Source organism: Lepeophtheirus salmonis, chromosome 4 (genome assembly GCF_016086655.4).
Source record: "Lepeophtheirus salmonis chromosome 4, UVic_Lsal_1.4, whole genome shotgun sequence".
Classification (NCBI taxonomy): domain Eukaryota; kingdom Metazoa; phylum Arthropoda; class Copepoda; order Siphonostomatoida; family Caligidae; genus Lepeophtheirus; species Lepeophtheirus salmonis.
This window is the reverse complement of record NC_052134.2, coordinates 4,850,695-4,994,873: the sequence shown is the minus strand read 5'-3', so window position 1 is coordinate 4,994,873 and position 144,179 is coordinate 4,850,695. Positions and strand designations below refer to the sequence as shown.

Sequence of the window (144,179 nt, the reverse complement as noted above, 5' to 3'; positions counted from 1 at the left end):
TAGATGGATAAAATGACTTCGTTCGATGAGTTTGTGGAAATGTTTAGTAAAAAATTGGAACTTCGGATGCGGATAGAAAATAATATGACCAGGACTGTGGATGGGTATGAATCTTTCTCTGATGAAGATGAACAAGAGTTAAGGAGATCTCAATAAATCTGAAAGGTATTAATGTAGGGTGATTTATAAATCAGTTATGAATATTGTATCCCTTAATGTGAATTATATTGCCACTTATGAGATGTGAAGAAAAATGTATTAATAAAAAAAATATCCATTTTATGTTGATACTATCATAGTGGTTCTAGTTGATAAAAGAGTTCAGGGAAAATCTAACTTGTTCATCATTAATGATAAGTAAGGGTGATAATTTTGGTAAGAATAGAAAAGCGTGCGAGGAGAAGAAAAGAAATACTTATGGCATCATTGATTAAATATACATCTTCTTCTATCAAGCAAGAACGTTATCATTCCCGCCTTTATTATTCAATATTAATATAATATTAGATGGTGATAGTCGATAGAGAACTGAATAAAATGCCTAAAATAATGTTGCCTTCTGTCTGGATTTCTGAAAATGGAGGCCCAGGAATTTGGAAAATACTTACCAGATGAGAAAGAGAGGGCTTGTCGGATTTGTCGATATAAATGTGCATTTAGTCCCCTGTCTAGAATTACACGCCACTTATTATTCTCATCTCATAACAAGAGTATGAATATTCATCTATAAAATCAAGTTAACGATGAATACATCAAGTCAAACTTTAACTCTAATCTCACAAAGATACTTAATGCATATAATATAACCTTATCCATTGCTAATCATCTATGTTTAAAACATTTATGGAGAAATACACGGGTACACCTATCCCTCCGGAGGAAGCATCATTAAATTAATGGAGGATGTTGGTACTGATGTCATTTATAGAAATACATATAAAAATGCTTTAAGTCATCCACACCAAAGGAAGATCAAGTTATCAGTAAAAAGTATAAAATATTTACTAATTTCGAAATGGAACTCTGAACTTTGTACTATCTAACAGAAAGTATTCAATTTTTTTTAAATCTAACCCCTAAAATATGATCATATTTTAGCCAAAATTATGAAGAATTATGATACAAAACTCATTCAATGGCAAAAAAAAGTGCTTAAATGGTCACAACAACGGGAGTAGTAGCTTTGGATGGTTCGCAACTAGTTTGTCTGAGACTAGTTTCTTCACTTAAAGATTTAGGTATGATAATTAGGTTTTCCAATATTACATAGTCAATAAATATTACTTTTTTTATCACTTAAGGCTTAGCTATGGTTAATAGGCTCCAAGAAATGGTGTTCAGAAAACTCATAAAAGGCAAAAACAACTGCTTAAATGGTCACAACAACGGGGGTAGTTACATTGGGTGTAGCATTATAATTAGCAATTGTGTATATCCTTCATGATAATAGTATGTTGTTATATAAGCATAAATAACGGGGAAAATATCATTTTTGATATTTTTAGTAAGGAGTAATATCGCCGGACATTACTACATAATTAGCTTTTGCTCTAAATCTTTAAGATGGATTTATTTGTAACATTTTTTTATTAGTATATTTATTGTCTAATTTTATGATTTTGACATTTACTTTATTATTAATAATTAGTTAGATTTCCTCGGTAGAGATATATCTATCTTGTGCACAATTGTATATAGCGACTTCCACATGAAGAAGAGGGGTGATTATCTTTTTTGATTAAACTCCACGTCTCGCTTGTGTTTTGCAACCTAAAGTTATGGCATATTTAACTGGATTCCGGTGTCAGAACAAGAAAATATTATTTGGATCAATCTGTTATTTCAATATTCTATATATCTAATTTATTTTTATTAGTTATATGATTCCAATTGTTTTATTTTGTATATTTAACATAAATGTATGATGGTATATTTTTTATTATATAGATTATATTTAATTAAAGGCTTCTTTTTTAAACTTGGAGCTTTAAATATATTTCGAAATACTCTACTTTGTCGTTTCATTAGCTATTATTCTGAGAAAGAGGTTCACAATGAATTACACTTTCATGTAGTGTGACATTATAAAATCTACTGTAACGGATAGAAAACGTCTAAGTCAATTATACATAGTATATCTTCATTAAACATTTTGCTAATAAATACTTTCGTTATACCCTCAAAAATCATAATAAAGCAGGCAGATGATAATCACATCAATATTTTAAACAATGATACCATATGTATTTTTTCCCCCCTTCTCCTTGCACGCGTTTTTCTCTACAATATTATCAACTATGATGATAAGTAAAATATAGTGTACTCCTATACTACTCAGAGAGAGAAATATCCATCTAGAGGTGTCATACAACTGATAGGAAAAGGTATTGAGTACAAGACCGTGGAACATGACAAGAGTAGAAATTTTGTTATTTACGATGTAAAAAAAGAAGGGTACCTGATAAAAACAGTGGTGCTTTATGGTCCAAATGTCAATTAATCCTTCTTTTTTTTTTTAAACTATATAATCTGCTTGAACGAATGTTTACAATTATAATAGTTAATTTTAATGTTGTGAATGACTTTGTTAAGGTAACAATGAGTTACAAAAAAAAACAATAATCGCAGAATTAAATTAATATATACAGAATATATTACTACTTTAGGAATGTGGTACATTGAATATCACTTGGAAACATTACGACGCACACATTTGAAATTAAATCTAAAGATCAGGTTATAAAATTGGCAAGACTTGACAGGATTTGAAAGGCAATGTTATACAATACTCGCTACTGCCGAAATTTTACTCGGGCAATTATCCAATTTCTTCGACCCTGAATGTCAAGAGGCCCAATATTAAAAAGGTATAGAAACTGAATATGAACGAGTGAAGAACGAGTTACAAATTATAATAAAACTATCTGAACAATTGTTTGAATCCGAAATGAGTGTGAGTTCGGGCAATGAGTTGGAGAAAATGCTCAAAAGATGGAGAGGTTTTCTATGAAATCATGCCTCGAAGGTTCACGAAAAGAAGAAAAACGCCGTGCGTATCTTGAAAGCCTCATATGTAGGCAAAAGCCCAGAATTGAGATATATACAAAAGTTGAGGACTTGGTTGGAGAAGACACAAGAGAGAATATAATCCGATGTATGTTAAAGATCGTAACTGAATACTTTAAGGGGCAGAGAACCCTTCAGAGAATTGAGAACGTAGAACAAAAGAAAAAAAAGTTGGAAGATTCCGTTCAACCAACAAGATAGTGATAGTGATCACTGAAGATCCAAACGAAAATTCTACATCTCTGAAGGAATACTACGAAAACTTTTATAAGTGTACAGATTGTAATAAAGATATTTTGTGCCTTAAATGTAAGTAATATTAATATACAAAGAGAAGTGATTGATTCCTGAATTAAGAAGACAAAAAATTATGACTAAAGTGATCACTATGGGAAAGGAAATCGAAGGTTCAAATACAAACTTAAAAAGACTACTCAAACTAAAGTATTAGGTATAGTTGTCGGGAGAACTAGTAACCTAAGCTTTGAATAAATGGAAAGTAGAATAAAACAAATGTGCATTCACTTTCAAAATTACCGTTTGGACCTGCATGGAAGAATAATTATATGGAATCAAATAATTGTGTCAAAGATTAGTCATTTAATGTTTTTTGTTCCACACACTAAAGAAAAATAATAAATAATTCACCAAATGAAGAGAAAATTCATCTTCGATAGGAAAATGGGTAGCACAATATCATGGACTTGACTTGATGAAACAGTTATTGTAGGGGTATTGGACTACTGATCTAAAAAATGAAGACACGTCAGATTATGAGTAATTTTTGATGGCTTAGAAAGTTGAATGGGAGTCAAAGTATGTACATGGGAAAACATAATACAGGTGGATGTTAAAAAAAAATATATGGTTATGATCTTGAATGCAAAAAAAAAAAGGAACTCTTACAGGCCTGATTCTTACATACTTTTTAGTTATTTCTGGGAATAATTCACTTAATCAATACAAAAAATTCTAAGAACATTGCATATTTTGGTGTGTTCAATTCATTAAGTATATTAAAAACAAATAAAAAATAAGTTTTGATAAGCCGGTGAGACTATTCTGGTAAAATTATAAATTTATTTTATCATTGTTGGTAATTGTTCACAATTTAACAGTTACTTGGGAATAACTTCTGCATGAACCAAATTCCCCCAATCAAGCCACGGCAAAATCTTTTGAGTAAAAGACTTCTCCGATAAAAATTGCCAATTAGCAAAAAAAGACTTATTGATCAAACCATAGTTAACACACAACGTGTGGTGAGGTAATAGAGGGTCTTGTACAGAGTACGGTTTAACAATTAAGATTTTTTTGAACCGGTTTTTCTTGGGAACCCTTAGTCGTACAGCTCTAAAAACTAGTTTATCAGATTCAAAACATAATTTTGTATAAGTTCTGTTTGATAATGTCCTCCGAGTAAGACCGTCCTGTCGTGCGGTGATCATTGTCACCCTCCGTGTAGGCTGTGTGCCCAAAGAGGTCATCGACTTTCTCAAGTTGTCCTCTGCCACCGTGTACAAAGTTGCAAAGGAGTTGAAGGATTCTGGAGGGAAGGGAACACCAGCAAGGAAGAAGGCAGATCGATCTGCGTACAAAATTGGCTTTCAAACCATTTGATGATGTTCTGGTCTAAGGAAATGTGGGCCACTAGCTCCCCGGGCCTTTATCCTATTTTGTGTGGGGTGCCTTGGAGAGGGAGTCCAACATGCGTGCTCACAACAATTTGGCTTCTCTGAGAGCGACCATTATTGATGCTTTGAACAATATGAATAAAGATCGCCTGATCAAGGCGTGTAGCAGGTTCCGCGCCAGGTTGGAGGCCCTAGTTGAGGCTGAGGGGGTTTGAATAGAATGATTAGGTTCATAGAGGGTGCTTACGTTTGTATATCAATGGATTTGTAAATATATCTACTAATTTAAGAAATAAAAAGGCTTTTGTCCGGGTCTCGAAAATTCTTAATTATAAACCCACACCCTGTATATCTTTATCTAACTTCTTTTTCATTTTTCATCTTTAAAAAAAAGATTGATTAGTCCCAAGCCCGATTAAGTGGGCACATGAGTTTGTTAATTAATGTCCTCATTTGAAATGTATTTTAACCTGCGAAAGAAGCATTCACGGGTCTTAATGAAACAAACATTCTTTCAAGAAGAAGAAATGTATTGTTTTAAGGACGTGGCACTTCCATTCAGAATTGGATCCAAATCTAATGCAAAATTAAAATCCTGATTGCAAGGTACAATCTTGAAGAAATTATACTCAACAGAAAATAGCATATACTGCTCTACATGAATTTCGTTTTAAGCATGATCTTGCCACACAAGGATGATAATTTGATTGATTAATGGTATCGATACTAGGTTCAAGTAAAATACTCGGGAAAGAGCAGATACTGAGTAGAAGAAGAACATGTTTTTGTTTTTTTGTAATAGCTGATTGCCTTAAAATGGTCAGAGACTTCCAAAAACCAAAGTTAACAGAAACTTGATATCGGGAATCTATCTGATGTATTCAAACATATATTTACCAAGAGGAATTCCTCCATGCGTCTCCTTGTGTAAGTCTTTTCGTTTCTTCGGAAATAGTTCTTAGATGAGTTTATTTAAATAGTAATGTCAAAGAAGTGCATTCCTCGGAATCTGTCTCTTTTATGACTAAGGACTGACTCACGAAGATAACGAAGAGCTCAACGAAGATCCTGAATAAAGTAATATTCCAATTTGTGGCAAGTAATTTTCCCGTTTAGTAGAGGATTACAATAAGTTTGAGAATTTCAACGAAATTTAAACATTCTACAAGTTAATGTGCTAAAAAAATAGTACATCGATGTAAAGGACTCAAGCATGAAGAGTAAACAATTTCAGAAATATACAATATGAACGAACAATATGTTGTATTTTTGACATAAAAAAATCATATTAATTTTTATTTTAAAATTGATATTATTTCAATTATCATTGTCACTCAGTCTTAGATTCAAGAATGGTATAATTGTATCTAATCAAATATTTGAAAAATTGTTGGAATCCTCATTATCAATTTTCTGATAGACTTCACCTTCCTAAATTATGAAATTGTATGGATAGTGCAAAAATCAAAAACACTAAGTTTAGCTAATATTCAAGCAAGTGATCGAATAAATCTTAAATCAGGCGAGCCCATGGATTCTAAAATAAATAATTACAATTCCAACTAAATGAAAAAAATAAAGACTAAATTAATAAATTAAAACGGATTTCAATATATAAAAATAAATTTAAAAGGACCATCTGGATGTCATCATATATGTATTAAATATTCACATTCTATAAGAAAAAATTTAAGTCAAATTGGTTCAAAGTATGGATCAAGAGTATCTAACTTTAAAATCCTTTTAAATTAACGATAAATTATTAAAAGATCGATATTTCTTTCCATTGCAAATAGATCAGGGAGCTACAATAAACATATTATTTAGATGTTAGTATGAAGAGAAAGTCTTGATAGATGTTCTTCTACTTTCATTGATTTTATTTAGGAGCTAAAAAGTAATAATTACTTTTGTGACTTTTGTGAGAAGAAATGTTAGTCACTTTCCTCAAAGCTCATCGAAATTACTGGCATGCAAAGAACTCTATATCAGTTAATCATCTGTTACCATGTGTCAAAGAGAAATTCATGAACGAGAAGACTTTATATCCGTAGTTGATCCATTTTTATAATACACTGCACTACACTTTATGCAAAAATATATTACAAGTATAAGCTAATTATAAAAAATAATTAAATTAAGCCAACAAAATAGTAAATAAAACCCATCCAACACCTTTCAAATAGATCTTATTCCAAGTGACAATTTTAAGCCTATCAGCGACGAGGAGGAAAAAACATGCTCTTTTTCAACTGAGTGGTCTCTATTTCCCTTGAGTCCTTTGCATCGAACCAATGTTTATTTGCTAATATAATTCTGTGCTATACATAGGTATAATTTTTCCCCTAAAAGAGAAAGTCACAAAGCCTATTTCAGTTATTTACCCAAAAGTTTAAGGCATGTACTTAAATAATAGTTAACACTACAACTACCAAGGGATCATTTTGGATCCTTGGTGAACTTTGGGATTTGATTTCTCAACGAAATAAGGGATTTAGATTCTAATTTTTGTATAGCTTTTCTATATCTAGCAGTTTAGTAATATGTCCAAAGCTCTTATTCGTAGCTTTAACTACCAAGGTGGGATTTTTACCCTGTATAACATTATTTTATGAAGTAATTTGTTTTCCAAACTGCATAGATATACATGCAAGTTATCCAGTGTATATGTTATTTTTCTATATCATAGAACCCCATGGATTTTATCAAATTCAAATAAATTGAGTAATTCATTTATTCAGTGTCGTTTTTGGGTTGTTCATTGTAATATTTTGTGTTTTACTTTACCTTTGTGATTTGCATATTCATTGACTATCATAAGAAATTTTTCAGGATAGGTCACGAAGAGTTTCAGCCCAAAAAGCCTTGAAGTTCCTCCAAAGTAAATCTGAAGATCAATCTGAGGTTTAATAAAAACGATAATTTGATTGATTTCGATGTGTTGGACGAATTCTTTGAAATTGCTCGTGAGGAATCTAACGTGGATGAAATTTTGAGTGATGATAAAGATGATTCTGAAAGTGGAGTTCAACACAGTAGACATGACGACAAAAAGAGTCTATAATCAATTCCCCTGATGACCTCATAAGCAGAAATGGAACTGTTTGGACTAAAATATGAGCCAATAATGAAATCAATAAAAATAGGCGAAGGTAAAAAACGAAAACAAGAATCAAATACCTAGTATAATCCTTAAATATGAAGTGAATACTCTGGACCAAATGTACCATTTGTATTCAACCAAAAGTGGAACAAGAAGATGGTCACTTCCCGTCTTGTGCAATATATTGGACCTTGCTGCCATTAATACCTGGGTTATTTACAAAGAAACTCAAGGAATTGACATTTCTCGCCGCCAAATTTGAATAAATTTAGACATTGAATTATGTACCTATAACAGATTATCAGGAACAACATATAGACCAAGAAGAGCAAAACATTGCAGCAGATAATTTAACATCCCGAAAGCGTGAGAATAGTAAAATTATTTGCAAAAATTGTAATGAAAAGTAAAAATATTTGTAATATTTATGTCTGTAAAAAATATAGTTAAGTATTAAACTTTTGGCTTGTTATTCTTTATTCAAATTTTATTATATTGTTCTATAGTATAAGGGTCAAAAATGACCCCTTATTAGTTTGTAGGGGGCTTAATCAGTCGGTAATTCTAGGTTTAATAGGAGTTTTAAGGGTATTTTTGAAATATTTGGGCAAAGCTGCATCCTTTAAGGCCCGTTCAGAATAAAATTCCAATTTTAAGAAAAGTGACACACTCTAACCCATCCTGTATATGATATTAGATCTAAGATTTGACATGGCACAAAACGTTAAAAACCTGCTATGCTCTAGTTTGCATATGAAAACAACTGGAATCCCACTAAAAAAAAGCATTTAAATCAGGTAAGTATTAAACAAAAAAGATATATAATTCCAATAAGAATATGAATCTCTTTCTAAGGAGGTAGAATGTAGAGTGTAATTTTTGACTAATTTACTAATTTAAAAACACAAATGCCAAATGAAAGGGTATTTTGGAAGAACAAAGTCAACCACATCACGCTATTCATAATAGCTCTACTTTCTGTCAAAATCATAGTAAAAATGAACGTTTGGTTAAAGCCAAATTTGTTCTTCATGACATTGAAGGTATCCATCCCCATGATATCCCTCATGTGTAGTATAGTTGAATACCCCTTATCTAGCCAATAAAATATATTTGTCTTATGCATTTCTCTCTATTATTTGCATAAATTTATATATTAAGTAATTTTAAATTAGTATGCTTCAATTCAAATTTAAATCCAATACACTACCATTAAAATGAAGGGGAAAAAACCTCCTATTATCAATATAGCTATAAAAACCGTTAACAAAGTATTTAAAAGATAAATTCTACATTTTTCGAAGAGTATTTTTAATTCGCAAATTGCATTTTCTTAAGACAGGATGATTGAATATAAAATATAAGCCCATTTTAAAATCAGCATAAAATTATGCAAAAAAAATCATATAACTTTTATGTAGACTAGTTATTTTTACATATTTAAATTTTAGTTCAAACCTATTAAAAGGAAAAAATAAACATATCTGATCCAAAATTCTCAAACCCCAGATCTGATACGAAGAGATAATTACTTGCCCATGATTAACTTATCAAGTTCTACAAGAATTGTATATGGAATTTAAAATATTTTTGAAAAAATAAAATTTTGTTGACTTGTGTCAAATAAGGATTTCCTTTTTTGTTTTTCAAATATCAACTGCTTTTATTTTGTTCTTAGATGAATTTATAATTTGTGACTAGATATAATATTGGTTAATTATTGCTATTTTAATGGGTATTATTTGAATGCAAACATAATTTAATCATCTTCTCATTTTCATACACTGAAATTAATTCACAGGCATTTTATTGAGATGCACACAATTGTTTTGATCTTAGTAATTATATAACGACAACATTCCTCCTCTCTCTTCAATTCCTTAGCCACGACTCTATTCTGAAACAAAAGTACCTAGTCAGGGTAATTTTTTATTTCTACATAATTATATTACCATTGGCTCATAAAATGAGACAGGTGATCCATAGGATTCAGGTCTTGAGCTGGTGCGAATGGGATTTCTTTCGGTAGTCCTAACTCTAAAAGAGGGGGGGGGGGTTACTCCATCAAAATCTTTCATATGTAAACTCTTATCCTTATCCTTTTATTTTCTTCTCCATCCACCATACTTGTATTGACTGTAGTTGAGAGTAGGTTTGAAATGGACTCGTCTGCGAAAAACTCGTTCCTTGTCTGATTGATTTTTTTCATTATATAAAGAATTATTATAATTAATCGTAGTTGTTGTGGGTATTGAAGACTCCTCAGTTGAAATAATTTCGGTCACATTGTTATCAATTGTATTACTTAAGTGCGTATAAAAACTAAATAAAAGTATAAATGTGTTCATGAACATGTTGAAAAACTGACTATGAAGAGACAATTTACATGGTACAACGTTGTTTGAAAGGTATTCAATATGGTCAATTTTTGGGGAGTTTTTAATTTGAGAGGTTTGTTCGTTACCACCAAAAGACATCTCCATACCAAGACTTGAAAGAAAACTTGGAGTGTGTGTATTTATTTAGTAAACGGCACGTAGTATCATTTAATAAAACTACGTGTATTCTATTAAATAGATCAAGTACTCTAATTTTTCTTTCATGTCCAAAAAACGTCTTTGTTTAGCATCATTTAATAAGGTTTGTAAGCAAATATTCTTTCATAAAATATTTGTGATGAGTTTTTTTCATAATACGTATGTAGGTATATGATATTAATTTATGGTTTTTAATTCAATTTATTTCTTTGGGTTTGAGTAAAGATTTTAATCCATTTTTAAGAAAGTTATTATAAAAAAATCTTATTTTCGAAAGAAAATTACTTGATTTGAAATCCCGGAGGTCAATTTAGGAATATATAAAGGAGGACTTGCATCTGATTTTCATACACGCTTGTAGGTGTGGGTATTCCATGTCACGTGTCTAAAATTCAATGACTAAGTTACAAGTTACCTGGTCCCTTTGAATGAACACATCTAGGACATTTATGGATATTTTTCATAGAGAAAGACTATGGTATTTTTCAATATAATTTCTTTAGATAAAGGATATGTATCTATATTTTTATTATAAAAACCATCAGCGGAGAAATCAACAATATATTAAGAATAAGTAATATTATTATGTATTAAGCATGAAATGATCCCTTAGGTGAAAAACATAAACTAATTATAAGATCTTAATTCGTCAATAATCATGGATATAATAATTATAGAGTTCAATGGAATTATCTTACTTATAGAACCGTATATGATACCTTGAATAAGTAATTCACATTGCATTGTGATTTTGACTATTCTCTCTAAATAAATAATAGTAAATATTTAAATGCTACTTAGGATATCACATTTTCTAATTTTCATATTGCTTAAACAGTTTGTAATAGAGCCCAATAATAGTTATACAACTGATAATATCATGACGGATTTTGAAACTTCTAGTTACTTGTCTAATAATTATCAGAATAATGAAATCGCATTTGCATGTTCAAAATAAATTCTAAGGATCTTCTTTAAATTCTATAAGATAAGAAAATAAAAGGCTAGGCTCAATAATCTTAATCTGCCAACTAAAACTAAACTGAGTAAGATGAGCAAAGGAGACATGAAGTCCGTGAATATTGACAAAGATTTATGGGTTACTGGTTGGAAGGATTCTGGATTTATCAAATTGGATCGAACAATTTGGATTCGGAGACCATTGGTTTAGCAAGTCTTTAGAAGGAAGAGCATCGAAAAGAGTTGTCAATACCATGTCTTAATTCCAATATCGTTTACAATGAAAATATGGGCGGTGTTGACTTGCTCGATAATTATGTTGCCAATTATAGGATTTCCTTGAGGACTAAGAAATAGTATTGGGCGTTATACAATTGATTTCCAAACTTGCACATAGTACAGGCCTGGCGCATTTACAGACAAGTTGGAAATTTAAAAAAAAGATAAACTCCAAGCCACAATTAGAGTTCATAAGGAGTTGTGTTTAATTGTTGGAATTGATTCATGGACATGAGAGCGCAAGTCCTTTCATAATAATACATATTTGCATCCTGATGCAGTAACTTATTTAAGTTATGATAGATGGGGCCACTTTGTTATTCGTGTACCTGAAACAAAGTTTGTTATGTCAAATAAATAGACAATAAGTAAAGAAGATCTTTCTTTCGAAGTAATACCTAGATGTGTTGTAGGACTTTACTCTCAATGCTTTTTGGTCTATCACACACACACACAAAAAAATGTAAATATGGCAAGTACGTTCACATAAGGTGCTAGAAATTTTATTTTGTATTATCCATATTTATGTAAAAAAAGAAAAACATATTGGTTAATAAAAATACAAGGTTATACTCTCATGTGATCAGGCTTGCCAGGATTTTCAATTCGATGTACCGTACGAACTGCTCGGCAAGACATACAGATTTTAATATCGGTATATTAACAGCATATATTATAATAAATTATATGATAAAATGTAACATTATGTTATACTCTTTGACGTCACTATTAACTTTGTTGACAAGTAATTTAGCTGTTTAGAAGAGGATTCAAGACAATAAGTTTGAGAAATGCAACGATATTCAGATATTCCAAAGATAAGTATAACATCTAGTGAGCTCAAAAAGAAGCAAGACGAATAAATTGAACCAAGTATTAATTTTCGAATTTGTGCTATTTTGTGCTTTCACCTTCGGTACATTACAAAATAATCAAGGCAAAGGAGTAACTTTCTAATATTATGGCAATTTTGACCTTTTCCAATAATGATAGGTCTAAAGGAAGACAATCCGACTCGAATTTTTACATACTTAGAGGGTATGTGTTGGTTCAAACTCTAACAAAAAAAAATGGTAGCATTTTTAATATTTCGTAATAATGTTTTTATAGTACTTTTTTTTTTTTTTTGCACAAACACAATTTTTGAAATAAAACTCGTGTTTTTGTGATTATTTTGAAGTAAAAGTTTCACATGACTTAATTTTTATAATTATAAAATTATATTTGCCTTCAAATAATACCTATTAAAATATTGGTAATTAACCAATATTATATTTAGTCACAAGCTATGCATTCATAGCTTGAACAAAATAAAAGAAATTGATATTTGAAATGCAAAACAGGAAATCATTATATATAACTGTCATAGGTCAACAAAAAAAAATCAAAATCTATATAATTTTGCATTCAAATTCAAGGAGTACATGACAAGTTAGTCTATTTAGTGATTAGTTACTATTTTTTTCGCAACAGATCTGGTTTTTGAGAATTTTTGATCAGAATTGTTTATTTGTTCCGTTTTAATAGGTTTGAAACTAGACTTTGAATATGTAAAAATAAATAGTCCAGATAAAAATTAAATTAATTTTTGCATAATTTGATACTAATTTCAAGGTTGGTTCATTTTTTATATGCAATCATCCGGTCTTAAGAAAACTTAATTTAATGGTTAAAAATCCCAGAATCTATAAGGGTTTGTTTTAAAAGAAATAATGCTGCGGTTTTTCTATTGTTTTACATTTAAAAGAACTTATTCGAAGCATTAATAGTTATTAAAAAAGTATTTGGTTCCTAAAGGTCTATTTCAGCTGCAATATTGATTTAAAAAAAAGTTAATGAGGAAATAATCAATAAGGGGTTGATTACATAATATATAAAACCCCATTATTTACCAATTAATATTTGGATACATTTTTTCTAAATGTATAGAATATAATTCATTATTACGGAATTTTAAAAATTTCACCACTTAACGACAAGAAATGTCTGATTTAAATAAAATATATTCAAAACAATATTGCAGGTTAGCAAGACCTAATACCTTTTGGGAAATTAAATCCTAAATGTCTATACTTCTAAGTAAGTTCATTTTGCGTAAAAAGAATTGAAAAAAAGATGTAATATTTATTTTCAAACCAAACCCCTAAAATCTGGTGGTTTTTTAACCTTTAAATTGCCTTTTTCTCAGGATTGGAGGATCACACATCAAATATAAGCATATATTTGAAATTTAAACAAAATATTGGATTAGGAACAAATCAAATTTTATATCGTTTATAAATATGGAATTTAGTTGACTTATGTAATTAAATTAAACAAATAAAAACTCAATTTTGATATAGTAGCCTTAAAGTGTGTTCACTGAAGTACTTACTCACAATTTAGTAAGCATTTATTTTTCTTTTCTATTATTATTATCCTTGAAACATTTTTACTGCCATAGCTCCTCTTTTTCTGAAAAACTCTTGACAAAACCTCTCTTTTTTTCAATAAATTCAAGTATTTTTACGATATCTTATCCTAATTCAAATATTTTATTCTAATTTCAAGAAAAAAAAAAGAAATTAGAGAAAACAGGAGCTGTGGAAATTGCAACGGATAAATGTTAGAATCAGTGTGATTTACTCATAAGTTCGAAACATATCATTATAACGCAATTAAATACAATTATTATCACCATTACCTCATACAAAAAAACAGAATATAAACAAAAACATTACTAATTACTCCAATCGATTGAAATTTAATTATGATTCTTCGACCGAAAATAGGGGAATATTTTCATCGCTCTTGGTTACATCTATTCAGGGAGCACTATTTACATGGAGAGTTCATTTATTTTCTGGAAACACGTAAGTTAACATTAACAAAAAGCAATCCTCATTAGTATTTCTACATGGCTAAAAAACTATTTTATTTCATCCGATTATGGACATGCGTAGTGATTTAATTAATTATTGGACCAAACAACTTTACACCTGGGAATCTTTCTCATCCATTCATGAGAAACGTTCGTTTGCTAAAGGGAATCCCTCTATTCCTATCCTTGATTCAGTTTTCCTGTTTCTTCAGGAAGAGTTCCTTGATGAGTTTCGACCTCCTCATCTTCACTTGGATGTTAATGTAAAAGAATTTCAACCCTCAGAACATGTTTCATTAGTGACCAAGAAATGACTCATGAAGAAAGTGAAGAAGTCTTATCGTTTTGAATGAGGATTGGATTGGACGAAAGTCAGATAATTTATATTTGGGAATAAGTTTCGACTGGCTCTCCTCATCTTCACTTAAATGCTAATCTAAAAATGTTCAACCCTTCTGAATATGTTTCATTAGTGCCCAAGAAACGACACATGAAGAAAGTGAATAGCTTTTATAATTATGAATGAAGACTCTTCAAGAGAATAGTAATATAGTTATTTCATGAATTACTCCTAGATACGTAGTGACAGATGAATTACATAATGAGAGTTCGAAAGAGTATTAACTGGCAATGATTAATTTTATACTATAAAGGATTTTGTTTTTATTATTATTCAATGAAGCATTCTATTGCTACTTTATTTCAAAAATTATTATCATTTATAACCTTATTGTCACTCTCAATCTTAAGTTTTAAAAAGGGTTCTATTCATTTCTAATCAAATATTTGAAAAATTGTTGGAATGCTCATCATTAATTTCCTGATACAATTTATCTTAGGAAAATAGACAATTGTATACATATTGGGTAAATTAATTATAGCAACAAATTAATATAAATCTAAACAATTAATACAAAATACAAATATAAATCAATGAAGCACGTACATAAATATATTTTTATATAGGCGTATTAGACCTTATTTACAACTGATAGTGAGAAAATGATTTAAAGTGTAAATGTCATATTAATATGCTTTACAATTATCAAGGAACATAATTTATTATTTATTATAAATGAATGCGGAAATCATTGTTCTTATATACAGTTTTGTCAAATCGTAAGTATTTAGTGTAATTTATTTATTAAATATTGTTGTGAATTTCCTAAATCCTCACAAAAATGATATTTAAATAGGATGATAAGTAATTTAGTAATTCAGAAATGACTTCCGAATCAATAACTTTTGACATATGTTAAACGAAATTCATATTTTCCAATTTAAGTTTACTGAAGTTATAATATCACTTATAATTTATCACTTATTTAGTTTGTATTTCATTAATTCTTTCATATATAATTTTTATCCGAACCATAAGAAAGATCTATCATGCTTTGTTCGTACGGAGCTAAATCTTTTAGAGAAACAGCTTTCGTATCACCTTCAGGGAAACGTACAACAGCATAATCTGGGATTGCTGAGATGAGATCAACATCTTCAACTAAAGTTTCGTACTTGCTTTGTCGCACATGTCTTTTCATATACACTTTTCCAGGATTCCCTTTTACCGGCCGAGCGCCTTTGATAATAAAAAATTCTTTCATATGGTGTACAATTGATAATAGTGTTTAATGAGAACGTATTGAATAAAGAGCATCTGGTAATTTGTCCGTTTCCTTGGGGATGATAAGGAGTTGCTCTAATCATTATGATTCCTTTTTTTAGTAAAAATTGTTTTAACTGTTGAGATATGAACGATGCTCCTTCGTCACTATGAATGTAGGACGACATTCCAAAAAATGAAAATAATTCGGCAAGACAATTAATTACAATGGATGAGGTCATGTCTTGAAATAGAAAATGTCAAAATGTATCTGTTTGAAGATCTGGAAATAGATAAAGGACCCTTAACCCCGATTCCAATCTGCTCCATAGGTTGAGTTGCTCTGACTAATGTCAAACTATGACCTTTATAAAAGATTGGTTTAAGTTCTAGACATATTTTACACTTATTTAATAATCCTTTTATATCTTCTACCGGTCAAAGTGAGCTAATCTACTGATTTCAGGATGAGCTGGACTTTTTTGTAAGATTTTGAAGTCATCAATTGTTTAAGTTGAAGTACATATTCACATATTTTACACCTATTTAATACTCCTCATATAATCTTCTACCGGACAAAGTGAGCTAATCTACTGATTTCAGGATGAGCTAGACTTTTTTGTAAGATTTTGAGGTCATCAATTGTTTATGTTGAAGTACATATTCTAGAAAATAAGTATGCTGTAACGTTCTTCTTGCCTGATCTATATGTTATATCATATGAAATACAAGAAAGCTTGAGTCTCCATCGAAGAATTTTATCCTTTTTTATTCTACTTGAGTGTTTTGTTTTGAACATAAAAGGGACGGCTTCTTGATCAGTGATTACCATAAAGTGTTCTCCTATCAGAAAAGGACGCCACTTACGAATTGCCTCTATGATGACGTAGGCTTCTTTTGCTAAAGATGAATTTCCAATTTCACTTTTATTTAAAGTTCGTGAATAGAAGGCTACAAGTCTTCATTTTTGATTTAGAGTCGCTCCGATTGCGAATTCTGAAGCATCCGTCTCGACTGCCATTAACTCTTCTGGGTCTACTGCAGCAACAATTGAATTTGCAAATTCTTTTTGTATGGTATTAAAAACTTCATAGGCTTCTTTTCCAATCGAAAAACGATTGATATTTGTAAGTGGTCTTAGCTTTTCGGAAAAAGTATGTACCCATTTGGAATAGTCAACGAACATTCCTAGTACTCGTCTTAATGTAGAAATATTTTATGGGACAGGAGTACTCAATAACGGACGTATTCTATCAGGATCTGGCTGAATAGACTAATTTTCTATTAAACATACGAGCAGGCTTATTTTTTATAGATTATATTTACTTTTTTCTTCATTAAATACCACACCATACTTTTCAAAAGCTTGTTTAAATTTGATTAAGTTTTTTTCATATTCTTCTTAACAATTTCCATATACAGTAATATCAAATTTATATGCATACTTGTATTCCAATTTTTCAGTAGAAATGATATAATATATAACCCTATAGAAACGAGACACTCCATTTGTAACGCCAAAAGGAATTTGTGTGAATGGATAGAGTTTTCCACAAGGTTCAAAACCTGCGAAAATCTTCGCTTTTTTTTTCAATGGAAACTTTGTTTGGTCCAGAAATAATTATGTCTGAGAATTCATATCCAGTTGATCTTTCGAACGCGTATTTGAATATTTTTGGCAAAATGTCATCGCATTTCATGAGGCTTTTTAGCCAACTAAGGTTTAGATTTTTCCAAAATACTTCTGTGTCGACTGAACCAGTTATTGAATTTGAAGTAATAAGGCGGTCGTTGGAGATAAACTGTCGTTTGAATTCTCCAAACAAGTTATTTCTTGCAACAGTCTATCCTCTTGCATGTTTTTTTTTCTTTGTTTTTTTGGAAAATGGTGTGTATCTCAAGAGATGGATAATTTTGGGAACGACCAATTTGTTGCAGATTCGGTGTTTTTCTAATTTTGTAATATTCAGCAAAATATATATGTTGACTTCTTTCGTCTCTATCTCCACAATTTTTTCGTAATCTCTTTAATGACATGTTCTTGGGATATCGACGAGACTATAACACGAATGAGAGTGCTTGAGGATGCGTGCCGAAAGTTGGGAAATGACGTTTCAATCTTACTTTTTAGAGAGGCTATTAATTCTGTCATTGTTATGTTCAATTTCATTCCTCATGTTCCTTCAAATTTAGCACGTTCATCTAAAAAATTTTAACGAAATTTGTTCATCATTTCGTGATCCTGTTGTAAAAAATGTGAGATCATCTGCATATAAAAGATGCTTAAATGATGTATCATTGATTTTTAGGGCTTTCGTGACATGGTTTTAATCGTTAAAAGCAATTAGAAACAACAAGGAAGGGAGGGGATCGCCTTGTTTGCATCCCCTTTCTTTTAAAAACTTCCCCCTTCGCATTTAGTAAATCAAGTCTTGAGAAAAAGACTCTAAGGACACAAGATATCATATTGATGAATGTAGGAGTAGGACAACTACTATATAATTGGCGTATTATGAATTCATGACTAACTGAATTAAAGTTTTTTTCGAAATCGATTAGGAAGGCAGCAAAGTTTGTTCCGTTTGACTTTATTATTTTGATAGCCTCTTAAAGAGATTTTGGAACGTCTACTCCTAACTGGCCTTTCTTTTGTTAAGGATTCTGGTGAGGATCTTTTACGATGTGTCGGAAAGTGTGATAGGTCTGTAATTGACTAGGTTGAGAGAATCCTTTCCCTTTTTGGGAATAAGTGTAATGATGATTCATGAACTGAGGCACAACTCCATTAGAAAAAATTTCATCGTAGACTTTTTCCAAGACTTGTTTTTCTTGTTGTCTACAATATGTTTTCTTATTTCATTTAGTGATATTGTTTTTGGAATAGCAGACGCCCTAGTTCTTCCACCTGTCTCTACATTGTGCTTGTCTCCATTGCGTACAAAAATTGCATCTTGAAAAAAGAGTACAGTAACACTTAAACAGAGTAGTATAAAATGCGCAATTCGTTCTGGATCTGTTGTAACTTTTCTCGTAGTAAGACGAAGGGGATTCATTTTTTTATAGATTTGTTAAAAGCTCTCGAGTTCTTTAATTTTTGATTTTCTTTTTATTTTGCACTCGATCAGTTTGCTACGCATTCTGATGAGATACCCTCTTGTTTGGTACTCTCATATAGAATTCAATTCAACTTCGACCTTGATATCATGGGTGTCTTGGGTGTCTTTAAAGAGTTCTAGCTTTTTATAAAATTGTCTTCTGACTGCTGCTGCTTCCATTCCTTTCTTCTTCAATACTGATCTAGAAGACGACTCCATTTTTATAAACCCTAGAAGGTGTATATAAACATTGATCAAGTTTTATAATCATTTCATCGATCATATTTTCTATTTCTAAACGAGTCGATGCATCCTCTAATAGAAATACATTCAATTTCCAACTTGGCCTGTAAGCTCTACTTGAGTAAAGGAAAGAGACATAGAGTTGAGAGTGGTCGTAAATGTACTTTTAATTCTGCGAGAGTTAAAGGGATAGATGGAGAAACCAGAATATAGTCTAGTCGTCCTTTAATTCGCATTGGTGACTTGGTTTTAAATGAGAAAGTCATTTTTTGGGTTAAACGATTAACTAGATGATAATGTTTTATCACTTTTTTTTAGATTTGCTGCGTTTTTTTTAAATTATATTATCCATCATTGTTGCTGATGTCCTTTTAGAGTCTCTGGTGACATTTAAGTCACCCCCGACGACAGTCTGTCTCTCGGTCGATATATGGGGAGTCAATATTTCTGAGAAATAGTCATTTTTATCTTCGTTGAGGCCATATATTACAAACAGATCCGTGCAATGAGAAAGAAAATCAATCTCGATTACCATGTAGTTCCCAGCTGGGTCTTAGGCCTTGATAATGGGGTTAAGTGTTTCACTTACAAGCATGACGACATCCCTTGACGTTTGTGAACCAGGCTTAGAAGCTTTAGAAATGAATGGAACATAAGAACTTCGAAACATACGTTTAATGGATTCTAAATTTATCAGTCTGGTATCTACTAAAGAAATTATGTCTGGACTCTGAAGATTTACGCATTGTGATTCTTTTTTTTTGCAATTTTCGGAAACACCATAGATTTGACGTTGTAGGATAAAATAGATGACTGCATTTTATTTTTCATGGGTATTGTTTTCTCTTGATTTTTTCTCCAAAAAGTTTTCCCGAGGAAAAAAAAACATCTTCGTATGTTTCTTTGTAATTTGAAGTTTCTTAGTTGGGTTTCTTCCGTAATACCCTTTTCCAGTTCTCCCTGAGTGGAGTATTTTTTGTTGTTTGGTATTATTTCCTAGGACTCATCATGCTCATGCCTCCAACAAGGACCACACATTTCACACCAATGATTTAGCAAGTTTGCATCTTATGGAAAAAATAAATTATGTCTTCGAGGAATGTGAAAACGTAATTAATAGTTACCTTTTCACATTCATTGTAGACATAATGATTTTTTTTTAGTACAATACTAGTTTTGCTATTATTATATAAAGCAAAATTAATTAATTATACCTAGCGATAAAGTAAAAATGACACGGACACAATACTCTTTAATATAATATTAAATATTATTAATCCTCCTTCGAACCTCAATTTTTCTTAGTTCTATTTAAAAGATTTACATTTTATATATTGTGCATCCTTTGCCAAAAAGATGACTTTTAACTTTAACACATAAGATTTTCGATATAAACTTCATTTTTGGTAATTTTTTTGTAATTGACTTGTAGAAAAATGATAAAAGCCATTGGCAAAATGGAGTTCCACCAACAAAAAATCATCAGTTCCTGACATATATTTGCAATAAATAATTGCATTGTTATTATCTAGTTTTTTAAATGTAATTTTGAATTATGATTTATTCAAAAAATATACTTAATACTGTGAAAACTAATGGTTGTTCGATAATAATTCTCTTTTTGAATGTTATAAAATTCCAAAATCACTTTTTAAATATCTTCAATATCTTTAGAATTACAGTCATTTTTGCTTAAACATGAAAATAAGTGCTAAAATCTGGAATTTACTAATAACTTAGTAAAATATATTTATTCCTATATGCATTGTACAAATGTTATATATTAAAATGTGAATAAAGATTAAAAAAATGTTTGAATCTTAAAAATAGCCCTAAATAAATAAAAAACTTGATGGGGTTTTTCTAAAAAGTATTGAGGGTGATAAAGAAAAACTAATGCCATATATGGAATAAAAGGATCAAACCCAACTATTTCAACCTTGTGATATTTTGATTGCTCTAGAGTTTTTATTATATGTAGAAGGCCCTAGTGGTTGCACCATCTACACCTTCTTAGTTTGCTCTCCCACATTACCAAATAAGAATCATGATTTATTTGTATGGTATATGTGGATATGAGATATATGAGGATATGGAGTTTCTATACATACTTTATTGTACATGAGGAGAATCCAGAATAACTCTCATAAATATACACGGAACATTTATACATAGATCACTAAACCTACAAGTATGAAGATGTTTAACATCTCCTCTTTCCCCCCAGGACAATGATTACAAAATATAAATGAAATTTGCTTGTTCCCTTCTGTAGAATCCAAACGGATGAATCTCCTATTACGATGCCAAAGACGAGCATTTATCATACGTATGAGAGATCGCATTTGAGATGCCTGTGTTTCAATTTTACCTAGATGGGTCCATCTTTTGGTTATATGATCTTATATCTGAACCAATTCACCTATCTTCAGTACAGATAACTTCTTCCCATCTCCTTTTTTTTAAATTGGTTTTGGAACCTTACAAAGTTCTTGGTTTCTATTTTGATGTAATTCAGGTATCATAGGTATAATAGATATAGTAATACGACCAAAGACGATTTTAGTTGGACTCAATCCATCTTCTATTTTCAGAGTATTTCTCATTTCTAAAATTCCAAGATTGATTTTTGACTGATCTATCTGATTTCCGTTCATAGTTTTCTTTACTAAATATTTTAATTTCTTCACACAAGCTTCAGCCAATCCATTGGATTGTGGCTTATGTGGAAAAGAGCATTGCCATTCAACTCCCCAAAAGAATAGAAATTCCCTGGACGAGATGTTCGTTCCACCATCTGATTCTAACCCTTCGTGTAGACCATAATCAATGAAGTCTCCATTACTTTCTGAATCACTTTTGATGTGCATCCACTATGCTCAAAATAATGCAAAGCAGGATATACAGAAAGTCTATCTACTACATAAACCAAGAAATTATTTCTCTTTGCAGAAAATATATCCGCAGCTACAGCTTGAAATGGCCTCGTCATTTTCGGTCCTTTAATTTGAGTCTCCATTAATAAACTAGGTAATAACTTCTAGGATTCCTCACACTTTCTCACGATATCTTCGATGTCCATATCTAGTCCCGTCCAATAAATTATCTCTCTGGCACACTGCTTAGTCTTCACTATGCCTTGATGAGATACATGCAGATTTTCCCCAATATTTCTTTCAGATTTACTCTTGGTATAAGAATTCTTTTATTATTGATGATGATCAAACCTTGAAAACCCGATAGACTATCTCTCAAATTCCAGTAGAGTCTTAATTCTTCAGGGAGATTTTGATATTATTTCCAAAACCGTCTTTGATAAAATTTATCAATTTTAGATAATTAACATCTTCTTGTGCTTGGTCTCTCAATTTTCTTAATCTTCGATCCTTTACCACATTATTAATATTCTTCTTACAACCTCACTCGTAGGCACATCCTCCAATATGTCGTCCTTCTTCGGATCCCAATATGGATTTCTTGACAAATTATCACCAGCTAACATTAGTCTTCCTGGTTTCCAAGCAACGGTGAAATTATAACGCATTTGCGTCCTTTCTTTTTTTTTCTTTTTGTCTTGGATTCTCAATTTCGTCCAAAGTTTTCTTGTTGAGGATATTTACAGTTGCCTTATGATCTGTCTCAATATGAAAATGGGGTAATCCTTGAAGATAAACGTTTAATTTTTTTTGTTGCCCGATATATGACCATCATCTCAAGCGTTACCATTCCATAATTATCTTCTACATTTAACCATCTAGAATTTGCTTCAATGAGATGTCATTATCCTTCACTGTCTTCTTGTCTTAAGATATACCCAAGACCTTTTTTCTTGGAAGTATCAGTCTCTAAAACAGTTTTTCTATTCGGTATGACGTGACTCTTTCGAGGTAATTTAACCAAAGACTTCTTGACATCTTCAAATGTGTCATCCTGTTCTTTAGTACATATGTACTCATTCTTGTTGTATAATAAATGTCTGAATGTGACAGATAAGTTGGCTATTTCCTTTGAAAATCCCCTCATTTAATTGACCATTCTCATAAACGACCTCAACTCAGTTCTGTTTTGAGGAGGTGGTATTTTTGATAGGGCTTCTGTTTTTCTGGGATCGATATTAATTTCATGTTCTCCGACGATATAACCAATATACTCAACCTTTGGCTTAGCAAATTGAAATTTTTCTTTATTGAGTGATATTCCAAACTTCCTACTTCGATCAAGAAATTCCTTGACACTTTTAACATGTTGTTCAAATGTCTCATCATATTTTAAAATATAATCAAACAACTTCTTTGTATTTGGCAATTCCCCATAAGCTTGGTCCATCATAAGATTGAATACATCACTTGTTGCATTTAATCACATTGGCCATCTTTTAAACTTGAATCTTCCCCACGGAGTTATGAACGTTGTTAAGTCTTGGCTCTCATGGTGTAAAGGGATCGTCAATATCATTTAATTGCATCAAACGTGGAAAAGTACTTATTTCCAGGTTGAATGTTTGAAATTATTAGGGATTAGTCACAGGATGTATAGGTCTTTTCACAAACTTATTTAATTTTGTTAGATCCCTGTTTGTCTAACCTTACCATTTTTCTTTCCCAACATAACCATAGGGTGTCACCATTCCGTATGTTTATTTCCCAGTGGCTCAATTATTCCTTTTGTCAACAATTCTTCCAATTCCTTCTTCGTAGCTTCACTATAAGCAAAGGGAATCACCCATACTGTGTAGATTTTCCATGGTTCTGCTTCTTCCATTAAAGATATTCTTATCGGTGCGCATTTCATCTTTCTTAATGGTTGATTTCCATCAATTAATATATCATGATACTCCTCCTTCATCGCAAATATATTTCCTTTCCTTGATTCTACGAACAATAGGTTATTTGGCTCTTTTCCATATACCTCGCTCAATTTGATTTGGATACTAGTAAAATACTTAATTTTTTACAAAATGCCCACGACATTAGAAATTTAACATTTTCCTTTACAATTATGATCTCTTCTTTAATTTCCTCATTTCCAAAACCTACATTTAAAATTATGGACCCTTGTTGATTAAAAGTAGCTCCAGTAGCTCCATTTAAACGAGAATCTGAAGGTCTATTTAAATGTCTAAGTGGTATTCCAATTTCTTGTAAAAAATTTTCATCCGCAATAGATACCTCACTACCAGAATCCGGAATTGCATAACTATAATTGCATAAGTATGTTCCATCCAGAGATTTTAATCGAACTTGTATTGCTGGTGAGGGACTAAATGTGGTCACGTTTCTTACCGTGACTCTTCTGTTTCTTGCAATTCCATTTTTACAGGCCTTTGAATCTTTAAAATGACCAATTCTTTTACAATTCCTACATTCTTGTTTCCAAGCAGGACATTTATTTATAATATGGTCTCTTGAGCAAAATATACAATCCATTATTTTTCTTTCAGGAGGATTTTTCCTAAAGCTATTTTTGTTTCGACTAAGGCTTTGATCCCTGAATTTTCCTCTTTTTATCTTGTTGACTTTTGCAGAATTTAACTTTTCGTCATCCTTCTTCGACATTTCCTCAGCTCTGCATCTATCAATAACTTTTTGAAGTGTACATTCTTTTTCTTCTATGGCCATAAGTTTTTTCCTCGTTTCTTCATCCCGAAGTCCCACAATTAACTTAACTTTGATATTTTCTTCGAAACAGTCTTTATTTTCACATCTTTCATTTAATTCGGCACGATTTGCAGTTCGAGTTACTTCTACATAGAAGTCCTCGAATGATTGACCTTCTTTTTGATATAAGGAATGGAATTTAACCTTATCAAGAATGATGTTATATTGAGAGCGAAAATACTTCCTCAATTCTTCTAAAATTTCAGGAATGGATAACACCGTGTTTTCTTTAATCCCAATTGAGACTCTTAATTTTTCCCTCATTTCGATATCCATGAATGATCTTAAATTCGCTAGCTGTTTTGCGTGAGAGTAACTATCAACTCCTGCTAGTTACCTGTAGTCTTCAAAACTGAGTTTCTATTCAATAAACTCATTCAAATCCATGCTTCCTCTCAATAGTTCCGTTTCCTTATTTGCATTTTTTCCATATTTTTTCGTAACACAGTTCATCCTTTGAAGGCAGATTCTGATACTCCTCGCGAGCTAGGTCCTCCATTTTTTTCATGAGTTCCTTCATAATTTATTCATCCATGCGATCTCTCTCTTCCATGAACATCAACATATCCTTTTGTTGCTCCTACTTTCAGACTTGAACTCCATTAATTCTAAAATATCCACTAAGACATGTAATCTTCCACGGTCCCTTTGATGAGAAATTTCTACTATTTCAATTCTGTTCTGTCATTTCCCAGTAGATAATTAAAAATAACACTCATGAATTATTAGTGTTGGGTTTCGGTCTGGAAATCCTAAACCGGTCTGAGACCGTTATATTATACCGAACTAATTCGGTCCAACAAAAAGCTCGGTCTGTATCGGTCTCATATAAAAATTCGGTCTAGTTCGGCCGCCAAAAAATCGGTCTATACCGATTTTACAGATAAATTGTTTATAATATGACATCCTAAGTTTTTCCAAGTATTATGACGTTATACGAGGTTTAAAAAGAGATACTTCGGATTAATTTTGAACCCGCCGTCTCTTATATGTATACTATATTTGTTCTAGAACTTATCGTGTACTTATGAGATTTTTTTGACAAAACTGAATGACAGTTGATCTAGAAAAAATGGTCTCTCAAGTCATAATATATGATACCCAAAAAAATCGGTCCATAGAGTGATACCGAAAAAATTGATCCACGGTCTGAGGCCGCGGTCTTGGTCAAAAAGTAGTCCCTTAAGACCGAACCGAAAAAAATCGGTGGACTTACTTTTTCTACAACAAAATAATAAATAGTACGAATGAGAGATGAGTTAATAATCTCGGCTGCCGCATTTAATGCGGCCTCCTTGTAACATTAAGAACCAATGATAATAATTTATAGGTGTATTTCGTATCAATATTACTTAATATTATAATAATAATATATTATTATATGTATATAGATATAAATGAAATGAGGCGTGAATGATTTGTATCTTTAGGTCGTTCTTCTTTCCTTTTCACATTCAAACTACTTTATAATGAGGTATTTCATGGATGTTATGCGAATATCTACATACATAACACATCGAAAGAAGAATCCATCCCCGCTTTTCTTTTTGTATGTACAATTTAATTATTAATTATATATAAATATATACATATAATATGTACACACAGAAATAAAACAAATTATAAAAAGAAGAAAAAAATAGTTATTTTAGTCATCAGACTTCATTTTACACAAATATTTCAATTGAAACATCTTTAAATATATATCATTTTTGAGTTTCACGACACCTTCTTGGCTATCAATGGAAAGTAAACTCCCAGTAGCGTCTCGATCCTCACCTATAAGTAGGAATAAAAAATATGGTTAATAAGTATTAGTATGATTAAGTATGTACATACAACAAAAATAGAACGATCATATTGTAATCCTTTATTTTCATTATTTAGTTTCTTATTTGATTTGATAATAATACCTTCACTTCAAGTCTGGGGAATAATATACAAATCGTATATGTCAAGTATTTTCAAACCCCTCATTATTTTTCAACAAAGGGATATCATAATTAAATATTATCACATGTACATTGTTTATTATGTCAGGGTTGTCCACAGGGGGTGCCCTGAAGGGACTACAGCCCCCTTCCCCCCAAAAAATAAATAAATAATATACTAGAAAATTTTAAGATTTTTTTTGTGAATAGCTAGGGATAAAAAAATAACATAATATATTGTATATATATCATTCACTGAATATAATACATAAACAGAGATCTTATTCTGTTACTTGACATCTCATAAATTTGGCTAAAAAGTAGGGAAATAATTTTGATATTAATATTGATAAAAGCATAGTAATAATAATAAAATATTATTGATTATATTATCAGGCATCAAAAGAGCAAAAAAGAATGCACAAGTTTATTACGGAAATACATTTGACCTTTGACTTGACTTGAGCATCAATCGATGATACTTAAATCACGATGAAAAATCTATAAGCCCCTCTCTATTACCTCCCCATCCTCTTTAAATAAATAAATAAAGGGAGAGACCTGATTCTTCTTTCTCAAATCGCTATAATAATAACAATAATGAATATGCATATAAGCATAATATACTTATTCATTATGATACTATACTCATCCATGCATAAGTGTTAAAGATAATAGCAACATACCCATGATAACTTTAACTTTATCTCCTCTAACAGGCTTGACGGGTTGCAAATGATCTGCAGCGATGGAAACTGTTCTATGCTCATCAGGTAGATACACAGAGCACATTCCCGGAGTTACACCTCGAACTACACCGATTTGACCCACAAGGCGTGTGTCATCATGAGTATCACAAATCAGGACCTCAATATCGGGTGAATACCAGTCCTAGAGTTAAAAAAGAGAAGATGGAGGTATCAACACATTAAAGGGCAACATATTTTCATTGTCCTTACCGTTGATTCCAATTCAGACTGAGTTGCCTGCCCAGGCGTTGCTGCATAGGGCGAGGGTGTATGATGACTACTTCCTGGAGTCATGGGGCTGTAACCAAGGTGCGGAGAAGGAGCAGCGTAACCAGGGCTTGGGCTTGGTTGATAATTTTGTCCAGGGCTTGGTGTGGGAACATACGAACTAGGACTTGGCGTCGCTATGAAAAATAAAAATGTATAAATATTATGATATACGTGGATATGAGATATATGAGGATATGGAGTTTATATATATACTTTATTCTACACGCGGAGAATCTAGAATGACTCTCATATTAATATATTATTATACACAAAACACATACGGAGCATTTATACATAGGTCACCAAACCTATAGCTATGCATATATATAACATCCCCTTTTCCCCCCAGGAGAATGATTACAAAATATAAATCTAAGTTATGTGAAATGAAATCCGCTTGTTCCCTTCTGTTGAATCCAAACGGATGAATCTCCTATTACGATGCCAAAGACGACCATTTTTCATACGTATGAGATATCGCCTTTGAGATTCCTTTGTTTCAATTGTACCTAGATGGGTCCATCTTTTGGTTATATGATCTTGTATCCGAACCGATTCACCAATCTTCAATACGGATAACTTCTTCCCATCTCCTTTTTTTAAAGTTGGGGTTGGAACCTTACAAAGTTCTTGGCTTCTCTTTTGATGGAATTCAGGTAGCATAGGTATAATAGATCTAGTACTACGACCGAAGACGATTTTAGTTGGACTCAATCCATCTTCTATTCTCGGAGTATATTTCATTTCCTTGATTCCACGAGCACTAGGTTCTCTGGCTCTTTTCCATTTACCTCGCTCAATTTGACTTGGATAATCTTCCGGTAAAATCCTTAACTTTTTACACAATACCCACGACATTAGAAATTTAACATTTTCCTTTACTATTATGATCTCTTCTTTAATTTCCTCATTTCCAAAACCTACATTTAAAATGATGGATCCTAGTTGATTAAAAGTAGCTCCAGTAGCTCCATTTAAACGAGAATCTGAAGGTATATTTAAATGTCTAAGTGGTATTCAATTTCTTGTAAAAAATTTTCATCCGCAATAGATACCTCACTACCAGAATCCGGAATTGCATAACTATAATTGCATAAGTATGTTCCATCCAGAGATTTTAATCGAACTTGTATTGCTGGTGAGGGACTAAATGTGGTCACGTTTCTTACCGTGACTCTTCTGTTTCTTGCAATTCCATTTTTACAGGCCTTTGAATCTTTAAAATGACCAATTCTTTTACAATTCCTACATTCCTGTTTCCAAGCAGGACATTTATTTATAATATGGTCTCTTGAGCAAAATATACAATCCATTATTTTTCTTTCAGGAGGATTTTTCCTAAAGCTATTTTTGTTTCGACTAAGGCTTTGATCCCTGAATTTTCCTCTTTTTATCTTGTTGACTTTTGCAGAATTTAACTTTTCGTCATCCTTCTTCGACATTTCCTCAGCTCTGCATCTATCAATAACTTTTTGAAGCGAACATTCCTTTTCTTCTATGGCCATAAGTTTTTTCTCGTTTCTTCATCCCGAAGTCCCACAATTAACTTAACTTTGATATTTTCTTCGAAACAGTCTTTATTTTCACATCTTTCATTTAATTCGGCACGATTTGCAGTTCGAGTTACTTCTACATAGAAGTCCTCGAATGATTGACCTTCTTTTTGATATAAGGAATGGAATTTAACCTTATCAAGAATGATGTTATATTGAGAGCGAAAATACTTCCTCAATTCTTCTAAAATTTCAGGAATGGATAACACCGTGTTTTCTTTAATCCCAATTGAGACTCTTAATTTTTCCCTCATTTCGATATCCATGAATGATCTTAAATTCGCTAGCTGTTTTGCGTGAGAGTAACTATCAACTCCTGCTAGTTACCTGTAGTCTTCAAAACTGAGTTTCTATTCAATAAACTCATTCAAATCCATACTTCCTCTCAATAGTTCCGTTTCCTTATTTGCATTTTTTCCATATTTTTTTCGTAACACAGTTCATCCTTTGAAGGCAGATTCTGATACTCCTCGCGAGCTAGGTCCTCCATTTTTTCATGAGTTCCTTCATAATTTATTCATCCATGCGATCTCTCTCTTCCATGAACATCAACATATCCTTTTGTTGCTCCTACTTTCAGACTTGAACTCCATTAATTCTAAAATATCCACTAAGACATGTAATCTTCCACGGTCCCTTTGATGAGAAATTTCTACTATTTCAATTCTGTTCTGTCATTTCCCAGTAGATAATTAAAAATAACACTCATGAATTATTAGTGTTGGGTTTCGGTCTGGAAATCCTAAACCGGTCTGAGACCGTTATATTATACCGAACTAATTCGGTCCAACAAAAAGCTCGGTCTGTATCGGTCTCATATAAAAATTCGGTCTAGTTCGGCCGCCAAAAAATCGGTCTATACCGATTTTACAGATAAATTGTTTATAATATGACATCCTAAGTTTTTCCAAGTATTATGACGTTATACGAGGTTTAAAAAGAGATACTTCGGATTAATTTTGAACCCGCCGTCTCTTATATGTATACTATATTTGTTCTAGAACTTATCGTGTACTTATGAGATTTTTTTTTGACAAAACTGAATGACAGTTGATCTAGAAAAAAAATGGTCTCTCAAGTCATAATATATGATACCCAAAAAAATCGGTCCATAGAGTGATACCGAAAAAAATTGATCCACGGTCTGAGGCCGCGGTCTTGGTCAAAAAAGTAGTCCCTTAAGACCGAACCGAAAAAAAAAAAATCGGTGGACTTACTTTTTCTACAACAAAATAATAAATAGTACGAATGAGAGATGAGTTAATAATCTCGGCTGCCGCATTTAATGCGGCCTCCTTGTAACATTAAGAACCAATGATAATAATTTATAGGTGTATTTCGTATCAATATTACTTAATATTATAATAATAATATATTATTATATGTATATAGATATAAATGAAATGAGGCGTGAATGATTTGTATCTTTAGGTCGTTCTTCTTTCCTTTTCACATTCAAACTACTTTATAATGAGGTATTTCATGGATGTTATGCGAATATCTACATACATAACACATCGAAAGAAGAATCCATCCCCGCTTTTCTTTTTGTATGTACAATTTAATTATTAATTATATATAAATATATACATATAATATGTACACACAGAAATAAAACAAATTATAAAAAGAAGAAAAAATAGTTATTTTAGTCATCAGACTTCATTTTACACAAATATTTCAATTGAAACATCTTTAAATATATATCATTTTTGAGTTTCACGACACCTTCTTGGCTATCAATGGAAAGTAAACTCCCAGTAGCGTCTCGATCCTCACCTATAAGTAGGAATAAAAAATATGGTTAATAAGTATTAGTATGATTAAGTATGTACATACAACAAAAATAGAACGATCATATTGTAATCCTTTATTTTCATTATTTAGTTTCTTATTTGATTTGATAATAATACCTTCACTTCAAGTCTGGGGAATAATATACAAATCGTATATGTCAAGTATTTTCAAACCCCTCATTATTTTTCAACAAAGGGATATCATAATTAAATATTATCACATGTACATTGTTTATTATGTCAGGGTTGTCCACAGGGGGGTGCCCTGAAGGGACTACAGCCCCCCTCCCCCCAAAAAATAAATAAATAATATACTAGAAAATTTTAAGATTTTTTTTGTGAATAGCTAGGGATAAAAAAAATAACATAATATATTGTATATATATCATTCACTGAATATAATACATAAACAGAGATCTTATTCTGTTACTTGACATCTCATAAATTTGGCTAAAAAGTAGGGAAATAATTTTGATATTAATATTGATAAAAGCATAGTAATAATAATAAAATATTATTGATTATATTATCAGGCATCAAAAGAGCAAAAAAAGAATGCACAAGTTTATTACGGAAATACATTTGACCTTTGACTTGACTTGAGCATCAATCGATGATACTTAAATCACGATGAAAAATCTATAAGCCCCTCTCTATTACCTCCCCATCCTCTTTAAATAAATAAATAAAGGGAGAGACCTGATTCTTCTTTCTCAAATCGCTATAATAATAACAATAATGAATATGCATATAAGCATAATATACTTATTCATTATGATACTATACTCATCCATGCATAAGTGTTAAAGATAATAGCAACATACCCATGATAACTTTAACTTTATCTCCTCTAACAGGCTTGACGGGTTGCAAATGATCTGCAGCGATGGAAACTGTTCTATGCTCATCAGGTAGATACACAGAGCACATTCCCGGAGTTACACCTCGAACTACACCGATTTGACCCACAAGGCGTGTGTCATCATGAGTATCACAAATCAGGACCTCAATATCGGGTGAATACCAGTCCTAGAGTTAAAAAAGAGAAGATGGAGGTATCAACACATTAAAGGGCAACATATTTTCATTGTCCTTACCGTTGATTCCAATTCAGACTGAGTTGCCTGCCCAGGCGTTGCTGCATAGGGCGAGGGTGTATGATGACTACTTCCTGGAGTCATGGGGCTGTAACCAAGGTGCGGAGAAGGAGCAGCGTAACCAGGGCTTGGGCTTGGTTGATAATTTTGTCCAGGGCTTGGTGTGGGAACATACGAACTAGGACTTGGCGTCGCTATGAAAAATAAAAATGTATAAATATTATGATATACGTGGATATGAGATATATGAGGATATGGAGTTTATATATATACTTTATTCTACACGCGGAGAATCTAGAATGACTCTCATATTAATATATTATTATACACAAAACACATACGGAGCATTTATACATAGGTCACCAAACCTATAGCTATGCATATATATAACATCCCCTTTTCCCCCCAGGAGAATGATTACAAAATATAAATCTAAGTTATGTGAAATGAAATCCGCTTGTTCCCTTCTGTTGAATCCAAACGGATGAATCTCCTATTACGATGCCAAAGACGACCATTTTTCATACGTATGAGATATCGCCTTTGAGATTCCTTTGTTTCAATTGTACCTAGATGGGTCCATCTTTTGGTTATATGATCTTGTATCCGAACCGATTCACCAATCTTCAATACGGATAACTTCTTCCCATCTCCTTTTTTAAAGTTGGGGTTGGAACCTTACAAAGTTCTTGGCTTCTCTTTTGATGGAATTCAGGTAGCATAGGTATAATAGATCTAGTACTACGACCGAAGACGATTTTAGTTGGACTCAATCCATCTTCTATTCTCGGAGTATATTTCATTTCCTTGATTCCACGAGCACTAGGTTCTCTGGCTCTTTTCCATTTACCTCGCTCAATTTGACTTGGATAATCTTCCGGTAAAATCCTTAACTTTTTACACAATACCCACGACATTAGAAATTTAACATTTTCCTTTACTATTATGATCTCTTCTTTAATTTCCTCATTTCCAAAACCTACATTTAAAATGATGGATCCTAGTTGATTAAAAGTAGCTCCAGTAGCTCCATTTAAACGAGAATCTGAAGGTATATTTAAATGTCTAAGTGGTATTCCAATTTCTTGTAAAAAATTTTCATCCGCAATAGATACCTCACTACCAGAATCCGGAATTGCATAACTATAATTGCATAAGTATGTTCCATCCAGAGATTTTAATCGAACTTGTATTGCTGGTGAGGGACTAAATGTGGTCACGTTTCTTACCGTGACTCTTCTGTTTCTTGCAATTCCATTTTTACAGGCCTTTGAATCTTTAAAATGACCAATTCTTTTACAATTCCTACATTCTTGTTTCCAAGCAGGACATTTATTTATAATATGGTCTCTTGAGCAAAATATACAATCCATTATTTTTCTTTCAGGAGGATTTTTCCTAAAGCTATTTTTGTTTCGACTAAGGCTTTGATCCCTGAATTTTCCTCTTTTTATCTTGTTGACTTTTGCAGAATTTAACTTTTCGTCATCCTTCTTCGACATTTCCTCAGCTCTGCATCTATCAATAACTTTTTGAAGTGTACATTCTTTTTCTTCTATGGCCATAAGTTTTTTCCTCGTTTCTTCATCCCGAAGTCCCACAATTAACTTAACTTTGATATTTTCTTCGAAACAGTCTTTATTTTCACATCTTTCATTTAATTCGGCACGATTTGCAGTTCGAGTTACTTCTACATAGAAGTCCTCGAATGATTGACCTTCTTTTTGATATAAGGAATGGAATTTAACCTTATCAAGAATGATGTTATATTGAGAGCGAAAATACTTCCTCAATTCTTCTAAAATTTCAGGAATGGATAACACCGTGTTTTCTTTAATCCCAATTGAGACTCTTAATTTTTCCCTCATTTCGATATCCATGAATGATCTTAAATTCGCTAGCTGTTTTGCGTGAGAGTAACTATCAACTCCTGCTAGTTACCTGTAGTCTTCAAAACTGAGTTTCTATTCAATAAACTCATTCAAATCCATACTTCCTCTCAATAGTTCCGTTTCCTTATTTGCATTTTTTCCATATTTTTTTCGTAACACAGTTCATCCTTTGAAGGCAGATTCTGATACTCCTCGCGAGCTAGGTCCTCCATTTTTTTCATGAGTTCCTTCATAATTTATTCATCCATGCGATCTCTCTCTTCCATGAACATCAACATATCCTTTTGTTGCTCCTACTTTCAGACTTGAACTCCATTAATTCTAAAATATCCACTAAGACATGTAATCTTCCACGGTCCCTTTGATGAGAAATTTCTACTATTTCAATTCTGTTCTGTCATTTCCCAGTAGATAATTAAAAATAACACTCATGAATTATTAGTGTTGGGTTTCGGTCTGGAAATCCTAAACCGGTCTGAGACCGTTATATTATACCGAACTAATTCGGTCCAACAAAAGCTCGGTCTGTATCGGTCTCATATAAAAATTCGGTCTAGTTCGGCCGCCAAAAAATCGGTCTATACCGATTTTACAGATAAATTGTTTATAATATGACATCCTAAGTTTTTCCAAGTATTATGACGTTATACGAGGTTTAAAAAGAGATACTTCGGATTAATTTTGAACCCGCCGTCTCTTATATGTATACTATATTTGTTCTAGAACTTATCGTGTACTTATGAGATTTTTGACAAAACTGAATGACAGTTGATCTAGAAAAAAATGGTCTCTCAAGTCATAATATATGATACCCAAAAAAATCGGTCCATAGAGTGATACCGAAAAAATTGATCCACGGTCTGAGGCCGCGGTCTTGGTCAAAAAGTAGTCCCTAAGACCGAACCGAAAAAAAAATCGGTGGACTTACTTTTTCTACAACAAAATAATAAATAGTACGAATGAGAGATGAGTTAATAATCTCGGCTGCCGCATTTAATGCGGCCTCCTTGTAACATTAAGAACCAATGATAATAATTTATAGGTGTATTTCGTATCAATATTACTTAATATTATAATAATAATATATTATTATATGTATATAGATATAAATGAAATGAGGCGTGAATGATTTGTATCTTTAGGTCGTTCTTCTTTCCTTTTCACATTCAAACTACTTTATAATGAGGTATTTCATGGATGTTATGCGAATATCTACATACATAACACATCGAAAGAAGAATCCATCCCCGCTTTTCTTTTTGTATGTACAATTTAATTATTAATTATATATAAATATATACATATAATATGTACACACAGAAATAAAACAAATTATAAAAAGAAGAAAAAAATAGTTATTTTAGTCATCAGACTTCATTTTACACAAATATTTCAATTGAAACATCTTTAAATATATATCATTTTTGAGTTTCACGACACCTTCTTGGCTATCAATGGAAAGTAAACTCCCAGTAGCGTCTCGATCCTCACCTATAAGTAGGAATAAAAAATATGGTTAATAAGTATTAGTATGATTAAGTATGTACATACAACAAAAATAGAACGATCATATTGTAATCCTTTATTTTCATTATTTAGTTTCTTATTTGATTTGATAATAATACCTTCACTTCAAGTCTGGGGAATAATATACAAATCGTATATGTCAAGTATTTTCAAACCCCTCATTATTTTTCAACAAAGGGATATCATAATTAAATATTATCACATGTACATTGTTTATTATGTCAGGGTTGTCCACAGGGGGTGCCCTGAAGGGACTACAGCCCCCTCCCCCAAAAATAAATAAATAATATACTAGAAAATTTTAAGATTTTTTTTTGTGAATAGCTAGGGATAAAAAAATAACATAATATATTGTATATATATCATTCACTGAATATAATACATAAACAGAGATCTTATTCTGTTACTTGACATCTCATAAATTTGGCTAAAAAGTAGGCAAATAATTTTGATATTAATATTGATAAAAGCATAGTAATAATAATAAAATATTATTGATTATATTATCAGGCATCAAAAGAGCAAAAAAGAATGCACAAGTTTATTACGGAAATACATTTGACCTTTGACTTGACTTGAGCATCAATCGATGATACTTAAATCACGATGAAAAATCTATAAGCCCCTCTCTATTACCTCCCCATCCTCTTTAAATAAATAAATAAAGGGAGAGACCTGATTCTTCTTTCTCAAATCGCTATAATAATAACAATAATGAATATGCATATAAGCATAATATACTTATTCATTATGATACTATACTCATCCATGCATAAGTGTTAAAGATAATAGCAACATACCCATGATAACTTTAACTTTATCTCCTCTAACAGGCTTGACGGGTTGCAAATGATCTGCAGCGATGGAAACTGTTCTATGCTCATCAGGTAGATACACAGAGCACATTCCCGGAGTTACACCTCGAACTACACCGATTTGACCCACAAGGCGTGTGTCATCATGAGTATCACAAATCAGGACCTCAATATCGGGTGAATACCAGTCCTAGAGTTAAAAAAGAGAAGATGGAGGTATCAACACATTAAAGGGCAACATATTTTCATTGTCCTTACCGTTGATTCCAATTCAGACTGAGTTGCCTGCCCAGGCGTTGCTGCATAGGGCGAGGGTGTATGATGACTACTTCCTGGAGTCATGGGGCTGTAACCAAGGTGCGGAGAAGGAGCAGCGTAACCAGGGCTTGGGCTTGGTTGATAATTTTGTCCAGGGCTTGGTGTGGGAACATACGAACTAGGACTTGGCGTCGCTATGAAAAATAAAAATGTATAAATATTATGATATACGTGGATATGAGATATATGAGGATATGGAGTTTATATATATACTTTATTCTACACGCGGAGAATCTAGAATGACTCTCATATTAATATATTATTATACACAAAACACATACGGAGCATTTATACATAGGTCACCAAACCTATAGCTATGCATATATATAACATCCCCTTTTCCCCCCAGGAGAATGATTACAAAATATAAATCTAAGTTATGTGAAATGAAATCCGCTTGTTCCCTTCTGTTGAATCCAAACGGATGAATCTCCTATTACGATGCCAAAGACGACCATTTTTCATACGTATGAGATATCGCCTTTGAGATTCCTTTGTTTCAATTGTACCTAGATGGGTCCATCTTTTGGTTATATGATCTTGTATCCGAACCGATTCACCAATCTTCAATACGGATAACTTCTTCCCATCTCCTTTTTTAAAGTTGGGGTTGGAACCTTACAAAGTTCTTGGCTTCTCTTTTGATGGAATTCAGGTAGCATAGGTATAATAGATCTAGTACTACGACCGAAGACGATTTTAGTTGGACTCAATCCATCTTCTATTCTCGGAGTATATTTCATTTCCTTGATTCCACGAGCACTAGGTTCTCTGGCTCTTTTCCATTTACCTCGCTCAATTTGACTTGGATAATCTTCCGGTAAAATCCTTAACTTTTTACACAATACCCACGACATTAGAAATTTAACATTTTCCTTTACTATTATGATCTCTTCTTTAATTTCCTCATTTCCAAAACCTACATTTAAAATGATGGATCCTAGTTGATTAAAAGTAGCTCCAGTAGCTCCATTTAAACGAGAATCTGAAGGTATATTTAAATGTCTAAGTGGTATTCCAATTTCTTGTAAAAAATTTTCATCCGCAATAGATACCTCACTACCAGAATCCGGAATTGCATAACTATAATTGCATAAGTATGTTCCATCCAGAGATTTTAATCGAACTTGTATTGCTGGTGAGGGACTAAATGTGGTCACGTTTCTTACCGTGACTCTTCTGTTTCTTGCAATTCCATTTTTACAGGCCTTTGAATCTTTAAAATGACCAATTCTTTTACAATTCCTACATTCTTGTTTCCAAGCAGGACATTTATTTATAATATGGTCTCTTGAGCAAAATATACAATCCATTATTTTTCTTTCAGGAGGATTTTTCCTAAAGCTATTTTTGTTTCGACTAAGGCTTTGATCCCTGAATTTTCCTCTTTTTATCTTGTTGACTTTTGCAGAATTTAACTTTTCGTCATCCTTCTTCGACATTTCCTCAGCTCTGCATCTATCAATAACTTTTTGAAGTGTACATTCTTTTTCTTCTATGGCCATAAGTTTTTTCCTCGTTTCTTCATCCCGAAGTCCCACAATTAACTTAACTTTGATATTTTCTTCGAAACAGTCTTTATTTTCACATCTTTCATTTAATTCGGCACGATTTGCAGTTCGAGTTACTTCTACATAGAAGTCCTCGAATGATTGACCTTCTTTTTGATATAAGGAATGGAATTTAACCTTATCAAGAATGATGTTATATTGAGAGCGAAAATACTTCCTCAATTCTTCTAAAATTTCAGGAATGGATAACACCGTGTTTTCTTTAATCCCAATTGAGACTCTTAATTTTTCCCTCATTTCGATATCCATGAATGATCTTAAATTCGCTAGCTGTTTTGCGTGAGAGTAACTATCAACTCCTGCTAGTTACCTGTAGTCTTCAAAACTGAGTTTCTATTCAATAAACTCATTCAAATCCATACTTCCTCTCAATAGTTCCGTTTCCTTATTTGCATTTTTTCCATATTTTTTTCGTAACACAGTTCATCCTTTGAAGGCAGATTCTGATACTCCTCGCGAGCTAGGTCCTCCATTTTTTTCATGAGTTCCTTCATAATTTATTCATCCATGCGATCTCTCTCTTCCATGAACATCAACATATCCTTTTGTTGCTCCTACTTTCAGACTTGAACTCCATTAATTCTAAAATATCCACTAAGACATGTAATCTTCCACGGTCCCTTTGATGAGAAATTTCTACTATTTCAATTCTGTTCTGTCATTTCCCAGTAGATAATTAAAAATAACACTCATGAATTATTAGTGTTGGGTTTCGGTCTGGAAATCCTAAACCGGTCTGAGACCGTTATATTATACCGAACTAATTCGGTCCAACAAAAAGCTCGGTCTGTATCGGTCTCATATAAAAATTCGGTCTAGTTCGGCCGCCAAAAAATCGGTCTATACCGATTTTACAGATAAATTGTTTATAATATGACATCCTAAGTTTTTCCAAGTATTATGACGTTATACGAGGTTTAAAAAGAGATACTTCGGATTAATTTTGAACCCGCCGTCTCTTATATGTATACTATATTTGTTCTAGAACTTATCGTGTACTTATGAGATTTTTTTGACAAAACTGAATGACAGTTGATCTAGAAAAAAAATGGTCTCTCAAGTCATAATATATGATACCCAAAAAATCGGTCCATAGAGTGATACCGAAAAAAATTGATCCACGGTCTGAGGCCGCGGTCTTGGTCAAAAAAGTAGTCCCTTAAGACCGAACCGAAAAAAAAAATCGGTGGACTTACTTTTTCTACAACAAAATAATAAATAGTACGAATGAGAGATGAGTTAATAATCTCGGCTGCCGCATTTAATGCGGCCTCCTTGTAACATTAAGAACCAATGATAATAATTTATAGGTGTATTTCGTATCAATATTACTTAATATTATAATAATAATATATTATTATATGTATATAGATATAAATGAAATGAGGCGTGAATGATTTGTATCTTTAGGTCGTTCTTCTTTCCTTTTCACATTCAAACTACTTTATAATGAGGTATTTCATGGATGTTATGCGAATATCTACATACATAACACATCGAAAGAAGAATCCATCCCCGCTTTTCTTTTTGTATGTACAATTTAATTATTAATTATATATAAATATATACATATAATATGTACACACAGAAATAAAACAAATTATAAAAAGAAGAAAAAATAGTTATTTTAGTCATCAGACTTCATTTTACACAAATATTTCAATTGAAACATCTTTAAATATATATCATTTTTGAGTTTCACGACACCTTCTTGGCTATCAATGGAAAGTAAACTCCCAGTAGCGTCTCGATCCTCACCTATAAGTAGGAATAAAAAATATGGTTAATAAGTATTAGTATGATTAAGTATGTACATACAACAAAAATAGAACGATCATATTGTAATCCTTTATTTTCATTATTTAGTTTCTTATTTGATTTGATAATAATACCTTCACTTCAAGTCTGGGGAATAATATACAAATCGTATATGTCAAGTATTTTCAAACCCCTCATTATTTTTCAACAAAGGGATATCATAATTAAATATTATCACATGTACATTGTTTATTATGTCAGGGTTGTCCACAGGGGGTGCCCTGAAGGGACTACAGCCCCCTTCCCCCCAAAAAATAAATAAATAATATACTAGAAAATTTTAAGATTTTTTTGTGAATAGCTAGGGATAAAAAAATAACATAATATATTGTATATATATCATTCACTGAATATAATACATAAACAGAGATCTTATTCTGTTACTTGACATCTCATAAATTTGGCTAAAAAGTAGGGAAATAATTTTGATATTAATATTGATAAAAGCATAGTAATAATAATAAAATATTATTGATTATATTATCAGGCATCAAAAGAGCAAAAAAAGAATGCACAAGTTTATTACGGAAATACATTTGACCTTTGACTTGACTTGAGCATCAATCGATGATACTTAAATCACGATGAAAAATCTATAAGCCCCTCTCTATTACCTCCCCATCCTCTTTAAATAAATAAATAAAGGGAGAGACCTGATTCTTCTTTCTCAAATCGCTATAATAATAACAATAATGAATATGCATATAAGCATAATATACTTATTCATTATGATACTATACTCATCCATGCATAAGTGTTAAAGATAATAGCAACATACCCATGATAACTTTAACTTTATCTCCTCTAACAGGCTTGACGGGTTGCAAATGATCTGCAGCGATGGAAACTGTTCTATGCTCATCAGGTAGATACACAGAGCACATTCCCGGAGTTACACCTCGAACTACACCGATTTGACCCACAAGGCGTGTGTCATCATGAGTATCACAAATCAGGACCTCAATATCGGGTGAATACCAGTCCTAGAGTTAAAAAAGAGAAGATGGAGGTATCAACACATTAAAGGGCAACATATTTTCATTGTCCTTACCGTTGATTCCAATTCAGACTGAGTTGCCTGCCCAGGCGTTGCTGCATAGGGCGAGGGTGTATGATGACTACTTCCTGGAGTCATGGGGCTGTAACCAAGGTGCGGAGAAGGAGCAGCGTAACCAGGGCTTGGGCTTGGTTGATAATTTTGTCCAGGGCTTGGTGTGGGAACATACGAACTAGGACTTGGCGTCGCTATGAAAAATAAAAATGTATAAATATTATGATATACGTGGATATGAGATATATGAGGATATGGAGTTTATATATATACTTTATTCTACACGCGGAGAATCTAGAATGACTCTCATATTAATATATTATTATACACAAAACACATACGGAGCATTTATACATAGGTCACCAAACCTATAGCTATGCATATATATAACATCCCCTTTTCCCCCCAGGAGAATGATTACAAAATATAAATCTAAGTTATGTGAAATGAAATCCGCTTGTTCCCTTCTGTTGAATCCAAACGGATGAATCTCCTATTACGATGCCAAAGACGACCATTTTTCATACGTATGAGATATCGCCTTTGAGATTCCTTTGTTTCAATTGTACCTAGATGGGTCCATCTTTTGGTTATATGATCTTGTATCCGAACCGATTCACCAATCTTCAATACGGATAACTTCTTCCCATCTCCTTTTTTAAAGTTGGGGTTGGAACCTTACAAAGTTCTTGGCTTCTCTTTTGATGGAATTCAGGTAGCATAGGTATAATAGATCTAGTACTACGACCGAAGACGATTTTAGTTGGACTCAATCCATCTTCTATTCTCGGAGTATATTTCATTTCCTTGATTCCACGAGCACTAGGTTCTCTGGCTCTTTTCCATTTACCTCGCTCAATTTGACTTGGATAATCTTCCGGTAAAATCCTTAACTTTTTACACAATACCCACGACATTAGAAATTTAACATTTTCCTTTACTATTATGATCTCTTCTTTAATTTCCTCATTTCCAAAACCTACATTTAAAATGATGGATCCTAGTTGATTAAAAGTAGCTCCAGTAGCTCCATTTAAACGAGAATCTGAAGGTATATTTAAATGTCTAAGTGGTATTCCAATTTCTTGTAAAAAATTTTCATCCGCAATAGATACCTCACTACCAGAATCCGGAATTGCATAACTATAATTGCATAAGTATGTTCCATCCAGAGATTTTAATCGAACTTGTATTGCTGGTGAGGGACTAAATGTGGTCACGTTTCTTACCGTGACTCTTCTGTTTCTTGCAATTCCATTTTTACAGGCCTTTGAATCTTTAAAATGACCAATTCTTTTACAATTCCTACATTCTTGTTTCCAAGCAGGACATTTATTTATAATATGGTCTCTTGAGCAAAATATACAATCCATTATTTTTCTTTCAGGAGGATTTTTCCTAAAGCTATTTTTGTTTCGACTAAGGCTTTGATCCCTGAATTTTCCTCTTTTTATCTTGTTGACTTTTGCAGAATTTAACTTTTCGTCATCCTTCTTCGACATTTCCTCAGCTCTGCATCTATCAATAACTTTTTGAAGTGTACATTCTTTTTCTTCTATGGCCATAAGTTTTTTCCTCGTTTCTTCATCCCGAAGTCCCACAATTAACTTAACTTTGATATTTTCTTCGAAACAGTCTTTATTTTCACATCTTTCATTTAATTCGGCACGATTTGCAGTTCGAGTTACTTCTACATAGAAGTCCTCGAATGATTGACCTTCTTTTTGATATAAGGAATGGAATTTAACCTTATCAAGAATGATGTTATATTGAGAGCGAAAATACTTCCTCAATTCTTCTAAAATTTCAGGAATGGATAACACCGTGTTTTCTTTAATCCCAATTGAGACTCTTAATTTTTCCCTCATTTCGATATCCATGAATGATCTTAAATTCGCTAGCTGTTTTGCGTGAGAGTAACTATCAACTCCTGCTAGTTACCTGTAGTCTTCAAAACTGAGTTTCTATTCAATAAACTCATTCAAATCCATGCTTCCTCTCAATAGTTCCGTTTCCTTATTTGCATTTTTTCCATATTTTTTTCGTAACACAGTTCATCCTTTGAAGGCAGATTCTGATACTCCTCGCGAGCTAGGTCCTCCATTTTTTTCATGAGTTCCTTCATAATTTATTCATCCATGCGATCTCTCTCTTCCATGAACATCAACATATCCTTTTGTTGCTCCTACTTTCAGACTTGAACTCCATTAATTCTAAAATATCCACTAAGACATGTAATCTTCCACGGTCCCTTTGATGAGAAATTTCTACTATTTCAATTCTGTTTGAACGCTTCAGTACATTAATAACCCGTGTGTATTGTTCCTTTGTATGCCTTAACTTTTGATTTTATAAAGTCAAACTTCTAGCTTATAAGTTCTTCCATTATGTTTCTTAAGATTGGTTCTGGTTTATCCACAGCACCATATGACATACGGGGATATGAGATATATGAAGATATGGAGTTTATATATATACTTTATTCTACGCGAGGAGAATCTAGAACGACTCTCATAAATTAATATATTATTATATATAAATATACACGGAGCATTTATACATAGAACACTAAGATAACTAAATCTATAGGTATGAAGATATGAACAATTTTCCTTCTTAAAATTTAGTTCTTCTTATATATATGAATTTTTTGGGGCTGGGGATTAGATATTAAAGCCCATCTGGAGCAAATAATTAGAATTGGCATGTTTTAAAGGTAAAAGAGTGCAAAGAGAAAATAGAAACGATACATATGGTAACACTGAATTAAGACCTTCGTTTTCTGTTATATTATTTTTTTTTTTTTTGGGGGAGGGGAGAGGGAGAAAATAAATTACTCCTATAAAGAGAAGAGCCCTCCACATTTAAAATAAGAATTAGTGCAAGGAAAGTATGTAATTCATATATATTTGTTTTATTAAGTAATTTAAAAAAATTTAAACCAAAGATAGGGGAGAATGCTTACTTCAAAGGTAAATGTTTACACCACGACGACCTATTAAATAATGAACAAGAAAGAAGAAAGAGCGCGCATATGTAACAACCGTTTTTCCTTTCCTAATATTCATGTAAAGATAGTTTTTTAATTACAAGTATGTAATGTTACTATATTCCAATTGTTATTTAATTTTTTAATGATGTACTTCGATTGATCTCAGTTGGTTTATATTTAACTTTTTCAGGCTTGTAAACTGTTATGTATTTAATATGTCCTTTCTGGTTTTTATCTTCCTGTATATTCGTTTATGTATTTAAGTACTGAGTTTTATGTATTATAAATAGTGTCGTCTTATGTAAATATATTTAGAGTATAGTTAGAATACACATGATCTAGTGTTACATTATTCCTCCACGTGAATTCTTCTCCTCATGTCTCTTGGTCATCCTGGATCTCTCCTATTAGAAATAAGCTTGCGTCTCTCCCTCGTCAAGACGCAACATTGGCGACGAGGATGGGATCAGGATCACGTGACCTCCCTGCTGTGGGATCATCGGCGAAGCTAGCCCTTTTGGAGTTGGGTAGCCCTTTTTCGTCGATGGGGAGAACGCTCGTTCGTTTACGGAAGGCGGAGCAATATGGACTGTGCCTATGTTTGGGCCTCGTGGAGGAAGGAAGAGAACCTTGGTCACTTTCAAGAAGTGAAGTGTGTGTCCGGGTCCGGGACCACATAATTAACAATGGATTTATTCCTACACAATTTTGGTTCTCCTCTGTTCCTACTCTCCCGTTCACATCATTGGTTGATGGATGTGGAACGGTCTCTCTTGTGGATCATCCCGAGTTGGATGAGGGTACATCGAGCAAGATGTCTCCCAGGGACGAGCAGGGTGCTCGGGTCCTTAAAACCTCGACAAGGGTGAGTGTTGTTTCTCCCAGGGACGAGCAGGGTGCTCGGGTCCTTAAAACTTCAACAAGGGTGAATATTATTTCTCCCAGGGACGAGCAAGGTGCTCGGGTCCTTGAAACCTTTATGAGGAGTATTGTTCTCCTTTCTCCGGTGCGCGTGCTGAGAGCACGGCACGTCTATGGAGATAAACTTTTAAAATGCAAGGAAGAATGCTTTGTCCTCGCCTGGACATGGATGGAGCGGATCTATAGGCTGCTGTTCATGGAGAGGAACCTGTTTAAGCACCGCCATGGATTTGGTGCTTGGGGGGTGATGTTATGTATTTAATATGTCCTTTCTGGTTTTTATCTTCCTGTATATTCGTTTATGTATTTAAGTACTGAGTTTTATGTATTATAAATAGTGTCGTCTTATGTAAATATATTTAGAGTATAGTTAGAATACACATGATCTAGTGTTACATTATTCCTCCACGTGAATTCTTCTCCTCATGTCTCTTGGTCATCCTGGATCTCTCCTATTATAAATAAGCTTGCGTCTCTCCCTCGTCAAGACGCAACATAAACGGAACACAAAGAGTTAAAGAGAATGATTATGTTAGCTTTCAATCAGAGCATGAAGAAGAAGGAGAAGATATAAATGTTAATTTCGAGAATATCCTTGAGTCAGGAGATGATGAGCTTCTGGACCTTGCTATACATTTTAGGTAAGTGGAGTTTTCTCAATACATTGTTGTTATTAAGTTTTTTAAAAATACAATTCTGACTCATAATTGAACATATTTCTGTTTTAGATGCACTTCCCATACCTTAAATTTGATCGCAGCTATAAATAGAAAAACAAGCACTGAATCACAAGACAGGGGAATATGCTCGATTATATTCCAAAGTTTTTGGCATTCTAAATATGGAACAATTACAATCAAATATGTTGGTTTACAGATATAGTAAGAGAAAAATGCAGCAAAGTCCTTGTGAATTCCTCTAACGTGCGCTGGAACTCTAGGACCTCAAAAATTATGGAAGGTCAGCTTTTGGATGAGTTCTTACAGCTTTCAATTTGCCTAAGCTCACACACTTTGACAAAGACGTCATAGAACAATGGGCAAGTGTGATGCAGCATGTAGCTAGAGTGCTAGACTTCTTTCAGGGAGATAAGGCTGTTTATCTAGGTCATCTGCTTCACACCATATCATACCTTCAAATGTATCGTCCCGAAGAGAGAGAAATAGGCCCTAATTGTCAACTATTAATTGATGCACTCTACTCTGGTATAGATAAAAGATTGGGAGCCTACTTTGAAAGGAGAGAGATGTTAATAATTTCAGCTAATTATATCTTAACATCTAAGAATAGGAAGGCTATCTCAACCTCTCCTTCCTCAATGACTCAAAAAGATTCCAAATCCAATAACAATAGATGAATATATAAACATTAAATTATAATGATTAATACAACATTAATTAGGAATACGTGATATTTTAGCTTAAAATAAAAAGTTTGATTAATTAAAGTTTATAATCATGAGTAAGTTATGTATTGTACGAGATTGACGTAGCGGCTACAAAGCAACGAAGTCTGAAAGTGTCGAAACATACCCTGGAAATATAATGAAACCACCTTTGTATATGTTCCTAAAGATGTGTGATAAAGGAAACTTTGTATTTAAGCTGTACCTCGCCAAAATTAGTAACCTTTAAAGTATTATTAAATCCATTGGCTATGCACTAAGAAATATGGAGATTCGTGGTCGAAAATTTAATATGTCTTCCCCTTGAATTACACGTATTAAGAACTGGTTTCTTAGACCTGGCGTAATTAATATGATGCAGGTAGATTCTTAATAATTATGTCACTCAAATTATGTCCTTCTACATTTAGGACTCCCATGGTTTCAATTACGGAACATATGCTTTCCTAAATGTGCATTGTAGGAGGTTCAGTGTCCCGGAAATGAATGAGCATAACATAAACATGACACTATTATAATATAATATATTATATATAATATATATTATATATTATATTATATATAATATATTATAATATTATATAATTTATTAGCCCTTCAAATTTCTTCAACTTTTTCTACAAACTGATTGTACCAATCAGTTGCCTTTGGGAAAACATAAATTTTAAATTTCACACAGAAAAGAAGTCAGTCTTGAAAGATTTACATGTTATAATCGGCTCAAAAAGGAAAAACTGAGAATCCTAAGTAATAAATAATAATACGTAAGAATCAAAATCGCAAATTAAACATTATTTTCGCAATGTCGATTCCAGAAAAAACACCGGATTCTCCGATCCAATTTTCGTCCCATCACTATACCTACTTACAGCATATTATTACTAACAATTGTATTCAAAAATCGGATGTAATATAGGATATACTCACTTACTTAATTTCCTTATGTTGTTCAAATTTTATTGAAGATCATGTAAAAATATCTTGGCAAATAAAGGGAAAGGAAGTTAATGTTAATTTGTTTACACATAAAAGTGATAAAGAATGGCAGACTTTTATCAATCGATTTATGAGAAACTTTTGTTCAATTATGTAATTAATTTATTTATGTGGAGATCCTAGGTCTTGACAATGGTAACATCTCAATATGGTGATAAATGATTTGGTAATTCAGACTCATTAAGTTTTGAAATTGCAATGACATTCAAGTTTTCATATAGCATAAATGACTCACATGTAGAAAAACCTCGTCGACCGGGTAGGTAAGGTAGCGGTTGTTCCTGAAGTTTCTCGACTAGTGAAGGGTCCAGTTTTTAGTATTCTGATTCTGTGCAAGGCACGAATCAAATAAGTTATACTTTGCCTCTTGGCCTCGATCTCGACAATGAATGAACCGATTATAGTCAGTTGTAGCTGATTTGAACGTTAATATTCACTGAATTATTATGTTTAAAATTTTTGAAACCTAGTTCTCAAATGTGGCCTCCCAGACACTATCAAAGTGGGAGTAGCGATTTGCTATCACACAGTGTATCCTTATGATTGGAACTCGGAACGAAATAATGGCTGAATGCTGAACGGAAACGCCAAAATAGCAGAACGCTCACACTCCTGAATTTTTATAATGTTGTTTAAATGAATATATACGGGATACGGAAGCATTATCTGAAAAAATGATAAGGAGGTACGAATACGGAACCACACGAACTCTTGGTACAAAGTTTCGGAATAAAAAAAATGTTACGCTGTCCAGCTCTGGTTGCTACCTCAATATATGTTTATTTTATTTTCCAAAGCTGTTGATATTTTTCTTATATTCTTAAAGAAATAATTTATAAGTAAGGTTATTTATCGGACTAATAAGTAGTAGCACTGAGGATCGACATCGGAATAATTCTTGCCTATATCATTGCCAGATACGGAGGGAGGCTTGTGCTTATTTCCTTCAACTCATAGATGCTTGTAGCTAATTTAATGAACCGTTATGACAGCTATGCTGCTCTTCTCCCAAAAACTCCTCTAATTAACAGTGTTACCACGTCAATTTTCTGTTTCTTCATATTAACGTACGGCGGATAATATTTTTTTCATATTTGGTCGCAATATGTAGGGAGGGAGAATATTATAAAAATGAAGTAAAATATTATTTACAGCATTCTCACGCAACTGTTTAGTGTTATTTGTCTATCAAGAGATGTCATACTCATACATTATTTAATATGTTATTCTCCTTGAAGAGCGTTTTCACTGACGTCCTAAATTGCACCATAACTGAAGAAACTTGATATTTTTATTACATAAAATGGACAAATTCCCAATAAACCTTCATAAAACTCCATCAAATGGCTTTACGAATACAAAAATTCTTAACATTTCCATTAAATACAGCTTGATGACAACGATAAACCCTTTTATTTGAATATAATCAAAATAGTATGTACAAAAATTCCAAAAATGGGATAGATTATTATTTTTTTATTGATTAGAGACGAGAAAAGTAGAATAGTTAAAGTAAAATATCTTATTCTTTCCAATATAATCGTTAATTTTTAGTTACGACACGGATATTCGATTATATAACGATGTTATAGCATATTCTTAATAGATTTTAGGGTCATATCTTATACATATTTACTAGTCTTTTTTTGGTATTAATGGCTCATTAAATTACACTAAATATACTGGATATTCTCAGTTATTTGTATAGCTGCGGTAATACTAGAGATAATACCAATTCAAAAATCCGAACTTAAATGAGAGATGATTTTATTAGATCAAAACGAATTTAAAATCACATGGAATCCAAAACGATCGAACAAATCAGTCTGAAACTATTTGTATTCTGGGGCCTTCATGCCCTATTTTCTTCTTAAAAAACGAGCTTCTTCTATCAATCAAGAACGTTATCCTTCCCACCTATATTATTCAATATTAATATATTATTAGATGGTGATAGTCGATAGAGAACTGAGTAAAATGCCTAAAATAATGTCGCCTTCTGTCTGGATTTATGAAAATGGAGGCCCAGGAATTTGGAAAATACTTACCGGATGAGAAACAGATGGTTTGTCGGATTTGTCGATACAAATGTGCCTTTAGTCCCCTGTCTAGAATTACACGCCACTCATTATCCTCATCTCATATCGAGAGCATGGATATTCATCTAAAAAATCAAGTTAATGATGAATACATCAAGTCAAACTTTAACTCTGATCTCACAAAGATGCTTATTGCATGTAATATAACCTTATTCATTGCTAATCATCTACGTTCAAAAAATGTATGGAGAAATACACGGGTACACCTATCCCTTCCCGAGGAACCATCATTAAATTAATGGAGGATGTTGGTACTGATGTAATTTATAGAAATACATATAAAAATGTTTTGAGTCATCCACACCTAATGACGATCAAGTTATCAGTAAAAAATATAAAATATTTACTAATTTCGAAATGGAACTCTGAATTTTGTACTATCTAACAGTAAGTATTCCATTTTTTTTGATCTATCCCTAAAATATGATTCTATTTTAGCTAAACATATCAAGAATTATGATACACAACTCATTAAATATCAAAAACAACTGCTTAAATGGTCACAACAACGGGGGAAGTAGCTTTGGATGGTTCGCAACTAGTTTGTCTGTGACTAGTTTCTTCACTTAAAGACTTGGGTATGATAATTAGGTTTTCCAATATTACATTGTCAATAAATATTATTTTTTTTATCACTTAAAGCTTAGCTATGGTTGATAGGCTCCAAGAAATGGTGTTCAGAAAACTCTTAAGAGGCAAAAACAACTGCTTAAATGGTCACAACAAAGGGGGGTAGTTACATTGGGTGTAGCATTATAATTAGCAATTGTGTATATCCTTCATGATAATAGTATGTTGTTATATAAGCATAAATAACGGGGAAAATATATTTTTTGATGCGGAGTAATATCGACGGACATTACTACATAATTAGCTTTTGCTCTAAACCTTTAAAATGGATTTATTTCTAACATTTTTTTATTAGTATTAGTTATTAGTTATTGTCTAATTTTATGATTTTGACATTTACTATATTATTAATAATTAGTTAGATTTCATCGGTAGAGATATATCTATCCTGTGCACAATTGTATATAACAACTTCCACATGAAGAAGAGGAGTGATTATCTATTTGATTAAACTCCACGTCTCGCTTGTGTTTTGCAACCTAAAGTCATAAAATATATTTAACTGGATTCCGCTGTCAGAACAAGAAAATATTATTTGGATCAGTCTATTATTTCAATATTCTGTATATATAATTTATTGTTATTAGTTATATGATTCCAATTGTTTAATTATGTATATTTAACATAAATGTATGTTTTTATATTTTTTATTATGTAGATTATATTTAATTAAAGCCTTCTTTTTTAAATTTAGAACTTCAAACATATTTCGAAATACTCTACTTTGTCTTTTCATTAGTTATTATTCTGAGAATATGGTTCGTTATGAATTACAATTTCATGGAGTGTGAAGTTTTCAAATCTACTGTAACGGAAAAAAATTTATAAGTCAATTATACGTAGTTTATCTTCATTAAACATTTTGCTAATAAATACTTTCGTTATACCTTCGCAAATCATAATAAAGCTGGCAGATGATAATCACATCAGTATTTTAAACAATGATACCATATGTCTTCCCCCCCCCCTTCTCCCTGCACGCGTTTTTCTCTACAATATTATCAACTTTATATATACAATAATCATATTTCTTCATAGAAGCTGCTTAAAAATAAAATTACTATATACCTAGGTTAATAGAAATATAAGATTAGACCAATCGGGCTTGCTAAAATTTTCAATTCGATGTATCGTATTGACTGCTGGGCAAGACAGCGAGATTTTGATAAAACACAAAACCTATCATAGTCTATGACGTCACTATTGAAAAGCGTTATAGAAGTCAAACATCAGTCGTACACGTGTTAAGGTTTAACCTTGTATTTCTATTATATTTATGTTCAGTAGATTTGTTAAAATATTAAATTTTTTAGATGTGTTGAGGATAATTAACTTTAATTGATGGAGCCTTTTTTCTAATTTCAGTAATTTCAAGTAATTTGGATTCTTAAAGGATCTAAGGATTTTGAGTTTCTGTGATTCTTTAGTTTGTATTAGAATGTTTATAATATCATTTGTATATTCAAAACTACAACTTTTATGGGTGTCATTTTTTGCTCAAAACACTTCGTAGTACCTGTTTTATTAAAACGGTATATACAACTCCTTCTAAAACAATTCAGGAATATAAATTTGTAAAAGAAATATTACCCTAGTGCAAATATATTATAATTGTCATTACCTTGTTTTGATAGAGAAGTGATTTGCACGGAAAGTGGGTTTTAAATCCATGACTTCTCTACAAGGTAGGTTTTTCCTAACACTCGCTCGTCTTACAAGCATGACAACTATATATATATATATTATTGAATATCTGCACAACTATTATTTTATTCCTTTAAGAATATTTCCAGAAGGTATAAAATCAACAATAACCCCAATCATTTACTTCATTTATCAAAGAACTCACAATGAGAACCTTCCTTTATCTTTTATTTGTGACATGTGTTGCCTCACAGTCTCAAAACTCAGAATCTTCATGCAGTACTGACAAAGATTGTCCAGCCTACCATTCTTGCTTCTACAATGTATTTTCTGGATCATATTGTGTGGGACCAAGATATGGTGAGGTCGACTGCAATTGTACAAATACCAAGGGAGAAGTTTTTACAAATCATCAAATATGTGTAGATGAAGACATAAAAGAGGTTCATTATTAATTTACTTTTTGGACAAAACATTTGTCCGCATTGATTAATTTTATTATTGTACATAATAGGAAGGATTTAGTGACTCGCGAGTAGCCACCAAACGATGTTTTAAAACTGAAATTGATGGCACGTAAGAATAATCAAATATCATATTCATGGGTAATTCCTCGATTAAACAGATTTGACTCAAATTTAGTCTATGGTATCATTGGTAATAGTCCTAGTAAGATATGAAATATAGGTATTGAATCAGTAACTCAAAGTACTAGAATTCGGAGTAATAATGGGATTTAGTAATATCATAACTTCATGAATAAATTTGTAAGAGTATTATATTTAAATGGATAAAATTTCAAAAAATCAAAGATCACCATCCTTAAATGATTAACTAGTTGTTTTTAATTTATTTTTAAAAAAATATTACATGTTTTTTTTTTAAGCTAATTAACAGTTTTTTATGATATATTATAATTGCTTAAGATATATGATTATGATAGTCAAAAATTCATAAAATGTTATTTTACCTCATTATCGGATTGAGTTACGGATCCAATATTTCTTTTCTGACACCGATTACTATCAATATAACCACATATTAAATTAGATCCAAATCCGTTTGCTTGCGAAATTTGTTCGTGGAATAACCCACATATCTAAAGGTAGGTTACCACATCTATAGTGCGTGTAGATGCTTACGTGTATATGTATGATATCGGGGGGAAGACTTCCTCTCTAGGAAGGTTAATAGAAATACAAGGTTAAACCAAAATAACGCATGTACGACATATGTTTGACTTCTACCACGCTTTTAATATTGACTTCATAGTGTATGAGTGGTTGCGTGTTTTGTCAAAATCTGTTTTCCTGTACGATACATTAAATCAAAAATTCTAGCAAAAGTGATGTCATAACCTATAAGTGGTTGCTTGTTTTGTCAAAATCTGCCTGTCTTGCCAAGCAGTTGGTACAATGCATCAGATTAAAAGTTCTAGCAAGCCCGATTACATGATGGTCTAACCTTGTATTTCTATTAACCTTCCTCTCTAGGAGACTTCCTTTAATCAACAAACAAGAGATAACATTAATACTCATATGTGTACACGCACGATAAATCTGTTAACACGCCATTATTCAAATGATTTACTTTTAATATTTGCGACTATCTAGTGAGGCATATCGATGTGGAGGTGCATATAAAAACGCATGCACTCCCCAATATGACACTCAAGGAAACTTTGTGAAAGATGATCAATGCCCCTACAAGTTCAGGTGAGATTTAGTTAAATAATAGGTCCCATATGTGCGGAGTTAACACAAAGACAATTTTGCACAAAAATTAAGAAAAGGAAAAATTCTAATTGATTTTTTTTGCATCAAATATACATCAGTTTCTAATTCTAATTGATTGTCACAATGACAATCAATTTGCTTTAATATTTCAACAAATTTAAGATTTATCCAAAGGAGTAATCAGAAAAATGAAAAACTCATTAAGGCTTGTTTTTGTGTTGACAGGCCACATATGTTTAGCAATTATAAATAGTTCCTTTATATAATTACCTTTATACCTAGGTGTGAAACTGCAAAATTTAAGGATGGCAAGAAAAATATTTGTATTCCAGAAAATTTAGCAACAGATGCTGGAACTAGTGAAAGTTGCACCACAGCCTTTGATTGTGGGTATTCAGTCCTACAAGATAAATGGGCACCTTGTTTAGGAGGAAAATGCTCCAACGTTATTCAATAATATATTATCATTGAACATGTATTATATAATATTGAAACAAAAATCTAAATAATACAATACAATTTAAAAAAATATGATAGCGGTCCTTCATCACGTATAAATATATTAACTATTTGATTAATTACTCTACTATGTAACATCATTTGTGCTCAAGGTCTAAAATCACCATTTATTATTGATTATTTAAACCATAGAGCACAAAAATGACCAGTAACACAAGAACTTAGGACTTTTCTTATTTCACCAATGAGGCATGAGGTGTAAACAACATGATTCAAAATAATCCATGGCGCTGTATATTAGGTACCTAGAATACTAAACCAATGAGTTCATAGACTATCTGGAGGAGCAAAAGCTCCAATCACGCAACCTGGCGTGGTGCTAAATATCCATTTTTATGACAAATTCCTGTTGGTAAACTCATATGATCTTTGCCCAAATATAAAAGAGTAATAGTTTGTCGTTGTTGTAGTTTTTAACAACATCAAGTGTTGTTTTATTTAACTCTTCCATTTTGGGTTAGCATTTTAAATCCCCAAAAATTGTTTTTTGAGACGAAAATGATTAACTCACTTCATGTTCACAGCTCAAAATCAAAGTAGATATTTAAAAAAAGTTTTCTAAAGTAAATCGTAAAAAAATAATTAAACTAATTATTTAAACGGATAAATTTGCAGTTCAAAAATTAAGTATCAACTACAGTTTGTGTTTGTACAAGGTTATGTAGTATCAGATTCAAATGATATTAAATTTATTTAATAGACATTAATCTTGTAATAATAAAATAATTCACTCATTATGTTAAACAAGTGTGTATATCTTGGGTGTCGAACTGGAGCCGATAGGAAACTTCCTTGAGGTGTCAGACTACATCAATTTCCCAAATCTTAAATTCATAAAATAAAATAATTTTAATTAATATATAATATAATTCTAATAAAGGAATACCCCAGCTTGAGAAGTTACATTTGAGTGTTTTTGAGTATTTACACACAATTTTTAAAATTATGAAGAATATCGAAAAAAGGATAAATTGTTTTTGTTGTAATTTATTGGATTCCATATTGAAGTCGAAAGACATCAATTACACGTATAAATCCCATTGCACAATCTTGGTGATGTTCTAAACCATATGGCAGCCAAGGGTAAGAGCTAAATTGAGTATTTCTCTTTATTTTGAAATAAAAGGAAGAATAGTTCTTTTATTCAATTCATTTTAACGATAAAGTCATCAGACATTTCTTCTTCTAATTTACTCATAAATTTATCAATTCTACTAATGGCTTTGAATTGAGATGGCATACACAAATTGAGAGCGCTAATTATTTTTAGAACTGTAAAAAAAAATTAATTTTTCCTTCAGGACATCAAATTAAAAGTTAGATTCCTAAATTTTTTTATATCGTATGATATTTCTGACCTTCATCTTTCAGATAAAATAACATCATAAATTATGTTTCTTCAATGAAATTGATATCTTTCGGAAGTTGCTTATTCATGACTTTAAAAATAAGATCATCAAATGTGTTGTCAATTGTTGGTTTTAAAGTTATTTTCTTAACTACATGAATAATTTTTTCACATACCATAGAATTTTAAGTAGTTCTCTTCTTTAATAGTATATTTTTGGGAGAAATTGAAGGGTAGTCCTCAGGCTTTGTGTTTTCTGTCCTTTAGGAGTATAAAAATAATCTGTTTCGTTAAAATGTAATGAGCAAACCACAGAATTAGACGTAGGTATCTATGAGGATTCGTGACGGGTCATGTTGATCCATTTCTGTTTACGAATTAAGGATTTGGGAAATCGATACAGTCTCAAAAACAATTTTGGGGAATTTAAAATGCTAACCCAAATTGGAAGAGTTAAATAAAACAACACGTGATATTGTTAAAAAAACTACAACAAAGACAAGCTTTTATATTTGGAAAAGGATCATGTGAGTTTACCCAAGATACTTAGACACAGTTTACCAAGAGGAATTTGTGATAAAAATTGATGTTTATCACCACAACAGGTTGCGTGATTGGAGCTTGTGCTCCTCCAAATAGGATAAGAACTCATTTACTAAACACATATTACATATATAATAAATACTACATAGAGTAGGTTTGCGCGGGAGACTAAGAAATTAAAATTAATGAAGAATTCTTCAGCTAATATTACACAAAAAATAAAGATGTCAAATTTTAATAATTATTCTCGCTGCATGTTGGTGTTGGTATGTATCTTTACAACTTTTTTTAATAAAGAGATAGAGTTGGCTTGCCAGGTGTTGTCCGGTGAACTCTCTCTTTTCTAAACTTGTTTTTATTTTCATAAATGTAATCCGGTGTGTTTTTTAGCTAGCCCTTTAATGATGGAATAAATTGATCTTATTCAAACGGGAGCTGTATTTTTGAAATATTGTGATAGCCTTACAACCAAAAAGATGTATTTTGTTTTTTTTAATGGGTGCCTTTTAAATTATAGTTCAAGCTTTCAGCTGTCATATGAGATATTTTTATACTTTCTAGATTTATTTTTCCTGGAGCTATGAGCCTCTTAATAAGCTTGTCTTCAACTTTAAACTAAAATGACTTGAGTTTTAAACATGATAAATTTATTTTGAAAATTGTTTTGGAATCTTTTAACATTTAAATTTGAAACATATTTATATTATTTATCCATATCTTGAATACGAATAATTCACGAGCCTAAACCTGCTTACCTCTTTTACAGAGTTTGATTGCGTCTGGAAAAGGTTGTAATAAAACTGAACTATTTTTATATTTAGGGTGTTGAACAGCGTTAGTAATTACTGCCTATAGAAATGCTATTCACTTGAGTTTTTCTATATCTAAATTAAATGAATAGGGCCCAAGGTGGTTTCACCATCTTGTGGTATAATTTTTTTTATTTATTTGCTCGCGCCCTATTCGGTCAGCAAGATGTGTTTTAAAAAAATTGAAAATTCACGTTTTATGAAAATCAATAACTCATGCTAAAGAATTGTATGTCGAATATCGAGATCTCATCGAAGCTTTTCAAGATGGTGTTAATAGGGGCGGTCTTAAGAGGGATTCAGATTTATTATTATATTTAACTGTGTTACAAAACCAAAAAAATCGACCAAAACTCTACAAATTTTATTGACCTCGACAAATCCAAGACGATGCTTTATAAAGCCATTGGTCAATTTATCAGAAAACGGTAGGTTCCTATCATCCTATTGGGTTGAAGTGTAATAACAACTTCATTTTGCTAATTATATTACTCATGCTGCATTTAAATATTTGAATATATCTAGCATAAATTTAGGCTAATAGTAGCATACACGGTAAAAAAAGGTTGAATTCTCATGGTGCAAGTTCCAGAAAAATTACTAACTTATCTTCTAGACCTTAAAATAATAATACATTTTCATAATATATGTATATATATATATATTTGTATAAATCAAAGAAAAGCAGGATAAAATATGAATAGTTAGCATTTAATTTTGAACATCTGCATCTATTTTATTAATGAATATTTTTTAAATAAGTAACAATTAAATATAAGAACTATTATGTGAAACATTTATTAATAATCTGTGGATATCCTTAACTTTCATGGGGGTAATATTCCAATATGGTGATGAGCAATTTAGTTTTTTACAAGATGATTAAGACCATGTTTCGAAATTGCAATTATATTAAGGTTTTCCAATATAAATTTACAGAAATTAACGAGATCACTCATTATTTGTTATCACATAATCACTTAGCACTCAACAATTCACAAAATCTATTTATGCAGATAAACGCAAAATATAATATGCAATGATGACAAAAGTATCGAGAAAAAAAGCTGGATATTCATAATGTGTCTAAGATTGACTTTTACTTTTTTCCAAGGGATTTCTGCCTTATGTAAATTTAGGAAACTGAAGGATTCTTAACAATGAACTATTTTTATCCCAATAAGAAATAAAAAAGTCGACTTTGGAAGGAACAGGCTTCAATATTTTCAACGAAGGAGCCGTTGATGAGAAATGATAGATCTTTGTTCCTCACTGGGTAATTCATTCGGGAATTATTTCTTTTTGTGGAACTCTCCATTTTCAAATAACTATTTATATGTAATATCAGAATAGAATATGCTTTGTAGACCATAATATGACACATTATTTTTACGAGTCTATAATCATCTTCTACTTGTTTTCGAATGACAAAAGATTAAAGGAGACAAGATCCACCGAATGAAGCACTTGTTCAAGAGATCGATCTTGCTTAAAGAATCAAGATTCCTTGAACAGACCATAGCATAGAAGAGAGTTTCAGAAGGTGTGTGATTTGGATATTCCTAGTAACGGGGATGCAAGCAGATCCATGTATACGATTTCTACTTTGGAGAGATCCATCCAAATAACTATGAATTATATGTTTTTCCAAGTGGTTCTAACAACTCACATATCTTACATCCATCTTTCTGCTGACTTCTGAGTCAAGGGACACTGAAATAAATGAATATAGAACCATATCTTCTTTTGGCTTGCGCTTTTTTTTTACTATAGTGCAAATGGATTCATCATAATTCATATTAATAAAGTAAATTGAAACTTTATCAGCTCATAAGTCATAACTTACTCTTTTTAAACTACTCAAAAAAATATTTTTATTCAAAACTTAACACATAATTTTAATTGTACTTAATTTTATAATGAAACAAATATAATAAAACCCAATAAACAAATGACATTGATGTAAAAAAGGAGCTAATTCACTATTCAATCTGATTTCAGTTTTTTTTAGTATTAAAAGAATTTTTAGATGCACTTTTCTATTTTTTATTTACATGAAGATGGCTGTTTGCTTCAGACACAATTTTTTTGCAAACATATTAAACATTTTTCATGCAATTTGATTAAAGAAAGTGCTGTTAAGAAGATGATTATTACTTCATGAAGATTTTTCAAACCATGCTGTAGTTTGATTAGAAGTAAAAAATCTTCATGTACCTTTTACAAAAACACTTCTTAGAGTAGCCATAGATAAAATAACATTTCACCTTCCTTTATTTGAAAAAATATGTTGTTACAGTTCATAGAGATGTCCTCCAAGAAAATAGGTTACATCACTGGGCTTTTTTAGACAACCTCGATTAATTTAATTAACAAAGGAGTCTAATTCTTGATATTTTCCCAATTCCTCCATTGAGAAAGTAATATCTCCATCCGAACTTGGTGCAGCACTCCCGATTTAACTTCTTTAAAATAGAATGGGTAAAATAGCTAAACATACCTTACATTACTTTACATATAAAATAAATGAGCGGCTCCAGACTTTAAAGTGAATCTTAATTCAATTGCAGAATTGGAAGATATAAGGTTGATAAATGTAGAAACATCCTCTTTACTTGTATAATTAGACTCTTTTGTATCGACTAAAATTGATCCAATTGATGATATTGATTTTAAAAGTAAGCCAACATGATTATTTTTTTCACCCTAAAAAAACTGTAGACAACTGATACAGTCATTTCCAGCAGCTCGTTGTCAATACCACCCAAAACACTTGTCCATTGGGTCCGAATTAGTTTTACGAAGAAAAATAAGCTTAACTGTATTGTTATCGAGTAAATATATAGCTAGATGGGCTAGTCCTATGGATGTTAAATAGGTGGCAGGAAATTTCTCACGATAAACCACCTCCTTGTTTATTTGAGAGTGTCTCCCATTTTTTAATCCATTCTTCATCAAGAAATCCATTTCTTCCCGCTCATTTACAGATATTGGTTTTAATGAATCGTCTCTCTTTTGGACGTACATATTATTAGAGTTCACATTTATGCAATTCCAAAAGTGCTTAAGAATATCCATAACATTTGCTGTTTGTTTGAAGCTTCTGAATTGATCATCTTTCGACACGTAATGGTTAAGTCCATTCAGAGTGGACTCATGATAAAAACATTACAGAAAGATCAACATTACACTTTTCAATTGGTTGAAGAGTATTTGCATTATGATTAAACTTGTGAGCTAATTTAAATCCATTTTGTAGATTTGGCTCATATGCCTAAATTCCGCTTCAAGAATAACATCCCTATTTTCAAAAGATGGGCATGATAATTTTGCCTGCTATTAAACTAGTTATAATTTTTTTAAAGATATGTACTGAATCAAATAACATGAATATTTTTCTTTCGGAAATAGAAAAAGGATTCAGTATAAATCCATTTCTTAGTTCATTCACATAGAATTTTCTATTTGAGGCATACGCATCCGTAATTATTGCAAAGAGTTCTAGGCCAACTTTCGTAACTACTTCAAGAACTTTCATATAATATTGCTTTATAATGGAAATTTTATTATTTGTGATTAGTAACATTCTATGTAACTGTATTTCCCAAGAATACTCTTCACCATAAAACAATGTATGGGTTTGAATAGTTTCCATTCCTATCACATCCAAAAAATTGCTACTACTAAATTCAACTCTCTATTGACTTTGTCAATTATTATAGAATAATTTAACTCTAGATTTTAAATTATCAATTGTTGAGATCCTTAAACTGAGAACACACTTGCTATTCCTCTTATACGCGATTGAGATGGCAAGTAAATAATCCCAGATCCTCTAATTTGATTATATAAAGCTGGGCTTTTATTGTGCTAACGTATTAAAATTCCTAAAAATTTAGGAGTGTATCTTCGTCCTTGTGCAAAGTTGTTGTCCTTTCAGGAAAAGTTTGTTTTCTCAAGTTTTTTGGAATATCCGGAAATATTATTGGAATAGCATCAGATTTTAATTTATATTGTTTATGTGGTGGACTATATATTTTTTCCCGAGTTGAATTTGTATCTGTTCTTTCATGAATAAAATCTGATGTAGAAAATGCTTGCTCCAGATTCTTGAATATTGATTTGGCTCCTAGTTTTTCTTTTGATGGAATTTACCCATACTTTTAATAACTTATGAAGAGAATGTTTTTGTTCAACAAGATCTTCCTCACTATGATTTTGATGAGTTTTTTTCTTAGGATAACCAGTCCTACAACCGGGACAACAGCAAATCATTCTGTCTAAAAAAATTAATGCAAAATATTAATTTATTAGATGAAATATTCATAAATTCATTAAATAATTCATGTAAAAATGGAATACATATATGTGATGAATATATTTTATATATGATTAAGGTCCCTAGAATGACACACTGTATGTATATTATTGCAAAGATTTATAATTACCAAATGAAAGTAGATATATAACAATTAACAATTGTTGAAAACAAAGATATGTTAATAACTTTAACCAGAAAGTATCTAAGTATACAAAAAACTAGAATAATCATTTGGAAGGAATATATAAAAAATTAATTATTCATTTCTTCAATGCAGTCCTGTAAAACAAAACAAAAAAGAGCGTGTTCCATATTCATTTCAGAGTTCCCTGCCTGAGTTCATTCCTAATGGAATTTAAAGTCGTACCTACTAGAGTCTATAGGTTTTGTGATTCAAAAAGAAGTTGTAAGTCCGCTTTTATTTAGTCCCTGCATTACTACACGCTTATGTTATTTAAATAAGATAAATAAATAATCTCTAGGCCAAGATACGTAGAGACAGCCTTACGTATCTAGGCAAGAGAGAATGAGACATCTCACGAGACCTCATACAGCAAACTACTTCATCGGATGATGGAGGAAGAAATAAAATTCAACATTTTTTTGCGAAAATAGTTCTTGTGATAAATTTGAGTCATCAAATTAATTACTTATAAAGGATGATTTGGATGGATCTTTTTCACGGAACATCCGAATATACGAATCTGAGTCAACTCATAGTTTCATTCAACTCCTATGTGTTAATGACATTTAGATATCCATCATATTCAGGGATCTTATCCCTTTAGAAAAGGTTCTTGCACCTTACTCGATGGATCTCATCTTATTTAATGGAAGTATCAGACATTGTGCAGATGTCATTTAACGTCCAAATCTATTATTTTATCATGCATTGGTTCAAATACACATCCGTCCCTCTATATCTTGTATGGAATCGTTGTATACTTCTATAATAACTGAGGATATTTTTAATCAAGAGGAGTAATACTGGTATGAAATGTAAAGAGATGAACCAATCATCCTGCATCTCTTCCAATGAAACTCCGACCAATGTCTACTCTATTTCGTCTCCTAATATTCTTAGAAAACTCTTTCATTGATTTGAGTCCTTAAATGTCATTGATGTACATAAAAAAGTATAAGATGATTATGGACCATGAATTAAATGTGGTTCTCTTTTCTAGATATTTTTATTAGCAAAGCTGCAAAATATATTCAGCTCTCCTATTACCTACATATGTATATGCATATATAGTTTTTACGTGATAAATATGTTAATAAATTATCTGTGGTCTTATAACTTCAGTAGAATTATATTGGAAAATATGAATTTCGTTTAACATATTTTAAAAGTTAGTGAGTCGGAAGTCATTTTCTGAATTACTTAACATTATATTTAAATGAGGATCTAGGATCTCCACATCAATATTCAATAAATAAATTACGGATCACACTTAATGCTTACGATGCAACAACACTGTATATAAAAAAGATCATTTTAGTATTCATTGACACTAAATAATTGATTATGTTCCTTGACAATCGTAAAGCATATTAATATGACATTAACAATTCAAATTATTTTCTTATTTATCAATTGTAAATAATGGTATAATGCAAATATTTATTTATTTATGTGCATCATTGATTGAAGTTTATATTTTTACTTTTTTGTCTTGTCAAAGATTTAAAAAAACCTTCTATTGAATTATCACCTTCTTGTCTTCGACGAAACAACAATCCATGACTGCAGTGTTAATAGGTTGTCCTTATTTAATTATTTTGGAGGATGCAAAGATGGCTTACATTAGAACAATTACAAGTATTGAAGTCAATAGTCTTAACAACGTTTTTGGGCCCAATTTCTGTGGCAAGAGACTAAAGGTTTTCATTATCGAAGTTGCAGCGTATTGTTTAATATTAGTCTAATACCATGAGCAAAAATTTTCAATGATGTTGCATGTCCCTTGTCTTGTTCTTGGCCTGAATAGAATAGAAACACTATCCTAATTATTTTGAAAATACCATTACTCTTAACTTCAAAGTAAAATTACTACGGCGATCAATTCAATTCAGTCTTAATGGTATGGGAGAAAACATTGATGCAATCAATAAAGACACACCGATAATGTTATCAATTCATGACATATAAGACATTTGTAATACGGAAATTTGTTCGCAGAACTGAAATGTGTACTAATGAATGAGACTGTTACATATTTTCGTCGAGGTTATCATTAATAAAATCTAAAAAGTATATTGTACAATCACTATAGGGAACCAAAAATTAAGATATATTTTCAAATATTATACTCGTATTTACCTATATTCATAATTCTTATTAATTAATTATTTCGTATCTTCATTCTAAATACTAAATGTAATTAAAGAAAAGAGTAAAGATGTATTAGAATCAATATTCAGAGCTATATTTGAGTGCACCTCTTCAGTGTTCAGATCAAGTCTAAGTCATCATGCTTTGGTCTTTTTGGTCCAGATTTTTCTGGTTCCCACTCCAAGTCCTCATGTTCCGGGTCCATGGAAAGGTTAGTAATTTCCTGATCAGCCTGTAGTCTCGTCTAAGGGAAGATATCCTATCCCACAAGTTATTTCCACTACTTTACTTTGGGACTCCATTGACTTTGTGATGTCACAGTGCGAACAAATAATATGAAAATAATAATGACGACAGCTTTGGTAAATAAAGACATACATTCAGACAGGGATCACTCTCTCTCTCTCTCTGATTCAGGTGAGAACTGAAAAAAAACTGCACCCTCTTTTATAATAGAAGTATTTGCATCTCTGTTATTGTAGATTTTCCTTTTTGGAGGAGATACAATCTAAGTATTAAATAACTATGTGGGAGTGTTCTCATGAAAAAAGAAGAGTAACTCTCATTCGTGTCGATTCTTATTAAGTCAATCCAGTCCAGTCTAATGCTTTAAACTAAGTAGGGAAACGTGACCGTAAGCTAGAGCAGATACAATGGGAATTATAAGTGATGTAAATCCTTTGAATTTTTTAGCTAGCCCATTTTTTGGGAATTGGTAATCTAACGAATGAATTTTTTTGTCCTTAACAGTTGTCATTATTATTTAATTCCTGAGTAGTGAGCATCCTATCCTAAATAGAGTCAATTTTATCCAACACCTTATTAAATATTCGTGTGTGCACATAAAAGACGTAGCCTAATCCTGAAAATTTGTTGCATAGTTATAATTGTAAGTCCTTTTAGGACTTATAGTAGATGGTGATCGATATGTGAGTCCTTGTTCTCTCCGTTCTCCCTTTTTTACAACTGATTGTAAATGATCTCTTCCGAAATATTCATCCATTTGGCAGGGTTTACCATGTTGATTTTCAGGTTTTTTTTTAACATGCTCATTATACACACTATTTGCATCACTGCTCATTACTTATAATATTTTTTCGGGAAAAGTAACTTTTTCTATGACGTGACTCTGTTTCTTACGTATTCAACAATTTGAACAAGAAATATTTTTTTCTAAGAACATGACGATCTGTGCATCGCGGCAATGATTGCATAGTTTCCCTTCGTCCATCATGTCCTTTAGTGTGAACCAATATTTATCAAACGATTCCCCAGGTAATTGTTTTCTTTTGATGGATTTTACTTCATCAACAACTTTGCTACTTTTTCCTCTGTATGAGTGATGGAAGTGGTCGAGTAGTACGTTAACTGTGAGAGCAGAGGATTCAAAGTCTATCTTATACAAATACTCCAGGATTTTTTTATTGTGCGTTCCGAGAGCGCTGAGGAAGGTCCATAACTTTATCTATTGTTCGCGAGGGAAGTATCCAAAGTTTTGGGCTCTCGATGAAGCATTCCAGTTGTCACCCCTGTGACGGAACTGCCTAAAGTTTGCTGTGTCGCGAGCTTTTCGATTTCAGAGACTCGGAAGATTTTGTTAGAAGAGAAGGTAGTGCTTCCTCCAGTCTGCATATGGCTGGTGTTTGGAGAGGTGTCAGCAGATTGTGTTGTTGGAGGTGTGATCAAAGCGCTAGGTACCCCTAAACAGGTCAGTCATGGTACTAGTGTAGCCGGTGATGAAGTGGTTGTCGTTGGCTGAGAGGTCAGGGGTGAAGTTTGCGTTGTATAGAAGTATGTGGGTCTGCAGTAGCACTCTGAAATAGGAAAGCCCTCATTTGTTCAAATAGGCGGGTTGTCTACGCGTTCATCTAGGCCTCAAGGGCATAAGCGTTCTTGACAAGTGCGTTTCGGAGATCGTTACGAAGGTCAATGGAAAACTTTGTCTGCTTTAATAAGAGGTCATCGACCAGAGCGTCGTGGTTTTGCTTGGCTTCTTCACTTATGTTGTCAAGTTTTTCCACCATGGCCTCAGTCGTGGGTGAGAACTATTGTCAAGTTACTCCAGTGGGGTCTGGGTCGCTGAGACTGTTTGTGTGGGGAGTGGATAAGATATAGTCATCTGGAGTGGTAAGTTATCTATGTGTTGAAGTGATGTTTACCTGTGGGTTGGCGTTCTTCCTTCCATTGTTCTTGCCCATTCTAGCAGAACGGGATTTACTAGGTATGTCTTCGTTCTGAACTGTGGATGGAGATTTTGTCGATATCTGAATCCGGGGAGGAGGGTTCTCTTCGTGAGTGTTAAGATAATGTCCTCGACCAAGCCTTTAAGAATACACCATGTGGCATTATCATAAAATCAATTAAAAAATCTAAAATGTAATTTTATAATATATAATTTTATTCCTTCAATTTGTCATATGTCTTTTCTATATCACATAACACAAAATAATAAATAAGATTGAGAGATGCTCTCTGACGTAAGAGCATCCTAAGATTAAAGGGATGGGGCGATAGATTATGATCAAAGATCTTAACAGCCCAATGCTGTTTCAACCGGAATCTGATCATAGCTATGGGATGAAAGCAGAGGCCAAGACATGCTTGAGAAGAGTATGGGATGTGGTTGAATAAAATAGAATAAGAAAGTGGTGATGGTAAGGAACAGGCAGCAGGAGAGGGGTCGTACACAAACAGCAATGCTAGACAAGGACTACAAGGCCACCCTTACCTCCAAAGAGAATTTTTGAATGGAAATGCAAGCGGGAAGTTACTTAGTTACTTGATTCCCCACAAATATCTAAGATCATAAAGGACTTCCGAATAAAAGAAACAGAGAGGTAAGATTGAGGCCGAACCGTCCCAGGGTTCAGGAAGCCACTTTAATGGTCATTATAAGCCACCGCTCAGATTTTCTTCTATGAATCTGAGCGAATAAAAATGGTGTGCAAATTTAAGAAACTCGTGCTCTCCTATACTCCAGGAATTCCATCCATATTTATAAATTCATATTGAGGCTTCAATGTCCGTGTTTGACATCTCTTTTTTCGGACGGGAGGTTGGAGATAAAATGAAACATCCATATACCTAAAAGCATAAATTTTTATTAAATTATTTGCAAATTTGTGTGTACCACCTTTGGAGAATACAATTGTATATCTACGGAGATGAAATCAGGGGAGATGAAGGCACAACTTCAATATCGTTATTCCAGGATTGAGTAATTTCATTGCAGTTCAAAACATCAATTATGTTATTAAGGCCCGAATTCCTTCGTATCTCTTTATATAAATGAATTTTGACCTCCTTGTTTCCTTGAAATGATCCATTAGCTCCACTTGTCCCTCAATGTATCTTCTGGATCTTCTTTTTTGGTAACAATTTCAGATGGAATTTGATTTGTGGTGTAAACAAAATTTCCTCTATAGGGTACATATAAATAATTTTCGGACGAAAAGTTGACCTGAAATGCACAATTATACCAGGAGCTCTCGATAAATAATATGATAGTGCATACCTGGATATTTTGCAGTCCGCGGGTCACATGCGTCCCTTTGAACGGCCAGTGCGACCCGCTGCAGGCCAATCTTTAATTACAAAATAAATAAAGGAAAGTATCTATGTCGTATGTGCAATACAAATGTGCTGCTTTTATTTTATTTGCTGCGTATATCCATGTGAAACCTGTGAGTGAAGGTGCACAACGTCAAGTGACGCCCAGTTACCTCCGAGATGTCAGCTCACGCTAAAAAAAGAAGAGTTCATGACGAATGCAGTGTTTTCAAAAAAACATGGCTGCCAAGTTTTTCTTTACAGAAATTAAAGTTAAAGCTGTGTGCTTAATTTATGGCACACAGGTTGCCGTGTTTAAAGAATATAAATGAAGCACCAGGAAAAATATCAGAATCTGTCAGATGAAGAGCGCGCAAGGGAGGCTGATACGTTGATGGTAAAACTGCAAACACAACAAGGACTTCTTACCAAACTTCACACCGCCCAGCTGCTTATCTTCTAACGTGGGATAACTGCAGACCTTCAAATCACGGAGGAGCTGGTAGCCATGCAGTCAATTCAAGGGACAACCATAGGTAATGACTTGTTCAGAGAGGTAAATGAGTGTTTGGACATGCTAAGACTGAAATGGGACAAGCTGGCAGTCGTGACAATAGATGGTGGTCCCAATCTGACGTGGAAAAATGATGGACTTTTAAAGAGCATGCTGGATAAAGTGGGAGAAATTAACCCTGTCCAGAAAATAACATTTTTTGACTGGGTAGCATACCTTGGATTTGCTGTGGATGTGACTGCAATCATGTACGAACTGAATGTCAAACTCCAGCGCAAGGGTATTTTTGTGCATGAGATGTACAGTACAGTGACGGCTTTCATGAAAAAGTTGCAGCCTCTCTCAAGCTAAGTGAAGGACAACATCCTTACCCCCTAACCAACACTAAAGGAAGCCAAAAGATCAGCCGACCACCTCCCCAAGTACTTAAGCAAGTCAGAAGTACTATATGGAGAGTTTTCGAGGCAATTTCAAGATTTCAAAACTCTTGAGAATGAAATACACATGGTTTCTTCTCCGTTCAACTGCAGTGTGGACAATGCACCAAGTGATTATCAGATGGAGCTTATTGACCTGCCGTCTGGCCTACTTCAGGCAGATCAGTTCAGGTCAGTCTCACTGCTGGGCTTTTACTCCTCCCTCAAAGAGGACCACTTTCCACACCTGAGGAGGTATACTCAGAGGATTCAGATCCTCTTGGATCCACCTATGTATGTGAACAGACATTTTCAGTGGTGAAGTTCAACAAATCCAAACAGAGATCCTCTATGACTAATGAGCAGCTCTCAGCTGTTCTTTGCATACCCACCTCAGACATTCAGCCAGATTTATATGCCCTTGTTCAAGCCCAGAAAAGACTGGATTATTCACACTGAAGAGGGAAAATGATGTGGAAAACATAACAAGTTATTGTTTTTTGTATTGCAGTATTTCTCTAAACTTGTTAAGTTTTGTTGTTTTTCCTTGTTTGTGGAACAAAGTTAAAGTGTGAACAAGTTAAAAATAAATTGCAGTGATTCAATTATTGTTTTTGTTTTCTTATTTCTATTTCAAATAGCCTAATATAAGTATTTAAGCATTAAGAGTTTGAATAAAACCATCAAAGACAATCTGCTTTTGTACAATGTTAAGTTAGGTTAAATTAAATTATTATTAGTATTATTATGTATCTTACGGTATATGAAAAATAATATTGAGCAAAATTTAATAAAACATTGTTAATATGGTCCTCCAGCAGTGCTCGGATTGCTCAGGTGGCCCCGGTAAAAATTAATTGCCCACACTTGTGATAGTATAATGTTTTATATAAATTCCAAATAGATACAGTAAACAGTGGTGAACGAGAAATCTAATTTAATAAAAACTAAAGGAACACAGCCTCAATGGCAAACAACCTCAGAAATAAATTTAAATTATCAATATATCGTGTCACTTTTGTTATTATTATCATTTTATATCTTGTATAAAGTAGGCGGCTTCTTCATGAGACGATCCTCTCCTATGGCAAAATGTGTGTGAGTGAGGTTCTTTTCTTAAATGAATGTAAACCGAAAAGCAAGTAAAAGCTTTCCTCCAAACAGTTTGAAAGAAAAAACCTTAATTGAAGCATAATTTATATACTTTATTTCTTTTAATTTATTATGCAATATATATATCCTCCATCTTGGATAAACTATAAAAACTTATTAAATTCTGTATTCAATAACTGCCTCTTCTTTAGCCTCCTCTTGCCTGAAGAATAGTCCCATCAATCTCTGTCATTTCTATTCTGGGGCCTTCATGCCTTATTTTCTGTTTAAAAACGAGCATTTGCTTTGCAAACTTTCTGATCATATATACAATAATCATATTTCTTCATAGAAGCTGCTTAAAAATAAGACTAATAAGTACCAAGGCTAATAGAAATACAGGATTAGACCAATCAGCCTTGTTAAAATTTTCAATTTGAAGTATCATATCGACTGCTGGCCAAGAAAGCCGGATTTTGACAAAAAACACAACCAATCATATTCTACAACGTCACTAGTAAAAAGCGTGGTGGAAGTCAAACATAAATCGTACACTCGTTAAGGTATAACCTTGTATTTCTATTACTCATGCTATATACCTGTTTTACATCCAAAGGCAATATATATACATTATATGACAGTACAATGTTTTAATATAAATCCCACATAGATACAGTAAATAGTGTTTAGCCTAATTTTACCAGTCTGATATCCTTACAGAAATTATAGTCCTAATTTTACCAGTTTGATATCCTTACAGAAATTATAGTCCTAATTTTAACAAATTTGAAGAGTGAAAAAAATAATATATTAACTTATCAATTCATAGTACATTCAAGGGAGTAAGTATGTATATTAAGTAGCTTTGTTAAAATATTCCTTTTTGTAGATGTGTAGGAGATAATTAACTTAATTGGATGGAGTTTTGTTTTCCCCCAATTTCAGAGTCTTCGATATTTGAGTCTTTTTGCTGTTTAAATCTATTTAGGTCGAGTCGTAATTAGAAATTTGAGCTTCCTTAGAATGATAAACATCATTGTAAAACTCAATAAAACCGGTTTTTATGTATTGTTGGGTGAAATAATGTTCTTATAGATATTATGAAATTTTATTTATATTGTAAAGGTATGAAGCAATACGTGCACATTAGAATAAAAACGTTTTCATTTTTTTTTTATAAATTGATTTTTCGTTCTGTCAATGAATACACTTTTACTTAAAGTAAACACAAATCCATATATTACACTAAAATTAAAATTAAATCGCGCATAAACCATTTGAAATGTAATTGATATAAATATATTAATAAAACAGTAACATGATATTTTAGGGAGTAGTTTTTTATATTTTTAGAATTCGACAAGTACATTTATTTTTTTTGTGTATACAAAAATAGTACTCTCAGGGGCGTTTGCAGGATTCAGGAATTATAATTTCTTCCTTTATCAATACAAAAATTTCTTGATTTGGGGGGGACCTCCAGCCCCCATCTTGCAGAAGCCCCTGACTCTGCACGAATATTTGGGGGAGCTCTTGGTTCTTATACATATGTGATTCATACAGGGTCGTGCAAAATGGATGTACCACTAATCAACGTGAGCGAACTCTTGCTCCTCCTGAGTCTCAATTAAGTAAGACAGGATAGATTAGTTAAAGACATTTATTAAGCACACAATGACAGATATTATATATGAATTTGACGGGAGGTGGAGAGCACTCTGGCAATGTAGTCCCTTCTCATGATCTTCCACTCCTTCTTCACGGAGGACTTCAGGTCAGTGATATTGCTGTGGTGTGATATGCAGGCCTTGGGTACGATTTGCCACCAGACAGAGTAATTCAAAGGATTCAGATCAGGCATCTGGGGAGGCTGGAAGATCTTGTGCAAAAACTCCATGTTCTCTTCTATCCAGGCTTGCACAACATTGGCTGTAACAATAGACATGGTGGGCTTGACCTCAAAAACCTTCTTGGCCACTTCTGGGGTTAGTTTGGCTAGCCTTCCACTACTTGGCTCGATTTTCAGGTGTTCCCTTTCTTTCATGAGCTTCCTGACACTATAGACGGTGTGCCTCTCGATCCCAATAATCTTGACAATTTTAGGTTTGCTGTGCCAGCTACAAATCAAAGCTGTAATCTGATTTATTTTTGCTTCCATTTTTGTTTACAGAAATGATAGAGGCGAATGCAATAGCTCATTCGAAAGCTTAAAGAGTCAGTTGTCGCGAAAAACTTCTATACATAGTATTCATTGAGTAGTGGTACATCCATTTCCCGCGACCCGTTATAACTAATTTTTTTATATTTAAATATAAAAGAAACTGATTGTATTATCAATACTATGCTCAGAAGTGTATTAAATAAATGTATTTGAATAGATAGGCCATGCCCAAAAGTGGGTAACGGATCACTCATACATAGGTCGTAGAGAACTACTCAAAAATATACATATACATATCTTATTATTTTGCATGAACTGAATACTTCAAGATACTAAATAAATACATGATTTGTAAAGATCGTGTTGTAAAAAGATAGCTCATAGATGAGAATTCATTCTATTCGATGACTGTATGATAAGTAATTTGGATTTTTAAAGGATCTAAGGATTTTGAGTTTCTGTGATTCTTTAGTTTGTATTAAAATGTTTATAATGTCATTTGTATATTCAAAACTACAGCTTTTACGGTTGACATTTTTTGTTCAAAACACTTTATAGTACATATTTTATTAAAACGCTATATACAACTCCTTCTAAAACAATTCAGGAATATAAATTTGTAAAAGAAATATTACCCTAGTGCAAATATATTATAATTGACATTACCTTGTTTTGATAGAGAAGTGATTTCCACAGAAAGTGGGTTTTAAATCCATGACTCCTCTACAAGGTAGGTTTTTCCTAACACTCGCTCGTCTTACAAGCATGACAACTATATATATATATATATATTATTGAATATCTGCACAACTATTATTTTATTCCTTTAAGAATATTTCCAGAAGGTATAAAATCAACAATAACCCCAATCATTTACTTCATTTATCAAAGAACTCACAATGAGAGCCTTCCTTTATCTTTTATTTGTGACATGTGTTGCCTCACAGTCTCAAATCTTAGAATGCAATACTGAAAAAGATTGTCCAGCCTATAACTCCTGCTTCTACAATGTATTTTCTGGATACTACTGTGTGGGTCCAAAATATAGTGAAGTCGACTGCCATGGTATCAATGCCCAGGGAATAGTTTTTCCAAATCATCAAATCTGTGTAGATGAAGACATGAAAGAGGTTTATTATTAATTTACTTTTTTCTACATAACATTTGTCCACGTTGATTAATTTTATCATTGTACATATTAGGAAGGATTTAGTGACTGGCGGATATCCAACAAACGATGTTACAAAACTAAAATTGATGGCAGGTAAAATAATCAACTATTATAATCATGGGTAATTCCTCGAGGAAACAAATTTGACTCAAATTTAGTATGTGGTCTAATTAGTAATATTCCAAAACGGAAATGAAATATATTGGATCATTAACTCAAAGTACTAGAATTTGGAGTAATGATGGGATTAGTAAAATCATAATTTCATAAGTAAATTTCAAAAAAAAATCAAAGATTCCCATCCTTAAATGATTAACTAGTTGTTTTTAATTTATATAAAAAAATATTACATGGTTTTTTTAAGTTAAAAGTTTTTATGATATATTATAATTGCTACGATATATGATTATGATAGTCAAAAATTCATAAAATGTTATTTTACCTCAGAATCGGATTGAGCGACGAATCTAATATTTCATTTCTGAGTAGGAATACTATCAATGTAACCATATATTAAATTAGAGTCAAATCCGTTTCCTAGTGAAATCTTTTCGTGGAATGACCCAAATATCTAAAGGTGGTATTCACATCTACAGTGCGTGTAGATGTTTACGTGCATATGTATGATATCGGGTGAATAATTCCTCTCTAAGAGACTTCCTTTAATTAACAAACAAGTGTACACGCACGATAGATGTGTTAACCTGACTTTATTCAAATGATTTACTTTTAATATTTGCGACTATCTAGTGAGGCATATCGATGTGGAGGTGCATATAAAAACGCATGCACTCCCCAATATGACACTCAAGGAAACTTTGTGAAAGATGATCAATGCCCCTACAAGTTCAGGTGAGATTTAGTTAAATAATAGGTCCCATATGTGCGGAGTTAACACAAAGACAATTTTTCACAAAAATTAAGAAAAGGAGAAATCCTATTATTTGTTTGGTTTTTTTGCATCAAACATACATCAGTTTCTAATTCTAATTGATTGTCATAATGACAATCAATTTGTTTTAATATTTGAACAAATGCAAGATGTCTCCAAAGGAGTAATCAGAAAAATGAAAATGTAATATCAGATTTAATTTTGAAAAAAACTCATTAAGGCTTGCTTTTGTGTTTACAGGCCACATATTTTGAATAATTATAAATAGTTCCTTTATGTAATTACCTTTATACCTAGGTGTGAAGCTGCAGAATTTAAGGATGGTAAGAAAAATATTTGTAATCCACATAATTTAGCAACAGATGCTGGAACTAGTGAAAGTTGCACCACAGCCTTTGATTGTGGGTATTCAGTCCTACAAGGTATATGGGCGCCTTGCTATGGAGGACAATGCTCCAACGTTATTCAATAATATATTATGATTGAACATGTATTACATAATATTGAAACATAAATCTAAATAATACAATATAATTAAAATAAAATATGATGGCGGTTTTTCATCACGTATAAATATGTTGGTTATTTGATTAATTATTCTACTATGTAACATCTTTTTGCTCAAGGTCTTAAACTAAACTAACATTTATTATTGGTTATTTAAACCGTAGAGTATAAAAATGACCTAATATAAAACAATAAATTTACAGCTGTAAAATTTTAAGAATGATTCTCGCTGCATGTTGGTATTGGTATGTATCTTTGCACCGTTTTTTTATAAGGAGATAGTGAATGTTAGTGCCTCTGTCTTCTCTACTTCCTACAATTATAATTATTTTTTTCAATTCTTCTTATGGCCCTTTATTGATGAACTAAATTGATCTTCTATAAAGTCTATTCAAAAGAAAGCTGTATTCTCGAGGTATTGTTATCATCTTAAAACTATGTAGAGGTGTTTTTTTTAATTGATGCTTTTTCATTAATTTATAGTTCAAGTTTTCAGTTATCATATGGTATATTTTTACACTTTCTAGATTTATTATTCCTGGAGCTGTGAGCCTCTGAATTAAATAAGCCCGTTTTTAACTTTAAACTAAGATGACTACAGTTTTAAATATGATAAATTCATTTGTAAAATTGTATTAGAATCTTTTAATATTAGAATTTTAAACTTATTTATATTGTATATTGTTTATCTTATAAAAAGGCTCTTTTTAAAAGTTTTTTATATTAAAAGTAGACAAAAAAAATCATAGGCTTTGCTTAAGATTATAAAGGTGATAGAGAAAAACTATGTAAATGCTATTCACTTGAGTTTTTCTATATTTCAATTATATGAACAAAGGCCAAGGTGGTTGCGCCATCTTGCGGTATAAATTATTTTATTAGTTTGTTCGTGCCCTAATCGGTCAGCTAGCAAGATGAGTCAATGTGAAACCAGTCATTCCATGTAACATCAATAAATAAAAAACATTTTTATCAGGACCATCATCGATTTTTTATTTTTTTTTCAAATTTTGCACATATTTTAATATTTGTTGAAAACCGGACTGCGAATAAACTAGACAGGAATGTAGCCTTCAGTCCTAAATAAGTCTGACATAACACTATATATGCATGAAAAAATTTGCTTAGATGAGAAGAATATCTTTTAGTTTTGTCAAAAAAATTCCAAATCAAAATTTGCAAAGAAAATTGTAATAACCTTTTTGCACTAATTTTAGAAAAAAAAAGTAGCTGTTAGCATTTATTGGCATTGTAAACATCAACATAAACCTGCAAATATTCTTATCGTACTTGCAAAATCAAAAAAGATATGAAGAATTATGTGGTTGAAAAAATAACCCTCAATTACTGGTTTATTTTTGCAAATGTGGCAAAAAATATATATAAAATGTTCCAGAAATTGAAAATAGTAAATAAATGTAATGTTAAAGTTTTCAATTTTAAATTCAAAATGCATTTTTTTATGGCTTTTCCTCTTAAAAATTGACGTTTTATACAAAATTGGATAAAATGGAAAAATTATTCGAAAAATGATGTTTAACTGAAATATCTGTGTCAAATTTTTGTTCTTTGATTTATTTACGAATCCAATATTCCATTGGAGATCCATTTTCTGCAACTAAAAAAACGAAACTGCAATTTTCACTATTTTCCTTTTTTATTTGAATAAATGTATTTAAATTTAAAATATTTTCAAGTAATTCAGTAAAACGTGTTTCAACTATCGTTGGTCCACCTTACTCTATATTTATCTTTCAGAATTGATAAATGGTACCTTTTTTAAGCCATCATAATAGTATTCCAATAAGTCTTAGTATATTTTGAAGACAGTAAGGTTATACATATTACATTTTAAATTTCAAATTAGAGAAATGTAATTACCTTTTTTTATTTTAACTTAAAAGGTCATTAGCTCCAAGATAATATACAGTCTGTTTGATTTTTTTTTTTTTTTTCTGATTTATATTTAAACAAGTTCAAACTAATTTTACATGAAATCAGAACCGAAAAATGATTAAGAAAGATTTCATGACTCCAAAGTTCGTAGCTGCATTATATATATATAGGTGGCAATTAAGTATGAGAGATACAGTCTTTATTCTTGAAGCAACTATTGATTCATTGGGGTTGAATATTCATAAATTTCCTATTAGTAAGTCTTCTATCTAAAGGATATGGTGTGATGGAAGAAAATATCGGGCGAACGCCATAAAAATTGATTTTAAAGACCAGATGTTGTAGCTTTACTTTGGGATGGAAAATTACTGCCTGCTTTGAATAACTGGAAAATGAAAGAAGAAAGTTGTCAATTGTCTTAACATAGGGACACCAATCCTGACTGGGAACTCAAAGAAAATGTTCAAGTTCTCTGCTGTGATTCCACAATTTCAATACTTGTCATCATCTTCATGTGTGTGAGATGTAAACAACGGGATTCAAAATAATCCAAGAGATGGCGCGTCATGCTCGTGCTCTCGAAAACTGAATATATCTATCATATATAAATAATATATTCATCAAAAAAGTGCAAATACTATCATTTTAATCATTGTTATACAGTAGCACTCTAATAAAGTTTATTATATATTTAATTTGTTAATACCTATTACTTTTTAAAAGTTGTTCCGAGGTATTAAAAAGCATGCTTTGCAACGTTTCAGTACCATAGAAAAAATATTTACATAGTTATTGAAGCATGAACATTCATTTATATTGATATTCCTCTTAATAATATGATTTTTAAGCGTAAGAATTCAAATACGGATGTTTTGAAAAGTGGAACCTCTAAAAATAAATCTTTAATTAAGAAACATAGTTTTAACAATTTGCTATGTCTTGTCAACAATCCTGTATGAATTGTTATGTGTCATTCTCATATTTAATTACTTTTATTTAGTTGACGTAGGGAATCTTTTGAATTATTAATGTACCTTTAACCTATAATTCTTACCTGTATTGATCATTTATTATTCTATGAGTATGTAACCATTTTACCTTTTAGTCCCTTACAAAAAAATTTAGAAAGTGTATGCCTGCACTCCTAATAAATTAGTCATTATTGAAAACTCTTTCTCTGGTCTCTTGCTCTCTGGTCATATCTGAAGTATTTTAGGAACACTACATCAAGTTTTCTTATCTACCCAATATTCATTTTGAACTTTTTTCAAAAACACCACCATAAATGAGCAACTCTACTATTCTACCTACAGGAGAAGTAAATAGTAATACCTTAGATAAGTATTACTATTAGAAATAAAACAGAAGTTATCCATAATTTGATTTATTATGGATCAAAATTATTCTGGTTGGACAATAATAGATCTCAAGGGGGAACCCGTAAAATGAGGTGCTAGGACTCAAGGGAGAAAATTACTTCTAACTGGGCGTCTCCAATCGTATGATAAAAATAATGATTTTGAAGGATCAGTAGTTCAGATTCCTGATCTGATTCCAATGGCAAATTGGGAAAATTTATCTGAATTGAAGAAAATTGTTTAATCTGACAAATCGTGTATTCCCTCTGTGACGAAGGCACACATTTCATTAATTTTTTCAATTTATGTGATAAAATGTTTGAGATCCTCCCACTCTTTTTTCTAGCCTTTTCTTCTTTATATTTTCTAGCCTTTTCTTCGCTTCGTGTCATCTTATATGAACCTTTAATAACTAAATAAATAGTAGACATTAACTAAGTCTACTGTATTAATGACATATTCTATTAAAAGCGTAGCTTTACATTTCTAAGTCTGTTCAACCTTAGCATTTTTAGGAAACAGACCCTAAAAACATTACACTAGTTATCTGGTCACCCTGACTATCCCAACCTTTATATCCCGAGTTATTTCCTTATCCTCCTTCTCTTTCTGTTGATAGCCTTAACTATTAACTCCCAAATAAGTAAAAGGGATGGAGGGAGGGACTATTGACAAATGTATAGCTACGCTTTCAATAAAATATGACATTAATACAGTAGACGTAGTTAATGTCTAATACTTTATGTCATAGCCTAGCTATACATTCCTAATCTTCTAAAGTTGTTTTACTCATAGCTAGTTGAGCAGGAGAAGCACAAAATTAACTATAATGGTAAATATATTCTAATCATCCATATATAAATAAAGTTTTCTTATTACAACTTTAGTCACTCCAAAAACCTTTCTTTAGTAAAGTCCTGTAAAGAATAAACGATATATAGTAACAAAAAGATTGTAATAACCTATTTCCTTAGTGGAACATTTTAAAATCTATGAAAAGCTTGTGAGTCCTCACACCAAAACCCCTTTTTTATAATCTCCTGGGTGGAATATCCTCCTCCCCTTTTTAAAGCTACCACGAATGATCTTAAGCTATGAGATTTAAAAGCTTCCATATTTATCCCTAACAATTGCATAATTTCCTTTAACCAACTACTAGGTGTTTGAGTTGCAATTGGCCGACAAAACACACTTCAGGGTAAAAAATAATTTATCATGGCTACCCTCCAATTGCTTTGTTTTCTCAACATATTCAATGATGTGTCTAACTGGGCCCAGTCTTACATCCAAAAACCGTGCCAAATTAATTATACCCCTAATATGTGCTAGACTAGAGGTCTTCTCTAGGTATAACAAGGGAAGAAAAATAGATTCATTACTATTTATTCTATATCTCAAACGAAATAAAACTAGAGAAATTGCCTTAGCTATACTAGCCAAACCACCAGTGTAAGGGTCTTCTTCGCTAACATTTCATTTGATAAATTACTCAGAGAACCCAAATCTTCTAATTTTTTAACAACACCTTGACATCCCAAGTGTCTTGATATTTAGGCATGGGGGTTTTCAAATTAAAGGAGTCCTTCATAAATCTTGTTAACAACTTATGAGATGTTAGAGTATTTGGATCTACTTGATTCTTAACAATTGCAGCTTTTTTTATTGCAAGTACACTATATGACGACATGGGCTGTGAAGCTAGATAGTTTATTACTACCTTGCTTGACAAATTAAAGGGAGAAAAACCTCACACAAAAATTGTATAAATGTTTGAGGGCCGACGCATATGTTTTTTTGGTTGACGATTTAATATCTGAAAAAAATATATGAATTGTATTAGCACTGAGGCCCTGATTTAACAGCCTCCTTTAAATCAACCATGCTACTAGAATTCCCAATTCTGGTAGATTCTGACGGACTGGCCACGATAGGATTATCCTCGCAGAGCCAATTGTATATAATCTTTCGATATCTGTTGTAGTTCCAGAAACCATTTTGCTCCCATCCATTCGGCCGTTATCAGAATCAACGGGAAACAGTCTTTTCCCTTCAACCTGTTTATCACCTTTGGGAGGAGTTGGACTGGCGGAAATAAGTACTCCTTTTTCTCCCATCTGATGGAGAATGCATCCAATGCCTCCACTTGATCGTCTCTCATCCACAATACGTACTTTGAAGTAACGTGGAGACCCTTTGACGCAAATACATCTACTTCAGGTTGAAACCAAAGTTCGGTTACTAGGTTGACACCTTTTCCTTTGAAGGAATCCATACTGCTAAAATTGTCCTTGTCAACTTTCCCGTTGTCTCGTAGGCTTCCATAAGAGGCCTTGAAGCCAGCCTGAATCCTTTATGTAACGCAGTTAACGTGGGTAATTGTGACCCCAACTCAAGGTGCATAATCTCAGAGTTTGTCATAAGAACCCCAGTTCCATTTTTACTGTTTCATCGACGGAGCAAAATTCTTCGATAAACTTTTTAAACATGACATCTGACAGCTTCCCAGCTTCAGAAACTTTTTTTTCTAGAAATATGAGAAATAAGTCGGAGAAACCGAAAAATTAGATTCTTTCTCTCCAATCAGGGCTAACTTTCCCGTAAGCTGATCAGATGCCACATTTTTTATCTTCAGACTCTCCAAGGCATCCAATTTCAGCTTCCTAGGCCCAACGGTGTGGTCACCTTCAAGGAAAGGATTACCCGACGTTGCTAATGCCATGGAGTGAGAGGGATATTACATTGACAATTGTCAATATTATTTCTTCTTAATATTCAGACCTCTTCGGTTGGGTGAGTATTATAATATATGATTTATGAATTACTATCAAAGGATTACCCTACGTTGATCAGACCAAGGAGGGAGCGAGAAATAAAATATGCAATGATCATAATAAAATTACTCAGAAAATAATTCAATGTAGTACATATACAAATAATAATAATATGAATGCTTTGTTGCTGTCGAGAAACTAGAAAGATCCTGATAATTATAATTATCTTACTATAATAATAACGATGGAGCAGAAAAGATAAATTTAGCGTACTTTATAGTACGCCAAACACTCTTATTATTGGCTCTTGTAACCTTAGTACTATTTTGAAATTTGGAAAAAAAGTGTTATAAACTTCAAATAATATATACACATATATGCATCCATAAAATTGTAAAGATGAGAAGTCCATCTTTTATTTTTGTAAAGAAATTGCCAAATCGAAATGCGGGAAGAAAATAAATTGCAAAAAAACCTGTTTTGCACTAATTTTGCAATATAATCGTTTATAGCATTTATTGGCATTGTAAAGAGAAACACAAACCTACCAATATTTTTTTTGTTCTTAAAAAAAAAGCCTTTGTCTCTGAAAAATTAGATTTGGCCTTTTTTTTAATATTTGCTCTAATATTTAAATAAATTTATATGCTTTAGATTTGTTTTATTCAGCCATTTATCAAAAAATTTAACTTTATAGGATCTGCAGCCCATTAAAATATTTCAAGTGGTAATAAGGCCCAATATATTAATAGGTTAGACATCCCAGATCTAGTGCATGTTCATTGAAATTTATATTGTATTCAGTCAATCAAACTATAGTATAATTAGAAATTTTCACAAGAGAATCCATTTCATTTTGAAAAATATAGCTCGGCCAACAGGTTGGGCATGTGGATAGTTGGTCCCTAAGGTAGATCAAAACCAATCGCAAACCACTATCCTGAGTATCGAGGACGCCTTTGAATATATTGTAATACACCCCGATCCACGATTGATACTGGTGAACAGGTTGTCCACAAGGGGAATCAAAATCTATCGTCGTCACTATCCTGAGTATCAAACACCCTATCTAATATCCTATGATACATCCCAGGCCACGGGTTGTGCAAGTGAACCATTGGTCCAAAAGGTGGATTATTACTCACTGCTTCCTTGAGTATCAAAGACCTCTTTTAATATCCTACAATACATGGTTTATAATACCATGGGTTGAGCAAATGAACCACTGGTGAGCAAGATAGGTTATTAGTGTAGTGTATTAACAAACTGCAAATGATCTTCTTTCCTTCCTCCTACCCCTCCTCTTCTTATTCTTATTTAATGTGTCGTGGCTTAGAGCCAAAATGTAACAGGTCATTTTTTTTCAAAAAACGTGTATCATCTCATAATCACTAATCATTAAAGTCATCAAATATAATTTTGAATTGCTGTCAGTTTGTGAAAACATTTCGGTAGCAAACCCAAATTACAAAATTTAAAAAGAATTTTTAAAACCAGCCAATTTTGAAGCTAAATTGTAAAATGTGCATGTTATAACAATTTGCTTCCAAGGCTAACCACTGCTAAATGGCATATCAATTTAATGTGTTTGTTTATTTATTTAGTGGGACAGAGAGACGTTACGTTATACTTTGAGACTTGTCACAAGGACATCTTGATACAACGACATGTTTGTCAGTAAACCATGCAGGTAAACTGAAATATTGCCAGTAAAACCATAAGCAGGGAAACTGAAACATCTTTGTCAGTCATAGTTAATCAGCATGGCTAACAACAACCCACCTAAGAGGCTAATCATCGGAGAGAATAAAATTTTCGTGGGAAGGTATACAATATTATGTTTTGATGTAGATTTAATTGCACTAGGTAGAGTAGAAAATGTATTTATTTTGTATTTTTTTACGTCCTTCGTGGTGCTGTCGGAGATTTCAACAGTCGGGCTCAATATACAACAGTGACGACCATCCTGAGTATGGCCTGGCACTAGATAATCCAGAGTCAGGATATTCTTCTGAAGAAGAGCATCCCACTGACAGACGTGTGGGGAACCCTGCCCTTTGGTAGCAGCTGCCGAAGGTAATCTTCCTGATATGTTACCAGTACCACCTGGAAGCACCAAAAAACGCATTAGGCTCTCTGGCAAATAGAAAAAAGTTAATAAATCCACTGTATTCAACACAGGTTTAGTGCATATTCAGAAAGGAGAGCAGTGGCAGCGACGAGTCGGTCCTAGATGTGAATGTAAACAAAGACAATGATCAATTATATCAAAAACGCTAGGAAGTTAGTCCATGAGGCTTAGTGGAAGCTGGGAAAGGCCATACTTAGACAAAGTTTTATATTTGGCCACTACATCCAGACAGCTAAAGCTAGAGCTAAACTTGAATCCTCCGGAGGTGACCCGATCAAATATTACTTTACAGTAGAGAATAGCACACGAGCCCAAGTGTGTGAAAAAAAAATATTGTCTACTTTGGACATTTTAGAGCGTTCAGTCAACTACAAACTAAAGAAATCTACCAATAGCGTAACTCAAATTATTATCAGACAATCTCAAGCAAACAAAATAACAAGCGAAGCTGCAGAGGGTGTTAAAGCACACATCAGTTAAATCAACACAATTAAAAGTCAAAACTGCCGGGCCACAAACAAATGTAAATATTTTTAAGCTGGTCTATCTGTATTGAAATTGTACCGAATGTACAAAACCAGTGACCATTTCCAAACTATCTTCAAACAGAGTGACTACAATAAGCTTTTTACTGAAGATTTTAACATTGAGTTCCACTTAGCTACAAAGGATCGTTATGATACGTGTTACTACGTAAGAAAAAACAAGGGAGCTTTCGCAAGATTAAAATTTAAATGTGTTGGGTGTTTTAATCTAACCAATCGAAGAAAAACAAATAGCCCACATTAGACACAAAAAATCAAGACATTAAAGAAATGGACTAACAATGAACAGACAGATTACGCATCATTACTTTCGATTTCGAACAAGTATTAACAGCCCCGCGAATATTCAATGGAGCAGCTTACTAACAACGGAAACTAAACTGCAACAACCTTATAGTATACGAGATCAAAACTAAAAGAGGATTCTGCTACACCTGACATAAGAGAGAAACATCTTGAGGAACCACTGAGATTTCATCTGTTTGGTGAAATATTTGAACCAGATTGACAGCAAGGGAGGTTTGGCGAAGGGTATAATGTACAGCGACAAATGAGTAGGACAAAACCGCAACAAGATCTTCTGTACCTCCATGATTCCTTTCCTGACAACGTCCACCAATATAAATACCATCGAATATAAATATTTTGAGTGCGGCCACTCGCACATGGAGTTCGATTCAATGCATTCAGTACAATAGAATGATCCTTCAAAAACAAAGAAGTTGATCTTTCCTGTGGATATATTCAGCACGTAATTTCAGCTTGTGAATAACCCATAATTAGTAGTGGAGATAAGTCATGAGGATATTCCTGACTTTAAAATGTTGAACGATCGTTCCATGAAATATGATGCGTTCAGTGGCATTATTAACACACAGCACATAAACTACAAAAAGTATATGAAACAGGGCGTGATCCAGCATGGGGGGATGAGAGGCTGACATCCTTGCGCTATTACTCTTTTGCACTTTCAGAGACGGTAAGACTGTTTTACAACAGTTTAAAATGTGACAATTGAAAAATTCCAGACTGTTCTCAAAATAAAAAATTTCGAACTGCCCTTTGATAATTATTTTAGAGCCAAATCGTCAAAATACCTACCTGTAACGCTTTGCTTCCAATATTTTTTTAATCAAAATTGTGACAAGTGGCATTCTGCATAAACGAACCCATTTACTTTACTTATAATAGTTTAACTCTTTTATTGTTTAAATAAAAACTAGTACTCAAAAGTTTATAATCCACTGTGTTGATCTCAAGAATCAGATCATAAGCTCAAACTTTCATTTACCTTTACTCATAAATGATAAATTGAGACTTTTACATTTTGGCTCTAAGACGATATTGTGTTGAATATATATGTAAGTACTGCGTCGTATATTAATGGTATATATAACCCGTCATCATTTATATATGTAGAGTATTATATATTATCTACCTTGGTATTTTCCCTCTACGTTGCTCCTCTTTCTCTCGGAAGTCCTGGATTCCTGTTATTGGGGCTTACACACCTCGTCAAGACACTATAATTAATTAATCCCACCGTTTCATTAAACATTAGGAACCCCTTTTAATAGTCTACAATAGACCTCGGCCCACGGTTTTGCAACTCCCCTCAATGTAGTTTAGGGAGACCGAAGTAGAACAGTGCGTCAAAGTCCAAGTTCCAAGTGTAAACTCTGGAAAAACTTATCTCCACTACGTCTTGGCTGTTGTGATCCATGTAGAAGATAACGGAAATTATGGATTAGGGACAAAATGATGCCTGGAAACAACTCAATGTAACAAAGCAATTTGAGCCTTAGAATGAGTAATTCCTTAGTATTGATGAGTTTCCCAGAAAGAAGGAAGTTACATTGTGACTTACCGCATCAGTCTTGTCGAATGGAAATGAACAAGGCTTTAAATGGTTCAATTGCACAGACTCCAAAAAAATAAGTTCATCTGCAAATAAAAGGACACCTCTGTAATGAAAAATGCGATAATAGCACAACATGCTATAAAAATAGTTTATTTGGTGAATGTGTTTATGTTTAGGATATATTAAATAAAAATATTTAGGTAATATAAGCTATGTTAGGTATTTTTAAAAGGATTATTTTTTGAAATTATTACAATCGATATTAAAAAGTAAATTTAAATAAGTTTTTATTTATGTATATTTGGAAGAAAGTAATTAAATTTATATGAATTATATAACTATTTAGTTAGAATAATAATAAATAGGATCCAATTGTTCACCATTTTGGGTTACCTTTTAGTATTAAAAAACAACTGAAACCTCCGGTTGCAGAGGAGCTGCATGACAGCCTTAAACCACCACCAATGTGACACATATGCACCTTTACAGAACCCACTAAGTATAATATCAAAAAAAGTTCAATTTCTTCAGTTGTGTGAATAATGAAGGTTCTTGATGCTAAATAAAGCGGCGGTGGCGGCTAATGACGCACCTTTTCTAACAGCGGTTCAAATGCACAGCCTGTGGGCCGGGGTGTATCATAGGATATTATTAGGGGTTCTTGATACTAAAGATAGCGACGGCGATAGTGTTTGATCCCTCTTGTGGACAAGCAGTACACTTGCGTAATCCGTGGGTGGGGTGCATTATAGGATATCAAAAAGGGTCCTTGATGCTCAAGAAAGAGGTACCTTGGGTTATGATCCATCTTTTAGAACAGTGGTTCACTTGCACAATCCGTAGGCTGGGATGTATCAATTGATATTAGAAGGGGTCCTTGATACTCAAATTAGTGTTGGCGATAAGTTTTGATATCCCTTAGGGACTAGCTGTCCACCTGCACAACGTTTTGGCCGAGGTATATTTTGAAAAATAGAATTTAGTCTATCGTGATAATTTCTTAATCATACAATAGGTTTGATTGTGTAAATACGATATAAATTTAAATGAAAATAAACTAGAGTGTCAAATTGCTTACAATGAAATGTTTAATAATCAATTAACCCAAAATCATTTCACCAGAGAATATAAATAAATTAAAATGACCTCTATTATTGATTGACCGGGAATTCTGCAAATTGCCCAGATATTTTACATCATGCCCGATTTTCCACATTGCCCGTAACATATATACAAATTATTAAACTTCAAATAACCTAGCAACATCTATGCATTACAAAGTTTGTCTAGATGATAACTCCTTCTTTTATTTTTTCGAAAAGACAAATCACTAATTTTGCAAAAAAAAACCAAAAACCAATAAACTTTTTAATTGATTGCAATTGTAAAAAGGAACACATGCCTACTTATATTTTTTCTCGTATTTGCAAAAACAAAAGCGTCATGGAGAAAAATGTAAATATCCTTCGATTAATCGTTCATTTTTGCAAATATTGCAAAAATTAGGTAATAAAACGTTTTGAAAATTAAAAATAATTAGATCCACAATTATAGTCTAAATTTTTGATGAACTAAATGTATCGTTTTGTAGCATTTATTCTTAAAAAATTGAAAATTGACTTTTTATAAAAAAAATAGATAAAAAAATTAAAATAATTGAAAAGAGTTAAAAAATTATTAAGAAAATGAAAGCTATTTTAGTTAAACTTCAATTTTTATGTGTGAAGTTTATATACAAAAGAATTTTTATACAAATTTCTATAAACGTTGTTGAATCTACGAATCCAATATTTTACTGGAAATCTATTTTTTTTTTTTTTTTTTGCACCTAAAAAACAACTAAAGTGTAATTTTCACTAATTTCTTTTTTTGCCAATAATTTTTTTTGAGTTTTAATATATTCAGAAAACGTCTTTAATTGTGTAGTTAATTTTTTAGACGCCAGTCACTTTTCAATTATAACTCAACGCCCTATCTTGTCATCTTGAGCTCCAAAAAACAGTTTTTGTTTTTAAATTATAGGAAAAAGTTCCACGGTGTGGGCCACAGACAGACAGACACACAAACAAACTTTATTATATATATACGGATATAGAAGTATATTGTACAATAATAAAAATGTCACGCTACCCTCATATTGACACTTATGTCAGGGTATCTATGGGTGCAGTTAAATAGAGAGTACTCAATAAAAACATAAATATTAAATCCATAGAAATAAAATATATAGAGTGACGATCCCAAGGTAGTAGATAATATGGGTATGTTGCTTAGTGTCTTCCTTCTGATTGGCTGACCTGAGTGACATCATAGATGTTGTATTCACTCAGAAATTAGAACAATAATATAACAACGTGAGTTGAGAATTTATAGACTCCCTTTCACTGAACAAAATCAGAACTCAAATTGCGCCTCTAGCATGGAAAAGTCATCAATGTATTCATCAGCACCCGACCCTCCTGTGTCTTTTGTATCTACTTTTGTGACCTCATTTACTCTCTCTGCTTCTTCTACAGTCTTGTCTGCATTGAGGTTCTCATCTGTGCAGCCATCTGCTCCTACAATATCCTTCTCGTGTGAGATTCCATTTTCAGCGATCAAACAATGTGTGCATTCATGGGTTAATTCATGCCAAAAAAATAGTCTTTCAAATATTATGGATTGGACAAATGGGTAGAGAGGTTTAGATTGATTCGTAAGACTTGATAAATTATATATGGATATTTCTGTAAGTTATTTTTATTATTTTTTTTTTAGAAAATCGAATTTCAATAACCACCAAAACCGCTACAACCAAAGAAACGACATCATACTAGTGCTATATGTGACGTGGCATCTTGTCCATCACCAGCTGATACATCCTATCACAATTTTCCAAAGGATCCTACATTGCTCCAAAGTTGGGTGAAGGCCTGCAAAAGAAAAGACAAGTTCGATCCAAAAAATATCCCATCTGCAGCAATAATTTCAGCCAAGACTGTTATGAAAGAGATCCTCGTAATGAGTTACTTGGACTAGCATCACGGAAGTTGATCAAGAAAGGATCTGTTCCATCTGCAAATTTATAAACCTCCAGCATTTCAAGCTTAACTATACCTTCTGAACGAGCAAAAATATCTTGGAAAAGGGGGATCCATCAAACTATTGAGTCTTTCGTGGGAGTTGGGTATCTAGATTCGAGCGTAATGATCCCTCAAGTTAAGTCTCTAATATCAGGGTTCGTGTTGAATGTTACATGTTCTCCGAGAAAGGAGAAACACTAGCCCTGAAAAGTGGAGACTTCAAATCTGAAGAAATAGGTTAATCGTTTACAGTCTAAAAAATACAAAAAAGATTCCCTCCGATGTATTCTAAAACTCACTCCAAGTCCAGTTCAAGTCAAAAGAATCCTCAAACCACAAAAGAAACGTTTTCATTATGATAGAGAGGATGGTTCTGAATATGATGAACTGTAAAAGTTTTGAATACTTGAGAAGAACTCAAACCGTCCAGATGCCAAGTCGCCAAACTATTGATAGGTGGACCTAAGGTTTTAATGTAGTCCCTGGAATTCAGAAAGACTGCTTTCGAATTCTTCAAGAAATGTCCTTTCATTTTGAAAATGAAGAATACTTCTTTGGAGCTCTCTCTTTTGACGAGGTTGATATACAGAACCGGTTTTTAATTGAAACTCAAACTCAAACCATGTATGGTGACTGCAAGAAAGTCCAAGCTGCAATGGTCTGAGGTCTTTTTAAGTCTTAGAAACAACCTGTATATTTCAAGTTTCAAGCTCGAAATACAAAAGAGAGACAATTCGAGATTATCGATGAAATTGAAGTATGTGGCATCAAGATCTTTGCCGTCATTTTTGATCTCGGAAATAAGACCTTCCTCTATCAGCTTGGGATCCTCCAACCTGACCAGTTTACTTTTCCAACCCCACATGGTCCAAGTTGACCAATTTTTGGATTTCCGAATGTCCCACATTTGATTTAACTAGCCCGAAACTACCTTCTTGACAAGGAATATGTAGCCAATCGTGAATTTGTCGGTTCCAGTTGTAACGGGAAATCAATGGGGTTTGAAAAATAACATTTTGAAGAACTCATGCATATTGATTGGGGTAAATTTAAAGTTACTTGAAAGTTGACTGGAAATGATATTGATTTTCTCATAATTTTTTGAAATACTGGAGTAATTTTTCGTTTTTCACTCAATTTAACTTTTTTTTATTAATATTCAGGAGATAATGCCCATCCCGGTTCTGTAGAGGCATTGCATCGATTTCAAAGTCTAATCCTTGGTCAGCATCATAATCAATGGATTCAGGTTCCGTCCATGGAGATGGAAAACTTTGAAAAAGATACTTTAAACCTCTTTGATTCAGTCTATGCGCCCTCAGAAATGATCAGAGAGTTTGTTCCTCCACGACATCAATCAAATGCTAAGCAACAATTGAATCGACCTACACCTCCTGGAATTAGGAGATCTTCAAATAAAGGTCTAACAGAACTACTACAACCACTAATCAATTGGTGGAAGATTTCGACCTAGATGTCCAGGACTAGATTGACAATTAGGAAGAGTCTGATGACTTTGAATTGGCAGACTGGGATGAATCAAATTCATCCCCTTCTTCGTCTGACAAGTGAGACTGCAACTACCAAGGAATGGCTTATGTTGCAGGGTTTATTGCATGGAAGTTAAAAAAAAAGCCTTCTCATCTAAGGACTTACCAATACAAGATGGATGATAAATGATCTACCCAAGCACCTTGGATTCTTCATCTTTCCCGAAGAGGTTTAATCGCTCTCTCAGATGCATTCCTAGCAGATGTTCCTATGTTTGAAGAGATATTTTGTTGCATGCACAAGGAGGAAGTGTACAAAAAAACCTCGAGTGTTGGATAGACTAATCGAAGCTATAAAACTCAAGTTTGGAGGCCAATATCCGCTAGATATTCTTAAATGCAACGCAAAAACGCCAACAGGAATTAGAATAAAAGCTTTGAACATTAAATTGAAGAGCAAAACCAGTTATATTTATTTCATACAAATGATTATGATTCTAAAAGCATGCTCCAAACGAACTTAACCTCTGTATAAAATGGTGTCCTAGATATGTTATTACAGATCTGGACATTTTAAATTAGGGAATTTTCTTCATACAAATTGTTTATGCCCAGTTTACAAGTAGCAAATATTACATTTTAAGTTAGATTCCTTGTAATCTTAGAGCAAAATAAAAGTACGGGCTAGCATTTTCCACATATATGTGACGTCATTAAAATGGGCTTGCTTACTTCTGTCAAATTATAAAAATCGTGAGCAGCACGCCTTTATAACACAGCACCTTGTAATAGCAAGGGAAATTCTTTTGACGCCGCGACAGCATACAAGAGAAAATTGATAGTTGACCAAAACATTTAAAAAGTAGCTTTAAATTTGTAGATAAATGTTATTCCATTGTTTCTTATTCAAAACCTAGACTCGTATACTATAAAAATAAGATTTAAGATCATAATTTATTGGTATAGATAGAGGATACATGTTACAAAAAATCAATTTTTTTTTTTTAACTCATATAAGTTTCAGAATTTAAAAGATAATTCAAGGCAGGGGCAACATGACATAAGCTGCTACCTGAGACAAATAATTCCAATGTATTTATGATGTAGTGCAATACCTAATAGTCATTTATTGATGTTTTCGAAACTAACCAATAGAAGATACTTGATACACCTTCTTATATTCATTTTACTTTTTATTTCAGTTTGTCAGCATAAAGTAAATACTTATAATTACCTATATAATATAAACAAATAAAACATTTATAGAAATAGAGCATAGTTGATAATAAAATTAAAAAATATTTTTAACACATTAACTGTGATTGATAATTAAAGAATGTAACAAGTCTCCTCCATAGTGATGGAATCAGAATAAATGATGTTAACTAAATGTTTGAAACTAATATTACATTACAAGTATATTAATTAATTAAACAAGATGCTGACTATGACATTTTATAAAATTAAATGAAAGTTTCATCTTTTATAATAGAAATATATCTCAACAAACCCTTACCTAAAATATACAAAAAATGTAACAATTCTTTCAGTTTTTTTCCTGATTAATTATTTTTGAGTTGTTTTTTTTACTTTTTTTAGAATGGGTATTCATATCTACAGTATAATTTACACGTTTCCTTGACTCATCAGTATTTCCTTAAGTGATGCAATGACTAAATGTCTAGGATGTTGAATGGAAAAAAATACTTTTTCTTATAACATCTCTATTAATTTCTTAGAGTACATAAAGTATATAAGACTATTATGAGCCTGCCCGTTCCACGGACGCATGGGGGATGATACTGAAAGTATGATTTGATGTGATGTTTGTTTCGAAATGTATCGATGTTTTTACACCCATTCAATATAGAAACATGATGTGGACTTAAGTAATAAAGAAGTAGAAATACATAGTTTTATTTAAAAAAATATTTTTTTAAGAACACTAAAATATAAACCTGTTATTGAATGAAATATCCACCAATGCATTATTTATAAAATTTCTTTATAAACAATATTTTCCGTATATACTTCATTTTCCTTTTTTCCTCCTAAATAAAGCAGTTTCAAATTATGGGGGATGTAAATCGTGACATTGCAACATAAAGTTGACCATGAGTAAAAACTGGTTGTGGAAAATAGATTCCAACATGCTGTAAACTTCTCTAAGGCCTCTTTTTACAATTGGAATTATTTGTCGGAAGTCACTACCAAATAAAATTACTTTACCTCCAAATGAATTTGTATCAAGTATAATATCTTGAAGGGTTCGATTCAATGCTTCAATAGAACTTTTTTTGGTTGGCCACTAGGGCATTCAGTTTTATTCAACAATTTTCTAATACAAATTACTTTGATATAATAATTTAGCAAATAAAATATATCATTTACAAAAAAAAAAAAAAAAACTACGTGCTCATTCTAATCATTTACTAAAAATACAAATTTACCTTCCAACCATCAAAAACCGTCGATAGCTTCATGACAATAAAATAATAATGAACAAATAATCCAAGGTAATATAATTAATATAGGTAAGATGTCATTAAAGTTCTCGTCTCTTGTAATGCGCAATTTGTATATTATATACTGTACCTTTGTAATTATTGCGTCGATTTTTCCGTAGTTTACTGTTAATAAAAATCAATTTTTGAAAGTTTGAGGGGAAATCCCTCCTCAATGATAATTTGTACGCCACTGTAGATTTTTGCTGCGTTCCCAGGGTATGTGGTCGGTTGTTTCTCTTGTTAAACTGCAGGAAAAAAAATCTGCTCACCCGTCTTTGTAGTATGAATTTGAGATTTTTCCAAAATTAAAATTTTGTCCACTCTTTGGGTATTAGGGGGCCATAAGGACATAAAAGTTCGGGTTTCTCTTCCTTCATAAAAAGACCAGATTTGTCGGAAAACCTTTTAAGTATGCGTATAAATGTTTTAATTGATTACAGACATTTTAAAGTTCTGTCAGATAGTTGAAGTCCTTTTATCGTGGCTTCTGAGTGAACATCACAAGTAAGTTTGTCTATGCATATGATGAAAATTGTTGTAGACAGTGGATCTCCCTGGTAGACGCCCCTTTTATTCTCAAAATAACTGCACTTGTTTCCATACCTTATGGCTGTTCTGTATATTACTAAGGTTACGCCGACCATTCGAATGATATAATCTCCAAACCCCATTCTGTACAGCGTTTTGATAATATATTCGTGTGATAAAGTATCATAGGCCTTGGCAAAATCCACAGCCATTAACTTCAACCCTTGGTCACTTTTTATACAGGTTTGTAGAGTGAAAGGAATACAGTACATTAGCTTATGTTTTACGAAGCCATACTCAAATTCATGTAAAATTTTATCCAAGACGTTGTTTATACGGTTTAAAATAATATATCTAGAAATCTTGTAATGACAGTTTTGCATAGTAAGAGGCCTCAAATTTATATAAATTTTGCATCTTTATTTTTTTAGGAATCAGTATGATATTTCCATTAAATGCATATTCAGAAAATATCCGATACTCATTATCTTTTCGTAAAATTGTAATAAAATAAGAGCGATTAAAGTATATATTTTTAGTAGAATTCAAAACCAAAACCTGTTGGTCCCAGAGTTTTATTAGATTTAGCGTTTTCTCTCACAGCAGTTATGATTTCAGGAGGAATTGTGAATTTATAGTCCTCATTACACCTCAGTTCTTCGCAGAGGTATGCAGATCGATGGGTATATCTGGAACATTTTTTAATTGCTGTACAATAGAAGCATTGACACAGCTCGGAGAAGAAGGTTTTTATTTTATTTTTGTAGGATTTTCAGATATTTCTCCACTTGCTAACATGATTGATAAATCCTTACTTTTTGTTTTTCTCCGTCATACCAAATTGTAGTCTTGATTTAGAAAAGTCTTCGATGTTGTTCAATTTTAATCTGGATCTAAAAGCTAGGTCTGAATCTCGAAAAATTTGATCCAGTTTGAACTTCTTTTCACGATCTGAAATGTCCTCTTTATTTATATTTTCAATTATATCAATTTTGCTATTCATATTGGAAGTTTTTCGGTCTCTAACCTACCTGCATATAGCTTTAATCTTTGATAGCATATTTTGTTCTTCATAGAAGACTTCGCATCCTGTTTTGACATTGTATCTCGTGGTCTCAATTATTTCCACGATCTCATCATTGACTTTGGGTATATTAAATAGTGATGAATTGAGTTTGCAAGCTTTCTCATCTCTATGATTTGGAAAATGTATCAAATTAATTTTAATGTACAGTCCGTTATAGTCGGATATTTTGGTATTGATTACTTTATATGACGTTACTGATTCCTTTTTAATACCACTGAATAGAAATAGGTCAATTCTTGGAGGGTTTTTCAGAAGAAAAGAAAGTGGCTCCGGCCCATACGGCTATAATCTTTTAATATAGAATGCTTATGGGGCATAGGTACTTCATCTCAAAGTATTAATACGCATTGTCGAATTAGTTCTGCAATATCATTATTTGGCTTTATTGAACAGGTTGAATTCTCATCGATGTTGATTGGAATCTGAAATATGCTGTTAACCAATTTTCATAAGAGTTGCAACAATCCCAGACGAAGCAACTGATAATAAAATTTTCTCTTCACTACTCATTTTCAATAGTAGAGTGTTGTACATTTTTTTTTTTTTTTCCCTGTACATCCCCAAAGAATATTTTTTTTTGCATTCTATGGAACCATCCAAAGGTGTAATACTTCATCAAATATTTGTTTCGGCTCTTATGTGAATCTTCAAAGACCAATTGTGCTTTTCTCGTTGAGAATTTCATCAATTTCAACTTCCTTCCTAAGGAACTGTTTCAAAACTCCTTCTCTTCTGCCCTCCCAAACTTATTTAAAAAGACAAAATATATACCAATGAAGCCCAGCAGATTGTATACATGCTATAAGAATTAAATTTCTAACTTCTCCTGAAAAATGCTTTAAATATTGTTTACCAATAGGCACATTTGAAGTTGCTGACAAGTTTTTCAAAGACGAAAGGAATTTATGCCTTTTCTGCAAAGAAGTGTCTGAAACGACAGATCACATCATGTGGGAGTGTGTCCAACAACATTTGACCCACATAGATATTATAAAACTAATTGAAGAGCGACATGGTAAGGATCGACTTTCTAGCAACCAGTAAAAATGCTAAAATTGACGCTATGATCACCAAGGCACAGTATATTTTATATAAGCAAAGGACTGTAAAAAGACAATTATTTAAATGGAATAATTACTATTTTAACTTTGTACTCAAGTACTTTAAATTGGATTTAATTTGAAATTTTAATTTAATATCGCTTTTAACTTTCTACCTGAGATGTTTTATTATAATGTATTTAATGTGATTTCGTTGTTTTTGTGATTTTTGTCTTTAAAAATTATTGAATAATTTTTAATTACATAAAGAATGTATTCTAATAAAGGCCAAGAAAAAAAATGATAATAAGAGGTTGATTATATAATATATATAACTACATTCTTTACTAACTAATATTAGGATATATTTTTCCCTTCTTTATGGTCACAATCCTAGCAAAGGGGTATTCGGCTTTGCTGGGCCAAGGAGGGAGCGGTAAATCACATTGACCATGGTCAATATAATTTTTTTTTTATATCTAGAAATGAGATATTTTACTTCAGGATTTGAATGACTCAGGCAAACTCTTGAATGCGTTTGCTGTTTTCTTTAGTTACATTCAATAAATAGAAGAGAAAAAAATATTATTCAGTTAATTCGTCATTAATTAATTATAAGTACAACTCACTAATCAGAATTGGAGATACAAAAATGTAACTCTTATTAAATTATTTATACGAGGACTTAATTTGGAGTATAAAAAAAAGGAATTTCAGATTTGACTATGACTTGATGTAACAGACTAGTTAATCGAGTTCATTGACAATTTTCAGATTATAATGAGATTCGAGACTTGAAACTCATTAACTCACGTTTTCAAATTCTTCCAACTTCGTATTCGGAAATATTGAACTTTAATTTCGATACTAAACTCTAGCTTATCTCTCAATGGAGGAGACTCAATTAGATGTCTTAAAATTTACTTGTTGCATTTCAATTATTACCCTCATCACATACAATTGAACTAAAATCTGATTTGTTCTTGAATTCAAATGAGATATATGGGTGAAAATATGTAATTTGACTCACTGAAAGAAAAAAGAATGCTCTTGTTTCATCATCATTTATAATTTTCAGTTCAAGTTTAACAGTGAAGACACAAGATAAATACCCTATATCAGAAGATTAAACTAATAGACCTCTATTATTCATATTTTACAAATTTTCTTTTAATTGTTGAGCTATATAAACTCACTCCTTTCATTTGATAAATCAAAAAATGGTGGCGAATCACTGGACTTGTGTAATTTATAACATTCTTTGCATTTTGGGACTTTAATAATGTATGTTTATATCCCGATAAATAAAAGACGACTCCTTTAAAATCGTGAATAATAGTGTCGTTGATGTCTTTATTCCGAAGGGTTTGATTCACAATTTGTACAAATTGTTCAAGATCTTCAGCTTTTATACAGTTAAACATTGTAATTATTTGATACGCATTTTATAAAGTGAAATAAAACACAAAAGTTGTTATTTTTTCATTTATTTGAATCTGGTTTCTAGATATTTACATAATTATAATTTGGTTCCTGGCTTAACTTTCAAATTATATGACAAGTCCTTCAAATTTTGTACGCACCATTGGTAATATAGGAAGATATTCTTTAAACATATATTTATGTAAAAAGTGGGTGAAATATTTTCCATTACAGAAGCAAGAGTCAAAGAGTAGGAGAATAGTGTTTTCCTCTGTTAGGTTTTAAGAAGAGACTGTTCCATAAGAAAACTAATTGATTTAGCGACATGATCCTCTACATGATCTGAAAGAATATTCAAAAGAGCTTTGTTTTTCAATGTATTCAATTGGATCAAGGTTAATTGAAATACATATACTGATATTTGACTTCCACCACCCTTTTGTTAATAATGGTGTCATAGTAGATGAGTCAACACGATACATTAAATTGAAAGTTCTATAAATAGTGACGTCACAGACTATGAGTGGTTGCATGTTTTGTCAAAATCCGCCTGTCTTGCCAAGCAGTCGATACAATACATCAGATTGAAAATTCTAGAAAGTCCGATTCCATGATAGTCTAACCATGTATTTCTATTAACCTTGAATTGGATCATGATTGGAAATTTTTTTCAAGACCCTGGCGAGTTGCTAAAATGTTCAAGAATTTGGAACATGTATTGATATTTTTTAAAGACTCACAACTGATAAAGGATAAAAGTACGCTTGATGGATTATTGTAATCTCGAAAATGTTCTTTTAAATCATCTATCATTATTTAAATTTAGGTATCAATTCCTGGTTGGTTCATATGAATAATTTTTTGATTTTCTTCTATTAACTGTTGTTGGTTTTACTTTATTTCTACATTTAATGACTATTTTAGAAAAATAATTTGGACCAGGGAATTCTGAAGGGTAGTATCCTCCTTCAATAATGGAAGTTTTAAAGGTTAGTCGGTAGTTAAACTTTGGTGTCCATAATCATTATCTTTTTAGTCAAGAAGGGGACAAATTGCTGTATTTGTTATATTTATTGATTTGCCATCTGAAGGAAATACAAATTTGTAATAATAATGATGTCCTATTTGAAGTTCCTACTGTAACGCCGTTTTTAAAAGTCAATACTAATTATCAGAGATGAAAGTTTAAACGGTGGCCAAATGAAAGTATAACCAAGGTTAATAGAAATGAAAGGTTAGGCCATCATATAATCAAGCTTGCTGGAGCTTTCAGTTTGATATATCGTACCGACTACTCGGTAAAATAGACAGATTTTGACCAAAACAATGAACCAATTTTAGTCTATGACTTCACTGTTGCTAGAATTTTCAATTTGATGTATCGCACCGACTGCTCGGCAAGAAAGACAGATTTTGACAACCCCCACAACCACTCATGACTGCAATATTAAAAAGCGGGGTGGAAGTCAAACATCATTCGTACACGCGTTATGGACGGTAAAGAAATTAGTCGTTAGAGAAAATAACACATTCAGTTAATATATTATACTAATATATTTGTTATTTGTAATTCCGGATAGATGTAATAGATTAAAATTATATCTATACTAATTTAATAAATAAGTTCCGATGTAACTGATACTACGAGTACAACACTTTGTGCCCAAGTTCTTGGCATTGCTATTTTCCATTTATTTATCATATCATTATATTCTATTTGACCAATTCTACAATCCGGAACAGTGGATGTGCTATTTATACCAATTTTTTAACCTGCAATGCGTATTGAGAATGAAATGATGATTAATCCAAGGAACGCTGAAATGAATATGAAGGCTCGCCTTTTGTGTATTTATACTAGTGTGCAAAAGAAAAATGATAAACAATATTTTACTTAATAGGTTTACTACTTACGTCATTTGTTTTGAAGTGTGCAAGCCTGGAAGGTGTGACCGATCGTCTCGAACTCGAATTGAGTCTAGAAAGAAATGTAAGAAATATAAATAGTATAGTCGAATATATTTATATTTATAGCTCATATTTTCTTATTTCAGAAATAATCATTTGATGTTGTCCCATCTGCAGGGCTGATTTTCCCAAGTCAAAGAAAAAGAAACTTGAAGATTCAAAGAGAAAAAGTCATTTCTCTCTATAAATTTCCTAAAGAGCCTGAGTTTCTGAAGAGATGGATTATAGCAATTAGTAGGCAAAATTAGAAGGCAAACCATAATTCGAGAATGTGTTGTAGGGATTTTTTGGAGAAAGATTTTATGAGTGAAAGAACAGCTACAAATTCTTTTCGAAACCAAAGACGTGGACCTATCTAAAGAAGAAGACTCAAAGCAGATGCTGTACAAACAATATTTTCCGATGTTCCAGGGTCCCAGAAAGTTCTTGAAAGACCGACCAAATTAACTGCTTCAAATAATAGGTAGTTTCTTTGGAAGTCTTTAAACAATTTTTCAGTTTATTTTGTGTAGACAAATTGTAATATACTACTTACTAGGATTCAATCATCTTAATCGACAGATGCAGGGCGGGGGAGTCAGCATTATCAAAGCAGAAGGAAACCTATAGACTACCTTTATAGAAACGACGAGCAGAGCACTGCTCGTCGTTTCCGTTTGTTTCCACTTCGCAAATTTTCCCCTGCTGGACAGCTGTGTTAGTAAGATCGAAGATACTGTTGGAATTTGAGACATTTTTGTACCTGGAGAGCTGAAGAATGCAATTGCCATACACTTAAAAGATCTTGCAAAGTCTCTCGACTAATACTTCACACCATATAGACAAATCCTGCATAGGTGAGACAGCCTTTCCCGTTTAGTGATACGATAGCAAGCGTGAATGATGAATATCTTAATGAAATCATTGAACTTCAGCAGAGCCAGCCTCAACAGCAAATTCTTCAGAACAGCAACGTTGTCAACGTTTTTGCGTCAGCAATCCACATTATACTCTTTTATTACAAAGAAAGGCCTGAAGATACTCATGCCGTTTGTAACAACATACTTTGTGAGCAATCGTTTTCAAGGATGATCTACATAAAAACAATCAAAGCAAGCATTTTTTCGCGAAAGTTGCCAAGGTGAAGCCTCACATTTATGAATTTGCGTCTAAAATGCAACGGCAAAAGAGACATTAATTTGCAGCAAATACTGATTGAGTTATGTTTTTGTGTGAAATTCATGTTTTGTTGGTTTTGTTCTTTGAACACAGTGGTTTTTGGTTCCAATTAATGGATGGTTCATTTTGTGCACTAATAAAATATATACCTAAGAAATCATTTAAATTTTCCATTCACGAAGGGATTCGGTGGTGAAGTGATGAAGCCTGCAGGGTTCAGTCACTCTAAAAAGGTTAAGAACCAATGCTCTAGAAAGACGCTTTGGATGCGACAAAAAACTTTCGGGTGGCACCTACTATCTATGTTGTCGACAATTCTTTGAAGCAGAAAACAAAATCGTGTCACTCAACTTATAAAATGTAAAATCAATTCTTTAAAGTATTTGAAAATAAATTTTTGTGTGTGACAGGGAATCAAATGAAGTAAGTGAAGCAGAAGTTTCATCATTTTAATCCCTGATGCTTTCGCATAGTCAAATAAAACTCGACTCTCCGGATAGAATGGAGCAACTTGTTCATTTTATATATGGTTATGTTGTTCACTCACTTATAAAAAAATAGATTGCCAATGTTGCACAAATCTTTTAACTTCTAATGTGAACCTTCATTTTTCAATTGATGACATGGGACAATATCAAGAAATGGACTCATTCATAAACCAATCCATATGCTAATTAAGAGTCAAGTCAATGAGACTTAATAGAAGAGGCTTAAGAAGCCTAGTGATGTAGTTTACTTTTTTGGAGAACACCTTTATGTACTTTTAAACAAAATTTTCAAAAAAGAAGAAACTCTCTATACACTTTTATCCATGGATGCTCCAAGAAGTACCTTCATAGAGGCTTCAAAAATACTTTTATCTGATTATTGTAGTAAAAGCTGATTTTTTAAATTCTTTGTACGTTAATAATCATCCCCTTGTCGATTTTTTTAAAAATCAAATTGCATCAAAAAATGTAATATGTTTGCCAAAAACTTTATTTCAGATGCAAATAGCCTCCTTCATCTATCGAAAAAACGAACAAGTACTTTCAAAAAGTGTCGTACTTCTAAAATAATTTTAAAGTTGCATTTCTATTGAATTGTGGATTGGCTCCATCTTTATATTCTATATATGTAATGTTTTTAATATATATTTCTACTTAATAAATTAAGTAATTCATAAATAATCGATTTTATTTGGGAATTTCAAAGATATAATTTGTTACTTTTCATTGAGTAAATTATTTCTTGTCAACTCTGGTATAAATAATTGCACATATCGAAAGACGTACCTTCCATATTAATTTCAGTATTCCCAGATTAATGACTGACTTATTATCATTCAATAATGTTGCTACTAATAAAAAAATCAATAGCACGTAGGAGTTATGTAATACACATACTCGTTTTTAGCGTTCAAGTCTGATGTAAAAGTTAACATCTTTAAAGATGTCCTTGAATTTTTAGACACCTACGTTGCTGGGCAAAGACATTTTGGATGTCTTTGGCTGTTGGGGAGCAATATAATCTATGAATATTATGAATTTAAAAAGGAAAAGTTGTGTTATAAGGAAAAATAACTTATTGATGAAAACATTTAGTACATCTTTTATTTTTGTATTTTATTGGAATTATAAATAGAAAAAAAAACCTACTAAAAAAATTTTCCTCATTGCAAAAACAAAATGTTATAGAGAGTTATGCTTTTGAAAAAATAACCCTCGATACCTGGTTCATTTTTATAAATATTACAAAAAAAAATTCTTATAAGTTTTCCGTAAATTGAAAATAATCTATTGCTTATATATAAAACTGTTAAAGTCTAATATTTTGTCCTCAAAATGCATCTTTCTGTGGTATTTCTTCTTTAAAATTGAAAATTGGCGTTTGATGAAAAAAAAAAGACGAAAAAATAACAAAAAAAAATCAGAAAATGAGAAATATTTCAGTTAAACAACAATTTTATTATACAAATTTATATGCAAACGAATCTCCAGACAAATTTCAACAAACTATACTTCATCAACGAATCAAATATAGGATTGAATATCTATTTTTTTTTTTTTGCGCATAAAAAAAATGTAATTTTCTCTGATTTCTTTTTGCTCATAAATTTTTTGAGTTTGAATAAATTTATTCGCACACAAACCTTATTAAATGATGCTAACAAACTAACCTCTAATAAATAAAAAAAAACTCGTAAAAAGTTGACCATATTGAATACCTTTAAAGCTAACCCGTTGTACAATTTGAACTGGTCCTTCATAGTTAGTTTTTCAACATGTTCATGAACACATTTATACTTTTATTTAGTTTTTATCCGCACTTAAGTAATGCAATCGATAATAATGTGACACAAATTATTTCAACTGAGGAGCCTTCAATACCCAGAACAACTACGATTAATTATAATAATTCTTTATATGATGAAAAAGATTACACAAGGAACGAGTTCTCCACAGACGAGTCCATTTCAAACCTACTCTCAACTACAGTCAATACAAGCATTGTGGATGGAGAAGAAGATAAAAGTATAACTGAGGCCCCAATACTCTCCACAAGAACCAAACATGTATCTCTTCATGATTTATTAACTGAGGGTATGGAGGATAAGACTTTATATGTGAAGAATTCAAAAGGAGAAATTACTTCCTATTCTACAGCTAACAAAACAGATATAGAGTCTGTTCCTTTCTTCGCAAAGGCTGAATCCAGTGAATCACCTGTGTCATTTAATGAACCAACAGTAATATATCATTACGTAGAAATAAGAAAATTATCCGACTAACCACTTTGTTTCAGAATGGAGTCATTGTTAAAGAATTGAATAGAGAGAGGAGTTGCTGCCGTTATTTCTTTACAAATAACAAAACGTTTGTGTGCATCCCAAAAAAATGCTTGTGAACTAATTAACCAATATTATATCTAGTTACAAGCAATACATTCATCTAAAGGCAATATAAAAGTAATTGATATTTGAAGAGCAAAAAAAAAAAGGAAATCATTTTATGACACAAGTCAGGGGCCCGCAGGGAGCGGAAGCTATAGCCTTCATTATAGATTTGGGATAAAAAATTTAATAGGAAAACAGCCTTATGCATTTTTTTAGGATAAAAAAGATCATTTGATCAAATCCTTGGGCGAAGCGAAAATCTTTCATCGTTATAATTTTTCCAAAAAATCTTTAAAAAACCTTGTCAACAAAATTTTAGTTTGTCTAAAATCTATAAAATTCCATATTCAATTCCATGTTTACTTGATGAGTTAATACGGATATGTACTTATCTTTTCGTACCAGATCTGGTTTTTGAGAATTTTTGCTCAGAATTTTTTATTTTTTCCCTCTTAATAAGTTTGAATTTTTTTCTTTTTGAAAATATGAAGAATCAATAGTCTATATAAAAGTTATAGAATCTTTTTTCCATAATGTTATACTAATTTCAAATTGGGCTTGTTTTTTATATGCAGTCATCCAGTCTTAAGAAAATGCTATTTAAAGGTTAAACAACCCAAACAAAGGGTTATGTTTTAAAAGGAATAACGCCTAGGTTTTTCGAATGTTTTTACATTTAAAGGGACTTATTCGAAGCGTAGTTAGTTAATATTTTATTATCCAAAGAGTATTTGGTTCTAATAGGTCTAGTTTAGTTACAATATTGATTTTTTTTAATATTGTCAAAAGTAGCTAAATTATGTTTACCAATTAATATTTGAATACATTTTTCCCTTGTTTATGCAATATTTTAAAAATTTCAGTACTTAACTTCAAGAAATTTCTGCTTCAAATAAAATATATTCAAATAAATATTGCAGATTAGGTAGACCTTCTTGAACCAAATACTTTTTAGGAAATTAAATCCTAATTGTTTATGCTCCAAGTAAAATCCATAGGCGTAAAAAGAATTGAAACCCCGAGTTTTTATTTCTTTTTCAAACAAAGCCTTTAAAATCCCGTTGTTTTTTAACCTCTAATTTGCATTTTCTCAGGATCGGATGATCACACATCAAATATAAGTACATATTCAAGAATCAACACAACATATTAAAAAAGAATAAACATACTTTTTTGTGGATCATTAATTTATTCAAAAAAAAAAGTAAATTAATTATCTGTCTTTTCATTCCTAGTAATTTCAAGTAAATTCATTCCCTTTTCAAAATTCAATCTCAAACATTTCATTCTCATTTTGAAGAGGAGGAATATTTAATGACGCCGGTCAGTTTATGTTTCTAAACTAGTAAGTAGTTTTTGTTTAGCACTGTACAAGGAGGGCTGGGTAAAGGCAGTCAGCACTGATGATGACTAGTGATGGATGGGAGACGGATGTTATTTATGGTGTTTATATATTAGAATGACGTCATCATAAGTCATTTTTCATAATGCCAGCATGTTGTTGTGTACCAATTGTCGCAGTTGATATAGATTTCTACTAAAGGACACTAATGTGTCTTTACTCTCATTCCCTCATGATGAACGCTGAAAAGGGGCCTGGCTTTGAGCGATTCCTAGGTTTTCATTTTTAAGACAATGATTTTGTTTCAATTCAACAATTTATACCATATAGTTTTTTATGTTATTTTTTTTGTTAGATAAAAAACCAGCCCAAAAAGTATAAAAATTAGAGATGGGGATGCCGTAAGAGTTTGTAGATTAAATTTGGAAAATTTGTTATTATTTATGTGTTGACTGAGGAAAAATTGAAGTGTCCATAAAAAAGTCATTTCATTTTGATCTTTTTTCTGAAAGGCCATTTAAAATAATATTTACTTCTAAAAAGAGAATAATTAAATGAAATATGGACTCAATTTAATAAAAATAGCCATAAGAAGGCTTGGCCCTTTCTAACAAAAAAGTTCATTTTAAAGATAGAAAAAAGCATTTTTCTATTTAAAAAAAAAACCTCATTCGATAAACATTTCTAAAAAAAAAAAATAGGTCGAAAGACCACTCCAAAATTTATTTTTTTCCTCTCATTTCATGTTACCTCAGAAAAAATGGGATTGTCTTTACATATTTGAGCCGAAAAAATGGAATATGAGTCGAGAAAATTGGGAGGAGAAAAATCGTAGAGACGTCCACCTATTAATATTTTTTTTTTTTATTATTAGAAACAACAATGATAATAATCTTGAATGATATAATATATTTAATACTACAATAATACTACGATGGAAATATAATTGAATCAAAGTTTTCCTTTTCTTGTAAGATACAAAATAATTTGTGTAATGAATACAAATCCATAGTGAAGAAATTCATAATATATGGAAAGCCTTTACGTAATATTATATTGAATGATACCAGCTTATAATTATATGTGTCTCCTTAAAAATGCTCTCCTGATGCCAATCATCAATGATGACAATCCAGTGTAGAATTGGCATGTTAAAAAAAGAAGCTGAAAATCACCGTGGTAACCCTGACAATTTGAAGAATGTTTAGGAGGAGAGAAAGAATACTGCTTATGACATTTCATTGGATCAGCTCCAATCAGGAAGGCGAAAATGATATAAACAAAGGAATTGGATAGAATTACTACGATGTCGATCCCCAATTATACTCTGAGTCCGCCAAGGACTTACAATTATAACTCCACTGTTATTGTTTTGTTTAAACCAGCAGGAACAGGGCCCTTTTTTGTAGAAAATGGTGTGTTTCTCAGAAGATGGACAATTTTGGGAACGACCAATTTGTCCCAGATACGGAGTTTTTCTAATTTTGTAATATTCAGCAAAATATATCTGTTGACTTCCTTAGTCACTGTCTCCAAAAAAAGTTCTTAATTCTCTTTAATGGCATGTTCTTGGGATATCAAAGAGACCACAACGCCATGGGGAGTACTTGAGGATGCGTGCCGAAAGTTGGGAAATTAGGTTTCAACCTTGTTTTTTAGAGAGGTGACTAATTCTGTTTTAGTTATGTTTAATTTCAATCCTGATGTTCCTTCAAATTCAGCAAGTTTATCTATAACAGATCATCTTAGCGAGATTTGTATGTCAGTTTGTGATCTTGTTTTAAAAATTGGGAGATCATCTGCATAAAAAATAGTCTTAAATGATATATCGTTAATTTTTAGGCCTTTCACGAGATGTTTCGAATGGATTCTGCAATAGATATCGTTAATGGTAATCAGAAACAACAAAGAAGCAAGAGGATTGCCACGTTGGCATCTCCTTTCTATGATATCATATTCATGAATGTAGGAGGAAGACCACTTATATGTTCACTAGTCAGGAACTAAATAATAATGACAACCGTTAAGGAAGAGAAAATTCATTCATATATTAACAATTACAAATTAACAGGGCAGCTAAAAAACACAAAAGTATATAGAAATTGACAGCTAATGGAATAATAGATGGTGCAAAAATGTTTTGGGATACTTTAGGATCTAGGGACCTTAGCTTTGCAATTATCACATTTTTATCAGAACTAAATAACCTTTACCAGTGCTTTGATTAATTATTCCGTTCGATTTCTGACAAAGAAACTCAACATTTTTTTTTGTACTCCAATGGTATCATCAATCATCCTATACCAAAAATGTAGCCTAAAATGCTCTGACTAAAATTAAACATTAAACTTGTTTACCCTGGTTCACTGTAAAATGATTGCAGTAGAAAGGTTGAAAACAAAATGATTGTGGTAATATCATCATTTTCATTTTGATTGTGAGAAAAAATGGTTGTGAAGCAAAATCATCGTGAGCAAGATAATTGTGAGTAATATTATTGCAAGACAGTATTATTGAGTGCAATTTGATTGTAATTTTATATTATATTCGAACAATATGAATGTGAACTCCTGTGGGGCTTCAAGACAGTTTAAATTAAACCGCCGCTGCTCCTCTGAGGATCAAGGACTCCTTCTAATACTCCATAATCCACCCACAGCCCTCAAGTTGGACAGGTAAACAGCTTGGCTCCAAGGCAGGTTATTTTCCTTCGCTGAGGCTTCCCTGAGCATCATAGAAACATGAAAGCCGTTTTGTCTTGTTGTTAGAGAGGAGACTTATGTACTCCACCAGAAAACTCAGAATACCCTTTCAGGTTTTCTGAGTTTCTGAGTTTTCTGTGCGCACAGTATAGTTATGAAAATGTTGTTTTATTTTAAATATGATGTCAACATCCAGTGTGTCTACTCCATGGTGAAAACAATTGTTGCTGGACAGCCTACACAAATTAAAGATTTGTTCTGCAAGGACTTTTTTAAGTTGGCAAAAACATTCCTCCCATCCTCAAGACGCCAAATTCTCCCAAAGTTGGCCTTGACGTCGTTTCCTTTAATTGCAATACATTTCGAAAATATCCCTTTCTTCTCCAGTGTTTCTCGGATGTATTATGTAATGATGTCAGCTGATTAATTTGCAGTGCTTTTCAATTCAATTGATTTGCTCTGCAGAACACCATTCTTCCAATAAAAATATTGAATGAACGGAGGGAATATTTTCTCAGCTACAAGATTGCTGCCATCAATAGACACGCCAAAGTACAGAATTTCTTCGAGTACTTTCAGAGTAACTTTGACCGAATGTTGGGCTATCACGACATGAAGAATAGCTTCTATCTTGGTGCGAGCACTTGTGATCTTTGGATATGTCACAGAATTCGGGAAAATCTTTCTTAGCAAACCAAATGTGCAATCCATTGATCTATAGCTGTTGAGATGGTTTATTGAGTGAAAAGTGAGGGGGCCCTCTGCAGCCGAAACAGAAGTGTCGTTTTTACTCACAAAAAAGGATGTCACTTAACTCGACTGGCTCTCTTCTCTTGCTGCAGTTTTGTGTTTAGCAGAGTGTACGCGATCTTCCAAATCGCTGCTACCTTCATTTTCCACTGACACGCAAGTGCCTTCTCTGCATGATCTGTACCAGCTAACGAAGCATCATGGCCGATCGAAAGCAAAAGTTGTTTTAGTTCATCAATGAAATTACATTTATATGAATATTCAACGACTTGAATATGACTTGAGATTCGATGTGGACATACAGTATAAGGATATTTTCCCTACTCTGATTAATGCTGTGTTGTAAGCTGCAGGAGTGGAGGCTATGAATTAAAGATATATGAAATAAGGATGAGATACCTACTACAGTTGAGAACAGGTCCAGCAGGGATTTTTTCTTTTTTTTTTCCAGTTTTAAATGATTTTTTCTCGACGGATTTTTTCGGTCCAGAGCGTTGTCTCAGACTGTGGACCTATTTTTTTCAGTCTCAATTTATGCACCAATCTTTTTTGGTATTAACCTATGGACGGATTTTTTTCGTCTCTTTTATTATGAAAGACCAAATTTATTTTTTCTATATCAACCGTCAAAAAAATCTCAAAAGTACACAATATGTTCTAGAGCAAATACTTTATACATAGAAGAGACGACAGGATTAAAATTCATCCGTGCTAACTCTGTTTAAACATTGTATGACCTCATTGTACTTGAATATACATTAATGTCATGTTATAAACAATTTATCTATGAAATTGGTTAAGACCGTTTTTTTGGGAGCAAACTTTTTCTTTGGGCCGATCTTGACCGAATTTTTCTGAGACCAATGCAGACTGAGCATTTTTATTAACCCGAACTAATTCAGTCCAACAAAAAATGTAACGGTCTCAGACTGGTCTTAGACTTCCAGACCCAACCCAAACACTATTATCAACAAGAGTTTAAGTGTGAACTCATTTCATTTACAAATAAGGACTTTGAATACAGCCTATCGGATAACAAATCCTCCTATTCTACATGTCATGGCCTATTAAAAAAGAAGCAAATTAAAAAATGATCTATTTCCATCACCGCAACACACTCCTTAATCTTGAGAACGGTGAAATACGAATTGGGCACCTTCTGAAGCAAGATGCAGTAAATAATTGGAATGATTAAATGAACAAATAGACGTGTTTCACTCCTCCAATCAACTCAACAATTTGCTTTTTACTCTTATCAAAATCATAAGAAGCATCCAGCTTCAAAGTTTGTACATATTGCGAGGTCAAATAAAATTAAACTGCTGTATCTTGTTATGTATAATTGTCAAAAATCTTTCTTATTGGTGATCGTTTTTTTTTTTTTTGGCTCTAAACCTTACAATATCTTTTTAAAAAAAGGGTGCAAAGATATGGCAAAAAACTACTTTTTTTTTTTGTTTTAAATAACTAGTATGAGCCTGCCCGTTCCACGGACGTACTGGCCGGAGACGCATTTGGACACAAAGTGCAGGTGGTCAAATAATTTAAAATTCAAAAAAATCATGTTAGTCATAACTTATGTTTGTCTATTTGATTCAAATATTAAAGTACCTAATTTATTCCAGAACAATAATTAAAAAACCCAAGTACAAAAAAAACAAAAATTGGTAATTGATAAAAAAAAGGTTATGTTCTTCAGAATTACTCCTAAACAAGTATTGTTTACGGCAATACTCCCAGAGTTACGCATGCTTAAAAGACAAACCCCCAAATTGCAAAGATACCGAATAATCAGTAACAGTAAACAATCAACAGATAGCTACGTAACAATCCTCTCAATATGTAGATAAACCGAGTTTATGATTAATATTTTTTTTGATTTTTTGAATCACAAATAAAAAGTTTTTTATAATAATCTATGTAAATTAACCCCTGTTGAATACCATGTCAATAAACTAACCTACCCCTAACTTGCCTAAAGTAAAGATCGCTTAATATATGCACCAACAACATAACAACTTAAAATTACTTTACCTCCAAATAATTTAATATCCTGCGTAATACCCAATGCTTATGGGCCATAGGTACTTCAAAGTATTAGTTATAGAATGTCACTATTTGTCTTTATCGAACATATTAAATTCTCATAAGTGTTCATTTGAATTGCAGCAATCCAAGACGAATTAAGTGGCTCCTGCAATTTCCCTTCATTTACTACTTACAAAATTATAGAACAGATTGAATTCTCATAAGTGTTTATCCAAGATGAATTAACTGGCTAATGCAACTCCCCTCCCCTACTAATTTTTAATAGTAGATGGAGCTAGAATAAACAATAACGGTTACAAGGTAGCAAAAACGAATATTTTGTATATATAAGAATATATCATTTGTTAGTCAAAAAAATAATTTTTATAAATTAAAAAAAACAATTTTAAGGCCACCATGGCCTTGAAGGCCAAGGAAATTGTTACCATACCTGTTTGGGAGACTTAAAAACACATAAATTCGGGTTTAATATATAGCTAGACAAAGACTAATAGATACAATGGAGCTTGTTTTTGAGTCCTCTGTGTGTAGTAAAATTATATGATGATTTTTAAATTGTTTGATTTAATGGCTTAGAAAAACGTCTAATTTCATTGTTAATAGCTATGGTTCACTGTTAAAGTGGAAAAATAGGAAACGTAAGGGACAAAGTGATCCTGAAGCAAATAGAAGAGTGAATAAACTGACAAATGTACCTTGAATTCATTGTCCAAAAATTATTGTATTTAATATTATAATTGTATATTATGATATTGTTGCAAGTAAATGTGCATTTCATTTGTATATACAGGGTGAAATATTATTCTTACTGCCTAATTTCTTTTCTGTGAGGCCGTTTGAAAAAACAAATCAATATGCATTTTTTGTCAAAAACTGGAGTCTTGAATGTATTATTATTATTGGTTTTTATTAGTTTATATAATTTTAATAAATTATTTTCTACAATTTGTTTTATTGAAGTCATATATTTGTTCTAAGAATATAATCTCCATCTATATCAAATTACTTCCCTTTTTTCTCTGGCTTGTCTCCAAATAATGCCAAATATCAACAATTATACATTAAAGATTTCCCCACAGCAAATACGAGGTTGTGTAATTTAAATATCCCTACTTCGTTCTTCTTTATTATAAGTATCTTAAATTTATTTAATTGAATACCCAAATTTTTTTAAACCAACTTTTGTACTTCAATTATGTCATATGTAGGTAAAGTATTCAGAAATAGTTTTATTTTTGCATGGGCATCTCATACCTATATAAATATAGTAGGTTGGGCAGATACCACGTATAAAAATATTTAAAAAATTGGACATATTTTTATAACTTTTAAGTTTTTTATACTATGAACATATTAGATAATCAAATTAATTGTTGGTGTTGTATTTTTTGAAGCATTTGATATATAATGGAACATTGCATTTGCAATACTGTTATAAAGGCCTTGATTTGCAGTCAGGTAATTTGAATGCTTATATCCACCATCCATGTAAAAATTGGTCAACACCATTTCTTTGGTCGAATATGAATTCTATAGTTATTGCTACCTTGATCCATCCTATCTATGATTTGAAAATCTCAGAGATTCTGGGACTATTGTGTTAATATTAGTGTCAGCCATGAAAAAATTAAATCTTTCATAAGGACTTAATTATGATCTATTGATTTCAAGATGTACAGTGTTTCATTTGTCATGCACAACGGTTGATTGGAATTGGAACAATTTTCTCCATGATAATTTAGAGATTTAGGGATTTAACCTTTTTTGTATTAACTATGGATGTTCAGTGGATTTTGTTCACCTCTCGAGTTTTTAAGTACTTCCTAAAAAGGAAAATAAAAAGTAATGACGTCATTTTATTTAGAAATGTGACGTACACATGATTCTATTCCATAATTATTATTACTAATAAATAAATTTATACTATGATAAAATTATGAAATCAACTACGGGGACTACTTTTCGAATTTTGAGGAGTGAGAAACATGAGAAATTGAGCGAAGATGAGGTTCGTTTCAACAAAATGTGGGATGCATTGCAGTCTCTCGTATCGGAAGGTACATATTCTGGAGAATTCGATCCCCGGATAGGACCTGTAAGTACTTTACTTTTTACTCAAATTGACTGAAATTGTAGTTACCTCTGACTGTTTATTATGTATGAATATTCGATATTTGTCTATTGATGATTTTCCATAAATTCTTGGATAGTTTCTTCGTCGACTTGAGGGTCTTCTTTTTAAAATCGGGCAAAATTCTGAAAATATAGAAGAGTATGAAGCTAAATTAAAATCCTTAAATAATTTCGTGGATGAGGACAAACTCTTTGATTTCGATTATGATCTTCCACGTGAGCGAAAACGCTCTGCAAAGTCCCCATCCAACGCTAAGCAAAATAATCGTCTCATCATTCCTCCTCCTCCTTTGGCAAACTTGGACAACGACAGTGTACAGAAAGAGATCTTTCGAAAGACAATAGAGCGATATAGGGCACAAGACAGAAAAGAGTTGTTTGAATCCAATAAAGGAGGTACTATTCTACTCTAATAGCATCATTTATTACCAATTTTATAATATACATATCTTAGAGTCTTCACGTCTTCGAAAAAGAAGGGATGAACAATCCGCACAGTCTTTAATTCATGATCAGGATGTAGCTCAGGAAGAGATTGCTGAACAAATGTTGAGTTTGACCAAGTCCTTGAAGGAGCAAACTGAGGCAGCGAATCGAATGATTCATCGGGATATTTCCAGTCTGGAAGGGACTCGACGCACAGCTGATGAAAACATTGATAAACTAGCCGTTGAAAGTGATAGACTACAGGAACATCGAAGCACCTTCAATTGTAGATGCTGGATTTGGATACTTATGTTTATTGTCGTTATGACGTTTTTAAGTAAGATTAAAAGTTAAATTAGTATTTTTTGCAGTATTTGTATTTGCGTTTGTCTATTTCAGAAATGTTGGTCATAATGAAGTTATTTAAAAAGCCAACATAGATCATTCAGTCTCCTTAGAATACGTCATCTACTGAAATTGTGTTAATGTATGGATTAAATGGACATGTAGTGGCTTCTGGCTTTGTGATTCTTTAAAAATTATATCATGTTTCGACACAATGTATTTTATTTTGTTTATTCTCTTAATTAATAAATTTTAACTCTTCAGTTCACTATCGAGATTACTTCTTTAATTGTTTTGGGGCTCAAAGGAAATGTCAACATAATTGTTTTAGTGAAAATCGATCAATAAGCTAAATTATATAAACACGTTATTTATTCGTTGGATGGAAGCTCCGCTGTTTATAATTTAATTTGGAAGATAAATTCGATATTTTATTTTACGTTAATTAAGAAATTTGGTGTGAGCACAATTCAATATACAAGTGTGAACATCGAATATATTGCTATTGGCTAAGAAAAATTGTGTTTTTTAAGGTCTAAAATATTATAGAAAAAATATTATAGAAAAAATATCATAGCTACATACGGACTAGTAATATTATGGAGCATAGTGTCTTTAAAAAACTGAAGATCCTTTCTTATGAAATAAAATAGGTAGAAAAATAAAACGTTGACTCTAATTATTTTTTATCCCAGCCAGTTTTTATACGGAAATATCATATTTAAAGTAAATTCAATTATAATGTCAGCTTAATTCTAGATGTTTATAACTCTTCAGTGTATCCAATTTAGCTCTGAAATGTTAGACTATATGAGTAGTTCTCATTTCATTCAATCCGTGATATCAAGGGGTGGTTCAATTTCTTATTAAATTACCCATATTATGTAAGTTGTAACTTCTTTACATATTTAACTGATTGAGAGCCCGTTCCTCCAGAACTGAAGTAGCTTTTAATATTTATTTTTTGCAGTGATATATTAATTGACTAAGTTACAAAAGAAGATTGTGTTTCTGGGATTCCTCAAAATGTCTAATACATAAAGTAATTGTAATTGTTCATTCAAAAAACAGTAATTTCATAGAGGTGGAAAAATTCCTTACAATGTAAGTCCAAGTCGAGTTTGAAGTTATAAACATTTTCGTCTATTCTACAGATTTCTTTTGAGTTAATTATTTTAATATACGGTTGATACTGTTCTAGCTAAAGTATAGATTTACAGTTAATACAATTGTAATTGATTGTCATATCAAGTTGAGTCACAAGTCTTCAAAATATGGATTCTAGTACAATTTTCCACCTCTGCTCTTAAGTCACATCCTTGGGAAACGGGATAACAAGATATAATTAATATCCAAAAAGATGGGATTCAATATTTATTCAGGCAATTTTTCAATTGGAAATTATTCGCCATATTGTAAAAATGAAGTAAAGGAACAACATTGCTAATGCTTCAAAATAATAAAACTATATTACCTTTGAATTGATTAATATATAAATTACTTTTTACACTACTAACAAAGTTATATTTTCTAACGCTAATAATCAATCCATTATATGTTATTTGGCCTTGTTAGGTTAAGATGTATTTTAAGGAGTATTTATCAAAAGGTAGGCCAAAGAGTACTGATAAAAAATGTCAACTATCTTTAACTTTCATTTTGGCTACAATTATGTAAACTATTTCATCCTCAATTTAAAAGATAGAAGGAAAAAAACATAAAATACATTCTGTTTAAAATCCTAATAAACAAACTATGCTTCCTATAAATACATATATGTAAAAGTGCCCTATTTCTGAGCACATAATCTCATTATGAAATGTTCTACATTTACATGATTTGATGCTCAATAGAAATAAATTAGGAAAGTTGGGTTTAAGTTCAAGATAATAGATGATCATACAATCACTAAAAATAACAAGACAGTCTCTTAGACCACTTTACGTGGCAAAAAAAAAACCATTCCCTTCACATAATTAAAACGTAGTAATTATTTATCTCTGCATTACTCTGAAATAAAATTATCATAGTTGGAGCGTGGATATTGAATTTATTGGTGCCATATAGGATATAAAGGGTAAATCAGAATACTCGATTAAATACTGAAGGAATTTCAAACGTAAAACAAAGAATTAGAAGAGTAGATTAAAGTTCCTCCATCTCGTGATCTGATTCAACGACTTCTTCCAAAATCTTTTTGGTCAGTTTGGGCTGGATCTTAAGCTTCTCTGTAGAAGCAAGGCCGAGCTCAGTATTTTCTTCAGTATCATCAATATCCATTTCCTTGGCCGGTCTCTTGAGACCTGCAGCTGGAGAACGAATAAGAGCCATATCCCTTTGAACTTCCTTCACGTCTTTTTCATCTTGGATCTTTTTAGCCCTTTTCATACGGTCGTAAATGTATTTAGCTTGTCTTTTATTCTTAATTTCCTCAACTCGCTTCATTGCAGTAACTAAAAAAAAAGATTTAAGTTATTTCGGTTCACTTCTCATCAAATGTCTCCTCCTCGAAACTTACTCGTATTTTCCCAAAGAGCACGGTCATACTTGACAGGCTCGTTCCTCCTTCGCTCAAACTCGAAAGAAGGATCAACACCAAGCTCCTTTCCAGATGCTTTACGGAAGGCTTTGGTCCATTTGGCCTTACGTGGATTCTTCTTTTTCTTGAAGTTCTTGTGACATTTGGAACGACAAAATATGAACTCCTTGCAGTCATTACGAATAAACAGTATTCCCTTTCCAGGATAACGCGGAGAACCGCAGAAATAGCACTTTTCCACCCTCATTCCGTGACGGAGAGGTTTGTTATTCTTCTCACTTTAAAAGAATGAGCTCACGGTAGGAAAAGGAAATCTCATACAAAATACCAGGTTACCAAATGAAATACTCCTTCTCCTTTTCTACACTACCATTGTTTCTTAGTAATTTCTTATGGCAAAACTGTTTTTCTCCCTTATAATATTTTCTATTCTTTAGTAGCACTTGCACATAATAATACTCCAATATTATTTAATTGCGTATTTAATCAATACTATTTATATATTTCTAGATGTAAAGCTATTTCATGGTCTTATTTTAAAATATTCTTATTATAATATTTTCGGTCAGTAAGGTGAAATTATGGATAATAATTTGTTATTCTTATGTCATTTACAGAAGAGCTAATCGTAGCTTTATAAGTTAAAATTATAAATAAAGTTAATTATGAATTTTCCCTCTTCAGTTTCCCACTCTTCTAAATTTCTCCTCTATAGAGCATTTTTACTAACATCATAAATTATAACATAACTGAAGGAAACGCCATTTTGGGGCAACTTAAAGTTGATATTTTGGCTACATAAAGTGAGAAATTTCTAAAAAATCTTGATTGAACTCTATAAAGTAGCTTTAAGATTTAAAAAAAACACTTAATTTATACTGTGAATATTTTTGACATTAATGATAAACAGTCTCATAATTATATATTGATCTAAAATTATCCGGTTATCCAATCAATAATATATTTTATCTTAGCAAAAGTTATAACGCAATTTTTAATGCGTGTTATTCAAAGGCATGTACAGGGTGCGGTTTTACAATTAATAATTTTTTAAACCGGTTTTTCTTGGAAACCCTTAGTCGTACAGCTTTAAAAACCAGTTTATCAGATTCAGTGTTTTATGTTAAAGTAAATCTTAGGAATCTTAAGAATATTTTGATATCGGCTGCCGCAAAATAAACTACTTTAACCCTGAGGATTCCCCAACCACAAGACTCATCGTAGAATTATGCCGCCGAGTTAATTAAATATTTTTCATCAATATCAATTCGGTATGAAAGTACTCTTAGGGTAATTATATCGGTGAATTTATTTGTGCAGTTATAATATTTTTATTTTGTAACATTTGTCTATAGTTTTCTATTTGTACATAGTTCAATTTTATATTTTGCATTGGCTATGGATGGTTACATTTGTTAATTATTTATTATATTATTAGTAGTATCTATATTTTCTCAGAAAAATAATAAATTTATAAGATAATTAATATATTCCGCTTTGTGTAACAGTATAATATTGAATATATGAATAATGAATTGGCTAATATTTTGCAAGGACTCCAAATTGATTCGGATTGGCCCTGTTCGATTGCATGGTTGATCAAAATACCATATAAATAAAATTTAAATACAAGAAGCAAGAGTAGGGAGAAGCCTTAACTGGCTTTGCCTGAGGCCCACAAATGAGTAACTGAATCCAACTAACTCGAAGATTAAGCTATAAAATCGACTAGAATTATGTACTCAAAGACTTGCAACTGCGAATTATAGTTTAAGTCAAATTATTTGAATTTAATATTGCAATAATAAATCCTCCACGGCCTGCTATGTTCATTCATCAAGCTGTGTATGCTACTGGGCCTTATAAACATATATCTCTTTCTAAGTTTATTAAATAATTATTGGTGGGCAACTTCTCAAATATATGACTGTTCGATTTCATGTTGTTTTTGAGCTTCATTAAATTAATTACCTTGGATTGGAGTTCACGATGAAAATCTATATATAAGTGTAAATACTAAATTATATATAATACCTTCCTCAAAAATAGAACAAACAAAGTAGGTATGTTAAAAAATGCCGATTTACGGAGAGAAAAAAACTTGCCGGAGGTGTGCACGGAAGTTTAGAAGTGTTTTGGGGATCTCCATAGAAATACTGGATTTTCATTACTTAAATGGGGGAAATCAAATTCATTCATTTATATTTAATGTAGATAAATTCTTAATATTTCACACATTCTAAATTTTTTTCAATACATTGCTTCGTTTAATTTCACCATTTTTGGAAAATATCTTAAAATCTTAAGATAGTCTCAAAAAATAAAAATGGTATTTAATGGATCACATATAAGTTACAAATATGTTTATGTAGTATCTTGTAAAGTTTTCATTTAATCCGACATTGGCACCTTTAACTTTTATAACTTGATATTATGAAAGTACTTTGTCTTAATTTTTAACCTCTCTTTTTTTCATTTATTGTCTGGGGAGCGTGGGAAGATATTCGTACACTCTAATTTCCTACACCAAAATCTGTGATTTGATTTAATAAAATATGATATTTCAATAAAACACCACAACTTTCTTAATCATCAAGAGAATTGAATTAAATTTTCAGGAATTACAGAGTACAGTATTGTGCAAAAGTTGATATTTTTAAATACCTACAATTGAGTTGTATAATTAATATGAAATTCGAGTATATGAATATATTCCCACGCTCTCCAGAAAATGAGTGATAGATGATAGATTGAAAAAAAGGAGATGTTAAAAATTGAGACAAAGTACTTTCATATTGCGCAGTAATTAAGATTAAAGGGGCTAATATCGGGTTAAAAATTATGTACTTCGCATCGACAAATTTAATAAAAACTTTGTAACATAATAGATAAATTACTTAATTAACGTCCATTATACATTTTATTTGATCCATTACAACTTATTTGTGATTTTGAAGGCTATCTTGACATGACTTATTCTCCAGTTAATAGTGCAATTAAACGAAGCAACGGACTAAAAAAAGACTAAATAAACTATATTTTAGTCACCATCAAAGATAATAATTATAATTATACTTATAATCAAGAAAAAAAGATGCAGTAATTTTAGTAAAAAAGCTACCCCTTATGGGCAATAAGAAAATGAACGTCAAAATGAACGCCGTTCATATTTTTCCCCCTTTATCGTTCATTTTTAATCCGTTCGTCCTTCATCCGTTCAAAAAATTTCGTGGAACCTCTCACCAAAAATAAATAGAATTAGGCCCAAAACTATTTGGTAGTTAGCCCTTCTTCCAACCATGAGATCATTATTTAATAATAGTTGATAATTGTTATGTATTTCATATTTCCTTCCTTGTTTTTATCTTCTTGTATATTCGTTTATGTATTAAAGTACTATGTTTTACGTATTATAAATAGTCTCGTATTTTGTAAATATATTAGAGTATAGTTAGAATACACATGATCTTATAATAAGTGTAGTCTTATTCCTCCACGCCATTTCTTCTTCTCATTTGTCTCTCGGTCATCCTGGATCTCTCTTACTATAAATAAGATTGTGTCTCTCCCTCGTCAAGACGCTACAATAATTGATCAGAGCTTTATAAGAGTTATTTCGTATCTAAGCAATCAATGTTCAGAACACAGATTAGAGAAAAAGAACAAGAAACATCGACAGTTAACAAGAACATACAATGTACATTTTTGTGTTTTTGAGGTAAAGCCGAGCAGAATAACTACATGATGCAACTGTTTATGCAGATATCGATCCAACCACTAGAATAAAAATTTAAAGAGATCCTACGTTCGATATAAATAATACTTTTTTAATAACTTGGATCAAGTATTGAGCAATGCTATAAGTTTTTAAGATCCGAAAAACTTCTAATCATTTTTATGATATCCGAAGCCAGTTTGGATCTCGGATCTTTTCGAGTAATACAAGTTTTATACCGTACCTGAGTACTTTGGATCCGGGTTCAAAAACCGTACTATCTCTACTCGTGAAATTTCCCGTTTGAGGTACTACCAATGGCGTAACTTTGTCATTTTTCCTCGTGATGTAAGGAATTTTTACTTTTCTTTACAAAAGTCACCTCTTTAATTTATAGAGGTGACGTAGTTGGTTATAAATAAACTTAGGAAAAGAGCACTAAAATTTTGAAAAATGTAATTTGTAGTTTGGCAAAAAAGTATTTCTCTTTTGTTGCAAGACGCAAGGGTATTATAAAATAGTTAATGTTAAGCCAAACTTATCCTTCTTCTAGTTTTCTATGGTCGGAATCTGGCTCCCTCACTTATCCGACCAAGCAATCATAACCCTGATTGCATCATATACATAGTTTCACCTCCAAAAAGAGACCCTAGTGAAAGAGGGTCTTTTCAGGTGGATCTTCCCTCGAAAAAGATCATCAAAGAATCATCAAAAGCTTTTGTGTAATCTAACTCAACTCAAATTTTTCTCTATGTATTTCATACTATTTTAGACAGATGAACAATTTTGACACAAAGAAGGGCAGAATGAACTCATTATACCACTACTAAACGTGGACATTTCGAGTTTATTTTTATTTTTTAAGAACAAATATTAAACTCTTGGATACTAAAGATAGTGTAGTGTTAATAATTACACATTGTAACATTATAAGCCTTCACGAATTCACCCTTTTAATTGAGTTAACAAGGTATATTCTGCGAAGGGAAATAAAAATTACATACTTCATAAAGTAAAACGATGGAGTAACATTATTTGTGGTATTATAAAAAGTAACTTAAGTCCACTATATCTATAATTTATTATAGATATCTCTGCATAAGATAACAGATGTGTTTCCTCACTTGGGTTATAGCTTTACTCATAACTAATATTAAGTTATTTACCATTTAAATATTGTTATGTTCAACGCCACCTTCTCGAGATTAGCTACGAAATACAGATTTCATAATAGAGCCCCTTTCAATAAATAGCCCTTTCTTTATTATTATGTATTTTGTATCAAAATATTATAGGCAGAAAATGCCCTCCATCTATGCTCAAGACTATATATAGAGATCGAGAACATGAAAAATGATTTGGGAATTTAAAAATTTGTTACTTTTCTTTTTCTTTTATGATATCCCAGTATATTTGATGTAGGTCTTATAAACGAGGCAGATATTAATTTAAACCTTGGGACTACAGAGACAAGACTTAGAATGATTTCGATAGCTACATAATTCCACTTTTAATATTATTTAAATTATGTAGTCTTCAAAATATTTACATCGAGTAGAATAATTAATTATAATCACTTATCAGCATACAATACCAATGTGAAATATGTCCTCATCCAAATCACCACTCTAAACCTCATGGTTATACTTAAGGATGTTACAATAGTCGATCATATATTGTTAAAAGAGATAAGTTGTTTTATCTGAGAGATATCAGTGCTTATATAAGTCATTGTCCGATATTTTTTGGGCGTTCGGAGTAAGTGGACTCGAGGGAATGTAGCCTTCCTACAAAATAAAGGAATTTTGCTTTTTATTTAAAAATTTCATATTTGAAATTTAATTTTGATTTGAATGAATTTTCTATTCTTCAGCTGTTGCCATTGTTGTTTAACTAACTTTTCATGAAAACCTAATAGAATATTAATTAGTACTCATGACATCATTTGGGATTTGTTGCAGAATTATAATTGTAAGTCCTTATTAAACTCAGAGTGGAATCAACGTCAGCGTAATTTTGGCCAATGTCCTTGTTAATTTCCTTCTCTCCCTCCTCCCTTGTCACAGCCGATTGTAGCTGATTTAATACAACATCATGACAGCTAAGCTGTTCTCCTTCAATACATGTTAATTTTCAGTTTCCTTGATTAAACATCCCCCAAAAAACACACGATTTTCATCACCATATTGGTTTTATAATGATCTCTTCCAGCAGATATGTTGTCTATCAAACTTCCTAACATATTCTTTTCTTTTTGATTTACACTCATGAGGAGTTAAACAATTTTCACATTACTGGTTATGTAAATAGTTGAATAAAATATAGGCTTCCATGGAATTTTTAAACGTGGAAACTTTTGAGGGGAATTAATAGGTATTTTGAGGAAATAAAGTGAATTTTCGACTAAAAAAAGTGTTCAATTGAGGAATATCTTAGTTGAAGACTGGAGACAAAAATATTTTAAGTGAAAAATAAAAATTCTTAATGTAGCAGTAGATCAACAGACAAGTTAATTTACAAAATATAGGAAATTTGACTAAAAAGTTGCAGTATTAAATATTATCTGGCCGATATGATTGAAAGTTCGTTATATGGGGATGGAATGGAATTCTTACTGGATTCTTACTCAGAGTTTCAAATAGGAACAGCCATAAATATTGTAAAAATCACATTTAATGTCATTTTGATTCATTGACGTTACCCTTAATATATAAAAAATATCTTGGTAGGGCCGTGTAAAGGGAATTCATGAATAAACTATTAAGAAATATATTTTGTCAGAAGTAAATCCAACATAGCAAAAGTTGACCCATTAAATTAGGGGGTGGGGTGGGGTAATTACATCTATTGAAGAAAATAAAGACCCCTCCTCCCTCTTCTGCGTTCCAAGTCGTGTTTGATCAGGGGAGCACCAAAAAATAAAGAATAATTCGGCGGAAGTTTTAATTGAAATAACTGAAGTAAGAAAATAAATTTTATTCTAGAATGATGATTATTAAAATATATTTGTGATGGAGGACAGAGATCATCAGCCTGCTCAGAAGCTCGAATGGTTAGGGTATGCATATTCTAAAATATTGTCATTTAAATGTATACGACATATTTCAAAATCACATAACCTACTCGCTTATTTGAAAATTCCAAATACAAAGTTTTCATTGCAATTTTTCGAAACTTTCCGCCCCTTTGCAACTCTAAAGTCGGGTTACTAAATCTATTGTGCATGTATACGTATAATGGAATATATATACACACAATAGGGCTGGGACAGTACACTTAACCCACGGTTTCGTACACCCTTCACGGTATGTCGTTCCGTGTCGTGTAATAATAAAATGTTTATTTCCATCAAATTAGTGTTGTTTTTCAAGTTTTTTTTTAGATATTTTATTCTATAATAATTATTTTTCTGTACAAATGAATTATTCTTGAATATATACTAAACTTCTCTAAAAACTAAGGTTGATATAAAATGCACATAGGTAATATAATACTATTATTTATGAATTCGTAACTTTTTTGGGAAAATATATTTTGATTATATAATGTATTAAATCTGTACTGTATCATGATACGATCTTTAGGTATTGAATGATATTATTATAATATATCAATATTTTACACGTCCGATTTATGTACAAAATATATTGCAAGTAATTAAAATATCATATGAAACGCTGGCCCAACGTAACTGTAATTATTAGCGTTTATTATTGTCTATCGATATATTGGATAAAATTTGATAGTAGATTGATATTGAATAAATATAATAAACATATTCTCCATACTTATACATCTTAAGTGTCAGGGTGAATGATCTTTTTACTATATTTTTGACACGAGCGAGTGTTTTATTGGTAATTTTGCTTGTTTTTGGAATTTTTTTTGAAAAACAAAAAGGGTTATTTATTGAAAAAAATTTCAAAAATTCATAATTATGTACAAAAAAATCGAAAAAAAAATTTCAAAAATTCATAATTATGTACAAAAAAAATCGAAAAATTAAATTTCAAAAATTCATAATTATGTACAAAAAAAATCGAAAAATTAAATTTCAAAAATTCATAATTATGTACAAAAAAAATCGAAAAATTAATTTTCAACTTTTTGACAATCAATTTGAAAAATTAAAGTTTTTGAAGAAATTTTTTAATGTTAAATTTTTTGGACAAAAATCTCAAAAAATCATACCTATTGAGAAAAAAAATATAAAAATTACATTTTCAATGATAAACTTTTTGGAAAAAAATTATAAAAACTAAATTTTTGGAAAAAATTATAAATTTTAAATTTCAAATTTTTTGGAGAAAAATTTCATAAATTCATAGATATAAAAAAAAATAATTAGGAAATAAATTTCAAAAATTAACAGATATTAAAAAAAAGATTTGGAAAAAATTTCAGATGTTAAAAAAATTAGTTGCTATTGACAAAATTTCAGATGTTAAATTTTTTTTAAAAATTCGTTGCTATTGACAAAATTTCAGACGTTTATTTTTTTGAATTTTTTTAAAAAAATTCGTTCCTATTAACAAAATTTCTGATTTTAATTTTTTTTTTTAATTTGTTCCTATTAATAAAATTTCAGATGTTAATTTTTTTTAAATTCGTCCCTATTGACAAAATTTCAGATGTTAATTTTTTTGCTCTACTACATAATTTGCGAGTATGACGAAAAAAAATCTAGTAAAATGAAAAAATTCCTTAATTTTTTTACGGGGGGGGGGGCTGCCCACCCCTTGCTGACAACCCTCTTGAGGGTGTTATATTTCATAGATTAACTAATATAATTAAGCAATGATAAAATGTGTCTTTAGTTTAAGCTCATTAATAGTGAAAACATTGCTCATATTTTTTTGCAAAATATGTGCAATGTTTTTAGTACATAATTATAGGTTAAAAAAATGAAAATGAAAGATAACTCTCTTTCTGTAATTGCAATCTGAAAATATTTTATAATTTTCTGAAGTCATGGATGGGATTATATACAAAAGAAATCCTGAAAAAATTTATCATACTGAAGAAAGAAAAAATCAGGAATTCCTTGATTTGGGGAACTGTAGTCACTCAAAGTTGTTATCTTTATTCTTGAAAATAAAACAATAAGTATTTGGTAATTACCCTTGATAAAAGAATGATTTTTAAAATATTATCCTACAGATCCATGAAGATTTACATAGTTTTTATGAGAATGTATGACATTGAAATAAAGAAAGTTTTTAACATTGTGTAGCTTAAATATGTATGTATAATGTATTTCCCATTATAATAATTGGTTCATAAGTTATTAAATTTACGATAAAACTTTGAAATTATATGTATGATAGCAGGGGCGTCCACAGGGGGTGGGCTGAAGAGGCTGTAGTTAAAGGAATTCTTTCATTTTAAATAGAAAATTTAAGATTTAAAAAAAAAAACATTAATATCTCAAATATTCATCAAAATTGATTAGCTTAACATGAGCGATTGCAATTGATCAATCAACAATCCAATTAGAGGGGTGTCCTCAGGGGTGGCCGGAGGTCTTGTAGTCCACTCCAATCTTACATTTCTTGGGGGAAAAAATTACAAAAATTAAATGCCACTACTGGCAATTATCAAGGTTATGTTTAGTTAGTTGCATCTCTTGGAAGCACACACATCAACCTTCTGCCAGATCAGGATTTTAATTTCTGTTTGAATCGAGATAATTGAGGGATTTTCAAAAAATGGACGAAAAAGAATTTCGTCTCAAAGGTAAACTTATCCTTTATGGAAGGCAAAACGCCTCAGGAGACTAAAAAGAAGCTTGATAAACATAATCAGGACTCTCGATTAGAACAGTTTATAAGTGGTTTCAAAATTTTGGAGTGGTCATATGGGCACTAGTGATGCTGAACGTTCTGGACGCCCTGTTGAGAGTAGTACTCCATAAATCATTGATAAAAATCTATGATGTGGTGATGGATGACACAAGAGTGAAGGTGCATGTGATTGCTAGTGCTGTGGGTATTTTGAGTTGGAAACCTATTTCCATTAATTTGGCGACCACATCTGCTGAGCTGTGAGCTGGTGCATTGTCGTGATGGAAATGGACTGTTTAGTGGGCCAATCAAGGATCTTTTTTCTTGCAGCTCAACTTTGTAACGGTCCAATAACGATGAATAATATGCACCTGTAATAGTTAAATTATTCTTTGAGTAATCCAAAAGACGGTCGCCATAATCTTTCCAGCCGATTCCAACATCAAACCAATGCCAAACAGAAAGAATTAGACCGATGAAAGTTTTTGTGAGTTCTTCCAAAAGATGCTACTAAATAAACATAACCTTGATACGTCCCAGACGTGTCATCTCTCAAACTTTGCACGGACTTTTCAAACGACCCTCGTATGTATGATCTAATATGGGAAAATAGAATAATTATTCATAATAATGGAAAGAAATCCTGATTCGCTTAGATATTGCAATGGTGGGATTTGTGCCACTTTTTTAAAATAACTATATGCATAAAATATGTAAGTAATTATTTGGTAGGTCCTTTATTATAAACGAGAGTTATATAAAGAGTATTTTACTCTCCATAAATATTTAATACCAGCCTTTCTGTGTTCACGCATTGCGGTTGAAAAGAAATCGAAATTGCGCTCAAGCATGCCCATCACATAAGAAAATCAAAACCGTATATAAACTCCTGCATATTCCATATGTAAATTACTATATCCTTCAAATTAGTCAGAACCAGTGCGATCTAAAAATGAGAATTTTGGTAAGTCAAACATTTTTATAAATAAGTCTTTTCTCTTTAAAATATTTTCCTCCCTTCATATCAAAAGGCCCTTATTTTGTTATTTATCGTTGGAGCCATCAACGCCTTCCCTTACCCCAGACCTGATGATCCATACAGCTCCTATTCACAACCTGTTCCACAGACCGGAAGAGTCAAAATTCAAGTAAGATTTTTAACTTGACTACATTTGAAATGTTATTATAATCTATTCTTATAAATAGGTATACAGAGGACCTAACCAAGGGAAAGATTACGATGCTTTTGCTCCTTGGGGATATTACAACACTCAACCTCTTGATCAGCAATCATCCTATCCTGCCAATTAAATAGTTAGCTATAGCAAAATCATTTAGATAACAAAGAAATATATATAATAATTATATGTCAAACCATTTTTAAATTGATTGTTGAGTTATGATTTTATGTTTCATAATAAATACAACAAAATGAACTCTGTTTTTGTCTTCATTTTATTATGTGTCAACTATTAGTTCTCAGACATAATCTTAATTAGAGGATTTCTTCACTTTCCCTCTAGTAACATTTACTACCATAAATTATTTATTTTTGAACTAGCCTAAAGATGTTATAAATTCAAAGTCATCTGGAGTGTAGTTATTTAATTCACTTTTCTCGTCTATGTACTATTTATTACAAGGTTAGTATACACAAGAAGACGTCAGTTGGATGAAAATGAGAGAACATATTGCATCAAAGTGGTTCTGAAGTTTGATTTTCTTTTTTGACTAGGAAAAATATGTCTAAGTATATATTTAACCATGTAATTGGTTTTTCCATTATAAGTATGTACATAATTAAAAACGAGTCCTTGGGAATGATGGGTTCTTGAGGTGAATATTTTCTAATTTTATTTTCCTTGAAATATAAAGAAACTTATATTTTATGTTTCACCTTTTTTTTTTTTTTTTTTTTTTTTTTTTTTTTGTTAGGGCTGGAAAAGTTATCTTTTGGGATGAAATTTCACTCAGAAGCCTTTATCTTTACATAACACTTTATTTGAAGATTTCTTTAAATTAAAAGAAAGGATAGAAAGATTGAAAATCAATTTGAACAGGATGTTAGACAATCTCTCTAATAAATATGATTTTAAATTTCACTTCTGATAAAGATTAAATCAACCAGTTAGTTATTTTATCTTATTTTATCATATTAAAAAAGAAAAAAATGTATATGCAGTGGCGTCCCCAGGATTGTATTTGGAGAAGGGTTTGATCTGTTAGAAGAGACAAAAATTTTAATGATTAATTTTAGAGTTAAAATTTTTTTTGCGTCGAGTTTGAATTTTGACAAAAAAAGTAAATAATTATTATGCATTTAAACACAATTACGCCCTATTAAATAATGAACAAAAAAAAGAAGAAGGAACACTCACAAACAAACGTTTTTCGTTTTATAATCAGTAAACTTAGTTTTTTCTTTACATGCACCCCTTCTTTAGTAAAAACAAATGAAATCCTCAGACGTTTTGGTAAACTCGTACAACTCTATACTGTAAACATAATTAAGGGTGATAATTTCGGTAAGAATACAAAAGCGTACGAGGAGAAGAGAAGAAATACTTATGGCATCATTGATTAAATAATATACATCTTCTTCTATCAAGAACGTTATCATCCCCGCCTTTATTATTCAATATTAATATAATATTAGATGCTGATAGTCAATAGAGAACTAAATAGAATGCCTAAAATAACGTTGCCTTCTGTCTGGATTACTGAAAATGGAGGCCCAGGAATTTGAAAAATACTTACCAAATGAGAAACAGATGGTTTGTCGGATATATCGACATAAATTCGCCTTTAGTCCCCTGTCTAGAATTACACGCCACTCATTATCCTCATCTCATAACAAGAGTATGGATATTCATCTATAAAATCAAGTTAACGATGAATACATCAAGTCAGACTTTAACTTTGATCTCACTAAGATGCTTATTGCATGTAATATAACCTTATCCATTGCTAATCATCCTACGTTCAACAAATTTATGGAGAAATACACGGGTAAATTCTTCCCTTCCCGAGGAACTATCATTAATTAATGGAGGATGTTGGTAATGATGTACCTACATTGTAAATTGTGAAGTTAAGATAATTTTCAGCCTGTTTAGAGTCATCCACACCAAATTACGAAATGGAACTCTGAATTTTGTACCATCTAACAGTAAGTATTCATTTAAAAAAAATCTAATCATAAAATATGATTCTATTTGAGCTAAAATTATCAAGAATTATGATACACAACTCATTAAATGGCAAAAACAAGTGCTTAAATGGTCACAACAACGGGAGTTGTAGCTTTGGATGGTTCGCAATCTGACATTACTTTCTTCACTTAAAGACTTGAGTATGATCATTAGGTTTTCCAATATTACATAGTCAATAAATATTACTTTTTATCACTTAAGGATTAGCTATGATTGATAAGCCCCAAGGAATGGTGTTCAAAACACTCATAAAATGCAAAACAACTGCTTAAATGGGCACACCATGTTATAATTATAATTAAGAATTGTGTGTATCCTTCATGCTGTTATACAAGCATAAATAACGGGGAGGGGGATCTTTTTTGATGCCCTTAATAAGGAGTAATATCGCCGGACATTACTACATAATTAGCTTTTGCACTAAATCTTTACAATGGATTAATTCTAATATTTTTTTATTAGTATATTTATTGTCTAATTTTATGATTTTGACATTTACTTTATTAGTAATAATTATTTAGATCTCATCCGCTGAGATATATCTATCATGTGCACAATTGTATATAGCAATTTCCACATTAGGAAAAAAGGCTGATGATCTTTTTTATTAAACTCCACGTCTGGTTTTTGTTTAGCAACTTAAAGTTATGACCTATTTAACTGAATTCATGTCAGAACAAGAAAATATTATTTGGATCAATCTATTATTTCTATATTCTGTATTTATAATTTATTGTTATTACTTATATGATTATAATTGTTTAATATTGTATATTTAACATAAATGTATGATGGATTATTTTTTAGTATGTAGATTATATTTAATTTAAGCCTTCTTTTTAAACTTGGAACTTCAAATATATTTCGAAATACTCTACTTTGTCGTTTCATTAGTTATTATTCTGAGAATATGGTTCATAATGAATTACAATTTCATGGAGTGTGACGTTTTCAAATCTACTGTAACGGATAAAAAATGTCTAAGTCTATTATACGTAGTATATCTTCATTAAACATTTTGCTAATAAATACTTTCGTTATACCCTCAAAAATCATAATAAAGCAGGCATATGATAATCACATCAGTATTTTAAACAATGATACCATAAGTCTTTCTCTCCCCCTTCTCCTTGCACGCGTTTTTCTCTACAGAATTATCAATTTTGTTCACATGATATGACTGTAGAGTGTAGAGCCTTAAGGACTCTTTTTAAAAAGGAGCGTGTGTAGCTAAAGCTCAAGTAAGTACTTTAGTCTAGAGACTAAAGTACTCCTTAGCTCATCCCGTCCATATATACTCTGGCGAGAAAATGTTTAGAAAAAAAATATTTTTTCATCGTCTCTATCAATATTTTTTACTTTAACCCGATGAAAATTATCGACATATAATTTTTATATAAATATTTTTTAATTATTTGTCTGTAAAAATCTAGCTGTTTTGGCGAGGCTTAATTTCATATTTAATGTTTCTTGCTGGCAAGTAAGATAAATTGGTAGTTTTTTCCTTCGTAATGGTTATCATTCTATCCTAAAGACGCAAGTAATTCCTTCTGGATAGATATTAATTGGAAGGAAGTTTGTTTTTCAGCAAGGAACCCACCCAAAATACACATCCAAGCCCTGCAAAAACTTCTTGGAAAAGAAAGAAGCCTCTCTTGTCTATTATGCAATGACCAACTCAATCTCTTGATTTGAAACCAATAAAGCTGTTGTAGAATATCTAGACAGAAAAGTTTGTGAAAAGTACCCCACAAGTATGTGGAACATTTTGAAGAATTCTTGGAATGAAATCACTCCTACCAATCTTGAAAAACTAACAGCAAAAATGTAAAATTTTGTAAATCAGTTGTAGCGGCAATGGGAGGATTTTTTTGAAGAAGGTTGAATTTAAACAAAAACACTTTGATTTTTTACAAATATTGTCTTAACTTTGTGGCTGGAGACTTCAGACTTAATCCGTTTACATGACTCAGTGTTAGAATTAGAACTGTTTAACTTTAAAACAAGTAATCTACAATGCCAGTATTTCCAAAATATACTAATTTTCTATGAGTTTGAATTGATAAAGACCGAAATAATAAAGTCAGTTTCAAAAGTAAATAACCAAACCTTCAACTCTGTAATAATTAAAACAATCACTAAATTAAAAGTAAAACTAATAAAACTCATATAAACGTATTTTTATTGATGTGGTTTCTTGTTTTTAACATTTTTAGGCTGAAAAACGATGAAAAACAACACTTTTATTTATACATCATCCCTAGTGATAAGAAGTATCATAATTTATATTATAGAAAATATTCAATGTTTAATGTCCAATTCAATGCAGATCTAAATATCAAAATTTATCTCAGTAAAAATGATTCAATTATTTCAATGCATTGTTTTTTAAATATTTTATGGTAATAACTTCATATTGTTGTAGTACCTACATAATTGTAATTAATATATCTTTATTTCATATGAAACATCCATATCCTTTTATCATAATCTGAAAGTGTCGAGATCCCGTCATGGTTTGAACCCTTGAATATATTTTGTATTTGAATATTACCTATAAATATTTTATCCAATGACAATGAATCAATAATTTATCACGATTTTTTGCTAAGAGATCTCTAAGCTTCTATGAGTTATATTGGTTTAATTTGAAGATATTTTTTTACAGTGGTTAGAGTCCAATATGCATAATGCAATGTTTTGTAAACTATTTTTTTTTTTAATGATTAGGTCTTTTTGTTAGTATTTCATATATATTTATCAATACTGTAAGACTCAGTACAAAAGGGACAGTTGCAACAAGTGTTGCAATTTCCCTCGTATTGTTTATTCTTTTAAATTATTATTAGAGTTGATATCTTTGTAACGAAAAAAAAGAGTCCGAGGAGAAGGAAGAGAGATAAATATGGTAGAATTGAATTTAGAACCTTGTTAATATTTGCTGCCTGTTGTATCATTTTGGCGGGAGAAAATGAATTACTGCTATAAAGAGGAGATCCTTCAACTCCTCTTAAAATAGCATTAGTACGGTGAAAATATCCTAATTATATTTAAATTCATATGTATTTATTTTAAATTACTATACATCAAGGATGGGCGAGAATGCTTACTTCAGAAGGAGAAGTTAACACCACGATGAGCTTTTTAAGAATAAACAAAACAAAAAAAAAAAAAAAAAAGCACACGCAATAACTGTTTTTCCTATTCAAATTTTTAAAGGTAGTATTTTCATTACAAATTAATCAACCTAATTATTATAAACAGATTGCAGTAACATAATATTGGAATTTGTTTAAAAAATAAATCCAATAATTAACATTTCTTCGGAAAAAATTTGAAAAATTAAATTTTTCTGAAATTTTTTTTAAAAAAAGTCCGTTTTTCCTTAAAAAAAATTCAAAAATGAAAATGGAAATATTAACCAAAAGACAAATTTTGGGAAAAAAATTTCAAAAATTAAATTTTTTGGAAAAAAATATTTAGTGTTTTGGGTTAAAAATTTCAAAAATCCATTACAATTAAAAGGAAATAAAATTTTTAGAAAAACAAAAAGAAAAATTTGATTACATTTTCTAGTAATAAACAAAAACTCCTCATTTTTGGGGGAGGGGGAATTCCGCCCATACATCCCACCCTTGCGGACGCCCCTGATCTATAGCTATAAAATAAGATATATTGGCAATTAAACTATGCATCTTTTTGCTATATAAAAATATCCACTTCTCAATCAAAAGTTATATAAAGTGAATGAAAAAAATGAAAAAAAAATCCCTCGGTATTAAAATACCGAAGTTACATTTATCCAGTGTATGGACAATGGGGCACCTCACTTATCTGATATGATTTTGAAAACCGTGTTAAACGTGATATAATTAATAAATATTTTTGATTTATAAAACTTCTTTTGAGAAAAGGAAGTTATGTTAGTATATTTATACTTTACATCAAATTTAAAGTGCACTGAGAGTGAATTTTTCCAATCTATAATACTGATCAGTGATCTGTAGTATAAATAGTATTATATCATAATCTAATATGATACATTGAATATGAATACCACAGGGGAACACTCATTTTGTACAAATGAATTCAAGCCAAAAGAATAATTCTTCATTGAGCGCAGAATCCAAAATTGATCTCAGTTTTTCTCCCAGTCATCTGAACTCTGAAATATCTGCAATTATAATAATTCATGACTATTATCGTTCAGAGTTACTTTTTGTAACTAAATTGTATTTTTGTCATTAAAAGTAGGATTAATAAAACTTATGTAAAAGCGTTTTTTATGATTAAAAAGTTTTTATATTGATTCTGTATATTGTTTTGAACTTGATATATTTCCATTTCTAGGCTAAACAAGGATAAAAAACGACACTCATCTATAGACCCTTAAAACTTATATCATAGCTTATATTATAGAAAAATATTCGATGTATGATTAAAAAAAAATCTAATTATTTATTCGTCAAAAAATATTATTTGTTCTAATTATCTTAATTTCTTACACAAACTTGATTTTTAAGTGTTGCAGTCGTTCCCAGGAACGAGGACAGTTGTGACATTTGAAAACTCGCATTCATATACAATTTGCAAAAAAATTACAATAGATTCTACTAATAGGAAATATTGGCCTAAGTCTAATCAAAATAGTGGCACAAACGAAAAGTTTTTCAACTATCTGCAGTCTCCCTTACACGAACATAATTTTTATGTATATTATTATACAAATAATAATTATTATTTGTATAATAATCAATTAAAATAAGCTTGTACTGGGTGTATGAAAAGTATTAGAATGTTATTAAAATTTAATAAATTTCAATGGTATTATGTTGTAAACATAATGCAAACGCATCTGCAGGATTATATTTAAAGGAAGGGGCTTAGTTTTTTTATTTAAAAAAATCCCAAAATTAAAATATTTTGGAAAAAAAAAATTCCCAAAATTAAATTTCAAGTATTAAATTTTTTGTAAAAAAAATTCATAAGTACTCTGAAAAAATCCACAAAATTTTCCCAAAAATTTTTTGAAAAATCAATTTTTTTTGGAGAAAAATTTCTAAAATCCATAGCCATTCACTGAAAATGATTCTGTTTTGAAAGAAATTGAAAAATTTAACTAAATTTCTTTTTTTATTAAAAAAAATCCAAAAATTAAAATATTTTGGAAAAAGTTTCCAAAAATAAAGCTTCAAATATTAAATTTTTTGGAAAAAAATTTCAAAAATCAATCACTACTCTAAAAAAATCCACAATATGTTCACAAAAAATTTTGAAATGTAAAATTTTTTTGAAGAAAAATCTATAGAATCCATGGCTATTCATTAAAAATTAATTTTTTGGGGAAAAATTGAAAAATCTAATTTTTTGGACAAAAATTTGAAAAATTAAATAAAATTTGAAATATTAAATTAAAAAAAAAATTAAATGTTAAATTTTCTAATAAAGAGGAAAATATCCTTAATTTGAGTGGAGCTACAGCTCCTCTAGCCAACCCCCAGTGGAAGCCTTTTAACAGTTCGAGCCTTTCGGTATGATAGTTTTAGACGTTAGATCAGCTGTCTAGATCAGATTAAATACTCTTAATTGTACATGGGAGCCAAAAGAAAGGTGGGTTGCCGCTGTAGTCTACACCAGTCACACCAACATCATGAATATGCTTTGGGTCGGCAACCAAACAGTCTGGAGGGTCAGGAAACAATTTGAAGCTGAATAGAACATTGAAGATAAATATGAAAGTATTAGACTAACATATTTAATTCCAGAAGCTCCCTGAGATTCCTTCGATGCAAATTCAAGAAGAAAATGACAAACTGGCCAAGAAAAAAGTCAATTTCAAAAAAATTGTTTATTGTGAGGTATTGCTTCAGAAACACCTTTAGTTAATAAGGTACAAAAACAAAAACAATTTTCTCCAGCGCTGTAAACGCATCCTGAATTATCTTAAACCTCATGGAAACAGAGTCATTTTCTTCAGCGATAAAAAAACCTTCACTGTCAAGGCCTTCCACAAGGGATAGGCTGGAGGGGCTTTAAATTAAGGATTTTTCCTTTTTAATAGAAAATTTAATACTTGAATTTCTTTTTTCAAAAAATATAACCTTGTATTTCTATTAACCTTGACTATAGCGATTAGAAAAGGAAGAAAGATTGAAGCATTTGCTCTTTCTTCTCTTTAGTTCGGTATTTAATAAATAATAATACTTTCATACGTAAATACGAAGAAAAAAAAAAAGTCTCCCTGTCAACTCAGTAAAGGGCAAAAACAACTGCTTTGGAGTAGCTTTGGAGGGTTTGCAACTAGTTTGTCCGAGACTAGTTTCTTCGCTTAAAGACTTGGGTATGATAATTAGGGTTTCCAATATTACATAGTCAATAAATATTCCTTTTTTATCACTTAAGGCTTAGCTATGGTTGATGGGATCCAAGAAATGGTGTTAAGAAAACTCATAAAATGCAAAAACAACTGTTTAAATGGTCACAACAACGGGGGTAGTTACATTGGGTGTTGCATTATAATTAAGAATTGTGTATATCCTTCATGATAATAGTATGTTGTTATATAAGCATAAATAACGGGGAAAATATCTTTTTTGATGCTCTTAATAAGGAGTAATATCGCCGGACATTACTACATAATTAGCTTTTGCTCTAAATCTTTAAGATGGATTTATTTCTAACATTTTTTTATTAGTATATTTATTGTCTACTTTTATGATTTTGACATTTACTTTATTAATAATAGTTAGTTAGATCTCATCGGTAGAGATATATCTATCCTGTGCACAATTGTATATAACAACTTCCACATGAAGAAGAGGGGTGATTATCGTTTTGATTAAACTCCACGTCTCCCTTGTATTTTGCAACCTAAAGTTATGACATACTTAACTGGATACCGGTGTCAGAACAAGAAAATATTATATGGATCAATCTATAATTTCAAGATTCTGTATTTATAATTTATTGTTATTAGTTATATGATTCCAATTGTTTAATTTTGTATATTTAACATAAATGTATGATGGTATATTTTTTATTATGTAGATTATATTTAATTAAAGCCTTCTTTTTTAAATCTGGAACTTCAAATATATTTCGAAATACTCTACTTTGTCGCTTCATTAGCTATTATTCTGAGAATAAGGTTCATAATTAATTACAATTTCATGGAGTGTGACGTTTTCAAATCTACTGTAACGGATAAAAAATGTCTAAGTCTATTATACGTAGTATATCTTCATTAAACATTTTGCTAATAAATACTTTCGTTATACCCTCAAAAATCATAATAAAGCAGGCAGATGATAATCACATCAGTATTTTAAACAATGATACCATATGTATTTTTCCCCCCTTCTCCTTGCACGCGTTTTTCTCTACAACATTATCAACTATAGTTATAGACTATGACGTTAATATTAAAAGCGTGGTGGAAGTCAAACATCAGTCGTACTCGCGTTATGGACCATAACTTATGGTATAACCTTTGGTCCAAACCAAAATATTGGTGACAATCGGTCTAGAAAAAATAACTTAAGTCCAAAACAAAAATAAATTTGGTTATGGAGCTACTCACCGCTAGTAGCTATATATATTTTGTTTTTTGATTCATTTATTTATCAACTCGGTTTGGTTTGACTCGACTCATTCGATGGAAATCGATATAACACTACTTTATGCTCTACCTGAATTTACGAAAAAAAGAAAGAAAAAAGACTTTCTTCTATCTTTGTTTCATCAACCATCAATTTAACAATGATTAAGTTATTCAATAAAATTGCCATTATTAACCAATACCATAAATTACTATATATAGTAATTTATGCCAATACATCTGATAAACGAGAGTGGAAAGAGTGGCATCCTTTACGGGTGGTTTATTTTTCCAGAAGTTTCACCCACGCTTCTTTGATGGCATTGCGGAGAAATGCCAAATTCTTATAGAAATAAACCTGAATCTTTGTATTTAGGTAACCTAATACAAATTAATCGAGGGGTTGAGATCTCGACTCGAAGGAGGCCCTGTGAAAATTGTGTCTCTCAACCAGTGGTCCTATTAGTAATGGGCGAAATGGCGACATACTTTTTTAAATTTATTTAAATGATTTTTTAATAATTTACTTCTAAATATAACACCTATTGACTATTGTATTTTCAAAACCATTAAAGACTTTAATTTTTTGGAGCTTAAACCAAAATATAGCAAACCCGTTGGGGATGAAAAAACAACATCTATTGAAAAAAATTTTTTTCTTGCAAATAAGGAAGTCACTTTTAATAGTCAAGGGTTTCCAAAGATAAAAAATGAATTAATGAATAATAAGGATTTTTCGAAAATAACTCTCTATGAACACATATTTCTATTGTGGATCCATCAGCTAATATGGTTAATTTGTAAATACAAAATACTGAATCTTTTCTATAATATATCATAACTTTAGTGGACCACTCGAATTCAAAAGAAATATTTGTCGGTATTTTGGAGAAAATACTCTTTAAATAAAATTTGTTGAAGAATTTGACTAAATAATACTTAGAATAATATGAACTCTTAAGGATACTTTGACCATGGAGGCTGACTGATGAATCAGGTGACAATGAACATACAATATGTAGATTTAAACCAAGAGCAACATTTCTGTTTGAAAATAAGATAAATTTTGACGAAAAATGAGAGTTGAATCTCTGAGCAAACTTCCCACTTTGAAAGTTTTTGCTTCTGTCCTAGTAAAAAAAATACTTGCGAGTATTTAGAGAAAAAATTACTTATTGCATTTTTTTTTTGAAAAGGTAAATAGAAATGGGATTTAAACTCATTCAAAAGTATTTCACAAGTTTGCATAACTATTAAAAATTTCAGTGTCCCAACATTATTTTCCTTAAATATTGAAATATATATATATTACGAGACATGAATTACTTTTTCCAAATCTTCTCAAATCCAAGTCACAGTAACATGATTTCTACAAGGACAAAAAGTATGTGACATCTGATTCCAATAATACTTCGGAACGATTAACAGATATTTAGTCTCCTAATAGAGAGAGAATCAAAGATTTCAATTTAATATTAAATTGAAAAATAGAGCTAGTTAGAAAATCAATGGAACAATGGGTTTAAAATGTTTACTAAAGACTAAACTACGAGCCAGAATTTAAAGAGAGCTATTGTATCAGTATGAAACTTTTATTTAGGATTGAAATACTAAATGACTAAAGGGTCTTAGATTAACGAATGATTTATTCGGATTGGGTTTTGTTTTGATCTGATAATTTCTCAAGACCATAAGAGTAGTAAGGCCAACCATTGCTTTTGTCCTTGAAGTCTCCCAATTTGGTGTCGTATTTGCCGATGTTGGAGAACCATGTTTTGTAGGAGTATTCTCTATCTCTTTGGAACTCGAAGTAGTCGTTATCTTTGACACAATCACGGGGACATGGCTGAAAATAGACAATATTAAAAATAAATACTTAATCAGCTGATCTGTTATGGCATAAAGTGACAATTATTACCGTATCCGTGAGGAATTTATTTAAGGCCGAATGGATGGTGGGAATCATGTAGCCCACGGTGGTAATAATTGCAAAAGAAGGAATGATTTCCCACCACATCCTGAAGTTTTATAGTAGCCTTCGATTTGAGATTTAATAAATCACAACTAAAGAGGACAGGTCTGGATGTACGTCACGTTACTCTTCTTTGAGTTCTCAAATGACGTCACTCCAAATAGAAAGAAAGTCCACTCTCATTGGCTGCTTTTAATTTTCCCACATTGAGTCGAAGATAAAAATCAATAAAAATGCTTATAATGGATTTTTTTTTCATAGTCTAATAAATGATAACTTCAGCTGTCGTGTAAATATTTACCTTGTGTACAACTTGTATAATTAATTGTACAATGTGCAATTTCTTCGTATTAAAATGTACTTATTAAAATACAACATTCATCATTCAAACGTAACAACTTTACCTTGATACTGACGTTTCATTTTGATTTATGAGTTATATAACTGAAGGCATTTGAAACATTATATTGGACCACATAATACTTACATTTTAGTAATTTGTATTAAAATAGCCAAAATTTACACTAATACTCAATTATTTTTAATAGCCTCATCTCAAGTACTAAAAATCCTTCATTTAAAATCATTTATCTCATTTTTTGGTTGCAACTTGTACCGTTTGCTTATACAATTTGCAATTTGTACACAACTTAAAAATTTCTAATAATGTTATACTATATTAGTATATCAATAAAATGAATAAAATTCGAAATATGTACCAAAAACTTAAGTTTGAGGGGTAAAATTAATAGCCATTAGCCCCAAGGCCATCTTACAGAATTACATATCATAAATAAAATCGTACTTGTGTATTTCAAAACGTTTGCAATCCATAAGTAATGAGTTTCTTATTTATAAATCCCATGTATGGTTAACAAATAGAATGATTTAAGTTTTAAAAGATGTCATTTATATATATCGTATTCAATGTCATATTAGTTATAAATAATTTTGATTTGACAATTTAAATGAACAAAAATAATAATTAGTGAGTTATGAATGACATTGATATTAATAACTATAGTTATTTCATATTTGAGCATCATTTTTGAAGTAATTTATTTATCTACATAAGCTGTGGAGGAACTCCTCACCTAAGTAGTATGCGATGCAGAAGGGAAATTAGGCTCATTTATACTTTCTCATAATATGGAAAACCGCGAACAAACTTCAATTCAGATAACATAATATGACAGCTGCTGATACTCAAACGGTCATCTTTGAAATATATTTTGTTATAATATACATTTTTGATTTACTATGAATGCGAAAAGAAGTTAGAATAAGTGTTAATTTATAGGGTAATGCCTATATTTAAGAGCAAGCTACATTCTGATGCAAGACTAATAGTTATATTATCTGAAAAAGAGTAGGTAAAGCGTGAAAAATACAATAACGAATTGAATTGGCGGTTAGTGTGACAGTTGGTAGTCTTGGATATTGAAAGAAAGAAAAAGAAAAGCGTGCTCTGATTGGTTGAAAAGAACGAATCATTAGCCTGAGTTTCCAGAGTGAAGAGAAAAAGAATTCAAAATCAGGAAAGAAGTTTGTTCGTGCCGTGGGAGAGACTCAGAGTGAGGAAGGAGTTCTTCATTCTTGAATTGATTGTTTCACAGGAATCCATGAGATTGATTGAGTGTCTTTGTAAGTTAATGACTCCAAACATAGATATTGTTGCCCAAGTATTATCCATGCGTTTTTTATTTTTTCATCCTGTCACTTAGTGATCCAAATAACTAAGTAATAATTAGTACTAAAGAGAATGCCGCGATCCACGTCGTTGTCATCGTCAACGTCCCTTCGATCATCCCTTCGGTTGAAGACTTCCCTGGGGAATGGGTCTGATGCCAATAGGATGAAGGAACCTCCCATTGGAGGGTTGAAGCGGAAAGCCTCCGCCGTGGAAGGGAATGGAAGGAGTCTGAGCAAGGCCAGCAAAAGAGCGGCTTTTGAAGACATCACCAATGTAAGGATCCACTTGGAAAGAGGCGTCACGCATTACACTTTCTCTTTCCATCACCATATTCAATGTGGGAGGCAGTCCAAGAGATAAGCCAAGATAATTCTCTAGTAATTGACAAACTACGACTCCTGTATAATGTGCCACTATTGATGACTACAAGGACACTATAAAGATTCATTCACTACCTCCTGCGCACATGAGGACTTTCATCTACTTCAAAGATCCAGCAAAGTCCGAATTGTCTCCATAATTCGAAAGAGTGGAGATCCCTCTCCCCTCCTCTCACCTTCGTATTCCTATAAATATTCAATTCAGTATATTGATTGTAAAAAAATATAAGCGAAGAGATGCGAATTATATAATATTAGAGTAGGAGGAGAGGGATCTCCACTCTTTGGAGTGAGTCGGACATGTTATGTGAAAGAGGTTGTGAGTGCGTCTCTTTTACGAGTATCATCAAAGGGGAGGGGGAGAGGGAGACTCAGATTCGATCGCTCAACTCAAGTGTGAGCTCGAAAGTAGTACATCGTTTCTTATTGTAGTATCTCTTAATGGAACATAGAAATCCCTCTCGTGATACCTCTCCTCTTACTCCAATAATACATACATCATTTGCTTCGCTTTGCTCATTATTACAAGCTTGAGATAATTGAATTTCGACTTTCTGCTTAGACTGCCTCCAATTTTGATAGAGAAAGAGAAAATATGACGTGCCGGCAAACTTGTAAACTATAGTTTGCCGAAAACATCCCCTTAATTCACTCCTTCATCGCTCTTTACTTTTTAGGCTGCAGATAATGAGCGAATCAACAACAAAACCACGATTAAAAACCAAATGAAAAAGGGGCTAACATCCATCCGCTCCAATTTTGCCAACAAGAAAATACCCGTAAAGAAAAAGGCTGTTCCCGTTATTTCGTCCCATGTCGTGAGGCCCAATATCAGAAAGTTGGACAGAGCTCTTCCTAAGCCCAAGATAACTTCGAACTCTCCAAAGTTTATAGATAGTGAGAGAGAAGAAATTCTCGGTGAGAATGTTCTCTCCTCACAAACGTCATCTCAAGACGAATCTAAAAGCTTTGGAGGAATCGCTTTATCGGATTCTGAGAATGAGCCAGAGTAAGTCTATTTCAGGACCGTCATTTTCTTTTGGTTAATATTCGTCCTTGCACACAGTAGGTCACACAACAAATGGATTGAAGAAACTGAGAAAAAATGGCCTGTTCCACCAGAAGGGGTTATTGACTTTGACTTGGAAAATATAAATGATCCTAACCAATGTTCCATTTATGCTGCGGAAATTTTTGACTATTACAGAAGTAGAGAAGTATGTTTTGATAATGGATTGCTTCAGAGTTATCATAAATTATGAATATCTTTTTTTTAGTCTCAATTTGCAGTTGCTGATTATATGAAAACGGGTTCTCATCCTGAAATTAACGAGTCTATGAGATCTATTCTTGTGGATTGGTTAGTGGAGGTGCAAGAAAGTTTCGAATTGAACCATGAAACTCTTTATACATCCGTCAAAATTTTTGATTTATATCTTTCGCTTGAGAAAAGTCCTGTGAAGAAGGATGAGCTTCAACTCATTGGAGCCACGGCATGTTTGATAGCATGTAAAGTAGATGAAAGACTGCCACCTCCCTTAGATGACTTTGTTTACGTGTGTGATGATGCGTATTCTAGAGAGCAAATTATTGTTATGGAAAGAAGGATCATTCAAACTGTAAATTATGATGTTGGTTATCCACTATCCTATAGATTTTTGAGGAGATTTGGACGGGTATGTATTTTAAGTCTTTCTTTGTGTTTATTCTTCCTAAAAATAGCTAAATTTTTTCTAGTCCCTGATTTACTATTTAAAATTATTTTGTGTATCAAGATCTTCAATTTTTTCCTCTTTTTAGGTTTGTAAAGTAACAATGCCTGTCTTGACACTTGCAAGATACATCCTTGAGATGTCACTCATGAAATATGAGTTTAATATATGTGGTACAAGTGAATCCAAACTTGCGGCTGCTGCTCTAATTCTCGCATTCAAAATTCATGGTATTTTAGGATGGGTTGACACCTTGAAGTATTATTCGGGCTATAGTCCTGTTAAGGATCTTAAGGAAATTGTGATGAAATTATACAAAGTTATATCGGAACCCCACCTCGGCAACTTGAAAACCATAAAAGATAAATATTCACATATTGTTTTCCATGAAGTTGCTTTGGTTCCGATCCCTGAAAGAATAGTTGTGGATGAAGACTAAAATAAGCAATTGCTTAAGACTCATTTAATGAATATACTGAGAAGGAATCAGATTCCACACTTTAGGCGGTTAAATGGGAATAGATAAATTTATCACTGGATTTTTTACCTCATGGACTTTGGTCATTTTTACTCACACACAAAAAAAATGTTTTACTTTTGTACATACGTTTGTCCTCCCCTCACATTTTTTTTATTTTTCTTTAAAACAAAGAAAAATAATCATTTTAGGAAAATGGCACACATTTTTTATATAATTTTTCTTTTTATCAAGTTTTTGGTTAAAAATTACTTATTATTTACTATTCATTCGTAAATAAGATGATCTCAAGTATTCAGTTGTAGAGTTATGGTTATATATTAAGTACAAATTATTCAATGTACTTAGAATATGAGAGTTGTTAAAAAAAAAGGAAAGAAGAAATATCCTGTGTTACTATAGTAATTGTACTCATTATTTAGGTATGCTTATACGTTCTAAACATTGGGATTTCTTGTCTTTTCCATGAGTTTACTCTTCTCTAAATACTTAACTATATGACTAGATCTCGTATATAATTTCTTTGCTTATATATTTTGTATAAATATTACTTTCTTCGTAGATTAATGAATAAATGTGTTCAATATATGTAAATCTTGTTTTATTCGTCCTAATTTTCTCAATTTGGTAGTCTGGTATCATTTAAAGCGTCTAATGATGCATTAGGTAGTTTTTAGTAAAATAAGGATATTTGTGAGGCGAATCAGTTTTTTCCAATCCAAATTCACATGTTCGACATTAAATATTTCAATCAGTTACTTTCTTTGCAATTTAAATTGTCCGTTTTTAAACTGAGGAATATTAAGTATGAAACATTGCATTGGGACTTAGATGTTATATTAAAAATTTATTTACTGCATTCGTCATTATTCTCTATTGGTTCCACATTTAAACATATTCTATTTATTCGTACATATAATACAGTTTGTGTGTGTGTGTCTTATATGGGGCCCACATCAATACTATGATAAGCTGGATTTATTACCTATTTCTTAGAAGCACATGAAATTTAATTCAAATATCCCAGAAAACCTTTAAAACTTGTTGGAAACATGTAATCAAGGTTTTAACAATTTAGTTATTGTTCTAACTAAAAAAACATACATCATAGAGCATGGATTACTCAAGGACTACTAAGGAGATGTCATTGGAATTACTATACTTTATGGATGATTACTATCTACGGAACATCTGAAACTCGCCATTTTAATTTAGTCACTCAAAGATTATTGCTTATTACAGTTGTCACGCTTTGGACGTCAAATAATGTTATTAATTAAATGCTTGTCACTCGTAAAGAGTAAATAAGTATATTTCTGGATAGCAACCAGTCGCTAAGAGTCCTTATTTCTTCCCAAAATCACAAGCAGGATAAGTGTCATCATTTGGGGTTCTAGATGTCAAAATTTTCACCAAGAAAGCAAGTGTATTTCCTTATAATGAACATGACATTACATGAGAGGAAGATGAAAAATACCAAACTAATCCATCATCAATTGGAATGGCCTTTTTGAAGAATAATATTACAGGAGTTTAAAAAAAAAACATAATACTAAAGATTGACCAAAGAACATGCAATACATTCAGATAAAGACGAAATATTATCATGCTTTAAAAAAATTCCAGACATATGATCAAGATTATTCGTTTTTTTTTTCCGCGTCATGCTTCAGCTCAAGAAAATAGGTTTTTCTAAATTGAAAGTTTATTTATAAAATTAAATACCAATTTATTACAGTTATGACTCTTAAATTTTTAATGTGGCTTTTTTAGTAAATTTAGTCTTTTATATCTAATTCGATTCTATATTTGAGTGTAATTATTTCAAAAAATTAATAGAAGTATCAAAATAGATTTACTAAGCATCTAATTTCGAGATAGAGTAAGTTACGCAAAGTCTGACATGTAAAGGTTACGTCAGAACAATTCTTTAGTTATTTTACTATTTTTTTAACCAACTTCCCCCATTGATTGCCAGCATTAAAACGGATATAATACCAGCTATTGGTACGATAGCTATGGTATAAAGTTGCAGTCAATATTTTGATATTGTCTTGAAATTTGCTTGATAGCACTTTTACCAGCTGAGTAATATGACAAAAAGTTCATTTCGTCTCTACTCACCCTATCTCCCATACATATGCTTAAAATTTAAAAACATATTTATTACGCTCTAAAGCAAGGATTCTTAACCTTTTTGAGATGTAAATTCATTTGAGAATCTGGCGAAAGTTAAAGAAACTGCAAATAAATATGACTTTGTATGAAAAATTATTAATGATAGTAAAATTCTGGACCCCTTGATGTACATCCATGGACCCCAGGCTTTTAGAAACCAAGTCTAAAGATTGCCGATCACTTGGTTTAATTAGAAGACTCAAGATTTAATTAATTGCATGATGGGTAGAAAAAAATAAATGAGCGGAACTTATTCTACTTGAGAGCCCACAAAATCTATTTTCCCGATATGTTCATTTTTTCAGAAAAAAACCAAATCAATCTCAAATCACGAAGCTGGTATATCAGCTTGGTAAATCATTGGAAAATGTGATTTATGAATGTAATGTATTTCCTTCACCCTTATCGAGGTTTTAGGGACACGAGCACCCGGCTCGTCCCTGGGAGACATATCGATCACCCTTATAGAGGTTTTAGGGACACGAGCACACTGCTCGTCCCTGGGAGACATATCGATCTTGCTCGATGTACCCTCATCCAACTCGGGATGATCCAGAGGAGAGACCATTGCACATTCATTATCCAATGATGTGAACAGGAAAGTAGGAACAACAGAGAACCAAAACTTCATAGGATTAAATCCACTTTTAATGATGTGGTCCCTGACACGGACACACACTTCACTTCTTGTAAGTGACCAAGGTTCTCTTCCTTCCTCCACGAGGCCCAAACTGAGGCACAGTCCATATTGCTCCGCCTTCCGCAGACGAAGGAGCGTTCTCCCTGTCGACGAAAAAGGGCTACCCAACTCCAGCAGGGCTAGCTTCGCCGACGATCCCACAGCAGGGAGGTCACGTGATCCTGATCCCATCCTCGTCGCCAATGTTGCATCTTGACGAAGGTGAGGAGGTTCCAATTCTTTAAACCAATAAATCCAGGATGCCCGAGAGACAAATGAGATGAAGGAATGCGTGGAGGAATAAGGACGATACTCATTAAAGGAACATCTGTATTCTTTATAATACAAAAACCTATTCTAATTATTGATCAGTAATAGATAATGAAAAAACTTATATGGTGTTCAACTTATCCATATAAGTTAAGTAATCCATGATTTATCTTATGCACCTTTGAATAAAAATTGTTAAATTTGTTGAAAAAAGGAAATTAATAAATAATTGCTGACAACTCTTTTTTTAAATTTACTTTTCTAAAAATAACCCTAAATTATCAAAGTTTTGTCAATAAGCCCAAAATAATAAATCATAGTAACTATGGATTACTTTTGTATTTTCGACTTTATATCATCCAATTATTTTGAAATTATTTTGAATCTCAGTGCTTGAAGGTGCCAAAAATTGCAATTAAATTAGCAAAACTTTATTGTGACATTCAAAATTGATAAATATTTCCATATTCTATATATATTTTGTAATTTTTTTCTCTTTT

The 144,179-nt window shown here is 31.7% G+C and overlaps 9 protein-coding genes and 5 long non-coding RNA genes across 20 annotated transcripts; 7 read left to right on the top strand and 7 right to left on the bottom strand.

Annotated features, from left to right (window-relative positions):
* Positions 1-26,354: 26,354 nt before the first annotated feature.
* On the bottom strand, positions 26,355-28,273 carry LOC121116484 (transcription elongation factor SPT5-like). Its single transcript, XM_071887556.1, has 4 exons — positions 28,201-28,273; positions 27,928-28,121; positions 27,655-27,859; positions 26,355-26,816 (listed from the first exon to the last, which is right to left on the bottom strand). The coding sequence occupies exons 2-4, from the start codon at positions 28,009-28,011 to the stop codon at positions 26,686-26,688; spliced, it is 420 nt and encodes a 139-aa protein (XP_071743657.1). The 5' UTR covers positions 28,012-28,121; positions 28,201-28,273; the 3' UTR covers positions 26,355-26,685.
* Positions 28,274-32,269: 3,996 nt separating this feature from the next.
* On the bottom strand, positions 32,270-34,313 carry LOC139905109 (uncharacterized). The gene is made up of 3 exons (XM_071887555.1): positions 32,707-34,313; positions 32,434-32,627; positions 32,270-32,365 (listed from the first exon to the last, which is right to left on the bottom strand). The coding sequence occupies exon 1, from the start codon at positions 34,311-34,313 to the stop codon at positions 33,060-33,062; it is 1,254 nt and encodes a 417-aa protein (XP_071743656.1). The 3' UTR covers positions 32,270-32,365; positions 32,434-32,627; positions 32,707-33,059.
* A 1,041-nt stretch (positions 34,314-35,354) lies between these two features.
* Positions 35,355-38,805, bottom strand: LOC121116437 (transcription elongation factor SPT5-like). 2 transcript variants are annotated; one of them, XR_011779588.1, is made up of 4 exons: positions 37,199-38,805; positions 36,926-37,119; positions 36,653-36,857; positions 35,355-35,816 (listed from the first exon to the last, which is right to left on the bottom strand). XR_011779588.1 is itself a non-coding variant. In XM_071887554.1 (4 exons), exons 2-4 carry the CDS (start codon positions 37,007-37,009, stop codon positions 35,686-35,688), a joined length of 420 nt encoding a protein of 139 aa, XP_071743655.1. In that variant the 5' UTR covers positions 37,010-37,119; positions 37,199-37,271; the 3' UTR covers positions 35,355-35,685. The 2 variants fall into 2 exon arrangements, 1 of the variants encoding a protein (XP_071743655.1); XM_071887554.1 differs by having other exon boundaries at positions 37,199-37,271.
* A 2,456-nt stretch (positions 38,806-41,261) lies between these two features.
* LOC139905110 (uncharacterized) lies at positions 41,262-43,305 on the bottom strand. The gene is made up of 3 exons (XM_071887568.1): positions 41,699-43,305; positions 41,426-41,619; positions 41,262-41,357 (listed from the first exon to the last, which is right to left on the bottom strand). The coding sequence occupies exon 1, from the start codon at positions 43,303-43,305 to the stop codon at positions 42,052-42,054; it is 1,254 nt and encodes a 417-aa protein (XP_071743669.1). The 3' UTR covers positions 41,262-41,357; positions 41,426-41,619; positions 41,699-42,051.
* A 1,879-nt stretch (positions 43,306-45,184) lies between these two features.
* On the top strand, positions 45,185-45,714 carry LOC139905111 (uncharacterized). The gene is made up of 2 exons (XR_011779590.1): positions 45,185-45,313; positions 45,374-45,714. It is a non-coding gene; the product is annotated as an uncharacterized lncRNA (long non-coding RNA).
* A 6,515-nt stretch (positions 45,715-52,229) lies between these two features.
* Positions 52,230-54,426, top strand: LOC121116446 (uncharacterized). Its single transcript, XM_040710701.2, has 4 exons — positions 52,230-52,555; positions 52,627-52,688; positions 53,726-53,827; positions 54,131-54,426. The coding sequence occupies exons 1-4, from the start codon at positions 52,319-52,321 to the stop codon at positions 54,303-54,305; spliced, it is 576 nt and encodes a 191-aa protein (XP_040566635.1). The 5' UTR covers positions 52,230-52,318; the 3' UTR covers positions 54,306-54,426.
* A 9,193-nt stretch (positions 54,427-63,619) lies between these two features.
* On the bottom strand, positions 63,620-63,754 carry LOC139905108 (uncharacterized). The gene is made up of 2 exons (XR_011779587.1): positions 63,712-63,754; positions 63,620-63,658 (listed from the first exon to the last, which is right to left on the bottom strand). It is a non-coding gene; the product is annotated as an uncharacterized lncRNA (long non-coding RNA).
* Positions 63,755-69,946: 6,192 nt separating this feature from the next.
* On the top strand, positions 69,947-74,092 carry LOC121116430 (uncharacterized). Of its 3 annotated transcripts, XM_040710684.2 has the most exons (6): positions 70,034-70,136; positions 72,135-72,185; positions 72,287-72,585; positions 72,658-72,719; positions 73,377-73,478; positions 73,816-74,092. In XM_040710684.2, the coding sequence occupies exons 3-6, from the start codon at positions 72,355-72,357 to the stop codon at positions 73,988-73,990; spliced, it is 570 nt and encodes a 189-aa protein (XP_040566618.1). In that variant the 5' UTR covers positions 70,034-70,136; positions 72,135-72,185; positions 72,287-72,354; the 3' UTR covers positions 73,991-74,092. The 3 variants fall into 3 exon arrangements, with proteins under 3 accessions (XP_040566619.1, XP_040566617.1, XP_040566618.1); XM_040710685.2 differs by lacking the exon at positions 72,135-72,185 and having other exon boundaries at positions 69,947-70,140; XM_040710683.2 differs by lacking the exon at positions 72,135-72,185 and having other exon boundaries at positions 70,002-70,136.
* A 26,983-nt stretch (positions 74,093-101,075) lies between these two features.
* On the top strand, positions 101,076-104,025 carry LOC121116553 (uncharacterized). 2 transcript variants are annotated; one of them, XR_011779586.1, is made up of 3 exons: positions 101,076-101,577; positions 101,634-103,069; positions 103,822-104,025. It is a non-coding gene; the product is annotated as an uncharacterized lncRNA (long non-coding RNA). The 2 variants fall into 2 exon arrangements; XR_005863904.2 differs by having other exon boundaries at positions 101,088-101,577; positions 101,634-101,796.
* Positions 104,026-110,430: 6,405 nt separating this feature from the next.
* On the top strand, positions 110,431-111,739 carry Use1 (Vesicle transport protein Use1). The gene is made up of 4 exons (XM_040710681.2): positions 110,431-110,662; positions 110,778-111,096; positions 111,155-111,463; positions 111,526-111,739. The coding sequence occupies exons 1-4, from the start codon at positions 110,504-110,506 to the stop codon at positions 111,564-111,566; spliced, it is 828 nt and encodes a 275-aa protein (XP_040566615.1). The 5' UTR covers positions 110,431-110,503; the 3' UTR covers positions 111,567-111,739.
* A 1,762-nt stretch (positions 111,740-113,501) lies between these two features.
* On the bottom strand, positions 113,502-114,413 carry RpL24-like (ribosomal protein L24-like). The gene is made up of 2 exons (XM_040710679.2): positions 113,990-114,413; positions 113,502-113,924 (listed from the first exon to the last, which is right to left on the bottom strand). The coding sequence occupies exons 1-2, from the start codon at positions 114,255-114,257 to the stop codon at positions 113,617-113,619; spliced, it is 576 nt and encodes a 191-aa protein (XP_040566613.1). The 5' UTR covers positions 114,258-114,413; the 3' UTR covers positions 113,502-113,616.
* An 18,585-nt stretch (positions 114,414-132,998) lies between these two features.
* On the top strand, positions 132,999-133,831 carry LOC139905107 (uncharacterized). Its single transcript, XR_011779585.1, has 2 exons — positions 132,999-133,060; positions 133,123-133,831. It is a non-coding gene; the product is annotated as an uncharacterized lncRNA (long non-coding RNA).
* Positions 133,832-135,890: 2,059 nt separating this feature from the next.
* LOC139905106 (uncharacterized) lies at positions 135,891-136,421 on the bottom strand. The gene is made up of 2 exons (XR_011779584.1): positions 136,236-136,421; positions 135,891-136,163 (listed from the first exon to the last, which is right to left on the bottom strand). It is a non-coding gene; the product is annotated as an uncharacterized lncRNA (long non-coding RNA).
* Positions 136,422-136,546: 125 nt separating this feature from the next.
* Positions 136,547-141,146, top strand: LOC121116426 (G2/mitotic-specific cyclin-B3). 3 transcript variants are annotated; one of them, XM_040710676.2, is made up of 6 exons: positions 136,547-137,933; positions 138,014-138,255; positions 139,040-139,371; positions 139,429-139,579; positions 139,640-140,038; positions 140,163-141,146. In XM_040710676.2, exons 2-6 carry the CDS (start codon positions 138,052-138,054, stop codon positions 140,511-140,513), a joined length of 1,437 nt encoding a protein of 478 aa, XP_040566610.1. In that variant the 5' UTR covers positions 136,547-137,933; positions 138,014-138,051; the 3' UTR covers positions 140,514-141,146. The 3 variants fall into 3 exon arrangements, with proteins under 3 accessions (XP_040566610.1, XP_040566612.1, XP_071743654.1); XM_040710678.2 differs by having other exon boundaries at positions 137,753-137,933; positions 139,432-139,579; XM_071887553.1 differs by having other exon boundaries at positions 137,816-137,933; positions 138,014-138,492; positions 138,634-139,371.
* The last annotated feature ends 3,033 nt before the right edge of the window (positions 141,147-144,179 follow it).

Bases quoted from the DNA above. Each gene is read 5' to 3' on its own strand.
- LOC121116484 (XM_071887556.1), bottom strand. From the start codon at position 28,011: ATGACTCCAGGAAGTAGTCATCATACACCCTCGCCCTATGCAGCAACG. The intron at 27,860-27,927 runs GTAAGGACAATG...TTTTAACTCTAG, and splicing joins AGTCTGAATTGGAATCAACG to GACTGGTATTCACCCGATAT. The intron at 26,817-27,654 runs GTATGTTGCTAT...TCCTACTTATAG, and splicing joins TAAAGTTAAAGTTATCATGG to GTGAGGATCGAGACGCTACT.
- LOC139905109 (XM_071887555.1), bottom strand. From the start codon at position 34,313: ATGGATATCGAAATGAGGGAAAAATTAAGAGTCTCAATTGGGATTAAA.
- LOC121116437 (XM_071887554.1), bottom strand. From the start codon at position 37,009: ATGACTCCAGGAAGTAGTCATCATACACCCTCGCCCTATGCAGCAACG. The intron at 36,858-36,925 runs GTAAGGACAATG...TTTTAACTCTAG, and splicing joins AGTCTGAATTGGAATCAACG to GACTGGTATTCACCCGATAT. The intron at 35,817-36,652 runs GTATGTTGCTAT...TCCTACTTATAG, and splicing joins TAAAGTTAAAGTTATCATGG to GTGAGGATCGAGACGCTACT.
- LOC139905110 (XM_071887568.1), bottom strand. From the start codon at position 43,305: ATGGATATCGAAATGAGGGAAAAATTAAGAGTCTCAATTGGGATTAAA.
- LOC121116446 (XM_040710701.2), top strand. From the start codon at position 52,319: ATGAGAACCTTCCTTTATCTTTTATTTGTGACATGTGTTGCCTCACAG. The intron at 52,689-53,725 runs GTAAGAATAATC...GCGACTATCTAG, and splicing joins AAAACTGAAATTGATGGCAC to TGAGGCATATCGATGTGGAG. The intron at 53,828-54,130 runs GTGAGATTTAGT...CTTTATACCTAG, and splicing joins CAATGCCCCTACAAGTTCAG to GTGTGAAACTGCAAAATTTA.
- LOC121116430 (XM_040710685.2), top strand. From the start codon at position 72,355: ATGAGAGCCTTCCTTTATCTTTTATTTGTGACATGTGTTGCCTCACAG. The intron at 72,586-72,657 runs GTTTATTATTAA...TGTACATATTAG, and splicing joins TAGATGAAGACATGAAAGAG to GAAGGATTTAGTGACTGGCG. The intron at 73,479-73,815 runs GTGAGATTTAGT...CTTTATACCTAG, and splicing joins CAATGCCCCTACAAGTTCAG to GTGTGAAGCTGCAGAATTTA.
- Use1 (XM_040710681.2), top strand. From the start codon at position 110,504: ATGAAATCAACTACGGGGACTACTTTTCGAATTTTGAGGAGTGAGAAA. The intron at 110,663-110,777 runs GTAAGTACTTTA...ATTCTTGGATAG, and splicing joins TCGATCCCCGGATAGGACCT to TTTCTTCGTCGACTTGAGGG. The intron at 111,097-111,154 runs GTACTATTCTAC...TACATATCTTAG, and splicing joins GTTTGAATCCAATAAAGGAG to AGTCTTCACGTCTTCGAAAA.
- RpL24-like (XM_040710679.2), bottom strand. From the start codon at position 114,257: ATGAGGGTGGAAAAGTGCTATTTCTGCGGTTCTCCGCGTTATCCTGGA. The intron at 113,925-113,989 runs GTAAGTTTCGAG...CTTTTTTTTTAG, and splicing joins TGCTCTTTGGGAAAATACGA to TTACTGCAATGAAGCGAGTT.
- LOC121116426 (XM_040710676.2), top strand. From the start codon at position 138,052: ATGCCGCGATCCACGTCGTTGTCATCGTCAACGTCCCTTCGATCATCC. The intron at 139,580-139,639 runs GTATGTTTTGAT...TCTTTTTTTTAG, and splicing joins ACTATTACAGAAGTAGAGAA to TCTCAATTTGCAGTTGCTGA. The intron at 140,039-140,162 runs GTATGTATTTTA...TCCTCTTTTTAG, and splicing joins TTTTGAGGAGATTTGGACGG to GTTTGTAAAGTAACAATGCC.